Below are 132,258 nucleotides of genomic sequence, written 5' to 3'. Positions count from 1 at the left end.
CTGCAGCCTGTGTTGTACTTGTGTATCACAGGATAATAAAAACAGTGCCTTATTCACATTTAAGCAAATAATCAGTATCTGTAAGTCAAAATTCAGGCTTTTCAGTGCTTATTTATGATTTTATGTAATACAAACCCTCCCCTGACCTTGAACTGTCACTCAGAAGTTAGAGGGAGGACCCTCATTCATGTTGGCTTTAATATAAGTACAAAAAATTGCTTTAGTGCTTGGTTGATGTTCAGTCATACTCCTCATCTCATGTGGAAAAGGACAGACTTTATGTCATTTTATGGCCAAGTCCATACATGCACATGATGGCACTGCAGTGGAAACTCAGCCAAGACTGAGCAGCGATTGTGCCAGGAACATGTCAGCTCATCGGAGTCAATGTTGCATCCAGATGACAAGTCACTTTCACATAGCTGCATCCAAGGCAACACCATTATGCACAGTTAATGGGCCAGGAAGCTCTTCTGGTATGCTTACATGATTGATTCGGGTGAATTAAAAACAGACTGATACCTCGCCTGAACTCTGTTTGAAGGTCAGATGAGGTATACTTTCAATAAGTAAGAAGAACTTTCAATCATACTTTACTCAATGCAAATGTAACCTCTTGCATTTCAGAGTTTGAGATAACTCAGTCATTCATTTGCATCAAGGACACCCGATCAGCTCAGTTATGTATAACACTCACTTATTTGCAGGTGTGACTTTCTAAAATCTGACCTTTGATGAACCTTAACTGTTAGAAGATCAGCACTGAAGAAGCGGTGCAGTTAGCCCCAAGTCCTCATCCCTATAAATGATACTCAAAATATGGAAACTTACATTTTATTGCATGATATATTATGTATCAGGCATTGATTGATTGTGTTTTTAGTTCGTCATTCTTTCACAGTAAGAACATTATGTTTGGTGTCAAAGCCACAGCATGATGTGTCTTCCAAGTCTGAGTTATTACAGGAGAGGAAAACTCATGTCATCAGTACAATGTGTGGTCACAAAACTACAAACAACATAATTCTGAAGTATAAGTCAAAGCTCATCCCACATCCATCCACACAATATATGGATTTTCAGCCTGTGTGGTTTCACTTAGGGATGACGAACAGATAGCTGCATGCTGGTGATAGTGATGAGTGGAAACTGCCACGCCAAGTAAAGTGAAATCTGAATCTGTTGTTGGTGATACCAGCAGTCTCATAAATGACTTAATAATTGATTGCAAGATCACAGCTGAGTATAGTGTGGAAAATCCGAGACCAAATGGAAAAGCAATCGGATCCTCCGGCAGATGTTTTCTCAATTCTCAGACGATGTTGTAAATGTATAAATTTTTGCTTGCTGTGTCTCTGACTGCAGATTGTATTCGCTCTTTCTTCAGCAACAGCTGCATGTTGCTGTTGCAGTTTGCTGAAATACTTACTATTACATAATAAACAAACTAACAAACAGGAGGATAAATTATTCATTTTCATGGCCTCAGCCCAACTCCAGCATTACAAACAGGCAAGTTAATATCATTAACATCCTCACATTGCAAAACAATCTATGAAGCTGAGGATGTTTCACTTAGACTGAATTAAGGTCAGTCAATTACAACATGATACTCATTATACAGGACACATTTCCCTGGATCAAACACAAACTTATCAAATAGCTGCACAACATCAATAACACGTCAAGGTCAATTATCTTTATCAAGATGTAAGAAAAATATGGCATGCAGATTTACATACATGCATTCACTCATAAAGACTGTCAGCTCTACTCATTTTAATCAGAGCTTTTCAAATGACCACATTGGTATGGTGAAGAGCAAGCAAATGTTTAACAGTAATACTTGTTGAAAGAAGCAGTACATTCATTAATATGTTCATACATGCTACAAGGAGTAGTATTTAAGGGCTATATACATACATCTGTTGGAATTTCTCCATCGTAAAGAATAACTTACCACTGACTGGATGTGCCCACAAAACGCTTCACTTAAGGTGTTGTTTGAAATATTACTAATTAAACCAGCATGTAAATGGCACCAGAATAATAATTAGTACAATGACTTAATCACTTCAAACAGAGATTTAACCAGCTGCCTGGACTAATAAGTGCTGTTCTTGAGTACAGTGAATTATTTTTAATGTAAAATTACACATGAACAAAAAATGCTTTTTAAATTTTGCCATGTCTGTGTTTTTGTATGGCGCAAGCGTTAGTGATTGTATCTTGGCAGTTGCTCAGATTTTTAACCATTTTAGTCGATCCAAGAAGCCATAAACTCCAGTGAAGAGCTTTGCACAAGAGCCAAATAACAGAGGAGCTGCTGGGCCTGATCCAAATATCTGTGCACATCAGCTCTCTCAATGTCCCTGCAACCTCAGGGCGAATATTTCAGCTGGCTGTGTGGTTAAAAACACCAGCTTGAATATGATTTACACATTCTTCTGATCAACATATATGTAGCAATGCACTTATTCTTCTTTACATAGTACCCACTGGAAATAAAACCATATTAACTGATGTCAAAGTTGAAATAAGTGATTTGTTTTCGCCCTATTCAACGTATGCACACTGTATTATATAGCAATAAATACATTCCATGAAAAAATGGGAAAAAGAGAGTTTATTTTGCAAATTAAACCCAGTTTATTTTATATTACACATAATGTCATGGAAGTTTCCAAAGTGGACAGCCAAACCCCTTTAAAACATGAAGAAAAATGACCGGGCCACTGACAAAAGGTCAGTTCTCAGCTGAATTTAAAGACCTTGTACTTGGAAATACAAAATGTAGCCATAATATTTAGATTGGACATTTGATGTTTTAATCTCTGAACCAATGTCATGTACCTAAGAGTTTTACAAGTAGACATTACAAACAACACTGTCTTCAGATGCCCTCATCATACTGGCATATTTATTGCAAGAAAATGCACTTTATTAGCAGATGCTTGACAACCTTGAAAACCTGCAGTTGGATACATTGTTCCAAATGAAACAAGCATAGACAACATTTACACAAAACCTTAAACAACTTACAGCTGGAGAATTTAAGAGTTGGTAAAAGTTTAAATCTGAAAACACATCATAATTTCTTTCTCCACCCCTTAACATGCTGAGATAATATCAATCTTGCCAAACAGCTAGTAAACTCTTCCTTTAACCTTCACCAGTCTCAAAGACATCGAGAAGTTTAATACTGAAATGTTTTTATTACAACCTTAATGGCTTGGATTTTATTGCTACCCTGACTTGCTCCATGTCTTTAAAGTCATGCCAAAACATTCATTTGAACACTGTTTACATACTATGCTGAATTAAGCCAAGACTCTTTCAAGACATTGCACACTCACAATAGATATACATTCAAAGCACCATTAAATTGTTTATGAGAATAGTTTTATTTTTGTCAGTTACACCTATTACAGTATATTTGAAATCACTGACATCCTAAGTGTATCCCCTGTATTAAACACTAGTTTCATCCTCTGGTTTTGGTTTCTCTCTCTGCCTTTACAATGTTGGTATTCTCATCTGTCCAGGCTCAGTCCCTTCCTCTCCTCCTGTTGCCACCTGGTAAAAGAAAAATCATAGTATACAACCATTAATACATGTCACTGATCACTATGTAACTGTGTACTGTACCGCGTTCAAGTTTGGCATGTAGGCTCTGATCCCAGAGGGAAACACCCAGCTCAGCAGTGGGGAGTGGGGAGTGATGATGATGATAATTACAGACGCCGAGCTCACAAGTGGTTTATGGCGTGAAGGTGAGGCTCTTGATATGCTACACATTACGAATGGCAGCTGCAGCAACAAGCGCCAGCATAGCTTAATGAGAGCATTGTGACGGCAAGCACTGCAGCAAAAGAGTGAGCAGCACACAGCTGGCTGACAGGAATAGCTATAGAATTGGGGAAATATGCTTATTTGCATTATTTCAAGAGTTAGATGAGAAGATTGTTACATTTGCTGTGTCTGTATGCTAGGTATAAACATTCAGCAGCTGCTTAACACCTCCATAACATATTAAAAGGACAGCTCACCCCAAAGTGACCTGTAGTGCCATTTATCCATCTAGATGTTTTAATCTACATCTGTTTTAGATTGAGTTTGCCGAATTTGGGAAATACGTATCATCCATAGAAATGTCTGTCTCATCTCAAATGAAATGGAGTGATGGCAAAGGCGCAGAAGGAAGCATGCATCTAGTAATGGATAAGAGGCTCGTGCTAGTGACAGCATTAGACGACAACGTTAAAGTCTTCCTCCTTGGCGGAGCTGTAATGTTGGCATGTTGTCCATTAGTTAGCATAGTTAGCTAGCCTCTTGTCCATATATAGATGCACATTTGCTTCTGTGCAGGTAATATGGTGAATCTTGGTTGAAAAAGAAAATGGTTCTGACATTTAGGCACCAAGCTCCTCAAGCCAAGTTTCATCTAGTGCCGTCTCACAACAGAACAATCTAGATGGATGAACAGCATAGGTAAGAGGAAAGAATATCTATTTTTGATTTGGGGGTGAGCTTACCCTTTGACGCATTATATCTTGTTTGTTTAATCTGTACAGAATAAAAATGACACATCGTGGTTTTATGTGGACTATATCTTGGCAAATATTCCTTCACATGACTCCTAGTAAAATTAAACAACAAGACATAAAGTGACAATAATGTAAGCTTTAGAGGTGTTGGCAGGCAGATTGTGCTCTCTTTGGGCAGACCTAGGTGAGCTGTTTCTCAATCTTTCAGTGTTTGTGCAAAGCTAAAATATTTTGCTGCAAGTTGTATCATCTTCTCATCTAATTTACTGCAAGAAACTAGGAAGCCTAAGCATATTTCCCGAAATGTTGAATTATCCTTTAAGTACACCTGCCACGATTGAAGAGGTGCATTGGATGTTTTATGCAGGAAGCATAGTATGCCATGTGAACATGGCAGTTGACTGCCTGAAGGAGTTCACATAGGCTAAACTGCATTTATTACAAATGCAGGATTTCTTTTAGACTGGCCGTTTTTTATTAATGTATTTATTTTTGTATCCATTTTTACCTACAACTCTTCGGGAAGAGGTTCTTCTTGAACCACCTCCTATAGAGGCAAAGAAACATATTAATCACATTTTATTTCTGAATTATTCTTTCCCAGTCACTGGGATGTACAAACTCACCTTGGATAATTCTGGTAAGACTTTCAGCATCAAAATTAGGGTTCACATCATGGCTGGAAATTTCTGAAAGGTCAGTTCCTGAAGATAAAGGAAAAAACCTTAAAGAGAAACTGACATATTTTTCTGCAGACATACATTGTTGTTACTTAACAACCTTTGTCTTAAAGACTAATCAGGGTTATCTTCTAACTGCAGCTTGAAGTGATTTACATAATAGGTGTTTTAAGTCTATTTAATCTCTCATTACCATCCATTATATTAAGTTTGTCTATCATTTTTTACATTGTTTTTTAGGATTGGCATTACTTGTAATTACTTGAAATAGTGTGAATTTAACCTATGTTGTTATATAATTATAGGTGGGAAATATTTCCCTACATATCCAACCACATTTAACCTGGACAGACTGTTGATTATAGTCACACAAACTACAACAGTAAAACCCCAATGCTTAAAATACCAGAAATTGTCCTTAAATCTTTTTATTCAAATTTGAATCCCTTTCACTGACCTTCCAGTTTGATGTTAGTGGTGCCAGTGCTGACCGAGTACTGAGGACCTGTAGATGATGACAGTGTTCATGTGTTCTTAAGATGATGAATTATGTAAAGTTGATGATTCAACACAGCCTCACCCTTAACGCCTTTTAGTTTCACACAGGACACACCATCCATCAGTCGTGAGCTCCACCCTAATTGCACTCTGTGGCTCTTTATACTACCTCACCTGACATTTTTTATGTGTGGTATTTGGTAGCATCTGTTTTCCATGTGTTATTATAGACCCTTCACTCTTCCTGGTTGCATTTATTGGTTTGGTTGATTAGGTTTAGGCACGAGGAGGGAGACTGTTCTTGGTTAGGGTTAGAATAACAGGGTAAGCCAGTCAAAGGCGAAGTAGGGTGAAGGCATGACAACTTTCACAATCTGAAAGTCTGTCGTGGTGTTATTTTAGCGCAGACTGAAGAGACTGGAGCGAAGATATTTACCTGTGACAACCCTCGTGACTTTGGTGATGGTGGGATCACTGTCAATGACCCTTGTGACTTTGGTAATAGTTGGTTTTCCTTCAATGACTCTGGTGACTTTGGTAACAGATGGTTTTGCTTCAATGACTCTGGTGACTTTGGTGACAGAGGGTTTTGTTTCAATGACTCTGGTGACTTTGGTTACGTCAGGAACTATAAAGGCAAAGAAGACATTGTTTCAGCACATTGAAACAGGCCGCACAGCATTGCCCCTCGATACAGAGAATTCTCCATTTGTATGCAGGTTACATAACAAATGGACCTTTCACTGGATCAGAAAGGTTGCTTTGACAAAAATGTGATTCATAATCAAATGATTTCTGCCATCTAATTTTTAAGTAGAATTTGGCACATGTTCCGTAAGTTGTGTTACTTACATATTGTTAATGTTTAACTGTGAAAGTAATTTATGTTCTTTTCCCTTGTTCTCTATTCTATTCAGTTGTCAACCCCAGCATGTGAGTACATGTACTTGCGTGTGTATGTGGAATTATCGGGATTAACAAAAAGTGTCAGCGGTTCATCAGTTCATGTTTCAACTCAACAGGCACTAGCCTTCCTATTTTTCTCTGCCAATTTTAGGCATGCAACTATTATTGTCCAGATACAATATTTCAGACTTTACTGATTAGGAATCACATGATGATGATACTCTGCAATCATCATTACTGTACCTTCCTGGATGACATGAGTGATGATCCTCTCTAATGACAACAGGAGATATAAAGCAATTAATGACACCAAAGAATGCATTTAGGGGTAATTATTGCAAAAGAAAATAAACAGATAAAATAAAAAGGTGAAACAAAAACTAAAATGTTGTTACTTACTCATAAATGTCAGGGGAATCTCCTGATACCTGAATCCTGCAATATACTGTGAAACAAAGATAAAGTAAAAGCTGTTATAATACATATCCAGATTAACATAAAAATGGACAGTATGACCGCGGTTGGACTTGTGTGCATGCAGCACAACAAATCATAAAAAAAACTGACAATTGTTTACGATAAAAAGCAAAATAAAATTAACACCTGTGCTCAGTCAGCAGCTGCACCTAATGACTCCCCTCTTTCAAACCACTAACTTCATGCATGGTTTTCAAGCAGGGTCTTGTTTTGTACTTTATATTGAGACATTTTGGCAACCGAAGAGAGAGTTTGCAATGAAACTTGCACAAAGAAACCTGCCCCCTGCCCTTAATAATAAACGTTGCTTAAATAACAATAAATCATGTTTTGATAAAACACCTTGATTTGCATGTAAGAGATGAGCCTCTTCAACAGCATGAGGAGATCCTGGCTTCCAACAGGGATATCTGAAAAAAAACAAACAAGAAAAAAAAAACAGGGCGTTAACGGCAGTCGGGCATTTACAACAGTTATAAATTACAGAGAGGGAGCATCTCTTGACAGATTTACAAAAGGAAGGGAGTCTTAACAATTTTGACTAGGTAAAAGTTGTACCTCCGGGATACAAGACTTGTTTGACGAAGTGAATGACTCCATTTGTGGCCATGATATCAGATTCAGGGACTTGGACGGAATTCACTTGCATTGTGTTGTTTGCCTGAAGGAGACAGTTAAAACAATTACAGACGCGAAAAACCACAAAATGAGGGGCTTGAACGAACCTGTGTTAAATATGGAGTTGATGTTATTAGCTTGCTGAGGTGACTGAGTTTAGCAAACTGGTGATTTTAGCAGATAATAAAGAATGACATAATTTTAAGGACTTTTTAAAATATGTTTTTGTTTTATTTTGTATATCTTTATATTTAAGGATAACAAAAGGTACAATGTTTATTGCCTTTGGACAAAAGATGTTCAGCCTTGCTCCACTAAATACTCACATGCATAACTTTGATGTTGCTGCCCTGCAGAGTCTTGAGAAGGTTCGTCACGCCAGTCTCCAAACCACCACCAATGAAGATACCATTATTGATGTGATACAGAAGGATCGTTCTGAGAGCATTTATGTCACCTGAAATAAAGACAGTCAAACAGAAAAAATCATTCGTTTATTTTGTGTGATTTTTAGTTTGCAACAGAAAAAACAAAGAGAATCTGGGAGACCTACCCTTCAGCAAGGCCAAATCTCTCTCGCTAACACCAGTAAAAGCTTTATCGGTTGGGGCGAACAGAGTGAAGTCTCCCTCCTGTTTCAGAAGGTCAGTCAGGTCAGCAGCTTCCATCAGAGACAAAAAGATCCTGCAGCACAGAGAAGAAAACAGTAACTTGGCTGTTATAGAAACCACCGAGGACTGACAGCTTGCAACAACAGCACTTTCTCATTCCCATATGTGCCATGTGGATTTAATGGAAAGATCCGAAAAAATGTGGTCTTAAGTATTATGCCGGATTTTAATACCACAGTCCATTTTACTAGCATTGCTCAGTACTTACTTGAACCCTCCATTTTCTGTCAGAATCTCAAAGATATTTTTTTCCGCTGGTTTCAAGAAGGTCCTCATGAGATGAAGGGCCCCATTGCTTCCTTCCTTGCTTCCTCTTATCAGACAGGAATTCTCAATGCACACAGCCTGCAGAAATATTCCACAAGTTAAAGGACGGGAGATTAATGTCATGTGTCAAAGACAAGAGGATTGATGGTCAGATGATATGGTTAATTCATATAGTGTATGTATTGTGGCAGCCAGCCAGAAGTGGACACACTGTGCGGTAGATGAAGACCCTCAGAAGTTTTCCTCCAATGGTTTCCAGCCGCTGGCCATTATACAACTGTCCCAGGACAACCTTATTCTTCAAAATGTGGCTCTCCAGAATAAGCTTCAGCATCCTCTGATCCATGGACATCACTTCATCTGTAGAGGAAAGAATTGTTTTTTGATATTTTCTAATTAAAAATTTAATTTACCAGCAGGATTATACATTTACACCAAATATATTGGCCTCATTGACAAAAACTCTGTTTACATTTTTGTTAATTTGGCCTCAATGTCTTGAGAACAACAGCCATAATAGTAACTATGGCAAAGACATATATCTGCTATTAATAACTTGATTTACTACAAAGTTCTGTGGGTGAAACATGTAGAGAAACCTATAATTCATGTCTCATGATTTGTAGGTTTCCATACATGCAGATTCCTATGAATTTATGGATGACTGTAAGGTTCCTTTTACATCCAGATGTTTTTGCCATGTGCACTCCTTACAACCATTTAAAATCGTACGTCTATAAAGATGAAAGTATTCTGCCTCAATTTATCACACCTCCTTGTTACAAACAAAACAAAACATCTCTACTCCCTTCGGGTGAGGTTCAGGAATGTTATCTGGGAGTGTGAGTATTTGTTCTCACATGACATAAAAGTGCCCCAATTTCCCTGAGGCTCCATATATGCGCATATCCATTCAGTTGTAAGTCAGCAGGCTCAGGGAAGCATTTCCCCTTATTCCAGACTGTGACTGAATGCGGAGCAGCCAGGGTTCATATTTAGCCAACCACTGAGAGGAAAACAGAGAGGCTTGAATGATGTAATGATCAGCATGTGACTTACCACTGAAGGCGACGTTGAGGGGCGCCAGCAAAGTGTACTCAGCCTCTGGTCTCATGGCAGCAGAGAGACCCAACTCGGACACCATGTCACCGAAGGTTGACTGAGAAGTTCCAATTAGTTCCATCACCTGCTTGGCTTAAAGGGCACAGGAAATCCCAGCAACATTCTAATATGGATAACCACACGCCTGGCACAGTGTATATATTTATGCAGTAAATCGTGCTTAAACAAGAAGAAGAGATGTGAATCTTACCTGAGTCTGGCATGAGCACTTGGTCAATAAGGTGGATGACACCGTTGGTTGTTACTATGTCCTTCTTGCGCACCATCTTTATACCGTTGACTGTCAAGCTTTCACCATCACAGCCGATCTCAATGTTGTTGCCCTCAAGGGTCTCATAAGAGGTGCCAGCCATGATGGCCTCAGAGCACTGGACTGAGTCCAGGAGGTGGAAACTAACAAGAGCTGAAAAAGATGGACCAGAATTAATTGTGGTTGAGATGCATCAGATGATCTCAAGCAGCTGTGGCTCAGCACCAGCCAGCACGTGCTCCGTTGTCATGAGAGGCTAAATTATAAAGCGCTTTCATCCATCAAGGCAGAAAATATTAATGCAGTTAATTTCCCAAGTTTATTTGAATGTAGACTAGGTCAGTTGGCTTTGTGGGCTGTTTTATGTTCTTTCTCATGTTACACTGCAGCTGAGGCTATAAAGACCTGGGAACCTTAAGACCCTTTGGATCCCTTGGGTCCTTGAGCGAGAAGACTCGTGATTTCTTCACAGTTCTGTTTAACTTTATGTGAGACGGTCTGATGTCACATCATAGGGTGAGCTGTGGGCTAATAAAAAGTTTTGGATTCTTGTCAATTTGACCCGCTTCCTCAATGAAGCAGCTGTTTCCTGTTGGTCTGTGTTGACGCAAAACAAGCTAATGTTAAAAATGATAAAAATCTGCACTTTTTTCTGCACATTTCTAAAGACCTCATAGCCATTGAACATTTAAATCTTCTCGTTGTTCTAACTGACGGTTGAATTGGTAGAATTCCATCAATGTAACCAATTTATCTATATAAATGTTTGAGAAAAAGTCAAATAGCTACAGTGTGTTGATCCTGATCTACACGTAACATATATTTAAACAAAACAAAACAAACATTACCGAAGTGTCAGATGATGCGCTGCTTTATTTGACTTTCCAGCCACAACTTCATGCATGACTTGAAACTAGAGACCTATTTTTTATTACCGTTCGACACAACTTTGCTGAACAGTTTGCCAAATGTGTGAAGGTTCCAATCCACTGCGGCTTCATCTGTTTCAAATTGCAAGAAGTTGAACATGAAGAAAAAAAAAAGGAACTGAAAAACCGAGTGACTGTGTGTCTAGCATACACGCCGCCGGGGGAACCACTGCTTTTCTTTCCCTGTACCTTCATCCTAAGATATAAATATGGTTCTACTTTGCTACAGTTAATATAAACCCCCAGTCTCGGCTGCAGTGTTTTAAATGGCCTTGAGTGATCTTTTGGGCATTCAGAAACAGAGACAGACCTCTCAAGAATAAAAGTTTGGGTTACCTTTGAGGACCTCCGGGTCGCTCTGAAGTCTCTCCAACACGTCGCCACCCAGACTGTCAAAGGCGTCGTTGGTGGGGGCAAACAGAGTGTAATGTCCTGGCTGACCCAACTTATCCGACAGTCCAGCTCTCTGTGCCATATCCTAGATGATGATTTCACCAGTAGGAGTCTGTTTAGTGAACTTTAAATGTGCAATAAAGTAAAGTAGAAGAAAAAACTGCATGAGGTGGACTCAAAAACCTTATCATCTGAAAAAGACATTTAAAAGTATGAAATCTCAAATACAAACTCCGCATTTGTTTTTCAGTTTCCTCTAAATCCCTGCAAATGTAAGTCTGAGCCTGTGGTCTGGTGTGACATACTTTTGCATCAGTGTTAGCAGTTACTGCAGAAACTTTGTCCTTGAGGTGTATACATTATTTTGTCTACTTACACTCAGAGTTGTCAGGTCATCATCAACGTCGATGACATCCTGGATTGTGTTTCCAACAGAGCTGATGACACGGTCAATGACATGCACAACTCCATTGGTGGCAACCTGGTTTCCATAGATAATCCTGGCGCAGTTCACAGTCACCACCTGCACATTTCATATATATCAATGTTATATTGCTAAAAGGGTTTTTAGTAAAGCTGCAGGGGGACTGTAACAGTAGTACTGAATGATAATACTCACCCCATTGGAGTAATGGTTAATCTGAAGACCAAGGTCATTGTACATGGAAGTGACTGTCATCCCGTTTCTTAAATCTTTAGTTAATAAGCGTTTGTTGGCCATGTGATAATGCAGAGCGTTGTACAGTTCGATGTTCACGTTGCTGACGAGTGCACTCCTCACTGTCTGTTAGACAAGGAAAATGAGATGTTCAAACCTCCAAGTCAAAGAGGATCCACTGCTTTTCATTTTGTCCCTGACTCACCTCATCCAAAAGCTCCCAGGCCTCGTTGCTGGGGGCGAAGAAGGTGTAGGATCCAGATCCCTCAATCTCAGGTCTGAGCTTAGAAATGTCAGCGTAATTTTGGGTTGAGGTGGCCTTCACCAGACCCAAGGTGCCGTACACATGGTCAATTGGAGCCACTAAAAAGAATTTAGGATAAGCATTATCAGATGTAAGACAGTCTTTCTAAAATCAGTAATAATAAATCTCTTGGCTTGAGAAGAAAGACTCTACATGTGTCATCAACATGCTACCGCATCCTCTTCTAGTGTTTTTGGTCTGGTTACAACAAAACTATACATCTGCTCTGCATGTGGATGATATGGCCTCATCTAACCTCTATTCACTGACTGCACTGTCGTTAACATACTGTACCTGCAGGGCAACCACGCATGCCCTCCATCTTCATGTACCCTGGGCAGCATTCATAAAGCACAGTCCTGCAAGTAAAGCACACAGACCACAAATGTTGACATAACCCCATGTAAGTAACACATTCTTTGAAATACTGTTTGTATGTTTTCAACATAATCGTGCAAGAGATTTGTATTTTTTCTGGCTGCCATATTAGAAGCTGAATCATTAGTTGGCTTGTGTATTCACTATTTCCACATGTTACTCATTATCTCTCTCATTACCCCAGCAAACCATGTGCTCCAACAGCTCAGGCCAAAACCTAATGGAAAGGCTGCCTCAAGGATTGCGCTACCATTACAGTAGTAGATTTATATTACAGAGACCTCCTCTTTGAAGCTAAACAATTAGCTTCGACTCTACTTGGCATTTGGTTAACCTCAGAAACATTACGATTTTGGCCTTCAAAAAATGCAGTGTAATTAGAACTGAGTTTTGGGAAATTTTGGTTGACACAAGGAACATTTAAAGGGCTTAATGGTCTGTATGGAAACCTTTGAGTTAATCTGAAAAACAACATTATACAATTGTCACCAGAGCTTTTGTTATAGACTTTTATAATCAAGAGAATGACAATCATTATTTCTTTACATAGATTACATGCAAAAAATAAAAGTTTAATTGCTGATGGACAAACATGTCAGAGGAATGTCTCCTCCAAGTCACTGCAGTTGGTTCTAGACACTGTAGCCCGAGGAGGATAGTAAAATTCAAACTGCAGCTGCTACATATAAACATGACTTTCTCTCTTGCCTCAGCAGGTTTGAACATGGAATTATTGCATTGTTTCCATCTCCATGTACATTTCACCTCAAATTACTCACAGGTATGCTACAATAAAAAGACCCACAAGATATAAAGATCACCACAGATGTACCAATTAGTGGTAAACAATACCACATGCGTCCAGAGTTCATCACTGTAGACTGCCTGGTGTTTAGTGTGAGAAAACTTAAAGGGAAGCTGCTACTTCCCCCGTTTTCACCTCAACCAAAATCATCAGTGGCAACTAACAATCGTTTCATCATTGTTAAGTCAGTTTATTTAGTTAATAGGTCTATAAAATATCAGAAATTGGTGAAAAATGCAGATAAGTGCTTCCAGATAACCCAAGAGGACCTTCACAAATTTCCAGTGTAGTCCACAATACAAAACTATTCCATTTACTGTAATGGAGGAGTAAAGAAACCCCAAATATATTTACTTTAAAAAACCTGGAATCAGAGAATTTGACTAATCAATTAATTGTTGCAACTCTAACCATGAAAAACACATTTTTATATTCACTTACTAATAATACCTGATATTGTTCTTATTATAGTTAAAATCCATATAGTTATATAGTTGTATGGGAGTGAAAAATGCATGGGAGCACTCTTGATACATAACACAAAAGGATGATCTGGACACCAGGAAAGCTGCATGAGTACCAGTTGTAGTTGAAAACAGCAGCAGAGACTTGGCAGCATGGACAAAGGCAAATAATGACTTATCTGCATTGAATTAACAGCTAACTGAAAGATGCAAGTGGAAATAGCTGCACTTCATAAAAATAAATTTGCTTTTGAAAAATCCACGTGGAACTATCTCAAGTTATCGTCCACAAGGACATCATGGTTGTTCAGGACTGTAAATGATGAACAAGGCAAGAATGTACCACACACAGCACAACCATCTGCGGATAGCAATTAATGACTAGACACTGAGACTTTGGGTCGAAAGAAAAGGCTTCAGGCAGAAACTTGTTTCCTTTCCTGTAGCGGGTTGCTCATGGCTGTTTTCCACTGTTGATCTCTCAGACTGAATACAGACCGAGACTTCTGGGTCATGCCTAACTGCACCCCTTCCCTTCAACAACTGTATTTGAATCAAAGTTGAATAGAGTTGGAGGGACGGGGATGAGATCACACAAACCCCATTGGGGCAGAGTCAGCAAAAACCCCTGCAACATTGCACTCCCACATTGAGGGGTTGTGTCTGGCAATGGAGCTGGAAACTTCTGACTTGTCAGCATCTCTATAAAAGACCATTTCCACTGAGATTCATGATAAGTCTGTCAAACGTAACATAAGCCATATGTGGCTTTATTCCAATTCAACCCATCACTAATGTGCAGTGTGGTTGTACACAATTTTCATGGAGACTGCTCTGGAAGCAGAGCCCCTCTCATTTATTGAATTAGACCTCAGAGGGTGAAGACAAGTTCTTTGGCTGGCTTAATGAAGTTAGACTGAGCTACGATTGCCAAAAGCTACTGTAAAAAGTGTAATTTAAGCCATATTAGATCATCTTGCTCAGTTAGATTACATGAAGAATTCTATACGTTCAAGATGGGAATGCTTGTCTGCAGCTTATGTGTATAGTAGTAAAGGTGTCAAATTGTATTGTGTCAACACAAGTGACCTCTGCTGGAATGTATTTCAGTTTCTTTTAAGATAAACTTTGAAGTTGTGAACGGTCTTGATCACTTATTCTGAAGTCAAATGTATATGTGCATTTTCTTAGAATGATTTGCTGTTAAATCAGCTCAACTGAAAGTGCTGACTAAAACAATTACACAAACTGCTGAACTGAAAATTAACAAATGTTATGTCATTGTGCTTGTGAACTGCTGGGAAACATCTGGGGAGCTTCTGGAGGACATGGTGGGAGGAACAATGGGAGGTTTGAAAGTTTGGGAAGGTAACATAATCTATGTGATGATAATAACTAATGCTGTATGTTCACACCTCATTCTCTGAATGCATGTTTAACATTTTTGTCCATCCCCTGAACCACAAATAGATTTAATGTACATTTAATTCTGTCTTGAGAAAAGAAGATACTTCACACTGCTCTCAGCACCATGTATTACGTCCACCAAGGAGATTATACTTTTACCTGTTTCTGCTTGTTTGTCAGAAAGATTACTTTTAAACTGTTGAACGGATTTCCAAGAAATTTGGTTGGAGGATGGCTTACGGCCCAGATAAGACCCCATTAACAATTGCTATCAAGCAAGATAAGAGACAGATCCAGGAAAACATTGCGAGATGGGGAGTTTTTCAATATTTTGTTGATTTCAACACAAGTTAGTTAGACATTTAGATGGATGGTATCTATGTGAGTGAGTACAAAAGGGGACTGCTGGGTTTTGGTGTAGGTATGTGCTCTACTGACTGTCGCTCTACTTATCAATACCAATGTTTGGACCCTCTGGACCTCCACCAAGTGTTTCAAACAGTTGTTACCACCATGACAGACATGTATATTGTGTTTGTCTCTTATATCTGGACATTGAGTCTGTCAGTAAAGATATTATAATGCTCTCGGTTATCTATCTTCTATAATTATCTATTACCTATTCAAAATCTTTGTTGTTTGATGTTTGAAACAATTGCAATTATTACTGAATAGTGATGCAGAGCATTTGCAGTGTGTGTGATCTACTTCTCTCATGACTGAAGTGACATTTTCCAATATACCATGGTTCGTTTAAAAGTAAAATTGAATTACAAAAAGAAAATAATTGTATATTTAATCATGCAACAATAAGCTACTGTAGTATATAGTTAGAGCTCACAGTGCAGCTCTGCACTGAAGGTATTTTTTCAATTGTTCAGGAGATCTTCAATGAGGATATTGTAAAAGGAGTAAATGGTTGAACCAGTTTAGCATTTGAATTCAAATCTGGCCCAGCTATCTTTTGATTGATTCTGTATTCTCACGTCAGACTCCCATTCAAAAAGATAAAATTCTATGGCCGTTGCCAACGTTATCATTTGCCAAGTTCAGCGAACAGTGTGCATTCATTATGAAGAGCTAAGCCTATTTAGAGAGCTAAGCATGACTTAAGCATAATGCAGGCATAGAGGGCAAGCTTAGTATGCATGTGTGAGAGAGAGGGGAGAGACTGTATAATAGGCATGGCGTCGATCCATGTTTAAACATAAAAGTGCTGAGAGGGCTGGAACAATAAGAGAAAAAGAGGTTGTCTAAAATGATTGAGCTGAACGCTTTTCCATTCATGAGTACAGTCAACATTTTGCAGCCACATCATATCCTGGAATGAGTGGTTCACCACTGTGGCATCCAACGACGACCAGGCTCCCTAAGTTATGAAAACCCTAACTATTAGCTTATAGGACTGAATAGGACAGTCTTCAAAACAAAGGCCTTAGAGCTGCGTCCATCAATGTGTTTTCCATTATGAGTGGTAGTTTGATTCAAAGTAAGATAACAGATGTCTGCCTCTATGGAAACATGAAAGTTTCCATTAAATCCCTCAAAGAAGAAGCAGTAGAGGAAGAAGGAGAAAGAAGAAGATAGTACAGAGAAATGCTACATATTCAAATTTGACATTTTTTAGTCATTTAATTTGCTTGTAATGTTAATATTTAAAGAGGAGAAACAACTTGTGTTGCTGGAAACATGAAATAACACTTACGCTTTCTTTCCACAGATGGCCCCTTGGTACCAGTTACGACAAGTGCTAAAGTACTTCTTCTTGGTTCCCATGACTTGCTGGAGCGCGCAGACATTGGGTCTGATGAGAATCAAGGGAGAACATTTATGTTTTTTTTTTTTTTTTTTAAGATTTATACTATACCATCTTAGAGGGGGATTTGTTTCCTGACCCATCTCAACATAGCAACACACAGATAAAAAACAATGCATTAATATATTCAACGAAATGGGGTAAAGCATTAATCATCAGGTAAGACACATGTGTAAGATTCTATTCTACCTCTGAGATAATTTATAGTTGATGTGACAAACAGCCCTGCCGGGTGAGACAAGGCTGTCTAAGTGTGAATAATTGTTGGCAGCTACCCCTGCTGCTTCTGAAACCACACAGTCCAAAATGAATAATGACATCCACACCTGCTGGATGTTAAAGTAGTCTGCCAGATTTGCATTATGATTCAACTATTATAATACATTAAATGAAGTATGCCACAAACAAAATATATAGATATACTGTTGAAACAATTGTGACTGCATTATGCTAGAACAGATTTCCTACAAAAAAAACATAAAAGATAAAAATGTGGAGGAATTATAAAAACTAATGATGCTTGTTATGCTCAAGTCTAAACACCATTCCATGCATGCAAAATAAAATAACATGACATCACAAGGGCAACAAAAAAGCCTCTAAAATAATAACAATGACAAATAAAACCAAACTTACCCTTCTTTTCTTGCCCTGATGCGACTGTGGGCGACTATTTTGTCATAAGCTGAAGAGTCAGCCTTGTCAAATGTAGAGAGCACAAAGAGTGCAAAGGCAGCTACAAAAAGGAGCTTCATCCTTGATTTCTCAGCCAGCCCTTCCAGACCCAGAGTAATGGGAGAAGACTCAGAGTGGGAGTTTATATACCACAAGTCTCACCCTCCACTCAAGGAGGATGGCAACATTTCACGCATGCAGGGACCACCCAGAACCTCTCAGAATCTACATTTCATGTGTGTCTTCATCATCTTATATGTGACTAACAATGTGAAATTGGATTTAGTGCATTCCTTAATATATAAGATTATTTATGCATGTCAACTTTTAACAAGTGTGACCCAACACATTACACAAAATGTTTTGGAGTCTTTGCACACACTTTTGATGCATTTCTCACAACATTTGGTAATGTAAAATCAAAACCCAAATGTATCTGGACAGCATGTCAGCATGCTATCAACTGTTAAAAAAAAATCAAGATTTTAAGCTAAAAAAATTGTTTAAAACTAATTGCTTTATTATCTTCTCCATACACTGCTACAAAATACTAAGAATGCATATTAGAGCCCTTAGCCAAGTGCTTGACTGAGACATTTATAATAAGCAGAAGGGAGAATCCAGCTGTATCTTATCTTAAAGTGTCATTTATTTGGACCTCTAACAAAGAAACATTACATAATATCTGCTCTGAACAAATGCCATAGCCCTGTCTCTATTAATCTTTCAGAGTGTAGTTTGCACCACCTAGTGGTAAGAGAGAGTGCAGGCAGTGAGTGTCACTGCATCACTCCTTTAAACATACTAGAGAATAATGGTGTGTTGAATTATTAGTTGAACAACAATAGACCAGACAACTCAACCATAAATTGGATGAAAGTCTAACATTTTCCATTTCAAAATCCTAAAACATGCATTTGTGTCCTTACTAAACCCGAGTGTTTATAAAACTACTCTTATTGTGTTGTCAAATGTACAAAATGTGATCTATATTTTAAAAATGCCAAACGGATTGTCCTGTAACACAAGAAACTCGACAAAGACATTTGCTCTTCCATGTAAACAACAGTATTTTGGAGACAACAACAAATGTGAAATGGCTCACACATGCACAGAATTATTAACAGGAAATGAAAATGAGCTGAACAAGAACACAGGTGTCAAACATATCAAAGCGATTTCTTTAATGCGGTATTATTTTATTGTTCTTGTAAAAGGAAAATGTTTTTTTTTTTTTGTTTGTCTGTTTTTTGTTTGTTTTTTTCAAATATTACCATTCTTTATTTCTAAGCAACATGACCTTTGGCAAAACAGACTCTAATTTTTTATGACATTCAAACATGATTAGATTTAAAAGTGTAGCTATTGTTAGCTGTACAAGTGGGTATTGTTACTCACAGCATACCCAAGTGGCATTACTTATACCATTTATTCCACCATATGTTGTTCAAGTTCCTGGCTTGCCAGATGTTCCAGATGTGAGCAGGACTTTTTTTTTTAAAAAAAAATTTCAACATTGGATGGTTAAAAGGGGGAAAGATAGAGTTTGATTCAATAGTGCAACACAGATTTGAAAGTGAAAACCAGTGGCCTTGTATATTCTATCAATGTCTAACCAGTGAGTTTGAAAGTACAAAAGTTTAAAATACATGCACATGAATTATTCAGTAAACCACATGTCCATTAAAAAGATGACACTTTCAAGGCAGCAAGCCTCTTATGAACTTGATTTGTCAAGGTCTTTAGAAAAGCACTTACGCATAAAATCCCTTCTCGGGATTCTCATCTCTCCTAAAATCCCAAAGACTGGAATACATTAACTTTACAATCCCCACATTCCAATGAGCAGCCAATTTTCTAACTCAAGACTCTATATTTGCTTCGGTGGGGGAAATAATGGCACTCATTAACTACACTACAGCGATAATTAAACGCAGCGTGACTTTTACACTTTGAATCAGAGCTCTCTGCATGAATCAGTCACTTTCACACACACTAACGCACGGACACAAACGCTGCATGTGCCACAAAGAACGGATAAAAGTCAGTTTTGGTACTGAGCGCTTTCTGCCCTTTGCCTCTTGCTAAAAAAGAAACTCCTTTAAAGTGGAAATTGAAAGGAAAAATGCACCAGGAATCTAAATTGAGGGAGCTCTTCAGATGTAGTACAAAGACCAAAACATTCTGTTGATTGCCTTTCTAGAGATAGTGTGACTCTTTCGCTCTCGGCTGCTATGGAAACAGAAACATGGAGACTTCCTCTAGCTCCCATGTAGCCTGCAGCTTCAAGCTGTGAAGGTGTGGAAATAAATATGCATAACAAAACTGAAACATAACTGCTACTGCTATTTGTTAATGATGTGCTTATACCTGTAATACAGCGATTACTACATCTCAGATTGAGACATTCCTAAAAAACACAATCAACAAAGGTGATTACAGGTTCAAAGCAGCTACAACTTTCATAACATGTAAGCAGGTTTAGAGATGTTTCCACTTTAGGAGTAACATTCGTGGGGGTGCCATCATTTACACAAAACAGTGCACAATTTTTTTCCATCACTAGAGGGTGCCTGATGCCTGATGAGGGGGAAAGCTTTTTCACCAAGTGGGCTAAATCATAAGAGTGGTAAAGCAACAAAATGTAATAATTTAGTTGTCAGCAATCTACATCAAGGTTTATGGAAATTGTGTTGGACTATGAGTCTGCATTAAACATGGAAGCAGTATTTTTCTGATGCTGAGGTGGTCATCATGGAGCTAGTTTAACGAATGTTATTTTGGGCAGTTTAATCTACATCAGTGCATCACATGTTCATGCCTACTATAGTCTTTTGTATGTCAAGACTTGAGTCAAGTGAAACACAGTGTCCAACATTGTACCCATAAATTATTTAACCTACTAAGTCAATGTCCTGTTATCAGATTCAATCACTGCTCCTTTGTTGCGAGAGCTAATTTAATTTGAGTTATAAAGTAAGGCAAATATAGCTAATTGGTTACAGAAGGGTTGTGTGGAAGTCTCATGTTTACTGGAAAATATGTGACAATGAATCCAATTGATGAATTATTCAATGAATCATGAATTATATTAATACTTGTTTTAATAGTCAGGTAGGATATGAATAATGGTACCACATAAGCATTTATTCTACAAATAAGAGAGTGCAACTGAGACTTAATTAATGCTTCTCCTCTGAAAGATCCCAAAATACAAGATCCCCAAATCCTCAGAGGGAGGATGTCCATGTAAACTGTGTATCTAGTGCACTATGTCAGAGGGACCACTGTATACACAGCCAGAGAGATGGTAACAAACTATTTACGGAAATGTTTCCTCCAGTAAACAAGATGAAAGGGAAGATTTCAGGAGAAAGGCAAATCAAGAGACAGGCCTGTTAAAGGAAAAGTGCCATTTGTTTTCTTCGTCTTTGTGCCATCTACTCTGTTCTAATGTTAGTATTGCCATTATGCATAAAACTGTAAAGTGTTCATCAAGCAAAGAGAAGAGAAACATGTTGTCTTGTCATGAGCGCAAAAAACACAGGTTTTTGAATTAGTGTTTTCTTTTATTATTATTTCATTTCTTTTACAGAGTAAGGTCATTACAAGTTACAAAATTGCACAGTAACACAAAGATCACTAGAGGGCCCTCACACCTGCAAAGTGTAGTAGATAGTGCACATGGTTGAGGAACAAATCCTCCAGCAAATCTTTAACTAGAGAGCACTGCATGCCTTTCTGTTCAAAAGTCAAACTCTTTGTCTGACCATAAACAGGTTAGGACAGTGATAATGGGTTAAAGTTAACCCATATCTCTGAATAAGCTAAATGCTACAACTGGATAGTTTGTCTAAATTACATATATATAATAAATTACCTGTTCACTCAAGTGTAACTTTGTTAATATATGTCTTTATGATCGATTTTTTTTTGCATAAAAGGATTAGATACTGTCAGCGTATGAGAAGTAATACCTTTTCCACAGAGATAGGGATTTAAGGTAGTTTTGCATATCTTAGTAAGAGGACAGTGCAAGGTGAAGGAGGAGAGTATAGGCAGCAGGGTGTCAAGGCTCTTTGGAATTCTAAAGCTCAAAGTAAAACATGAATTACCAACTTGCTTCACAATTCCCTGAGCATCAAGTCAGCACTCACTGAGGTCAAATCAGTATATTTTCTATGAATCAGAGCTGAATGCATGTAACATAATGTGAGATAACGTGTTATTATGCCTTTGCATACATTAAAGGACAATTAAACTAAGTGTATCATTAAAACCTGCAGTGCAGAACTTTTGTCTCCCCTTTCCGAAAAAGAACTTTAAACAGGGAAGGGACAATAAGAGCAATCTCTTGCAACATTTGGATATAATACAATATAATAGAGCTGCAATGAATATGAATGGATAGAATGATAGTTGATCCAATTAGTTGATCAAAAGAAAGTTAATTGACATGTCATAAATTTGAACAAGGGGCCAGCCCATCTAATAGTTTACATTTCTGCAAATTCTTCTTCTTTTTTTTGTGGAACATATTTAAAAATCAGTTACCCAGTCTCTGTATTGATATGCTGCTTTTCAAGGACTAGATTGTCCTGGGACTTTGTGCAAATTTGATTGACAAGTGAGATGCTCAGGTAGCTGGAGAATGGGTGCTTTGTGAATGACTGCAGTGCTGTTCTCTTCTCACTCCCAAGACTGCCCCCCGACTTTCTCGTGTAATAAACAATGATGCATTCCAAAGTCATCCGCAGTTATGAACCTAAGGGCAGAATGATAGATCACTCAATTCAATAGAGCATCGAAAGGTTTATGAGTGCAGGCAGGAGAATGCATTACCCTCCTGTAATTATTCTCACTTCCAGATACTGTAGACATGCCTATGACACCGTAGACCCCCCATTTACTCTTACTTTCTCTGTCCCTGCGACTGCACACAGAATCCAAATATAAAGACTTAAGTTTTCTGTGAAATACCCAAAGATTTGTCTGGGACTTCATCAGCACTGTAGAAGACATTCATATATGTGCAAAGGTCCTGCACTGCCAGTAACTATATTATATATATTAGTTTACTCCATGAAGTATTTACAACATGTAGATTAGTGAATGAAAATTAAATCTCAAAATCTTTAGAAAACTTGGAGACACGGCCTAGTTTTGATATATTTTTGGCCCATTTTTCACTTTCTTGCTTGCAGTTTTCTGTAGAACTTCCACAACCACTTTCTTAGTCAGTAGTTCTTGGTTTTGATGATCAGTTCCCGACGTATCTTCCTCTGACACTGAATGAATTTCATCACATTTCTGAGAGGGAGGTCTGCTGTGTCTCTGGATGGGCCCAGATGAGCCAACAGAGCTGGTAGAGTTGGCGGCTCCACTCAGCAGGAAGGTGGTGGTGGTCAGATCAGACACGCTCAGCCTGTGTTGAGGATCTTTGGTGGGCAAGTTCGGAGAATATTTGAATGAGTTTCCAGGATAAGCCAAGGTGGAGCTAGCAACTGCACCCGGGACCCCACCTTGAGGTTTACCCTTCATCATTCCAAGGACTTCATAGCGGAAACTGGAGATATCCTGCTTTAGCTCCTGTTGAGAGGCAGAGAGGAAACAACAGCAAAGATAATCAGCAAATGAAAAATATGGGTAATTCAGGATCTGAATATCTGTATACTACCTTGAAATTCTCTTCTGTCAAACCTTCCTCTGTCTTGGCATCTCTGATCATTGCAGCAACATATCGCTTCACAAGGTTCCTCAGAACCTCCTAAAAAGATTTAAAAAAAAAAAATTAAGGTAAACTACAGATTCATTTTTAAATAAAGTTTAATTAAAATACCATAAAGTGGTACAGAATTTTGTAGAAAACAAATTCATACCTGATACTCATGGTTTAATCTTACATTGTCAGCTGCGCGTCTCTACAATTAACGAACATAAAAAGAACCATTAACAAAGCAGCATGTTAGGTCAGTTTGCAATGACAGAGTGACATTCTTACGTGGTGTTCTTTCTTTACTTGCTCTTACTCAACAAGGCGTCTCATGATCAACATTATTTTAGTGCATGATACCTTTCTGAAGAGAACAGGGAATTCAATTAAGGCTTAATTCTTTTGGAGCTTCTCACTTTGAGTCTATAACAACAGACAGACACTACAAAATGTAGTAGAGTGGTGATCAAAAGCAAATCTTTGGAAACTACTTACCCCCAAAGTTTCAAAAGTGTCAAGCCTTTTTAAGGCTGGTCTCTTCAGCAACTGCCTCTTTATCCATGAAAAAAGATAATAAACAGACTTTGGACTGGGTATTATATTGAATGGAGACGGCAAAGTTCCGCCTTCTTCAAAATAGCTCATCCATAATTTTGTTCTTGCAAATTTCCACTCTATATCTGCATGATCCTGAAAAACAAAACAAAACAGCAATTAATCAAAACCTTTTGCAAAGTACTGCAAGACAAATTAATGCAGCAAAACGATAAAATAGGTAAGCTACAACACTCACAGCAATGTGCTGATAGGAGTTGTTCATCATGGCAATTAGCATGTTGAGAAGCACTACCAGGGAGATGACATTGTACGTGCCAAACATGGTAGTGCCCACAAACTCGGTAAATTCATGTCGTGGTTCCACATTTGTCACATAGAGGGAAATCAGGCCAAATATAGACCAAAATAATGACTGCAGCGTCTCGAACAGCCTGAAAAGCAAACAACCATACATCACATCACATGTGCGCGACTGAAAAACAAACACATTATTTATCAGTAATCCAGATTTGTTAGGGATAACTTATTGTTAACTTGCGTTGAGAAGGCATTGTTTTGATGACTGCAGCGAATACCATGGCATTCAAGATTCTCTGTTTCATAATAAAAGTAGAGCTGGTTGAGGCCATTGGCAAAGGCTAACAACACCAGACAGTAGATGAAGAGGAACTTAAGGATGTCCAGGAGCATGCGGCCCAGTGAAATCTGTAAGGGGCCAAGATGGGAGTTGGCAGTGAAAAGGCAAACAAGGCGCAAGGAACTGAAGATGTTGGCGATGGCGAACAATGCCTCTGCAACCAGTGTCGGGTGCCACATTTCCCAGGTGCTTCTGGGTTTACTGCAACTGTACTGTAAAAAAGAAAAGAAAAGAAGGGTGAAAATGACAAATTTGAAAAGAAAAGAGGCGAGATATTTTCAAAAATAACTGTCTTGCATCCCCAAAACAGTTTTCAATTGTGAATTTTTCATAACCAGAAACACACATTTCACACATCCACAAGTTATTTTTCATACGTTTAAGTGCTGGAATCCTTGATAAACTGTGTAGATTTTAATCTGTGGCTGTTAAATACTTTGCGCTGTAAGATGCACAGTACCTTAACATGAGCGACAATCTTCAGGGAAATGGTTGCAAGATACAAGGAGTTCATTATGAAGTCCATCAAGTTCCACCAGTCATCTATGTAGTCTTTGAAGCCACTATCCCACATCTGTTTGATCTCGGTCCATATAAAGCCTTGGAGAAATAAACAAACAACTGGGGTCATTTGTCACTGAAAAAAATAATTTGACATGCATTGTGCAGGTTGTACATCAGCATAGGTGTCACAGTCACTGAAAGCAAGTTAGTTTGACTTTTTCAAATGTGTGTGACCACAGTGTAGAGTGCATGATAACATGACACGACATGTTAGTGTCTGTGTATGTGTGTGTGTTCATTGTTACCAAGCACCCATGGCAGGATCATCCATTCCACAGTGGTGGGTGGCGGGCCCTGATAGTCCTTCTTCGCAGAGGCTATATGCTGCGAGGCCAAGAAGAGCAGGAAGAGGAAGCTAAGGTAGGAAGCGGTGTGACAGATGAACTTGATGAACGGCTTCCGGATAAATAAGCCATAGCGGCTCTTTGGCGAGATCAGGTAGAAGATGCATAACAGGGGGAAGAGGAGGCCGATGAAAATACATGTGATGAGCTTTACTGCCCAGTGACGCCTCCTCCAGCCTGGGAACTCATCATACCACCGCGAGGCCAGCAGCTGTTGACAGTTGGGCTGAGCAACAAACTGAGGAAGAGGAGAGAGACAAAAAGAGATATTAACTAAACTTAAACAAAAGTCAGGATGTTTTTAATTTATGTTTACAAATATTTTGCTTGAACAATAAATATGCATTTACAAATAAACTGCAGACAAAATTGCTTATTCCACCACTGAAGAAATACATGCATTTTATTGTTATGCTATGGTATCTAGTATACAAGTATGTTGCGGGGCTATCCCTTTTTATCTTTTGACACAATACGGTAATCTTTATTATTGTTGCCATTGGAGCCAGCAGTTTCAAGATGTGCAAGACAAAGTTTTCAAGTAGATTATGGGCTGCATTTTTTATATTTGTCCTCCATTTTTTATTTTTTTTTATTTTCCTCTGACCTAATGTCACCTTGCATGTTTTTCTTATTATATATTTATGTGTCTATGTGGTCTTCATACTGTGTGCATGCACTAATTTGTGAATAAAGGGGAAAATTGTGAACCATTTCTAGTGTTCTCTAATGCTCTGATGAGAAGTCAAAACTGTTTCCCATGCGCATTTCTCTGCCCTTTGAGATTTGATATCTGCATCTGCTGGACATCTGTGGATGGTGATGGTAGTTAATTTCTACTTAACCATGTTACAGCCAAATGGATTCCCATTAAGGTACTATATAGCATTAAATTGTGGTTGATGAGGTCATGCATCAGTGCTGAATCTAACATACTGAATGTTTCCTATCTGTCCTTGTGAGATGTTGACTTGCCATAACATGACTGGAGGCTAAAGGTGACATCTGTTGGGACCAGATTTTGTCCGTGGACATTTTTGGAAGGTGAAAATCACCCCATCCGCATGTCACCCCACACTCCCCTTCAAAACAAGTGTTAATTTTGTCCTAAGGCACCTTTATACCAATGACACACTGTGTTGTGCAAATCAATTAAGCTGTATGATAAAATTTAATCAGTTTATATGAACATCAGTTCCGAAGATAATAATCTAAAGTTTTCCTGCAATAGTTTCTAGTAGATAACATTACAACAGATGCATAATGTACATAGACAACTCAAACAACGAAGTGTTTTTTTTAATACATATTCTGCATTTTGATTAAATTACAACATAATGAGCTATTATCGCTCCTGAGTGCAGCAGGTAGCGGGACAACAGAGGAAAAACACTTTTCTGAATGCATTAAAGGAACATTTTGCTCCTAATAATGTGGACATCCATTAAGTGCTGGTGGTCTATGAAGTCCATTAAAATTCTTCCACCACTTTAGTGCATTTTCTTTAAAGAAGTCCAAAATGGCAAGTCATCATAAGAGCCCAGATTATTGATGTGTGTTATTACTACAGTTGTTTGTCCAAACACACAAATGGACAGTAGAATTCTGTATGCCCACAACATACTATACTAGTGGTAGCCTATGTACCAACCTCTGGCTGGCTACTCCTGTGCAGTTAGGTAAGTGTAGTACAAACAATTAACATGCCAACTGTATATTAATTTGACTTATGGCTGTCCAGAGTTTGTTTGAAATGGTCTTGGCTCATAAGTAAACAAAAAGGAGTGTCTTAACTGTTTTTGTGCACAACTTCAGCACAACCACAGGTGTGATCACAAGGACCAGGTTGTCAAAAGCTGTCAAATTTGACAAATTAAAAAATCCACTGTATATGTATGAGGCATGAATTATACACTCATTCTTCTAATTAATTTGGATACACCATTGTGGATAATACAAAAGAGGTCAATAATCTTAATGTGTTTGCATGAGATGAAAAACAACTTTACAATGACTGAAGTGCATTAACTATTATTGGAAAACAATTGCTACAGCTAGTGCACAGCTGCACCATCCCTCAAATCAAGAGCACTAATAAGGAAAAGACATTCAGCTCTTCGTTCTATCAAGGTCATCTTGATTCAGCCTCAATCCAGGCTATATAAGACCAGTGCTTAAATACACAAGATGAGTAGCACACCACTGCAAGGCTTGCATTAAATGTTAATATATATCATTGCAACAGAGTTTTACTGCATAAAAACTCAAAAATCACATTTTTTTATTTTCAAAGCTCAAGTCAACACTTCACACATCCATGAGTAAGGAGAAATCTAAATTTACTGCAGACAAGTCTTAGAAGAAATTATGATTAAACCTGATAATAAATAATGCAATACAGCAATCTGGGGTGATAAGTATTGGGTACACAGTACTGTCTCCTTCTTATATTTGAGTTCATACAGTGAAACCTTGGTGTTATTTAGAGCAAACAGTGTAATTCTGTTCAGAGTTTTACCATTTTTTCAAAAATACTTTTTCCATGAACACCAGTTGTGCCATATAGAGATGCCGACAGTCACCCTGATCTTTCTTTCTCACGTTGGCAAATATCTCATCGAAAAAACAGCAAAGTCAAAACACTGCAAACTGCATGCATTTACTCTTAAATGTGAAAGGCCAAGACTAAATCTAAACAGAGCTGGTGAGCAGTACACAGGTGGCATGAGCTTTTAACTCTGCAAATACTATGCAACGGCTGTATACAAACAACACCAAAGGGCTCTGAACAGCCTCTTTAATGAGTGGAACAAATAAGACACATGCAGAAACTCAGTCTGCACTTAATACTGTAGCCTGTTCCAAAAAAAACCTGAACTTACTTCACCTTTTGTGACCAAAGTAAAAGATATAAAGCAAAATTTCCTAACAGAGGAGAAACAAGATTTTACTTAATGTGTTGGATTAGCGTATAGCAACTAGCAGCTTGTTGTTTCTGTTTTAAGGAAAAATCCTTGCAAAGTTCATACATTTACAGATATAATCCATCATAAAGTCCAGAAGTAAGCTTATTTTTACTGTCACTGTGTAATCACAATGTGTAAAGTCAGAGTGGCACTATCTATAAAAATAAATAAAATAATGTTTGCACTGCATCCAAAGCAAATACTCCAAAGAAAATGTTGAAAGACTGTTAAACGTTCCCTCCCCTATTAAAATATTATGAGTATGTATTTCAGGGAAGTGGCCATCACTTATTCCATCATTACCCCCAATTATCCAATTGTCATGGGACTGTCTGAGAGGGCTACTGTAATGCATTGCTAAGAGCCAGCCTGACAATTACATGTTGTTATAATCTCCCAAAGGACATCTCCACCCTTCTCAAGCCATTTACAGCCCATCTTGGAACTGTCTTTGTAACGCAGTTCATGTTGTTCAAAGAATTTCATACTTATTCCTATCTGTACTCAGGTTTTTTATCCACTGTAAACCCTGCCACTTCTCAGTGCATCTGTATGCGCACTAGGGTTATCAAGACAAGACATCTTTGCTCGTGTTATCTTTTTTACTTTGAGGATATCCAGAAGAAAAAAAAAAAAAACAGTTGTAGTGCTATGCCGCTGTAGGCCAATCTGACAATGAGGATATCATAACAACAAGGAGCTTACCTCTTTCTGGCAGTATTTGATAGCCAGCTTCAGTCGGGCCAGATCATTAGCATTCTCATCCAGCAGAGGGTTGATGCCATCACGGTAGTTGAGGATTATTTCCAGCTCTCTAGAGCTTCTGGTCTGGTCCAAGAGGTCCTTTGCAAATTGTTTACACGTGTGGGACAACTCCTCATACTCTGATTTGAACTCATTCTCCACTGCGCTGAGCTCCTTCAGCTCCCAGCTGAGCTGAAAGGCAGTGAGGAAAGGATCCTCGCTGGAGAGGGCGATGAGAGAGGGGCTGGAGAGGGCCTTGTAGATGTTGAGACGGGAGCGTGAGTGACGAAGGCCGTCTACGTCCGAATTGGACACACACTCCACGCAGTTGCAGCGCACAGCATGTGGCTGAGGTATGGAAACACCTCGCTGCACGAGCAGCTTGATGATCTCATAGTTGTTGGTGTGGGCTGCAAGGATGATTGGAGTGATGTCTGGGGTGAAGTCTGAAAACTGTTTGTCCAGGAGAATTGGTGGGACCTTTCTCAGGAAGGCAAAGAGAGGAACACACAGATGGACAGACATGAAAATTCACTATAGTTTTATCCAATAGTTTGCAAAAGAGCACCGCTTATTAAACCCCTCACAGGAATTGAAATTACTGGTTTGAATGGATCTGATTTCCTCTGTGTCTCTAACCATCTTGTCTAACAGCAAGCACATAGCTAATGGCTTGTGGTTCAGCTGGCCATAAAATACCTTCCTGGTTGGAGGCAACAACATCCTTTATTATTTTCCCAACTCTTCACAGAGTACACCAAGTCCATTACAGTGGGACCCAGCAGCGTCAAAACACACATTTACAAAGAATGTCAAGAATTTGTTTGAAAGCAACCAGAAGCTTTTATCTAACTGACTGATATACAAACTGTGGAAGCCGCAACAAAAAGACATCACATCAAAAAACATCAGTGGCTTTGAATTGGAAAATAACATTGAGTTGGATTCTTAAAATAACCTCAGTCGTGCCTCAAACTAAGAGACAGAGGAAAGCATGCCTGTATAAAATGTTCTGTTGTTTGTGGGATGCTGTGTAAGGGACTAACTGATTCAGGGAAAAGAATAATTTATTATTAACAGATAGCAACAAATAAGCCACATTGTCCCCCCTGTTGCTTAACAGGAAGGTTAACGTTACTCATCAAAGCAGATCAAAATCATCACATGCTGCCGTAACTTGAGCCCACTGACTCCTGAGCCACAGAGACTTTATAAATGATGAAAAGAAAACATCACACAAGGGAGAATAAACCTAAATCATAACACTTCTGTCCAAACGTTAACACGTTAAGTGCTGTCATTGATTTAACACAGCTTAATGGAACTCTGTACAAATGTTACTGACAAATACAAATACAAACACAAGTACAGCCTACAGTACATCACATGAGGCTCAGAAAGGGTTTCTGGAAGCCCAGTTGGACACACAACAATAATACAATTAAACTGTCTGAAACTTTGCTGGTAAGTAGCTTTCAAAGATGTGCTCTGATCAGTGTTACGTACCTTTCCAGTGCCTGTCTGCTGTTACGGCCTCAAGCGAGAAGCGCAAAAATAATTAAGACTAAATTAAATTTCCTGTTATCTTCAAAAACGTATTATGCACTAAAATAATGTTTATCTCTAATGTTAAGCTATGATTAAACCATGAGAATGAGGCACTCATTTGTTATCCTGTATAGTAAATGAAATGAAAGTGTTGGCAACAGGTCTGTCAGACAAATCAGGAATGTGCGCTGTAAAAAGGATGTAATCACTCATCTACAGTACCTGTTTCTCCCCACGTGGCTTCTTGTGGTTGAGTAGCAGCTCCACAGCTCCCACCACTTCTTTGCGGATGGCGTGTAGCAGAGCATCACCCACATACACATTATAGCTGAGCAGCAGCTCAATGATCTCCAGGTTCTCGTTGTCAATGGCGATGAGCAACGCCGTGCGTCCGAGGGGGTCGATGCAGTTGATGTTGATCCTGAAGTAGATCTCAGCCTCCTCCAGGGCTTGTTTCACACTGGCATAGTCCCCCTTCTCCACAGCCCCCAGGTAGGCCCTCTCCAGGGCAGAGAGCTCAGCCTCGGCCCGCACGATCCGCAGCGGGATGCGGTCCCTGTATGACGAGCTGTCAGCTTTCCTGTAATACAGCTGTGACATGGCGGCTACAGCATCACGGTCTCAACTGAGAGCGAAGGAGACATAAGACGGGGAAATGTTACATCGAGTTCGTAAAGTAGCGTACAGATGTCAAACCTGGACTTTCACACACTCATTTGAACAATACAATATCATTCAAAAGTTCAAATGGAACGGAGACATAAAAAGAAATCGGAGTTGGTTGATGTTTTTAGCGGTTGCTCGGCAAAAAAAGACGCATTTCATTTTTTTCAGTGACAATGTTAAAAACACGTCATGTTTCAACTTAAAAGCTCAGGATTATAATTGATTTTTCGTAAGAAGAAGAAACAATACAATTATTTCACACCAGCTGGCTTAAAAAAAAGACAAATCCCTTCATCTATAAAGCATGAGTGAAACTTTACCTTCCCAGCTGTGATTGACGTGAACCACTCGACGGAGAACCAGAAGCTGCAGCTGTCAGAGAGGAAACTTGCGTGGTTGGATCCTCATCTTATCACCAAAGTCTCCTCTGGAGACACTGCTAATGGCATTTCAAGCAATCGTCTGCCCACCCCTTTCGCTCTCTCGTCTGTGGGGGCAGTAGGACATGTAGCTGACCTGCTCCTCTCTGAGAGACACGCGTCAGATCAGCTGGGAACATGAGGTGACAGATGCTCACTCACTGCGCGCACCAAAGTCAGAAAATGCCTTTTTGGCCATCACCGCCCCTCCACTTTCAGGTTTGCTTTGCAACAGCTAAACAAGTGTGGGTGTGTGGGTAGTTTCCCGTTATGGAAAGCAGTTACCTGCTGTTTATTTCCACGCAAAAACAACGTAATTATTTTTTTTATGAATATTGCAGGGCAGACATATTAGCGTTGAATTCTGTCCCAGAACAATGTGGCACTGTGTTAATAAGTCATCACATTGAGGAAACGCTTATGGTTCATTTGTATTCTTCTCAGATTTTACAGGCTTATTGGGCTGAAGCATAATGTATGGATTGTGAGCATAATTGCATTTTAATTATAAGAAAGGTATTTAGTCATTGTTTCTTACTAATTAAAATCCTGAAGCCACTGGCACTGACATTTCTATAAAACCCAAGCAGCATAAGCTCCCGTGAAAGTCCCTTTAATACCATTTAAGCAGGCATGGTAAAAAGTAATATAGGATCCACCACACCAAAAAAACCATCAGAATAATCAAGCAAACGTTGATTACATTGTCACAGCTTCAGGAGCTGCATACACAAAAGCAACAAGTTTGGTTTATATGCTTTTTGCATCATGTGACAGCCATATTTATTGCACATTTCCATAAATGTGTATTTTGTAAAAATAAAGTGGGCAGGGCAAAATGTATTATTTTTAATATTATTATTTATATTTATTTGTTTTGGCCTATATGTATGCCTTGAAAACATCAAGTAATTTATTTCTTACCAATCAGATATTTCTTAGCTCTGACTGGACAAGTTGTCTCGATGTGCACAACCTTATTGCCCTTGCTCAGTTGGACACAGTACTCACCAAAAATACCATCCTGTATCACTGACCTCAATTCAACCTGAGCTGCTTCTGTCAGGTGAACATTGCTGAGAGAAAAAAAGAAAACAAAACATAAATCTGAAGTGGCCCCTTGAATACAGATTAATCGCAGTCAAGAAGACTTGTACTCGCAATGTACAGCAACAACACATTCATTTAACCATATGTGGTGAACACGGATCATGATTGATCATATATATGTCTCCTGGCTCATACTATACCTTCAACAACAAATTAAGTGTCAAGTTTTGCTGATTTAGTGGTTGCTTCCTCCGTGTCCACTGCAAATGTTCTTCTAATCACTGATAATTATAAATCTGTGATGTTTATCAGGCTATGAGTTAAGAACTACTGTTTGTAACTTAGAAACTAGCTACCTCAGTATTTAGGATTTTTAGATACACATAAGCCAGCAGCTCCTCAAACGTGTTATTTTCTATCAACTTCATGTTGCGTTAACATGCCAGCATCCAAATTACTTTTCATCTTCCAGTCACAAAACAGCATGGATATTCCATTGTAGTTGTGTTTTATGGCAACATGATAAATATACAAACACCCTCCAGTCCTCAGTTGTTCTCATGCAACTCCCGCGAGACATATCTAGGTGTTTAGTTGCCATATTGCTCTACTTCCTCTAGTTCTCAGCGGGCTTGAAACATTGAATTGGATGTTAGTACAAAAGTATATTGGCTGTGAGAGCATTATTGTGTAAAGCTGGCCTGGTTGGATTCTAGCAAGAAGCATAAGCTTCTAATATGATGCCAATTATTCAACACAGGAAGCCATGATGCAGTACAACCACTTAGCTCGGTAAAGGAAATCAATAAAATCCACAGATCTACAGATTAGACACATTTATAGATTTATGAACATACGTATAAAGTTGTAGGCTGAAGTTTTGAGAGGATGCAATAATAAAACATATTGCTAATTTGTTTCAGATAATATGCTATGTGTGAATGTATACAATGTTGAAAAAAATACAATATGTAATGTCTGTTTGAAACCACAATGAAGGAATAAACATCCTTGCAGTTGATCCTGGGAAAATAAAAACACACTGAGGCCCTGTTGAATGTCATTTGGACAGATTGATAAGATTTACTGATACTGAAAAACCCATTGGAAAACTTTCATGATGTAAGAAATTATCTCAAGAAAGGCAATATACTTTCCACTGAGCTTTTAAAGGGTAATTACTATGGTAGGGAAACAGCCATAAAAGATGTTTAACATCAGTCTTTAGCCTGGTAGTGAGTCTGCACAGTTGCTAAGAAACCTCTTGCAAAACCATTTCTTTCTTTTACTTCCATAGGCAAGAGGAACAAAACACATACAGTATGTTAAAGTTCATTACCCCCTTAAGATACAACTTCAGCTTAAGTCTGTATAGGGCAGTGTTTATCAATATTTTAACAAATCATGGTTTCATTTTTAAATTGCGATCTCACTGAATATTTTGAAAGCTTAAAAGAAGCGTGTGTGAAAGCATTTACTCCAATTTTACTCCACTGGGTACAATAAAAACTCATTAGACCATCTAGTAACACACTTCATCAGGATTTATAGAGTCAACCAACATACAAAATGATACATTTTTTCATACATTTTAATTGGATATTAATCCCTCTGAAATGTTATAGTTTTGCTAGACATTTATCTGTTTCAGCATTTGCACATTTTTAGTGCTGTTCTGAATTCAGCAGTTCACCTTCATCTGTTGCTTCAATGTAATTAGGCACTGTTGTGAGGATCAATGTGCTTGCTGTACAAATCCTGAGTTCCCATTCAGCATTTCTCCCTGCTCCACCATGACATAGCAAGCAGCACATGCTAGCCTGGAACAAAGTGTGTGCTTTTGCGTAATTTGTCGCAGATACTGTACGTGTGATAGGACACAGCATGTGATAAAATACATTTCACTCCCTCTGAATCAACAGAATCTCTCACTTACAGGACTTGTGGACATTATTATCATCGCTGCACATATTTTCTCATCACACTCATTACAAGACATCTGCAAGCCAATCTGGTTTGTGTACTTACAAATGCAATTATATCTGTACCATCTTATCCAGCAGTACAGTGAGAGAATATGTTACACAGATGCTATATTTAATTGGACTTTGGACATGAATTATGTATGTACTGTGAAACCTCTTTAAACATTATGAACTGGTCATGGGTTTTTATGGTTTTAGATAGCCAGACTAAATGGCTTCTATTAGTGCAGCGTAACTTTAAAACACAACTCACTCATAGTTTAATGCAGATTAATTAAAGGTGCAATGTTTAAGACATGGCCACCAGTCAAAGGTCACTCCAAACAAATAGGGGTCAGCATATCGCCACAGTAACCGCTAACTGCTGCTCATTAAACTATTTGGTGTAGCTATCTTTGACTGTAGCTGCTAACTGCTGCTAGTTTATTTTATTTTTTAAAAAAACATCTTTGGTTCTGACTAGTGACAGAGAAATATTCTTTTTTATCCCATTTGACAAAAACCGATGACTGAAATCATGTAGAGCCAGTCCCTTATAAACTAGCTCTCCTTTTCTGCATCTGTCATTTTGTTGTAATTTTCATCCTTTTAAATAATTTTTCTGTGCCCTGATAGCAGCCATATTGGCGTCGGTGACATATGAGCGAGACAATGAAGTTTACTTAGTTGGTTTACAAACAAAACTAAATAGTATTTTACAACAAACTGTGACTTTCTTGACTGTCAAATTTATCCTTTAAATCAACAAACATCATGTGTGTAATTCTGGCACAATTCAACCTGGATCAGAAGATGTTGTGTCTCTTGCCATTGACTGCTATGTAATTTTCTTTTAAAATAAGGTGCCAGTGGGCTCACCAGAACGGGTGTGACTTCGCCTCTCTATTTGCACTTATCTGCCTCAAGTCTCTGCCAGGAGCTTGAAGCAGTCAGGGAAATGCTGGTGTTACACTGCCAGCAATGGAACTGGGCCCAGTCAGAGCACAGTCAGATCGAGACCAAAGCACAGTCGCCGTAAATGACCAATGATGATGTTTTACAATGAGTTAACAAGACAGTTAAGTTAATCTTGGTTCAGTAAAAGAGATGCTTGAATTTGAAACAGTGTGTGCTTGTAATTTTGGATGTATTTATTGGAATAAAAAAAAATTAAGAGAGCTAGTAAAGTGTAGCAAACTTGCCCCTTGCCGTTAGCTGAAACTACGGGGTGCCTAAGACTAATGTTACTATCAGACAGGATAGGCCAGGACTAGCTGGTTAGCATGCCAACCTCAGTAGACATCGTACACAATACGTAACTGACTTTGGCATAACGTCACTACCACTGCTTCTTCACATTCTGGTGCTAATGATGGGTCATCTTTTAAATTGAATTCTGGCCTGATGTGACTTATGACATAATGTCCTCTTTAAAATCAGGTTTGTCACAACCTTCAGACAGAGAAACATGTTGAAATGTGAAGTTTGAAGTACTTTATTGCCAAAATGATATATAGTGTAATGAGACTATATGCAACTGACACTCCACACACACTCTTGTGTAATAAACCTCTTTTCCCATTGGATAGTCTGATTTATTTGGGTAGTCTCCCCTTGACTGTCTTTGTCTCACTTCATGCAGTCTGTGCTAGTGAGTAATGAATCTCCACCAACTTAGCCTTTTACACAGATACAACAAGCGTAACTTTACACTTGGCCACAAATGGCATAATGCTGATTTTTTAGCTTCTGGTTACTTGTCAAGAAGGCAATTGTCTTTTGAAATGATCAGACAATGATTTTCTAGCTCCGGGTTTTAAAATAAATTCCCCAGAAAGCGAGCATGTGCCTGCTTAATTCCTCCAGGGCTGAGTTTAACATCACATAAAACAAGACAAAGAAAAAGCCTGTAAAACCTTTACGGCCACAGTCAATATGGAGATTGAGAATGGTTATAATTCACATAAATGGACTTCTGAGGAGACAAAGATCATGTTGCAGTTAAGCCACAAATGAAAATTTGTAAACATCTTGACATTAATAATACATAAAAGCTTCCTGCTTTGCTGTGCTCTTGCAGATGGGTCGGCTTCAAATGGGTCTACTTAGAGTTAAAACATTTATTTTTTTTATGTCAATTAGAGCTAGATTTGGAGAGCTAAATATGCAGCTCAGAACAGTATTCTTCCTGGATGGGGTTATTTTTTAAATTTCTCTACTTTAATTCAGGACATGTTAGTTTTAAGTACATTTAGCTACATTGCTTGTTGTTTAGTTTGGAACAGTAACAGAAGTTAGAGAAATATGCAGTATTTAAAAACAAATTCAGTTGAATATAAAAAACATTTTTAAGCCCAAAAATGAATAATTAAAATGGTGTAAAAATGATTCAAATGAGTAAACTAATTAATTCAGCAGTTTATGACAGAGGCTGAAATTCTAATATAACCATCCAGTGAAGATCAAAAAATGATTAATAGGTTCACGACTGGCATTTGAAAATCTGTTGCAGCAGGTGTTTCATCTCTCTAGTTTGTCCCTCGTTGCTTTTTAGTATGACAGAACACAGTTGAGGCAGCTGCTACATTTCTTTGCCCCGAGGAGCATTCAGCCTTTTCTATTTATTCCAACTGAAATGTGCAGGCACCTTTAGAATATTACCTGTTTATTTTTATATCCCTGGTTGGATTGCCTGCCGTAGCACTGCCCAGTCAATTTAAGTCGAGGTCATGCGGTATTATCATCTCACAAGCTGTATTTTCTAGTTTGGATGCCTTTTGCAGGAAAGAACTGTTGATAGACAGCTGACACAAGACTGCAGGATTAGATTTGTATTGCAAGATATTTCCTCTTCTTGGTCCCAACAGGAAGCAGTGCAAAACATGTATTTTGTGGCACAGCAGTAGTTATCTTTAGCCTTCATGTCACAAACCTAAACAGTCAGCTTGGGTGGTAAATACACATTCTAATCTATTTTTACAGACAAACTCAAATTGGGATCTTCCACAAATTGACTGACAGCTGTTTTATTACATGTAGTGGATCTACACAAAAACTAATGTTAATGTTTCTAATGTTTACACCAGTAATATTGACACAGAACTAAAACACTTTCTATTCATATTCTCTTTAATTATATATGAAGCTGCAGAGTCAGAAAAAAATCCGATGGAGCTTTTAATAATAACACTATAATTGACTCAATGAATTATTGAACTCATTTGCCACTAGAGGGCAGGAAGAGATTTCCTACTGCCGATGAACCTCCTCCAGTGCAGATTTTTAGGGCCATCAGATTACTAACACCATTTCTTTTATTACTGTCTCTCTGCCTTATCTGCCCTGTTTAGCAGCTCCATACTTGGGACCTAGAAAACTCCTCTATTAGGAAGAAACATTCCCTAAAAAGGTTCCTGTTGAGTGAGGCGGTTTGAGAAGAATATAAACTTCCGACAAAGGTTTATGTTTAGTGAAGGTTTGCAAATCTCGGCCAAATGTTTGTTAATGATGTTTGCTAGTGCCAAAGACTCTTCTGACCCAGTTCTTGGCATGCTGATTACTGCTTTCACGTTTCTTAAGTATGCAATGACTCACTTTCTCTTGCCAGCCCTTGGTGTTTATGTTCTTTAATCTGCATATAATAAATAATGAAAACTGGAATACACTTCAAAAAAGGTATCATTTCTCAGTGGTAAACTTCAGATCAGGCTGCAGAAATACAAGCTGCCAAGTGTAACTGAAGACATTTACAAGCACCAGGATATGATATTAATTGGACAATGTTTATGTTGTGTAAAGCATTCATGCACTGTGACTGATGATAATTCTGTTAAAGGTCCTTAATAAGACAGATAATCGTTAAGGGTCTGTCATTTATGCATTTGTACATTTACATTTTTAACTGTTTATGTTGAGTCTCTTTTAAGCTGAACACTCGCCTCAGCAGAATTCACACTTTTATGTAAACTCGTAACACATGGCTTGCGTACTTGTAGGGAGAGATGATAAATATTAAAAGGTGAAATCAATTCATTTTAAAAACGTGTGTGTTCTGCATGGCCGGTTCGACTTCACAAGTGGTCATCAGGTTTTTGCTCTGCACGGTGGTGCAGAACACATTCGGCATTGCAGTCCAGCTCTCTGTCAATTAGATGTACTATGATTCGGTCAGGTTTCAACCCTGCTTCTAAAAATGAACACTGATGCAATAGTCAATCTGGCAGCAGAAATTCAAAGTCATTACATGAGGTCCTGAACTAATTAGGCCTGCCAGTCTTTGAGAAGTGAGGCAACACAGCTACAGTAAGGAGCACGACTGACATGTTGAACCAAACTGAACACATCTGAAGATTTTATATACTAAAGGTGTGGCATAATTGTTTAATGATGAGGACTTTTCCCTCTTAGTGCCAGACCTGACTGCAGGCATGACATTCATAACTTACTACATAAATATATATATATAAATGTGATAAAATGCAGTTAACTTTAATTGAACTGAACTTTTCAGTTATCATTTCTGTTTAAGATATTTCAATAATAAAACCAAAGCTTTAATGGTATAATCAGTGCTCCGCACCCCAGCTTAATTGTATTTTATTGTTTTGATCCAGTATTTAGTCATTAATTTAAATAATTTTGTTTTATAAGTAACATTGAAGGACTACAACTAGCATTTTGTTGTTTAATGGTAATCTTGGTAGTGTGATGATAAGTAAATTGATCTGGAACTCTTATGTTAGCTTCATATTATTTCATATTATCCAATCAAGCATAATGAAGATTAAATTCCAATTTCCGAATTTTACTTTTTTTTTTCGACAAGCTGTTTTTTAAATATATTTTCTGATTAATTAAGCTTTTTAAAAGTGATGGGGACAAGATGTTTTCAGCTTCCCCACTGTAAAAGAAATCTATAGCTGTAATAATATTATATATTTATGATGCCAACCTATAGTGTAGTGTGGTGCTTTGCAACACACTAATTGTAAAGTATACAGTATACCGTGATGTTGCCATCTTCTGGCTGTGAAAGTGAAGTATACGGTACATGATACAGTGCAACTGTTGAAATCTATAGGGTACTGTGAGCAAAATGAACATGTTTGAAAAATAAAAAACATAAATGTTGACTTTTATCCTTATAAAAATAAATGCAGTGAACCCATACATTGTCTCCAAATATTCTTCAGCAGTCTGTTATCCATGTTTGCCACCTGTGGAGGGGTGAATATGTTTGGAGGTTAAAGGTTCTGTTTATGTCTGTCCGCAGGGGTATTTACCAAACTCAGTGAGATCATCAACACCCCATCACCTGACAAAAGTGAACAAGAGTTTGTCAGTTTGTGTGCTGGTGCTTATTAGAGCTGTCAGCAGGGGAGACGTGTGTGTATGTGTATCTGTGTGGTACTCATGCATGTGTGTTTGTGTGGAGCTCTTGGGGCATGGGGGTTAAAAATCATCCTTAAGTCTTAGCTGAAACTCTCATTTACTGGGAAGAATAAAAAGCACCTTGTTACAACAGTTAACTCTAACAGATGACAGCTGACTTTGGCGACTTGGAGCTAATGGAAAGATTATGTCAATTACAGCTTGGCAGGGGGACTTGGAAATATTTAAGACATTCCCAAGACTATTGGAACAATAGGCAACCACATAGCTGTAACTTGGAGGTAGTAAATTTCATTATGTCACAGTAAATCTTGAAAAAAATCACTTGGTTCCTTTTCTAAAAAAAATACATCTTGATAATACTATAAAAATGATAAGAGTGAAACGCAGTCCAAGAGAAACCATTACTGTCCCCACATGTGCAGTGTGTGCAGCTTTTTCACGAGCGTCTGGTGAATGAGCCCTGTTTCATCTAGATGAAATTGTTGCTGACTTAGTCCCCAACTTTAGATCAAACAGAGCTGAAAGAGAATGCAGCTCAGCAGAAACAGGAAACTCAACAGCATTGATAATATAAAACACAGCAAAGTCAACGAATGGCCAAAATATTCAGCTGTTAAATCCACAAGGAACAAAATCAAATGCCCAAACTTAAAACAAATATTTGAAGAGTATCATCACTCTTTTTTTCTTGAATTTCATTCTTTTTTGCTCTATATTTATTTGTTTCCTGTTGTGAAATTTCCCTCTCACTGCCGAATGCAATTTGCACTTTAGCCCCCCAACAATCACATAAGAAATAAATTAATCAATTTTTTCTGCTGGGGATGTGACAATGAGCAGATGTCACACAGTGACTCTCACCAGGTGAATTCTCATTTCTCTTTCTTTGCGCAGTGTGAATGAGTGCAGCCCGCAGGGTGGGCATACATGGTAAGTGCCTCTCAGCTTTAAAACTCATCAGAAGAAGGAAGGCCTGCAGGGCAGCTGGCAGCAATCCGATTAAATGATGTAACCTTTGGCCTGTAGGTGACCACACCTCCGCAGGAAGCCTAAAATTTAGAGTTCCTAATAACATTTAAAAAGCCTGAAGTCAAAAACACAGCTTTCAGTTACGGGTGAGTGATTAAATGTCTGCTGGTTGGCCTGTACTTGTGTCCTCAGCTGCTACTGCATCAGTCAGGTTAGTTGGAATATAATGAAGGCAGTTTTGACAGTGCCCTGGTGCCCCTACAATTGCTTTTGCGCTGTTAGAGGATTTTGGGCACAGCTTTACACATCGTACTTCATTAAAATCTCCCTGTAACATGGTGTCCTTACAAGAGTGCAACTACATCAAGCAGTTAATTGCTGACACACAGGAACCTTGATTTGGTACCGACCCAGAGTGATTTTGTGTTAAACCTCTGTGCTAGGTTGTGACTGCATGTCAAATAACACATTTCTTGGCACTAGTTAAAATCATTTTATAACGTTTTATAGTTTTAACAGCTTTTGGAAAACCAGCGCCTGTTCTAGACAACACACATAAAATACATTTTTTGTACCATCAAATCTAACATAACATCCTGCAGACTCAGTAATTTACATTGTTTAAAAATAACATGATAAGTGATTGCAAATTTTACATCACAGCCAGTTAATTTCTATATGCAAAGATCATCAAATGGGACAAAAATAAGAAACTCTCAGTTTGACAATGAGGGTCTGAAGAAAGGAGTGAAACAGGCATTCATGTTTTTGCCACATTTCACAGCCAGATTTTTGTCTTTAACACACTGGTCTGTATGCAACATCACACAGTAACCACAATCCTTGATTCACATTTTCATGTTTTCATCCACTGGTAGGCCTGCAAACATTCTTAAGTGAAATGTAACCTGTCTTTTCAATGATATTGGGGTGAGTAGATAATGACAAATGTTTCATTATTGGATTCATTTGAAGTCTTCACCAGTTTTTTCACCAGTGTTCCAGAATTAACATGGAATTAATAGCTATCAAATTCCATCTTCTCAACTAAGCAAACATCATACTCATCAAAAAATATTCTTGATGTTTGAAAAAGGAATTCAAACATTTTATGTTTGAATGGCAATACATTAGTGACATTAGCTCCATTTCATTCTGGGATTTAAGTTGTGCCTTATGAAGATAACACGCTAAATTCTGAGGATATGTCCAGCTTTAAGTGGAGGTCAATATGTGGCCAGACTTCACATATTGCTGCAATTTGTCCTTATACACACACACACAAAATACACACACGTATAGATTTGCATCCCTGTTCTTGAAACTCGTTCTTCTCTTGTTTTGATTGTCCTTGGGTTTCATCTATTTTTGTCTTGTTTGTTCCTGCAAAGCCCACCGATGAACCCATTTGTTAAAAGCATGCTGTAAATAAACCCAACTCGACTTGTTTTGTAAGCGGTATCTTTGCTCTGACCATACATTATAGTCTTAACACATGGGTCCACGCAGCCCTGGGGAATTTAGGAGCACAAATAAAGAATATGATTAAACTTGACTGGTTCTGCTGCCTTTTTAGTTCTGTATTATCCCAGGAGTAACGTAAGGTGGGGAAGATGGATTTGGCTGCTGGCTGGCTGTGCATCGTGTTTCTATGGGTTACACAATTTACTTTTGTAGGGAATGACTTCAGAGTATAGCTGCTGCCACCATTCCTGCTTCAACCATCAGAAGAATTGTCCCTGACAGAGACGTAATGGACTAAAATAGCCCTAATGAGATCAGTGAGGCCGGGGTTGTATTGTCACTTGGGACTAACCCCCAGCAGAAATAGTCCTGATAAGTCGGAGCAATTGTTAGGACGGAGTCACTTTGGCAACACTGACAAACAGCATGGTAACACAGAAGTATTTCTAGGGAGATGAACACTGCTGTCACTACTATATGTACAGAACAAGCAGTGGTAATATTAATAATGACAAGACTGATTTTGTGTAGCTTTGCATAATGCAGAAACATAATTGGCAGCGATGTAAAGAATTGTATATACCATATTGTTTACTGATTTATTTAACACAGACAGCCCACATTATGGCTATTTTCCAGCCTCAGTTTCATGTAAACTGGACTAAATATTGAAATATGATATAAGCATGCATAACAATAAACAACTGCAACTGTTGTTACAGTGAATAAAGACAGTATAATGATGTAGAAACAAAAAACAATGATTGTTAGGAGTTTGTTTGGCTGCAGTTTGACCTCAAGCTGAACACAGCTGGCCCACCCTGCAGCACCGCATTATCCCTGTATCAGGTTGACTCAGTGATGTCACCTCTCAGAGCTCAAGGCACCTTACATGATTTGTATCTCTGTTAACTCAGTTACAACAACAGCGGTGTCACTGACAGCAGGGAATGCAAGCTTCCCAGTGTTTGGTCTGTCTGTGTGTGTGTGGTGATGACAGGACAGTCAGCTGAGACCAAAATGAAAGTTATCCCAGCTGTAAAGGACAGGCAAAACAGGATATTTTTAGATATGTATACATTGTAAATATGCTTTTTATTGTTTTCTTCTTGGCAGTTGAAAAAGCTGGTTTGTGCATATTTAGCTGTCGGCACTGTCCTCAAAAAACAAATCGAAACTGAGTAATGGCTGTTATCAGCCACAGAAGACGAAGAACTAGATGAGCTCCTGAACAAACAACCTTGATTATTTATTCTATATCTTAATGAGTAAGGACAAAACTTTAAATAAATGAGCAAACTAAAATCATCAGTGTTATTTTGATTAACATTCACATTCAAACATGCACATTCAAACGTGAGCTGAAAATCAGTATCTCAGCTGAAGCACCATCTACACCATGCACAATAAATCACCCGCACATCAGGGGTGAGATTAGAATCCTCTCACCTTTATAGACTGACAGTTCTATCTTTTAAGAAGGATTGGTCATTTACAATAAATTTGATTTAAATGTGATATGACAGTATATCATCAAACTTCCACTCTCCTCAAAAATAAGCCTGAAGGTTTTGGTATGATCCAATTCCCTCTCTGCCGTCGCTGCTGTCAGAAAGTTCTATTCATCTTCTTTTTCATTTTCTCTTGTAACTAGGAGCTGTCAAGGCCTGGGGGCTTTGCCTTGCAGTTTGCTTGGCTATATTTATAATTGGACCCTGTCAACAGTGTCCAGTGCAACTCAACTGCACAGTTTGTTATGGCAGCTACTGTGTACCGATTTCAACACATGCCAGCTGTGAGGCAGTTTGTATGTTATTAATGCGCAACTACAGGCAGGTGGAGACACACTGGCTGCACCGACGACTTGTGGATGGAATGAAAACTATCTCAAAGGGATCAGAGGGGACTAAGCACAGTTGAAGTCAAATTCTTCCAGGCAGTATAAGGCTCCAGGGATGCCACACATTGACAGGGAAGCATAGGTATGGGCCAATGTGTGTACATCTAATATATACAAAGGCAGTGGGGTAAATCAAACACGATAAACAGATGTACCTGCAGCTATGTACTATGAGAATATGTGTTTGGGAAAACAATTTACTTTTTCCAATTTGCCGACATTGTATGTTGATATGAAAACAGTACAAAACAACATAAAGGAACCTAATAAGACAGTATAGAATTTGCATGGCTCCCTTTCCACATTTCCAGAGCCCCCCACAGACAAATATCTACATCTATTCAATCTGCGATGCTCACCTGGATGTGCGGTGATGTTCACCGTGCCAAAAGCAAACCTCTTTTTGATATAATTGAGTCATTTGGCCTTGCAGTGTTGCACAGTATATGTCTAAAGGTCCTCTTAATCAACGCTGGTTCTGGCTCATCTGGTTCTTCAGATGAGTGGCTGCAGAGAGAAGCCGGATCATGACTGGGCTTGTCAGCAGTCGGAGGAGAATGCTCTGCTCTGACACATGAAGGACCTGTGTGATGAGAGAGCAGCACAGCATGAAATGGGACAATGTCACCGGATGATAAGTGGAACTTTTGGCACATGCTTTTAGAGTGGATTGTGGGCAGTTCCGCAGGGTCATGTGGCAACATTGATTTGCTACATCGCCTGACAGTGGACACAGTTCAACTCCCGCAGTGCTTCCTCTCCATCAGCTCTGGTGTGTGTGTGTGACTGCAGACAGACCAAACCACCTCACACACAGAGGCAAATGTCTACAGGGACTTGTCACAGCATTTTATAGCCTACTGAAGTGGCACTGCACATGCAATGAAATCAAATAACTTCACGACAGAAGGAAAAAAGAAGGTGGAAAATGTGCCTACACACCGAAGGCAGGGTGTGATGACTGCTGATGATGTAGAGCTCTCCGCAACGCAAACCACGAGAGGGAGACAAAGCTTTTCTCCAGTCAGAATACCAGAAGGACTCTTATACACAGCTGCACTTCTGATTGCTTCTTCTCATTTCCAGGAATGGTCTTGAGCGAGTGAATTGCTTTGATTGGAGAACAAATGTAGATCATTTTCTAAAACAGCATCTAACAGAGAGATCTGTCCTGCTTTTGCAAAGCAAAATGAAGTATTTCGAACATATTCCTGCGCACACCGCACACTAGAAAATCTTTGATTTGTGCCCAAACATCACCTTATCCGTCTTTGTCTTACCTTATTCACCCTGACGAGGTCCAACCCACGAGGCATCGTTTTGTCTGGCCAGAATGACACCAGCCACATCCATTTAAAACCTGACAAACGCATTCCAGCAGGGATATGAACCAATCGGCTGAGAGGAGGGCGTAACTCTCCTTACTCCGGCAAAGCAGGAGTATGAAGTTTAGGTTATCAGTGTGCTGCTGCTGCGAGAGAATGGTGCACCTTGGTGTCCGTAGGTGCGTGATATCATCCAACTCTGATTTCATATTCTTGCAACTTTAACCGCCGCACTTAGTTTACAAGCGTGTATGCGCAAAGTTCAGCGTGTCTTCTCTGCGGTTCCACAATACAAATGGCTTGGATTATTCACCCGCATCTGCACGGGACCGGCGCTGCTTTCGTTCTGCTGGCCGTGATTCTGACAGGTGATGCAGCCGCGCAGGTTTTTGACAGCTATGGATTATCGTACGCCCTGAGGTCCGAGCCGTCAGAGGACACGATATTGGTTGCCAATAATGGGATCCGCGTGCCTTTCGGGAGATCAGTCTTCATTGATCCCATCAACGATTTGGTGATCCAAGTTCAGCCCGGTGATAGATGCAGCATAACAGTCCTGGACAATGACCCCCTGTCTCAAAGGCCAGGACACCTGTCTCCGAAAAAGTTTCCCTGTGAATTTGGCCCCAACGACGTGAAGTATTCTCACTTTGGTTCCAGGAGTCCTCCAAGGGATAGAGTGAGATTACAACTCAGGTATGACACCCAATCGGATACCATTATAATCCCTTTTATGATGGAGGTGGAAGTCATTTTCACACAGCTGGAAGTGTTGACCAAAAACATGCCACTCACTGTTGAGAAATTGCTCGGTACAAGTAACCCAATTGATAGAAGAATTTTAGAATTCACTTATGATAGAAGTGCACAACAATGCAAAATAGCCTCTCTCTCCAGTGGCAGCGTGCTGCCCAGGTATGGGAAACTTGTGGACGAGGACAGCCTTGGAACAATGGTGGACTGTGATGAATTTATTAAAATGAACATCCGTTATCAGCACACTTTTGCTTTGAAGTCTCCAAACAGAGATTACATTCCTATGCTGGTGGAGTTGCATGATAAGGAAGGCAATTTGATCAAGCAGGAATTTTTCCAAATTTTGGTGAGGATCAGAGAAGGAGAGGACAACACGGCCCCCAAACCCAGCTTTGTTGCTATGATGATGATGGAAGTGGACCAGTTTGTAATGACAGCGATAACCATGGACATGCTGGCTGCAGAGGATGTCGAGTCTAATCCTGACGAATTAATTTTCAACATCACATCCAGCCTGTCCTTTGAGGAGGGCTACATAGTGAGCACAGATGATAGGAATTTACCAATAACCTCATTCTACCAAGGAGACCTCAAAGACCTGAAAATCGCCTACAAACCCCCTGCTGTGGACTCAGACACTGAGCGGATTTTCCAGATTGAGTTCGAGGTTGTGGACACAGAGGGGGCTGTGTCAGACCCTTTTGCTTTCATGATTGTTGTTAAGCCTATGAACACGTTGGCGCCTGTGGTGACTAGGAATACAGGCCAGTTGCTATATGAGGGTCAGTCCAGGCCTCTGTCCACTTCACAGACTCTGGAAATCAGCGACGAAGACAATTTAGACAAAGTCAAAATCACTGTTATCGCAGGACTAAGGCATGGAGAATTAACCGTTCTGGGCTCGAGTAGGAAATTTTTCACCCCGGGTGACCTCGATGCTGGAGCTGTCATTTATCAACACGATGGCAGTGACACATACAGTGATAATATTATTTTCAGGATGACAGATGGCACAAATGAGGTGGAGTTTCTGTTTCCCATCACTGTTGTGCCAACTGATGACGAGCCTCCGATAATCAACGCCAACACTGGTTTGGTTTTATTCAAAAACCAAATGATGCCAATCTCCTCCCTTATGCTCAGTGCGGCAGACATCGACTCAGAGGATTCCTCAATTAAATTCACAATAGAGGCTCCCTTTTCCACAATTGGGCAGGTGTTGCTGCGTCAGTCTGAGGCCCCTGAGGACCCATCAACCTGGAAGTTTAATACAGAAGATGAGGTGTATGAGAAAGTAGTGACTGAATGGCTGCAGCAGGATATTATTGATGGTAAACTGTTTTACAAGCACATCGGGCCTCACAGCACCAGCACAGTAATGGATCAGTTTGTGTTTAGAGTACAAGATGACAATGACCCACCAAACCAATCAGGCGAGAGCTCGTTCATTATCAAAATTCTCCCTGTCGACGACCTCCCGCCTGAGCTCTTCCCTGGCACGACTCTACAAATGACTGTGCACGAGTATCAGCTTACTTACTTCCGAAAGAAATTCCTCCGTTACACTGACCTGGATTCAGAGGATCGGGATCTCAAATACACAATCATTCAGCCTCCGACGGACACAGATGAGAATAGCCCTGTTGTACTGGGAGCACTGGTATTAACTGAGAAGCCAAACACTGAGGTCACAACTTTCACGCAGGCACAAATTAATCACCATAAAATAGCGTACAAACCGCCTGATCTTGAGCTCGGAATTACCACTCATGTTTTACAGTTCAGGTACACTGTGGAGGATGTTTCTGGAAATACTGTCGAAGGAGTTTTCACTATACTTTTGAAGCCTGTGGACAACAAGCCGCCTCAAATAACAAACTCTGGATTTACTGTGCTCGAGCGCGGCACACATATCATTAGAAGTGCAGAGCTTGACACCTCAGACACAGACACAGAACGCCAACAAATATCCTTCACTGTTACTCAGCCTCCACTGCATGGCCAGATCCTGTATACATTCACTGTTATGACTAAAGGAAACACTTTCAGCCTGGAGGATATTACAAATGAAAGAATTTCATATGTACATAATGGGGATGAATCCACATTCGATTCAGTACAAATAGATGTCAGTGATGGGGTCCACGTTGTCCCAATCACTATAAAGATTAGTGTAAAGCCAGTTGATGATGAGACTCCAACTCTCAGTCTCCCAGCTGGTACGATTGGCTCTTATATAGATGTGCTGGAAAATGGAGCAACAGAAATCACAAGTAATGTCATTCAGGGAAGAGATGAGGACACGGATGACCTTCGTCTGACCTTCATTGTGGAGGACCCGCCATCATTAGGTGAAATTCTGGTGAGAGGTGTCCCCTCCCGGACATTCACCCAGGCTGATATTATAAATGGCCTTGTGGTCTATGCTCATACCAGCGGGGAGATAGGCTTGACAACAAAGGAGGACTTTTTCAATCTCACTTTGACGGACATGTCTGATGAGTGGACTGTGGGAGGAAATAAAATCACAGGTGTCAGAGTACATGTGACTATTCTTCCCCTGGACAGCCAGGCTCCAGAGGTCTTTGTGGGTCCGCAGTTCACTGTTGTTGAGGGAGAGAAGAATGTAATCCAGATTCTTCATATTAGCACTGATGATGTCGACACCCCCAACGATGACCTCCTCTGTACAATCATTGTACAGCCGACTTCAGGGTATGTGGAAAATGTCTCCCCTGCCCCCGGCTCAGAGAAATCCAGGTCCGGTACAGCTATAAGTGCTTTCACCATCAAGGACATCAGACAGAATCACATTTACTATGTTCAAAGCATTCACAAAGGAGTCGAACCAGTGGAGGACAGGTTTACATTCAGATGCTCTGATGGCATCAATTTCTCTGAAAGGCACTTTTTCCCTATCTCCATAATCCCCTCTAATGATGAAAAGCCAGAGATTTACATGAGAGAGTTTGTGGTGATGGAGGGCATGAACATAGTCATCGACACTCCCATTCTGAATGGTGCTGATGCAGATCTCCCCTCTGATCAGCTCACATTCATTATCACCAAACCCCCCAAGCACGGATTTATTCTCAATCAGCTCACCACCGGGACTGTACCTATCTCTAACTTCACCTTGGATCAAATCCGGGAGGCCTCCAGCATTGTGTATGAGCATGATGACTCAGAGACCACAGAGGACAGCTTTGATATTGTTCTCACAGACGGAAAGTTCAGTGTAGAGAAAACAGTAATAGTTATGATTATCCCTGTGGATGACGAGACCCCGAGGATGGCAATCAATGATGGCCTTGAAGTTGAGATAGGTGACGTGAAAGTCATAAACAGCAACGTTTTGAAAGCGACTGATCTGGACTCTGAGGATAGCACACTGACTTACATTATTCGCTATGGGCCTGGACAGGGGTATTTACAGAGGACAACGCCCTCTGGGACATTGCAAAATATCACAGTCGGGATGAACTTTACTCAAAATGAAGTAGATCAGGATTTGATTATATACATCCATAATGGGCAAGAGGGGATTCGTGACCTTATCAAATTTGATGTGACAGATGGCATCAACCCTTTGATCGACAGATACTTCTATGTCACGGTGGGTGGCATTGACATGGTTTTCCCAGACGTCATCAGTAAAGGTGTATCACTTAAAGAGGGAGGCAGGGTTAGTCTGACAACAGACCTGCTAAGCACCAGTGACCTCAACAGCCCAGATGAACACTTGGTTTTCACAATCACAAGAGCTCCAATGAGAGGACACCTGGAGTGCACAGACACACCTGGGATGCCCATTTCATCCTTCACTCAGCTGCAGCTGGCTGGCAACAAAATCTTCTACATCCACACTGCTGATGATGAGGTGAAAATGGACAGCTTTGAATTTGAAGTGACAGACGGCTACAACCCTGTGTTCCGCACCTTCCGCATTTCCATCACCGACGTGGACAATAAAAAGCCTGTGGTGACGATACACGGCCTGGTGGTGACCGAGGGAGAAAACAAACTCATCACGCCTTTTGAGTTAACAGTGGAGGACAGAGACACCGTTGACCGCCTCTTGAAGTTCACAGTCACTCAAATCCCTGTTCATGGTCGCCTGCTCTTTAACAACACCCGGCCTGTCACCTCCTTCACAAAGCAGGACCTGAACGAGAACATGATCAGCTACAAGCACGATGGCACGGAGAGTGCAGAGGACAGCTTCTCCTTCACTGTCACGGATGGCACTCACACAGACTTCTACATCTTCCCAGACACACTATTTGAAACTCGAAAGCCTCAAGTGATGAAGATTACTGTCCTCCCGGTGGATAATGGGGTTCCACAGATTGTGGTGAACAAGGGTGCCTCAACACTGCGGGTCCTTGAGACTGGCCACTTGGGGTTTGTGATCACCAGTAAGACCCTTAAAGCAGAAGACAGAGACAGCATTCAGGGTTCTGTGACCTTTAGGATTACTGTAGCCCCAGAACACGGCTACCTAATCAACCTCGGCAGAGGAAATGCCACAATCACCATCTTCACACAAGGTAAGAGAGCTGCCTTTCACCACATTTGCAATTTGTTAGATATGTACTGTAGTGCTGCAACTCACATTGAAGGCCATTTCTAATTCTCCTGAGCCCACTCTCAAGCTCATTTTACATTTACTCACTCTGCTAAACTTACTTTCCTCTGATGCCTGAAAAATGCTGAGTTCAAGCATAAAGGTTTTTGTTTTCACTCAAGAGACTGCCTATTTAGAGAGATGAAGTATGCCAGTGCCTGAGGCTGACCAGATCTCACTAGAGGAGTGCATTTTTCAACGTGCATTTCACTTAGGAAGAGAACTAGTGGTGATTTGTACATTGTCCAGAGTCATAATTTCTCACATAAGACAAGGAGGGGGTTGGCATAGTGCTCACAGCAGACCACAGGCTTTGCAAACATGTGTATAAAAGTTATATTTCAAGCAGACCAGAGAGGTGTCTTGGTAAATGTCAAGTATCAGGGTAGCAGCATCGGTGTACAGTCAATATCCATGTATTCCCAGCCTTTATTTACAGAGTTGCCGTGAGATGCTTTCCCCAAGAGGCCTGTTCAATATTTCAGGAGTTCTCACAAGAGTAAACAGACAGTAAATAAAGACACTATCTTCTGGGCATTTGAAATCGGCGGCTATGCATTTTTATGCTTTGGTCCCTTTGAAGGAAAATGTTTTGACATCAAACATTGAAGACAGCAAGGGCTGTAACTTCAGAATCTTTCAGATCCGGGACTATAAAGAACCCTATCTAGCACCACACTGTCAGGATGGCAACCAGACGAATGTGATGGAGCGCAAACAATCAAACTATTCTTTATGTTCTGTGTCTTTCAGGAGTCTAATAGATATACAGCCCTTGTTACCAGGCAGTTTCTCCTTTCAGATTCCCCTGACACTATGCAGTGAGCACATTCCATCACACAGCCTCAGTCTGCTTCTTATAGCAAGGCTCAGGAGTAGTTATGGACAAATAGTCTGTCAGGAGCCAGTTGAAGATATTTCCCCATTTGTCATCTAAGCCCAATTACTGATATAAACCTTCATGAGTAGGAAATAATGGATATTTACGTGCGTTTTTCTTTTTCAGCTGAAATTGACGAGATGAACATATGCTATGTTCTGAGAGATGGGGACAACGCCACAAACGATATCTTCTATTTCTCCATCGAGGACAGTGGTAAGTTCCTTCATTTAAACACACCCTCTTGAAATTACACCATGTGGAAGGTTTGCCATTAAGGTTGAAATGAGTCTTTGTAGTGCTAACTTTTGAGGCTGAAACACTGAAGTTAGTTTAGCCTGTGTCAAGTTTAATTTTGCAAAACTCTGATTTTCTTCAAGGAGGGGGAAAAGAAAAAGCTTTCATGTGCCTCATAATGTGGCTAATTTAGCAGTTCTACTCTGCAAAAGCTGTGTGCACAGATGGGAGAGATTTCCAGAACAATAACTTCACACGGTTTCCCATTTTTTCAGCATGAGTAATTGAGAAACTGCAGTAAACGAGAAGAAGAAGAGGAAAATATATATACGACTTATAGCTAACTTCTGTTTGTGTCATGCTCTGTTGATTTCCAGTCAACCAGTAGGTCAGCCAAAACATTTGAATGTCAGAGCTCCCACGCTTATTAACCTTTTATTTCAAACCTCGTATTAGTCTTACCGTGCAGTACAGCGTGGTCTAGTCTTATAGTTCCTCGCCCACTACCCATTATTTTTTCCATGCAAGGGCCTCCTGATTTAGAAAGTAATGATTGATTTAGCAAGTAAGTAATTAGTAGAACAATTAGCGGGGACCTTCCTTCCACTGCAGATATGTAATCAGGCACAGGCTCAGTTAGTGGTTTGAGGCAATCATGCCGGTGTTGCCGATTAGCAGAAGCAGCGTGCCTGACAGTGTGTCCTTTTTGCTACCCTTCAACTGCGATGAGTGAGCACAAAGGAGCTCTCTAATAGGGGCCCACTTTTCCCACAAGCACCTCAGTGGGCCCCCGTACACATTTTCTCATCCCTCGACTCGGGACTAATCTATGGCTTCGGCTGAATAATAGATAGGTTAACATCAATGCCAGCAGGTGGATTGGGTGCTAATGAGTGATGACTAAAATGCAGGGGACAAGCCCTCATCAGGTAGTGACGCTGAATGAAAGTGCTGTACCTGAAATCCTGGCAAGAAGCGAGTCTATGAAGAGCTCTTTGTTTTTAAGTGAGGTCTATCCAAATGATATTTGTTATTGTCTCAATTGGGTTATTTGTCATGGATCTTTGCGCTTTCTTTCCCTGTCAGTCTTTCTTGATGCTTGATTTCACAGTTGTGCCTTACAGAACTTGCAATTAGATTCCCTTTTTTTCAGCACTCCTGACAGTTTTACATTACTTTCAGACTTGTTAAGAGGATTTAAATCAGTAGATGTCTTATTCTGTCCTCAATCATAGTTATGTGCTCAGATGAAACAAAGCATGAAATTGCTGTGGTCAGAGACATCACATATCTCTAAAATGTCATCCCATGACATGGGAATTGTGCTTGATAGTGACACCTAAATGGCTCAACAAATTGATGAAGAGTCTTGTTGCATGACCCATCCATAAGGACTCGCCACATGCTGCACTGCAGCTTGTGAGGCAGTCAGTGAACATTTTTTAATAAGATTTAAGCTGTGCTGGTGGCTGCCCTAAATCCCCAGACAGAGCCTCCAGCTCTTTGAACATTGGTGTTGGGGAGGAGTTGAATGGTGTACACTGGCACACAGCTGCACTCTGTCATGTTCAGTGGTGGAAAATACTCTCCTCCTTACTTCAAGTTCATTGGGAAATTTTCCAACTGCATTTTGGCAATCTTTTTTGTAGAGTGAAAAGTTACTTTTCATGTTGCAGCTGCTCAGTTAGATTCCAGGGGTTTTTGCCAACAGCTGTTATGAACCATTAAAGTGTACACAGCCAAGAGCGTATGCATGACTACTAATTATCATGTGCAACTGAATTTGTGGGCATATATATGTATTTTAGTGTGATGGTCCTTGTGTTTACAATACAAACATACAATATCAATAGACATGACAAAAATCAGGGCTGCAGCAAATGATTATTCCGTTTTTCCATTCAGAATAATTGATTGATCATTAAATCTACTCATGTGTCCAATATGCACCAGATTTAACCATGCACTTCCTTTGGACTTCAACAAAAAACCTCCCAGGTGTGCAGTAGATGGGATGAACAATTCTTGACATATGCAAATTACACAGACAGTCCCCATGCAGCACAAAGTGAGGACATCAGATTGCTTGTTGCTTCCAACTAAACACAAAGATAAGCAGCAAACCACTGAATAGCAACATTTGCCTGATAAACCTTTCAACACGTATCCATTGTCTCTTACTGTAGATTGCTTTTCTGTTGGTTGGCTGATAAATATAACTAATCATTTTAGCACCAGTTGTAGCCCCTGACATTACCAGATTGCACTTTGCCTCTGCTCAAAGATGAGTTCAATGTACTGGGATCAGTGCCTCACACAGCTTATTGTTACAGGATTTCTGCTGGCTTCATTGTCAGTCCAAAAATAAAGTGACTTACAACCTGCACTCATTACAGGGCAGAGTGCTAATTTACTCTTGGCATGTTTTCCACAGTTGGGGAATGAATGGAAAATGCCAAGCCATTAATTAAGCCCAGTCCAAATACTTATGGCAGTCTGACATCTGACCACAAGGTTGTTTTAGCTGTTGAAGCTGAGTTCTTAGTTTCCCTGATAGATGGATGGTCTTGGTACAGGACACAGACTTGGCTCTCCTAAATTGAGTTGCCAAGGGGTTGAATCCTTCTTGGCAGCGATGCATCTGCAGCTCGACGTGTCATTTACACTGTAAATGGAGTGTTCAGAGCCCAAACTTAAATCTATGCTGGACTGGTCCAGTTTACACAATAATAATAATCTTTGCTGTAAATATTCATGATTTTACAAAAACTGCTAAAAAGCATGATACACGCCTAGTGAATTGTTTTGTTAACTGAATAAATTATGCTGATGTAATTCTGAACTGAAGAGACGTTGCTGTTTCACTCAATTAACTTGGCTATGTAAAGACAGCAGATGGGCTCTCTGTCAATTTTAACAACATGGCAATTAGGCCACATCCCAAAATGCTTACACTTTTTAACCAGTATGCATCATGACATGAGGATTCTCACAGTGTGAGTTAAACTGCTATGTTTAACCCTGTTGTGATAGAACAAACATAGAAATGCTTTTGAAATCACTTTAAAATTATACTCTGCATTCTTTGTAATGTTCTATAGCTTTATAAGCTTATGTCATTTATGGATTTTATGCACATTTTCTCCTCTGCTTCTAGTTTCTTTTTTAATTTCAGAAAGCTGCTACCATGTGCCTCTGCAACAGTTTTTAAGGTGCTTTTATCAAAAATGAGATAGCCAGGCTTATTTGTCAGAGCTGCTTGTGCGTCTCCCTATTTGTCAAGCTCGTCAGAGCTTTGAAAGAATAGTCACAGAGGGCTGAAATTATACATATACATTTTCTGGGTGTCTGTTTTCTGTTTTGGAAAAACATTACGCCTGGACGGCAGATTCAGGGACAGACGAGAAGAGATAGGCGTTGGCCAGCAACCTCTTTCAGTCAGTTAGAAAGTGACCTGTTTAGTGCAAGATCAGTATCTGGATGTTTGTTTGTGTGTTTGGTGGGGAGGGGGCTGCTCCTGTCATTCTAAATCAGTTAATTGCTGTGTTTCATTGGACTTTAACCCTCCCCTTTTCTCCTGAAAATTCAGGTGCATTTAGGTGAGCTTACCTGAACACACACAACAAGCCCTGGCATTCCCAAGCTGTTGTTTGTGGAGCTGAATCCCTGTCTGCCTCTAGCCAGTCACTCAGCATCAGGGATGTTCCTACTGACAGACACACTGCTTTGGCCTTTGTTTCTCACTGCCGTCTCATTTTTTTTCTTTCTTTCGCTGGGCTACAAAGAGGCAGCAAAGGATCATTGATCAGTGCATAAAAATGTTATACTTTTGAAGGTCAGATTCTGCAGCTATGTCCAAGGTATCCTTGTGTTTTCCTATTTGCATCGTAAGACTTGCTTGGTACATAAAGTACATATGAAAATGCAGTGGGTCTGCACAACCAGATCAAATTCCTGACCAGGATGTTTTTCTCTTACACGCCAGCCCTTGAAACAGCGAGGAATGTTTCTGCTTTTCAGTTTTTAATGCAAGTCTTCAACAGCCACCTAAACCTGTTTTGTTTGTTATTTCTGTTTCATGAAACAAGATAAGCTCAGGTCACTTTGAGTATCTCGACCTAATAAATCCTCTCAGCCTTTTTCTTTTGCAGTAACCTCTGCTGTGTAGTTCTTCTACATCTTCTATGTTATCGGTGTGTAATCGCCTGTGACACTGAGTGCATACTTGAATCCATCTCTCCTGTTTTGCCCTTCTGTCTAATCCTAGGTTAGGGGGGGATTAGCTTTCTCCCCATAGCGTGCTAGAGCAAAACAAAAGTAAGGTGGAGCGTGCACTTACATGCAGTTGTCAGGTTAATATGGACTGTGCGTGCTATAATATCCCCATCATAGCACAAATGATGACTCTGCAGTTTCTCTGTGCGTTTCAACCCTGTTATTAATGAAACTGTCTCCCCTACACTTTACTTGGGGGGTATAACATTCCTCTGTCCTTGGGAGCTGCAGTACGAATCATATTTATAACGTATGTTTTGAGCTCCAGGAAATTATATAGCTCGGCCAGTTGTTGTGTTTGAAAGACATTTTAAGGTGTTACATTTTCCTCACTGTCCATCTGTGCTGCAGCTAATGAAATATTAGGCAGTGGTTTTATTGTTATGGAAAAATATTTTGTGAGAAAACATCAGGGAGTTGATTAGATGAGTTATTCCTGGACAACAGCTGCTTCACTTTGAGGATGAAAAACTGAATTACAGAAAGAATTTAGGCTAATCTTTTTAGATGGAGAGTGATTTAAGTGGCTTACTGGTCCCGTATGTCCTTAGTCACTAACTTTGAGTCATAATGTTCTCACTGGTCTGCAGTACAGCTCTCTTTGATATGTTTATTACCCATAAGATGCCAATTTGCTATGTTTATTACAACACAAAAGCCAACATGGATCTCAAAATGTGTTCATTCATGTGTGTGTGTGTGTGTAAAGAGCAAGGATGACTAAAGTAAAATGATATGTGCTGAGTGCTGCAGTGACAGAACAAGTGAACAACCGGTGCTCATTGGAGAGGGGAAACATTCATTTTTAACAGACTTGAGCCAGTGTAATTCGTCTTGAAGAAATCGCCGATATTAATGATTGGCTCTTTTTACAAAGCAAGCAAGCAAAGACAGGCTGATGAGACATTTCATTGTTGTTTTATCAATTAGCTATTGAGTTAACCAATTAAGGCTTCTCTGTCTTTCTCCTTGAGTGTCCTTGGCTCAAGATGTTGGATAATTATCAGCCGACGTTTCTTCGTTTTAGGTCTCTTCGTCTCTATTTCAGTTTCTTCTTTCTGTCAGATTACTGTCTGAAAAAAGACAGTCCTTGCTTAGTTGGAAAAGCATCTTCTGCTTGTCTACAGTGACAGAAGAGAGTCCTAAATGATTTAGCAGAGCAGCAGAAATGTCTTATAGATTTTTTATCCTAGTAGTGATTGTATGTCACATAAAATGTTAAAGTAGTTACAAGGAACCTCTATGTCTTGTTCATTCTGGTGGCCACTGCGGACAAAAGCGGTGTGATCACCATCACCTTGTGTCTAAAGATAGTGATCCGGCCAGCATGTGCATTTGTTTTGAAAGCGCATCCAAGAAAGATGCAAAGTCGATTAAATACTATATTTATTTTAAAACACAGTTGTTTGCAGGATGCAGAGAGGAGATTATGTTTCCATTTGTGGCTATGTAAGATTAATAACTGTAATATGAATATGTACCACATCACCAGACTGAGCAGCTTTTTTTTCTCAGGCTGTGAGTCCAATCAGTTCAGTCCTCAGCCATAAAAATAGACAATCTTCTTGTTGATGGTCTTGTCATGTAGGTCATATGAGGCAACAGTATTACTTTGAGACTGTTTCTTGACCAAGTGAAAATTGTTTGTTGTGCGTTACAGTAAAACATGGCAGAAGTTTAGATGCTTTCCCACTGAAGTGCCCTCAATTTCCCTTTGGAAACAGAAGGGAAGCCCTGTTTGAAGATTTCCTCTCTCTGCCTTAATACGCTGCCAAAGTAAGTGTGTAGAGCCAAGGTTAACAAAGCAAAGGCAAATTCCCTAAAGTATAGAAACCCCAGGCCCAGGCTTGTTCCCTGGATGATGATAAGTGTCGTCATACCTGCCTTAGGATATCAGTCTAGCAGAACTGGGGTTGTTCAAGCACTTGGTTTGTAGAAAATCCTTCTTTTGTGGAAAAGGCTCGCAGGCTGAAGTTTGTGTTATCAGGTCTGAGTTCTGACAGTCAGGAGTAGCATCAAGTCCTGAAAACCTGATGAATGCATGTTTTTTTTTTTTTTATGCATAGTGTTCTAGCACTTTCAACAGGAGGAGGTAAAAAGTGTGGAAAATGGAATGGAAAACTGAAGTGTTCAGGGAAATGGTACAATTTTGGAATCTTTTCACAACTATAATGGGATCAAAATTAACATTTCAGTCACTAATGGGAGCATTCCATTTGTGTCATGTTTGATATTTTGCCACAACATATCAAACGATTTAATGAGACTCTGTTTTGACAAATCTGATATTCCCAGAAAACAGCAGGAACTCTGAGACTCAGTGATGCCACAGTCGCTGCTGTGACATTTCTCTTTTCGCAGTAGCAGAGCTTTTGTTCCATTTTGCAAAATCACTCTGGATAATGTGCTTTTGGCCCCCGAATCCCAGCAGTGGGCCGGAGCTGCTCCTCTCTGCCCTGCTGCATGATAAGCCTCTGACAGCTGGGCGAAAGCTGTACTGTCACAACTCTCTCCAGCTGAGCCCGGGTTTCAGGACTGGAGCTCGATGCAGGGTACACCTCCTTTGTGCACACATTTTATGCACATTCACACACACAAAGCACCCACCATCTATCCATCTCGGGGCCAGCTGCCTGATCCTATAATCAGAGATGAAGCTGGCTCTGCTAAAATGTTGCACTAAGATGCTGGGCATCAACTACAGTTTAATTGATAACTGCTTTGTCTTTGATTTCAAGCTGTTGCCTCTTTTGATTAGATGGCTGTGATGTAGTCCGGGAAAACAGCAGCTCCTTTCATTTGGATATTATCATCATTTCAGTACGCCAAGAAAATACAGAGGTGCTGAAAATGTTACACAGATTGAACCAAGGTCTCTGGAGAAGGTTTGCATTTTATACACTCCTTACAAAAACTGTAGGAGTGTGTTTTGAGAGTAACTGGGCTCTCAACTCATAAAAGGTATGGATGAAACCCTTTGGGGATCCTGTGTGTGGATCAAGCTCCCTCTCTCCACCACCACCTCCACCTGCTTTCCTCCATAAGTGAAGCCTGATAGACAGGATGTGAGAAGTCATCTGGCAGAGAAATGGGAGGGAGCAGTCAGAGGAGATGAAAGAAAGAAGTCTGTTGGTCCCAGTGTTGGTGGGGGTAAGGCATCAAGCTGCTTCCTGTCGCCTGTAGCACTGGCATGAATGTGCTGATGTGCTTTTCAGTCTCTAAACAGCGCCTGTGTTGACGAGGGCTCTAATGTAGTAGGTGAGCTCTCCGGGTGTGCAGCCTCATCTACATATGAATAGTAATTATTTTGATATTTCCTGTAGTCAAATATAGACAATTTATTTCAATTTTTTTTTTGGCCCCATGTAGCTTTGAGGAACACAAAGAGCATGTCAGTAACCTGGATGATGTCCAGAGTTTAGATCAACCCCTCCCCCCATGAAGAATACTGAGGAATGCCTTGGTGCCTTAAATTAACTAGACCATGCCTTGCCTTATCTTGGTCTTCCAGGACATGGGCTTGGAGTGAAGAGTTACATATTAGCAACTAAATGGGAAGAGGGAAACAAAGATAGGCCACGGGGTGCAGGTTTATTCAACTGGGCAATCTGATGCAGCGCTTTAGCTCCTTAAATCCCCAAGTAATTGGCTGAAGCTATTACAATTAGCACAAAATCGTTCTGTAATATTTTAAAGGTTATCACTGGTCAATGGGTCATATGCAAGAACATTAAAGGCAGAGAACATTTAGTGCTACTGGGGTGGTGGTATACCTTCGGGAAAGTCAGCTAACCGGTTTAATTTGCACTTAACTTACCTCCTAAAGAGTGTTGATTATTTCTTAAAGGGCATTCAGTGTGTGTGAGTTGAAGTGTCACAGATGGAGCTGAAGGCAACAGTGCAACTTCGGCACGCCTCATGTTCATCCCTTTTGACATTTAGCTTTTGTCCTTTGGATCTAATAGTTTTCTGTGTGTGTGAAATAGAATGCATCACATCTAATTACTTTATTCCAATCCTCGGGGTCCAGGTGTTGTGCTCCTTAAACCAGGCTGTGCATCTTTGTGTTGGCTTTGAACACTCAGTGCCTTTGAATGGCAGCTTTACATAGAGAGCAGCTTCATGAGGCTTATTCTTTGTTGTGGTGTCCCCACACGTTTTATTCAGTTCTGTGGTAAATTTAGGTGTTAGGTTTGTAATTTCTTCTAGCTAACTGCCTCTGTCAGTTAACTTCCACTTGTGAGCACTGCTGCTCTTTGATGCTAACTTCAGTCAGTCATTAAATCAATCATTATATTCAGTGAAACCTCCCACATGTTGGATTGCGTGCAGTCAGCGTTGTCCAAAGGAACAAAAAAGAAAAAAATACCGCAACACAGCTACCTTACTGGTAGCCTGCTGATGCCCTTCCAGAAACACATCCTGTCTGCACAGAGACAAACAAGTGACTGACATAAGGATGTTTGGGAGATCATTTATTCATTTCTGTGTGAGGAGGGTTTACACCTGGGAGATTAACTGAATTGAACTAAACCGATAACATTGTCAGAGATCCTTTAGTGGAGATGATGTACTCAAGACAGATTGGAGAATCCAAACTTTGCAGCAAACCAAGTTTCTATCCTTTATTGTTTATTGTTGAATCACTCAGTCATTTTTGGTGATATTGTATGGACTTGCCTAATGCTAACCACCAGGATAAACTGTCAAGCTGTTGTAAAATCCCCCTATCTTTTTAAAGTAGAATTTAAAAATGCAAATGATAGTTGGTAAGGCATAAATCCTCAGCATATAATAGCATAACTGTCAATGAAAATTGTAAATCAAATCTAATTGTAACTTTAAATGGATAGTCAAATTGACTGCCTGGTTATGCATTTCTTATTTTTAGTTTTACATCTTCATCTTTCATCAGGTACAATAATATTATGCATATGCAGTAAAACAGGTTTTCCAACCTATCTGCGGTTTCTGATGTACTTATTTCATGTGCCATCTTTGATATCTACCCAACAGCAGCATCTCATGTCTGTGGCCAGATAGTTTCCAACCTAGTGTTGGTGTATGTGATGTTGTTAATGAGATATAAGTGCATCAGACATGTGTTTTAGACAAATTAAGTGAAAACGGTTTGACATAACATCTAGGAAAAGACAATTGAATTGCATGTAAGCTAACATTGTTCTAACGACAGTCAGAAAACAGCCCTGCAGCTACAGGCGTGCCTCTGACTTTGAACCAAAGGTTCTTTGAGATTTGTCCAAAGTAAATTTCTAATTCTCCAACAAAGGCATCCAGGAGTTATTCAGATGCAGGGAAAAGGACTTAAAGTGTCTAAATGAAATTCTGCAAGCATTCTTAGAAGTAATCTTCTTTTAACATACCTGTGCATATTTTTGAACCCTGTGTTTGTTCCATTTCACAGACTAATCTTCAGTCCAATATAACAAGAAGGAGACAATAACAACACTAAATCCTGAGACATTTTCTCCCCTCTTTTCATGAATGCAGACTAGTATGCTTATCTTTAACATGCAGGTTTGCACAGTTCTACTTGAAGGTTCCTTTTCAACAGACATAAACAAAAAACCAAGAGTCATTTAACACTTCTTTAGGAATTACCATTTCAGCATTTCAGGGAGCTTTTCCCTCTCAGGCAAAAGCCTTTAACATGTGAGGATTTGCTAGTAACAACTGTGAAATGCAGCTGAAACATGTCGTTATAAATGAGACCAATGGAGGCCGGCCCTGAGAACAGCCTCGACAAACACCCCGCTCTATTAGTATGGAGCTCATGAGTCTGTGGGACTGGGATGGGGTTTTATATTCTATGGCCTCACACTGCTGCTTTCAGCAAACAGTCCACCATTATTCGGTCTGACAAGAGAGCAAACACTGTGCATTCAAGGGTCAAGAAAAAGCACGTCCCGCTCTCTTTGTCAAGTCCCTTCATCCTGCGTCCTTATGTTGCTTTGTTTTCTTTTACATTTTCACACTTCCCCTTGTATCTCCTTGTTATTTCACTGCCTCTGTTCTTTTCTATTCAGTCACCAGCAGCGCTGGAAAGTTGAGGTAGGTTTAACACATGCACTCGTAACAATGCGAGCCTTTCAGCTCCTGGGACGGAGCCAGATTGTTGTCTCTATGAGCTCATCTCTTCAGGCAGGAAGTGTTTGACATAATCTTTGTTTTCTAAGCTGAGCTCTGAAGGTGTGCCACATCTTATTCTTTTAAAATGTGTTGTTCACAAAGGTATGATGACAAGTTTATGCTGAAATGACAGTAGATACAGTTTACAGGTTTCCCCTCATGCATCTTACTTCATGCTTTTTGGTGGGTTGCCAGAGCTACTTCAGTGCAAAGATTTGGCCTTGTAGCTGTCAGGGCATTCGTACTGTATGTAATTGACTGGTAATGAGTGAGAAACCTCTTGATTTTAAATCCACAATGACCTTTACATGTGAATGCAGAGGAAAGCCCTGCAGCTGCTAATTCTGCCTTTTGTTGTTATTTCCGCTGCTATTGAGAGTTCAGGCTTTTGCTCTCTAAACCGTGCCACTGACTATTAATTAAGACACTTGAGGCTGCATCCTCTTTGACAGACAGGAATGCCTTTCAAGGGCAATCAAGGAATACTGTGTCTGACCTCATCTGCACAATCGAAAACACACCCCTTAGTGATAACTCTTTGGATAGGTTCTCAAAACTCAGTATTGGCGAATTTATTTGCTGGCTTATACAAAGATACAGAAGGATTAGACTTTTCATCGGATTCACGTGCAATAGTCACCCTTCTGCTGAACAAATCCAGACAACAGAAGCCGTTGAATGGTCTGAATCTGCAGTATATGTAATGCGTCAAATGGTTGCATTTATGTTTTAATTGCACACTGTCCCTTACAAATCCAACTGAAATTGAACTGAATTGAATACTAGATTTTTCAGATGCGCCCTGTATTTAATTGTGTTAAAACTGAATTCTAATCTTGTTGATGATTAGGCTATAGCTTAACCAAAAACAAGGACATACAGCCAAATAACTTGTGCCCACCCAAGTCTGACAGTCTGTTTTCCAGCCCTAATGATGTGGTCACGATCAGGGATAAGTCATGACCTTGGGTGCTTGGCAGCACACCCTGTGCCCCTGGTCGGAAGTCAGCAACCCGCGACAGAGTTGCGCATCCAGAGTGGCCCTCTTGCTAATCCTTATGTGTTTGGAAATAGTCTGTTTCAACTAAGATTTCTAGGCAAGCTAATAGGATTATACAAAAAAAAACCTAAGATGCTTGCATGTGTGTGATGCCAATAATTTTAGACACAGATAAGTAGTGAAACTAGCCAAATGTCCAAGCAGCTCTTTTTTGAGTTGTTTATCTGCTATTGGATTTATTTATTTTTTTCAGCTGCACTCATTGATTTGTATTTTCTGACAAATTAGTTCTGAATGGTCCTCCAAAACTTTTGAAAGAACAATCTTCCCAGCCAATGAGTTGTTTTTGTGTTAGGCGTTTTCTGTAACGGATGATAAATGACGTCATCTGTGGCTGGCAGTGTGTGAAGACACCAGAGCGTGAAGCAGACTGAGTGACCTTCCCCTACACTCACATTGTACAGTATTTCCTCTGACACAATTGTCTCCTGGGCTGCAAATAAAGGAGCCCCATCTGAAATAAGAGCTCTGGGAATTCCTCACTGCCTTCCCACTCAGGCGAGGTTGCACCCACTTTGTGACTCAGGAAGAAAGTCATGTGGCAGTTTCCACAACAACCTCATGCTGCAAACTGGAATCAAACACAGAAAGTGTAGGAACAAAATGAAGGTTTTTGGTTTGTTTAAAAGGTTTCTTGCTGTCAATCAAAATGTGGAGGGCGACATTTATAAGAACACTTAAGCACATTTCTGTTTCACAGGAGGCACATTTAAATCACAAACTAATAAGTTAAGTGCTTCACCTTGAAGGACTTTCTGTGGATGTTGTTAATGGTGCAGCATTTTCAAAATATGCTCTGGCTCTCATGAGTTATTGAGTTTCAGTGCTCATCCATCCATCCCCAATGTGTATTGACTCTGAGCTGAATTATAGAAGTCTGTCTTAATGTCAGGTTTTGCTGTATTCTGCTGAACAAAGGGGAGAATATAAAACTTTATTTGGTTTATTTCTACAATCGTAGATCTATCGTGAAACATTTGAATAGGTCTACTTGAATAGCCTCCAAATTTTAAATTGCATTCCAATTTTATTACAGTTGACGTGACAGGATAGGTATTTTCCCATTGGTATTAACCTGTCCCTGTGTAGAGGTGTAATATATAAACACCTCTTGTGTATTGCATCATTAAACGCCTCCTTAACAGCTTCAGCAAATGCCTGTTCATGATTTGGTCATTGAAAGTTTAAGACAAGAACCCACATTTAGAATATGTTGAATACTGAGAGTTAAATCACCTTTATAGTTTCAGTTCAGATGTTAATCTCAAAGAACTTTCCCTGCTGAGAGCAAAGCCTCGCTTGCTTTAAGCCCCGCATGGCTCTCTGACCTGGCACTTTTGTTCCGAAGTGCTTTTGGCCTTTCTTTCAGGCCCCTCAAATGTCGCCTCAGAGTGACCACTGTGTCAGAGTGGACAGAGAGGCGGGAGCAGCCAGAATGGACCCTGCGGAGCAGCCAAATTTACGGCAGAATGGTTCCCCAAAAGGCTGCGGTGGTAGAAAAGGGCCTGTGAAATCATAACAGTTCTAAATCTTTCAAGACACGGCCAACTCGTTACTGCTGATACGAGGATTAGGGTGATTAGACCATATCTCCCTCTCTCCCTCTCTCCTCTGCCATGTGCTTTCTTTCCTTCAACAGGATTATCATATCCCTTTTCCCTTAATTGGAGAGATGAAAAGTATGCTGGTTTGGTCTGGTACATTTTGTAGCCCAGCTCAAGTCATGTTATAGAGTTAATGTAAGTTGTGTTGATAGAAAGTGTTTACTTCCCATAACAAAAAATATGCTCTATTTTCAATTAATTTTAATAAACAGTGTTTGCTGTTGATTATTTTCTCATGTAAGTGTGAGGTCATCTGGTCATTTTGTCTCTCACGTCTTGTCCTAGAAGCAGCGGTGAGCTAAAAATGTCAAACATAATCCTGCTGCCACAGCAGAATTTAAAATGAACAGGATTAAATGTCCTACTAACCCCCCTCCCAGACTGAAACATTCACACTACATTACAATATTAAAGTCTAATATGCAATGCTATTGTGACAATTGTGTAGTATTAGAGGCTTACTGCTTGTGGAGCTTAAGGTGTAAAGTTTTTGCTGGCAGTGGTGCCAGAGTAAATTTTATCAGCTGGTCTAAACAGACGTGTTTCATCCTCTGGAGATCTCAAATAATTACACTTGTGAGACGCGAATTTGTCAATATTTTCATTCACTGTTACAGGCCTAGTTTTCAACAAAAAGTACATTATCACAGGCTTATGTTTTGGTGAAGGGATTTTCTTTAGCTTGGATGAAAGGTAGAGGGTCATGTCATCTTCTTCTTAAAATCATCAAGTTAAATCCCAAAGCTTTGTGGCAGTCTGGTCAGTAATTGGTGCGATTTGTCGCTATGGATCAAAATGTTGATGTCAGACCAAGTGACTTTCTCAACTATAAAAACCAGAAGGGTAATTAATGTAAGCAATGACTTTCTTCTGTTTACTTAAGAAAAATAATCACTGCTTTATAAAGATTCAGGGGCTTTTATAGATTGTGTAATTATTATGAGTGATTCTGCTCAAACCAGACACTCACAGTAAATCTCCTTCATGAGATTTTCTTGCTCTCAGTGCAGGTGCAAGAACTCCCTACACAGCGTTTTGTTACCCACATGATTAAATATTTGTCTGCTCGTAAACAAATTAAGTATGGGAAAATAAAGTGCTAATTTATGCTTGATACAGGGTTTCCCTTTCCAAATTGTGCTCCTGGAATTGAATCAAAATTTTACCATTTGTAGTATGAATTAGTATGTAGATCATTCAGCGAATAAGTTTTCACATCAATGACAAATATTATTTTGGCATTCCCCTAGCTGTCAAGCATCCTGCTTTTAATAAAAACAGCAAAATGAAACTTTATTGAAATCTTGAGCTGACTGATTTGATAAGCTCAAATTAGATCTGCATTCAGATCAATCACTTTGTTTTGATAATGCAGCCTTATGCTAAAGTGTTGTTGATTTATGTCTCCTTCATTAACACTGAACACCCCATAATGACAAAGCGAAAACAGAATTTCTGGAAGTTTTTCCAAATGTTTTAAAAGGTAAGACTGAAATATTATATGAACATAAGTATTCAGAACCTTCACTGAGTACTGAGTTGAAGCACCTTTGGCAGTAAGGACAGCCTCTAGCCTTCTTCAGTACACAAGCTTTGCACACCTGGATTTGGGGATTTTCTGTCATTTTTCCCTGCAGATCCGCTCAGGGCTGTGTCAGGTTGGATGGTGTCTGTTGGTGGACAGCCATTTTCATTTCTCTCCGTACAGTAGGTGTTAATTTGGTTTCAAGTCGAGGCCCCATCTGAGCCACTCAAGGAAAAAGAGTTGATCCTAAGTCATCCCTGAAGTTAAATCACACTACAGTGTTGGTCCTTAAACTGCTAGGCGTCAAGTTTCCTTTAACTGCAGCCTTTATGAGATGTACTAATGATAGAAGGGGGGTTACACAGTTTTCAGATTTAATGCCTTAATTATGAAATATAACATGGCCAAATAAGAAGCTCCTCTGGCTTTGTCTCCCTATGTGGTCCGATTTAATGCAACTTGAAAGGATTCCTTATGAATCACAGCTGTCCATCTATCTCTCTTGTATGTCGCTTGATGTTTCAATGCAACAGTAGATTACAATTACTGCACATCATGGAGACTGCTGGCACACAAAGTCCATTTGCAGTATATGATCATCAAGTATTTTTAGATGTATTGTGTCTATTGAACAGGATTCACAGACTTGTCCCAATTTATCCTCCCTAATCAGTGTGTTGCTGGCTCTGTGGGCAAAGGGCCGCCTGTCTGTCTGCCTGGCTGAATGAACAGACAAGGGTCCACAGGGCATCGTGGCCCCACGATGCTTGACTGTGGCCAAATAAGGGCTGTCTGCAACATGTATGCAGGGAGGAGACAGGGGCACTAAGTTGGCACAGTTCAGTCTCTCACATTCTTTGGCCTCTCTGAAAAGGCTTCTGTCCCTCAACACACATCCTCTATGTGAGTGGACAGGACTTGTGTTTAGATGTGCAACTACATGAACTGTACAAGAGGTTTTGTGAAAAGGTTCATGCACAAGGCTGTTAATGATCAAGTGGTTAAAAGAGCAGAGGTTGACAGTTTATTGACCCTGTTATTTAGAGAGACGGAGAGCTAAACAACTTACTTTAAATCAAAAAGACAGATTGCAGGAAGTCGGTCAATTAATCAATGAATGAATGGCTAGAATTTCTAGGATCCCTGCTATAACCATGTGAGTACTGGTTTTAATGAGAATATGGATGTCAAGTAGAAACACCCTCACGTTCATGTATCTGCTATGAGCAGCTTTTATGATGAATTCCAATACATATGATGTATGTTTCTGCTCTGACCAGCACAGCAGTGCAAAGATATTGATACTGTGCACTAAATTCTGTCTCAGTGCTGTGAGTGCTGGTTAAAGATTAATGCCGGTGTTATCCTTGGGGCCTCTTTGAAGTGGACTTACTCAAACCTCTGCTTATCTTAATTAGAAAGAAATCTGGAGGAGTGAAGTGGTCCTCTGGAAACGAGCACCTCCACTCCCCAGCTCCCTGAAGGCCACACTGCAGCTTTACCAGGACTTTATGGCCCCCTAAACTCAGTGTTTTCTTGTGTTATGGTGTTACATGTAGTATAAACTATGAACAGAATTAATTTTTTTGAAGTTTCAATGCGCTGCTTGCTGATTTATCCTCCTCCTCACATATTGCTGGAGTTGAAGAAGGAATAATTGATAGAGCCACTTCATGTGTCTGAATGCTGTTGAAGGCAAACCAATGTTTATGTTGATTCATCCTGAGAGAGAGTTCCTTTTCGAGGGTGAGCTTGATGTGGAGGCCACTTCTTAAGTGCCATGTAGATAATTATGCAGAACATGTCACCATTTAGTGTTGAAATGTATGAAGTAAATGGGTAGAATTCTTCTAATAAATGCCTCTAAAATGTCGCTGTGTTTCGAGTGTTTGGTTATACAGCGATGATTCATTTCATTTCAATTCTCCATTTTTCCAGAATTATCCTTGTGATCAAGAGTGTCAGCCGTGGTATAACTATTACAAAGCCTGTGCCAACGTGTGAAGTCGGATGAATAGTCTCGACCTTCTCTGTTTCCATTACCTCAGTGGAGGATGGCCTCCTTCACGACTCAGAGATCACACATGAAGTGTTTACTGGTGGCATGCGTGCCATGCTGCTGGCTTTAATCCAAACGGAGTAGGGAGGTCCTGTCATACACAGGTCGCCTGTCTGCTGGAGAAGTATGTAGAACACACAGGAAGCAAAATCCTACACTGTGGTAGACCTCAGGAATGTATGAGGTGTATAATGTATTACTTTAGAAATTTTCAAGTCTATACTACCATATCACACGATACAATAGTGAGTCAGCCTTTACATTTGCAACATTTGTGTATCAGAGATTTTTTCTTATCCTACTTTTTTTTCGTGCACATCATTCTCAGTTCTATAATGAATTGTTTGTCTTATTGCTGGCTTTCTGAAAGTGTATCACATCACACTTGTATCCGATTTCGTTCTACCAAACTTGACTTACCAAGCAACTTTTCCCCCTACTTGTCATTTATTCAGAGCACCTCCCTTATGATTTTTATTCATGCAGTGATGCAAAATTCAGCATAACACAAAATACACAGGAATATTTTCACATGATGATTATTACATTACCATAGTAATAGCACCTTATTTGGGATTAACAGAGGAGACGGCTGTGCACATGAACATTGACAGCAACTGATGACTGGGTGGACCAACTTAAGAACACCAACAATACGATATAGAAATTTTGAGCATTAAGAAAAAAAGCTATCACCTATTGAAGTTTCATAAACAAATTTCAAATTTGAAGGAAATACTGGGACAAATTCTTCTCATTGCATGAACTGTGAAGGAAGCAGTTGTTTTGTGCTTCAAGTCTTGATAAGGTCAGAAGCTCATAATGTCTTTGTGTATTAAAATGGTGTCAAGCTAAAAAAATAAATTGCCTATTTTCAACGAGATGAAGAACCTCTGTGTTCACGAGAATTGAATGTTAATAAAAATGTATCCAACTAAATAATTTAAATGTTTTGTTTATTTTGCAGGAAGAGAAAATAGAGCAGTTTCTCTCCTTACAGTTTCCGCGGTTATATGTCCCAATTACAGCTCCATGTTGACTTAACTGAGTCCGTCTGAAGTTCACTCTGAACTGAATCTTTAAGTTCGAGTCACATCAGCTTCCGTCTATTTTTTTTTTCTTGCCAGCATTTTTGATGAAGTCCATTAGTGCTGCTAACCACAGCTGCAAAGATAAATTAGGGAAAGTCATGTTTCTTTCGCTTCGCACTGAAATCTTAGACTTCAAAACTTTGAGTCATCTATCTGGTGGAAAACATCAAAGCACCTCCATGTGCTCATTATGGATTAAAAAAAAAACTTTATTCAACTAAATGATTTAAATGAGTTGTTGGTTTTGTATGAGTCGTGGGGGAAAAGAACATGCTGTGCTCCCCGTCGTCCTTGTGCGTCACTCAGACTTTGTCCCTTTTCCAAGTTACGGTTCTGTGTTGTCAAAAAGAATCGATGTCAGGAGCATTAAGACCTTTTTTCACTCTGTGTGAGGAAATATGAACACTGTTAGAGCGAAGGGCAAAGCTCTGAACAGGTGCAAAGAATGTTTCCAATGTGCACACACACTCACTCACACACACACACACGAACTCGTAAATGCATGCACCCTCACACATAATAAAAGACCCAGGGTGAATGTGTATAGGTCTCACTGTGCCCATGGAGAAAGGAAATGGACACAGTGGAGCGGTCAGCTGGACGTAACAGATTTACCGACCATAACAGCCGGGGTGGGGCAGGATAGAGACTCTCAATCGTGCCTAACACAAACAGCAGCGATGTCCTTACACCCTCCCGGCAGTTTCACTTTTATTCCACCATTTTCAGAAGTGCCAGATGTTTAGTGGCTCAGTCGCTGTGTCTCACTATCCTTGTCTAGTACTGCAGCAGCCAAGCAGCTCTCATTGAGCAGTCTGGGGAATGCAGGAATCAGTGGATCATTAGTTAGTCTGCTAGTCAGTGCACTAGAATTTACATGTGATGTGGTTTCTACATATATTCATACTTTTTTTGTTAGAGTTTGTGTACCTGTGTGGATTTGATGCCAGTATTTGCAGCGCTGTTTCGAGTTTTTATGGTCAAATAGAAGCAGTGATGCCCTACAGTACTGTAGTCATGGCCTTTGAATCCAGCTTCAAAAGGCAAGGATAAAATAACCCAGTTCAGACAGACACCTTTTATCTTAATTAGAATTGAAGCAATTAGACAGCATGAATTCCATTCCTTCTGCATAAGGGCCATACATTCCTCTTACCACCCACTGAGTGCTTGAAGAGTCAAAGTCCTAAAGGTATCCAATAAGTCATTCTAATAAGGAGCATGGAAAACTTCTGTGCTACCCCAAAAATAAATAGTTATGTTAATTTCTGAAACATGTTTTGGATTATAAATTCCCATTTATGCTGTTTGACTTTTGTGTTTTCCCCTGCTGTGTGATGAGCTCCTGGGAGCTGTTCTACCTCTTTTTCCTTTAACTAATGTATAAACTCAATTTGCTTGCAGGAGGCAACAGACTGAAAAATCAGCAGTTCCGTCTGAACTGGGCCTGGATCTCTTTAGAGAAGCAATTCTACGTGGTGGATGAAGAGGACAAGTTCCTGGAGGTGTTGCTGAAACGTCGGGGCTACCTGGGAGAGACCTCCTTCGTCAGTAAGCATACACCGTCTCTAATTTTATCAAGACACTTTTATTAATAACTCCATCCAAGGTGGCAGATATTCATCATTATCACTCAAAGTTACTTGAAAATACAGAGAGTCTGTAGCATTATAATACATATAATTTATCAAATGTTATTGAATATGCTGATTATTTCCAGGTATCTTGATAGCTAACATTCAAGAAAAACAAATAAACAAATAAATGTGATGAAAAACAAACACTCCTTGTCAGAATATTGCCTAGGGTTCCCTTCAGCTATTCATAGTCTTTTTTTTTTTTTTTTTGCCAGAGTGCCAGAGGCCAACATATTGGCAGACACAACTACACACACTCATACAAACTTTGAGATACTTAAGCACAACCCTGTGGCTGGCCTAGACACCCTTTGGGGTCGCACAGGTCTTGACCTTTCACCCGTCTCCTCCGGCCAGTATTTACGTTCCAGTCACACAATAGCACAGGACAAACCCAAGTGACTGCATCTGCACGTGAGAAAGGTCACACAAAGTTGGTGGTGATGGAAAGGCGCCACTCTAAATGTTAGTCGAGGCAATTTACTGGCCGGAACTAAACGAACAATAACTGTAAGGATTTATGAGAGGTAGGAATTCTTACTGCTGGCACCATTCTTCGCTTTAGTGTTGCCATTTATACGGGCCATAAAAATGAGGTGTGATTAAATTGACCTGATGATAGAGGTCACATCCAGTGGGATCATTTACTGTATTGTCGCCTGTATCTTTGAATACCCCAGGGTGTCAGACTAATGAAACGTCTCTGCGGCGATATGCAAATGTTAGTGACCTTTATAGTCCCCTCAAACTGCACAATATATCTACTCTACCGCCGAGACTCGGTGGAATAAAAAGAATATGTATTTTAAAACAGATTATTATACAAAGTACAGACAAACTGGTGGATATACTCGATGATAATTTTCACACTAACAAGTAAAAAACAGTTAAACAAGAATACATTATAATGTGTTGTTCATGATGATAAAGAACAAGAACAAAAGAAACAGAAGATAAATAAGGAACTGAAAACACTTGAGCGATGACTTCACAGTGATCTCTTTGCAAAAGAATGTTACCAAACACCCAAATGATGTATCTTTAGAGGGAGTTTGGGTAAACAGTCAAATAATTGTCCCTTGTTTATATTTTCTGGAGCACTGCTACTATTTTATTAATGATTGCATTATGAATTAAAGAAGTGCTAATTTGAACTTTGGATGCACTCTGTGTTCACTGCCCAGAAAAAAAACAGGAAACACTTGCATCCTATGATGTCCGTCTGCTGTGTGCTTTCAAGTCCAAACCGTAGTTTTTCATAAGCAGTTTTCTTATGATTGAGGCAACATGAAGGGGATTGATAATGGATGAGGGGGAATGATTTACCTCTCCATGCTGCCGCTGGAAAGCACACAAAAGAAGTTGTAATTTAAATTTTCAGAGCGCAGTCGGAACCATTTTGCTTTACAATGCCCTCAAAGTACAAATAGCAATAAAGTTCCTTTTTCTGAATGCATATCTGGTGAAACCTTTTATGTTTCTTCATTTCTCATTCCACTAAGTGAGTACATGTTTACCTCCTCAGGCAGTTATTCTTTGATCATAGACCACTCTGTTCTTTTTTCAGTCTTATCAAATATCCTTGGAAGTTTATGTTTTACAATTTATAGCCAAGAATTCAATCTTAAAGATTGAACAGAAAGTGTTTTGAATGTGCTATTACATTAATGAGTATTTGTAATTCGCATGTCAAACCCCCTTCCCTTTTTCTGTCACGCTCAGGCTGTAACATGAGTATACTTAAATATTCAGAAAGCAATACAGCGGCATGGCAGGCTTTAATAATTAAACTACAAGGAATTTGTACTACAAGGAACGAGAAACGAGACCATCAGAGGAGTGACTGTGTCTACATATTTTATACGGTTAAAATAGTCATTCTTAATGTCCGTCATGGGGTTGGATTTCGACTTATCTAGGATGTTATAGAAAGTCATACTGTAAAATTTGAACTACTTTATATGGCAGAGTGCTGGGGATGAAGTGAGGACTCTGTCAGCTAGAGGAGAAAAGCTGCTCAGCAGTCTGTTGGTATTGCACTTAAACAATGTTTACCTTGTTTCATCATCATTACATTACAGTCATTAATCTCATATAGCCACAAGTAGATACTTGACCTTATCGCCTTGTATCCTGCACAGAGCTGCGTTTTAAGTAAAAACATCAAAGCATCTTTTTTTCACTGACTTTCAACACAAATGCGAGTATTAACCTGATCACAATAAGAGGCGCTGGTGCTCATACTGCATTTTTATGCAGAATCTGCCCAGCAGTCCAGAACTGCCAACCATTACCCTGCCTCAGTCAGGCGCTGACAGCTCAGATTGCTGTGTCATTCACACTATAGAACTTTCTGTTGCCGGTGATCTGTCCCAACGCTGCTGGATCACATTTTTGAACAATTCAGACATGCTGATTGTAGCACATGGGGCCACATCAATCTGCCTCTGTTCTGAGGCTTTGTGTCGGCAATCACCAAAAATGGTGGCAGCAGCAAGATAATGGCTAAGATTCTGTATTGTCAACTTGCCAGAAGGTGGTATAATTCACGGTTAAATAAAAACATCCAAAAAAACAAGACTATTAATGATTTTGAATTTTTCCTTTTTCTGCTGCTTTGAGGACAGGAGTGCAAAGGCAGTAGACCATTTTGATTAACCAGCATAAACAGGCCACCAGAGCAGCCTGACAGTTCAAGCCACCCATCTGCCTCTGAGCTGCGATGAGTTGGTGTCTGATCCCAGGCCAGTGCCTTCTCATGAAGACTAGGGATATCTCTCTTTTTCCAGCCCTGCCTGAGTGAACACTGATCAGAGGAGCCTACTCGTGTTCTACTGCTTCACTGGTCAATGTGCACAGTGCAGGTGGCACCAGTTTGGAGGCTGCAGATAGCCCACCTGCCGCGAAGTCTCACAGTGACTGCTGTGATCCCGGCCATCCAATCCCGGCATTGTGCAGGAGAGTTAGCCATCCTCTTCTAGCTACTCTTTGAAGACTGCTGATTTTTCAAGCTCCATTGAGCTTGACCATTTTATCTCAGCACATATGTGCAGGAGCCTTTTCCTTCTGTCGGTACTTGCATATCAAAGCCCACTTTTCATTCCCATCAAAGAACAGAATGGTAATTTTCTTAAAAACCCAAACTCATGCATTTTTCTATCTACGGTCTTTTGAAGATCTTTTGTGTTGTCCTGATGCGGCATTTCACTTTCTCTCCTCTCTTTCTTCTTCCCTCAGTTGTCAACAAACAGATTTTTTTTTTTACTACAGTGCTCCATTTATCCAGTATTTTTTTGTTTTTTACATTTGTGGCTTGCCTTTCTGGTGTGTGGCCACGTTCATTCTATTTTCTGCCAGACCCCTGCTGTGAATTGTGTGGCCAGTTAGCAAAGACAATGGTGAGGCTGCGTGCCCCTGCTCAACAGGACTCCTGCAAGTGTCACAGCTATAGTGACTGTGAGCCCCCATCAAACAGTTCACATGCTGAAGGTCAGACAATGCAATTTAGCCTTCAACCACTGCTGCAGCAACCAGGCTGACATTAGGGATAATTGGCTTTATTCCAACCATGGCCATTTGAAACACTGGGGTTGTTAGTCTGCACCCAGAAGATGGCCAGATATTATCAGGCTAGACCAACTGGTGTGTGACATTTTCCTGGTATTATAGGAGATGAAAAACTAGTAGTTTAATCATATTTTTTTAATGACAAAAATATATCATAGTTCATAAAACACTCATACACTGTTTATTCAAAGATATATATTAAAATAGTATTTACTGGTTATGTTTAAACAAGTTTTAGCAGATGTTACCTGATTATGATGACAAACCATTTTTTCCGTGTGCTTCTAAAGGTATTGGCACGAATGATGTCACTGCAAAAAAGGATAAAGACTTCAGGGGAAAATCTCAGAAACAGGTGCAGTTCAACCCCGGCCAGACAACAGCCACCTGGAAGGTCCGGATCCTGTCGGACAGCGAGTATGAAGTGTCAGAGAACTTCCAGATCATTCTGTCTGAGCCGGTGATGGCCGCCCTTGAATTCCCAGAGTTTGCTACTGTGGAGATCCTGGACCCTGATGACGGTCAGTAATGAACTCACTTTTGAGTTATTATGATCATTATTACTATTATTATAGATTCAGGATTTGATTTAAATTAAAATGTTTTGTTTCATTCTCTTGCTGAAAGTGAGTATATAGTAAGTTATAGTGATATTAAAGATTGATTGTGTAACATTTCCACATTAAAACATTTCAAAATGACCAACATGTCTCAAAGACCTTTGTTGAGTTGTGTAAATACATTATCCTAAAAGTTTCTAACAACCTTCAAACCCAGAGAAATCTATAATTTTATTCAAGGCAACAGTACATTTCAGTTGGTCACCTGTTGCTTTAACTCACAAGTAAAGTAAAGTCAAATGATACATCAGAGAGTGAGAAAGGAAGTAAACATCTAAACATCAGATAGATTTTCATCAGTAATGACCAATGATTAATAATGAAAACACCACCCTAGTAGCAGAAAATACATGCTTTGCAGTTAATGCATTTAATTAAACACACTATGAGCTTACAATTTGAGCTATGACAGAGTTTGACAGAAGAAGATTTACCAACTATTGAAATATGATTGAGCTTTTGATGTCATGTGTGCTTGTTCAACATTTTGCAAAGTTGTTCGACCATCATACAGAAGAAATCCAACATAAAATAAACAAAGATGAGGGGGCAACAAGGGGGCGCAGCCTCAATGATGGGCACTCCCATGGTAAACTAGTTAGTTACTTTGAGTGCTAGTAACAATTATCACAGTACATGTTCTTTCTCCGTGAATTATATGAAAAATGAACAAAGAAACGGTAATAAGGCAGTGCATCTTTGGGGACAACAAACAAATGGAAACAAACAGGCCACTAAAGTAGGCTATATGTCACCCAGTGCACTGATTTTCTCAAATTAGTTTAGAAGTATCTCATTGTGGATCTTTTTCTAGCTGCGCAGATCTTAGTTCAGGTCCAGTAATTCATTCGCTCTCATCCCAGCTTTATTCATGTCTTGGGGAAATGCTTCTGTCCATCTGCCTGATGGCATAAGACCACACAATATCATAAATACAAACTTAATTCAAATGAAGACTGAAACCTGGAAGGGAACTAATAACATCGTTAACCCAACTTGATTATGAAAATAGCTACATGATGAGTTTAAAGCAAGTATGGGCAGTATTTTTTATTCCACAAGTGTAGATAAACAAGGTTGAAAGGATATGGAGATATGCTGACCTCCCTCGAATGTGAAATGAGCACTACGGGAACAGATGAACAGTGTTTGTGATAACAGCTTGACTGTAATGGAGCTGAGATGGAGAGCTGCATAATATAAATATTGATAATGCTTCTCCTCTTCCCATAGGGCTTCACTGGGTGAGAAGTAGGAATTTGGTGTCAACAGTTTATGTTGATTAACATGTTCACTTGGAACTTTGTTTCACAGAACGTCAACCTCCAGAGGGCAATCAAAAAAAAAAAAAGCTGTCAGCTATCTCTCTGTAAGACGAGTAAATTTATTTTTGTTTTTTTTTTTTGTCTTCACACAGCCATATGTCTATTAACATATCATTATTCTGTTTGTAGTTTCTAAAGTTTTATTTTATTTTGGCCTCTCAAGGTCGAATACTCTTTGAAGCCTCATAAAAATGTATTTTTCTGTGTGTGTTTTTTCACTAAGAGCAGAAAAATGAAATAGCCTAGAGGCTGCCACCCTGAAACTGTGAGAAATAAATTATTTTACACCAGACAGACTTAAATGACTCAGGCTGCAAGCAGCTGAGCATTAAAAAAACAAGATGTGAAGAGTGGCCACATCAGCCTACGCAAGTGTATGCATGGTCTCCAGGACGGGAGACGAAAGGTCAAGTCCTGTTGACTTACCAACACCTCGTTAATGTGGATGATGCTCACTGAGAAGGATACAAGGCTTTTTGTCTGAGCTCTGTTGTGGAAATGTTGCAAACCCATTGCCTTCCTGATTGCAGCTCAGAGAAGGAGGGAGACAAAGAGCTGGAGAGCTGCCAGAAAAACTGAAAAAAAAAAACTATTTGTTTAACATGTCCCTGCTTGCAAACATAATTAACAAACCTTTTTATTCAAGCCAGCAACAGCAGCAGTTTCAGCAAACCATGGACATGTTGAAACTTTACTTTTCTTAAGGTTCAATTTTCAATGATATTTGTGACAATACAGTGCTTATGGTCTGTCTAGGTTAAGAAACTAAAGACACTCACTAAGGGCAAGAGAAGTTCATGTTTTGGTTTACTTGGTTCTTTCTCCACAAACAGAGCTGGAAAACATCCTCATGTCTCATTAAATGTATCCGGTGGTTTCATTCTTACAAACGTTGAAACACTGCCTTGAACAGTGGTGTCTTTCTTAGCAGCCATTTTGGCTATCTCAAACATCGCCACCACCAACTCCTCCACTTAATTGACCGTAAAAGTCAGCTAATACGGTCTGGTAGGATTTGAAAAATGCATTCTGGTGACTTGGCTGGCAACCAACAATAGACTCCTTTAATGATACTGAATATGCAAGACATTGAAGTGGACACATCGTATTCAGTTCATTAAATGATTCTTTATTGTTTCTCTAAACAGCTTAAAGATAGCATCCATCTATTTCACTTACCGTGTCAATAACCGCAGCTGTCTCTACGTGATATTCTGTGTACCAGTGTAAGCCGACTCTAGGTTGGAATATTTCCTGCGGATGAATAAACAGGAGATGGAGGGTTTTGATTAAACGTGATTGAAGCACCATCAGCGGAGCAGTAAATGGGAGCTGTCATTGGTCCCGGTGTGTAGGCTGCACGCCTGTGGTTTAAAGTCTTTTGATGCAAATAATGTCACATATGATTTGATGTTCTGAGGCGCTTGCCTTTTCTTCATCTCTGATCAGTCAGTTCAGTTCACTTGGCATTTAATTTACCACGTTCAATTTGCCGGAGAACAGATCACACATGAGCTACTTTCTCGTACCAAGAGACAGATAAGACTTAACATAAAGGTATTTAACTCAGATGATATGAACACACTGTTTCAAAAGTGATGGGCTGATGTGTTGAATTTTGATTTTTCTCACATACAGAGTCGACAGTCTTCATACCCTCAGCTGTGTACAACATAGAGGAGGACATTGGTGAGCTGCTTATCCCAGTACACAGGAGTGGAGATGTCAGTCAGGAGCTCATGGTCATCTGCTACACCCAGCAAGGTAAAACAAGAAAGTAGTGAACTGTATATTCATGAAAGGTTTGGTGATTGAAGTGAAAATGAGAAACAAGCTCAACCTTAATACCCACCAGGGGCATCGCTAGGAGTGCAAAACATCTTTTACCTTGAAAAAGTAATCTGATTACTGGTTACTCTTTCAAAAAATTACAGCCAGGACAGAGTGTACAATGAACCTTAATATTCTCATTTTTAGCTGACATGAACCCAAAATAATGACTGCATTTCCAACTAGAAAATGCGCATCCCTCTCCTCTCTCCATTGTTGTTTTATGTTTGTGTCGCTGCATGGTGTTCCACGTGAGTTGTCCTCATGCTGAAAACCTGACTTGTCACAGATGAGACATCACTCCCTGAGACACAAGAGGAAAGCAAAAAATATATATTTTTACTGAGGAAAATGACAAAAATAATAATAATAACAAACAGTGACTATTTTTAACGGGGGTCCGGAGATTTCTCCCCTGGGAAATTTTGAAAATTGGGCTTTTAAAGGTGCAATTTCAACGTGGTTTGAGATGGAAAGGTAGGCCAATCATTGGGGTCCTCATCATCATATTTTAATCACAAATAAAGCTTACTTTCCCTCACTATAGGCCTCCTGAGTAATGTTTACGTTATATTGTAGCCTGTAATAAGACCTGTGCTGTGTGCATAGTCTGTTAGAGCAGATAGAACATTCCTTCAACCAATAGCATCAACAATTTCTTTGCTTCATTGTCTATCTGCATTAGGCGTACAGTAGGCTTTGTAGGGTATTAAGTGAATAAGAGAAGAATCATCATTTAACAGAGACTACACCCCCTACACGGTGTCAAGGTGGCCATATAGAGGTTGAATTCGCAGCGGGACTGCTGAATATGTGCAAGCAAGCTATCCCTGCTCCTCCTCGAGGGTTTGGGGGGAGGATGTCTCATTCTCCACATCTTCTTGCTCTGGCTGCGACTTCTTTTTCCAAGAACTTCTGTACGTCCATAATAACTAACGACTATAAACACTGCAGTGGTACTAAACAGTAGGCTAATAGACGGGCTCTGGTAATATCAGTGATGCATAGAGGGGGAAGAATAACACTGATGTTGAATTTGCAACAAATTATTCTGACTCTTCCACTATATGGGCATATGCCATAAGGAAAGCAAGGTCAGCTTCTGCGTAATTTGCGCTGATGACAATGTTGCATTTGTGGCTTCTGGCTGTTTGATATGCAGCTATATCAAAACCTCTGGGGCTATTTTCATCACGATACAGTTATATTTGATTTTTTTATTTATTTATTTTTTAATGCACAGAGATCCGGGGCTATTCCCAAAACATCCGGGGCAATAGCCCCGAATGCCCAGGTCTAACGACGCGCCTGATACCAGCTACTGCTCTTGATCACCTCTCTGTCTTGAAATTAGAAGTGGATTGAGGCTGAAGTACTATAACTGGCATCTGCTAAGGCCAGCATGTTTTGAAGTAGCAGATGGTGAAGGTTGCCATGTTGATAATAACTCACTGCTAATGACTTTTTGCAACAGCTTTGTCATTTTGACTTTGCAGCAGTTCATTTGTACATTTCTTGCCTGCCATATCAACATTTCTTCAAAATGTATCACAAATTTGAATGTCTTAATTTTCAATGATATGTTGTAACAACACTGTGCTTTAGGTTTTGTTAGGTTTAGGCACAAAAACCACTTGGTTAAGGTTCGGATGAGATCATGATTTGGCTTAAACTACCTTGTTTTGTAGACACAAAGATGGCAGCAAAACATCCCAACATCTTGGTCACACCACCACCATCGCCTCCTCCACCTGACATGAACGTAATATGAGATGTATTGTTAAAATGTTGACATTATACATATAAAACACACATTTAGAAGCTCTGAGTTTTGCAGAAAAACAGAATGGCAGCTCTTTATTCGGGCGACTGGGCTGTTCATCCTTGCACATAAATGTAGGTGCAAAGTGACAGTTAATCAGTGTACCAGAGAAAAAAGAAACCCACAAGCTGCTCTGTCTGTTGTCACTGACTCGATGGCAGCTGTTCAGTTGTCACATGCTGTAATCCTTAAAAATTGAAGAGGAAGTGCAAAGAAAATAACCTGATAAAGATCCATGCCAGCTCAGAAGAGTGAAGGTTTTTCTTAACTGTCAAAGCAGGGCTGTTGTAATTCGAGAAAGTGTTTAGGTTGGTTTGCTCAAATGATGATGTGTATGTACAATAGGCAGACGTCAGTGAGTAACTAGGCTAAGAAACATTGTCTAGTCACATATAGAACTACCTCTACCTCATAGGGTGGTATTCATGCAAACAGTGATTATCGAGAAACAATCTCAGAGTAAGATGAAATCTTATTTATATATTGATTTCACTGTCACTGTGCTGATGCAGAGTTTGGATCGTTAACTTTGCTTTCTGTAATTCTATTTTCTGCCCCCTCAGTTTCAGCCACAGGCACCATCCCCACCACAGTGCTGTCCTACTCTGATTACATCTCCAGGCCTGAGGACCATCACAGCGTCCTGCGCTTTGACAAGGGAGAGGTGGAGAAATCCTGCCGGGTTGTGATCATCGATGACTCTCTGTATGAAGATGAGGAAAGTTTCAATGTCACCCTCAGCATGCCCATGGGGGGCCGTCTGGGCTCACAGTTCCCCACAGCTAGAATCACAATCATTCCTGATATGGAAGACGGTAAGATGACATTTCACCGTTCATAAGTGTGAAATGTTAATGCAGTACAGTGTCAGGTTGTCTCTGCAGGGACAAGACAGCAAAGGGCTTTGATTATTGAAGCCCTTTGTGGCATTTAGAGAGTTCTTTCTGTGCTTTTTCCCTCGACTTTTAAAGATTTTCCATTTTGATGAAAGCCCGAAGAAAAAGCAGAGTGAATCTGTTTCTTGGCTAAAGTTGCCTTTGTTTATTTCATATAGGTAATGCGATAGCACATTTGACAGTAGCTGAAAATAACTCCCGAAAAACGTTTGTGATTGCAATATTTTTGCCATATAAATTAGTGCATACAGGTAAGCAGGTGGGCAGACAGACAGCAAATATGTACCTTTGTTTGAATTTTTGCTGAGTGTGTTTGTGCTTGTCTGACAATGTCTGGGAGATAAAGCGTTTGAGTGTGCGAGCCTCCGTCCTGGAGGCGATGCCTTTATCTCATATCTGCAGGCTCAGACCGGAGGGCTGATAGTCTCCAATATCTTCATGACGCCTCTTTGTTCCCCAACACCTGACGGCCATTCCTCAGTTCCCTATCACTCTTGATGATCTCCGGAAGCACTGCTGTGAAGTCAGGGCTCTGTGACTGCAGGCAGACAACGCTGGAGCTGAAAGACCCAGCATGATTGCGGAACTGTCTTTTTTTTCCTCAAATCAAATACAGTTGAAACTAGATAATCAGGGTGATTATGCAATTTTCAATTCAGCATTCCATCTAATTGCTTGGTTTAGATAGTCAGAAAATCATGACCAATAAGGGAATGATTGGAGTTTTTGCATCTCACTGTGGTAAACTAGCTTCACTGAGATTTTTTTTTTTTGCTGACTGGTTTAACCACTATGTGTTTGGCCACCAGCGCTTATATAGATTGTAGCCTCGCAAGATGGATTTGTGATATCACATGATCACATGATCACATGATCCTGTGCCTTGCAAGTTAAGATCTGGGCACAGCATGGCACTGAGCGAGTTAGTTAATACTTAGGGGAGAAGACACTGTCCAAAACAGTTGAAACTAATAATCAACCGTCAGACCTTCAGCAACACTGAAATATTCAGTCTTTTTGGCTCCCCTTTTAAGAATGTAGTCTCTTTCAGTGTCAAGGATGTGAATCATCTGTCCGTGAACCTGGATGTTTTGTCTTCAAGGCTAATGTAACAGCAGCAGTTTTCAGACTGTGCAACAGGTTGTTCTGCCTCTTAATTCCCTCGTGGGACTCAAGGCAGACACACTTCAAGAGGGTTTGTTTGACCTGCTTGAGGAAGGAAGAGGTTTACGTGGTTGGAATGTCTACAGCAGCGTCCAGTGTAACCTGAGAGTGAGTACAGGGCCTTTTGACCTCCACTGCTCCTGGGTATTGACTGCCGACTGCCAAGACAGCTGCTGAGACGCACAAGTTTTTAATAGGATGCACAACAGTCAGCCCTCACGGCGTTCAGACTGCTGTTTTACCAGTGCAGCTGTAACATTTCCAAACACTGTCACAGCATTTATAGATGGCTTTGACTAACAGTGCATGTCTTTACAACTGCCAGAGAGCTCATTGATTGGAGAAGTTATTGATTCATTTCTCCCTATAACAGTCTCTCTTGGCCATATACGGCTGCTTGTCATTTACATTTAGGGTGAGGATCAATTGGGTTTGAGGATCAGGGATGATAACAAATAAAGCACATAGATTATAGGAAGTACTACAATAAATTAAAATTTGAATATTGCTTCGGAAATAGTCTCAGATGAGTAAAGGGTTAATGGGTCACTCCTGTTCACAGTTTCTTGTTACTAAGAAACAGCATGTTCATATTCATGCATTACTCCCTTTTAGTTTGATGGACGGCAAAACTGTATTTTGTTGCCCCTGGTTCACAGAGCCGGTGTGCTTTCTGTTTTAAACAATGACTTGAGTAATCACATTTTTTGAGCTTGAACAGTCAATTCATTATACAGTATACTGCAAAATGCTCTCACTGTACAGATTGGAGACTTCCTGGCATGCCTTTGCTTTCATTAGAGGCTCTCTATTTTCTCACAGAAACAGGAGAAAAGGAGGCTCACTGCATTATAGGATTAACTTGAGTCAGACTGACAACCAGCCCTAACAGTATGTACTCAGGTTTATTCCTGCTTTATCTGCAATCATGTTTTCTTTTGCCTCTGGCTTTGTTAGGGCGGCTGAATGACAATCAAAATCTCCTTCCGCATATTGTTTGTCAGAAAGCACCAAACTCACAAGGGTGGCCCATACAGCATGATTGTCACGACCAGACTTTAGCCTTGCTTTAAATTTATTGTTATTCTCAAAATGGGATTCTCTTGTCGAGACCTTCTGTCTGATGTGGAGAGAAACAATACCCGGAGCTATCATCCAACAACTTGACGCCTTATTATAACGACACCAGATCCTGAAATCAGATTGACTGCCTGAACACCCACATATACACGCAGTTGCACATGTACATGCACAGGCAAACACAATATGTGTAAAGTTGGTGCAGCGACACCTCCAAAGTATAATTTAGATTTGCTGGAGGTGTTTAGGTTGCCAGCATCCACTGAATAAATGAAACGTGAAGAGCAGAGAGAAATAAGGTGGTGTCAGAACTTCATATCTCCCTGAAGGAGGTGATAATTAAATGGCTTGAGCACTGATGGTGCGGTAAATGGTAAATAGCTCCGAGGCAAGCAGAATAAGCCCAATCTCCTGTTTGGAAGAGAAGAAAGGTAGATCAGCTATTCTTGCTTGGTATTACACTCCAGCCCATAATTTCTTTCCTAACTCCAGTATATACGAAAGGGAGGCAAATGGGGGCATCACATTCCTCTTTGTCATTCCTCTTATAGCAGCCCTCGTCCAGTGGGTGTTGTACAGAGGAGGAAGGAGTCGGTGCATGGCCGAACACCTGTCCCTGCTTGTGAGAGTTCTATGCTGGGGCTCCCCATGCTGGGCTTTAAGCACCTCCACTGAGCTGTGGACTCAAGTAGTTCTTGGAAACAGAAACTAGTGATATCAGCAAAAAAATGGATGTCACCAATATGTCTTCATTTCAGCAAACCAGAGTAGCACAATGTGATGAAATTAGAAGCCACAGGGCACCGAAGAATGCACTCCCTGCTCTGTGCAGGCTCATGCACACTCTCGGCCACCTATGAAGGAACAAACATGAGCAAGAAACCACACATGCACTATCGGAGCTGGCACTCATATTGTCTGCCAAGGCTCTGATGTTAATCTGACAATTTATGGGAATTTAAACTGAGAGTGTTTGTAGCTTTTATAACTAAATGAGTAAGAGTTTACTGGGCTAATAACCAGTTTTGCAGACCTGTGCCATGGAAAATAAGGCTTGTTTTCTCTCCAACCCAAACAATAATTTGACTAATTAGAACACCTTTAATTTCAGAGAGGGAGTAATTCAAATCAGTTTTGTCTATAATCCAGACTGTTGCATGGCACCAGAGTTAACGTTTCTGCCTCAGAGGGAACTTTGTTGGCAACTGAGCTCAGACAGAAAGTGTAACCAAAACTCAACAAAATCCCGCTGGGTGGTCTCTAGACCACCCTATAAATCCAATATTGCCAAATTAAATTGTGCTAATTTTCCAGCAGTAATTTAATATTAGCTGAGATAATTTTGCCCACATCAGTTATCTGAGTGCTGGAGTTGTGTTTGTTCAAGTTGCACTCACTCACAGTCACAGTGATCCATGCATGTGGTCCAGACTCTTCAACAAACACATTGTCAGTCTACACGAGTGCAAAGGTGGGGAGGGACCATTGTCTGCTTGCTACACTTTTGATCCCTGCTGATTGTTCAGGTTGTGTTTTCGGCAGAGAGGAATCTGGGAAAGATAGTGTGAAGTCTGAACCCCTTCGTGTTAACAGTCAAACTGACAAAACTTTGGAAACTCAGGTGCAAATAATCAGCCAATGTCCCAAACAAGACTATGTTATTGTGAATCTCTGTCTTAACCTATAATAACCTATGCTAGGTTAATCCAGCTATCAGAGGAGGCACTGCAATCAAGAAGTGGATAATGTCACAAACGGTAGAATAACTAAAAGAAAATCTACCTGGAAAACAAACAGTAGGAGGAGGAATTAATTAGAAAGATAAACAGAAGCGAGTAAATCTGAATAACAAGCAAGGATAGAACAACAGGACTTAGTGACAGCACAAAGCAGCACATGGTTAACAGGAAGAGGTACAAATTACCAAGGTCAATGAAAACATAAAAGGGACTGTGGTAATTAGCTGGAAATGTGTGCATGTGTGAAAAAGATTAGAGCTGATTCTTGTTTTATATGATCAACAAAAGAGGTCTAAACACAGCCTAATAGCCTTTCACACATTGTCTCATCTCAACACACCAGCAGTGAATGCACAAATAGACACACTATGGAGCTGCTGCTAAAAAAAAATATTTTTTTTTTTTAGTTTAGTTTTTTTTCAACAGTTTTCAACAACTTTTTTATACTAGGAACATGAATTATGTTTTCCCTTCTTTCTAGATAAAAGTCAATCTTCTGTCAACGTGGCATGTTAGACTGTAAAGTTTACAAGCTGGCCAGGTATTCTACAGTAGCAGGCATGGACAGCTGCTATCCTCAGAATACTTGCAATTTTCCCAGTGGCAGACCATCTGCACGTAAACGGCCACATCCTTACAGTTTCCACTCAGGCCTTTTGGCTCTGATGGGTTTGGAGAAACTTGTCCTTTCTTGCAGAGGTAATTGCTGTTTGATATTGACTCTGCATCCGGGAAAATGTTTTGGTGGTTGGGTCTGCGAGACAAGAGAATGCTTGTACGGCAGGACTTGACTCGTGTATTTATAGACTCGCGTCAGTTGCCCGTAAATTTCTCTCTGGTTCTGAAGGTATGATTATGAGCTGTTTTAAAGATGGGCGGATCCCATGCGTGTGCATTATATCCTGGATGGGGATGAATCGAGGGGGAACCCGCGAACCCTGTCATTATGCCTCACCTGGATTCTCGTTCATTCTGATACAAACAGATGTCCAAAGTACTTAAGCGGAGAGCTGCTGACTTTAATCAACAGTCATCAGACACTGAATCCAGGGCCTTCTTTGAACATTCAAGTGTTTCTCACAGTCAGTGTTTAAAGTTGCAGATTATTTTGTATTGAATATGGAGCTGCTTTTGTATGCTTTTGCTGCTGGAGAGAGATTTGTTGAGAACACAGTGGGCAGAGGAACATTTGCCAGGGCTCAATTGAATCTCACCATTAGAGAAGCCACTTAGCGCTGCGGGAATGTCATACAAAGTTCAAGTGAAATCAGGCAGTCAGTGGGAGTGTAACAGCCCCCTTAGGGATGCCTGTATCTCTTCCTGTGCCTGTTATTTTACTTTATGTTCACACATATGCAACAGGGATGTTATTCCCTTTGTTTGGCTTTGTATGTAAATTGTAATAATCACCTATGTAGGTGGCTGTTGCTACTAACTACTTGTAATCAAGTACTATATTTGAATACAGTTTTGAGGTTATTTCCATTGTTTGTTGAGTTTGTACAAACAACAGTAGTCATAGAAAAATCACGCAATCATACAACAAGTCTGTAAATTGTTATATGTTTTTTGGATAAATGAAGGTTGACGCACCTTACATAATTTTAGATGATAAGTGGATCTAAATGTGGATCATCGCCACTTGCATCCAGGTAACCTAAGATGTGCTGCGTGGTGTAGGAGGCTGCTGCTGCTTCGGCGGATGGAGTCCAGGAGCCAGTGGTTTACCTTTCAGTTAATGGGCCGTAGCTCTTTGAAGCTCGCAGGTTGTCTGCTTCACAAACCTTATCTGATTACTGGACTAGTACAACAGGGCCCAAGTTCCTGGCTGCCAACCTCAGGCTAGTAGATCTGATTACTCCTCCTGATGGGGAGCCGCTACAGACAGCCAAAACCACCTTTGTTTGGGTTCTCTGTGGGGAGAAATTCTGGCAGCTGCGAGCCTCTTGATGCAGCACTCATTGTCCCGGCTGTGCTCTCAGGACAGATTAAAGCATAAAAGTTTTCTGTCCTTTGCCTGCTCTTAGGAGAAATATTATTTCAGCTGCAGAGATGGCTCCTCTGAGAACCACAAACCCCAAGGCTTTGCCGAAAAAGATGATTTCCCTTTCAGAACTTGTCTTATCTTGTCACTATAGTGCTGTTACTGCCAAAGCAGACTGCTTCAGAATGCAATGCAATTTCTTCTAAGACTCAGATTACGTGAAAGAATAATGATACAGCGCAAAATAATAAACAGGTTCTTTTTCCCGATCGGTAATTGTGCCTGGCAGCACTGTTGACTGACAGTTAATCTCTTTTTTCCTTGCTCTTGTATTTTGTTTCATTAGATAACATAATCATGCAGTTACAACAGTATGGATTTTTTTTTTTTTTTGCTTTTATTTTTTGCATTCATCACCCGCTTGCACATCCCCAATCTCTTTTTTGCCTGGTACTGTGTGATGAGTACCGTTTTGTAGGTGCAGACTTCCATTGTCATGGAAACCACAACTCTGCCCATGGCCATTGCCATTCATTTAATTTATTCATTATTTGGTCACAGTTGCTCTCAAAAGCACACAGTTTTCACCACTCAGTAGTGGCTTGTTCCCATTAGTCAAGCTAACAATGATGTATTAGATCAATTATTAGACTATGTGCATTGTGTAAGTAAAAATTGCTTTTTTGCTTTTGCTTTTGGCTGCTTGGGTTATTTCTGTATTGCTCTAAAGGAATATGACTGTCTGCCTGCAGTTTAAGTCCATAAATAGTCTGTTTGTGATGGCTGTTCTCTCGGTATGACAGTCGCTGACTGCACCAACCAAAGAGTGGGTATACAGAGGTCCAAGCCCTTAAGGCATTGTTTCTCAAGAAATGACATGTTGTACGTCACTGAGAGAAAACAGAAAGGATCTGAAAGGGTTAAATAGAATAATAGTGGGTGAGTTTGGCTGCAGTGGAATCTCAGCTCGTAGAAACACTAATTGCAGTCAGGCAGGCCTGGGCTGGCACATGGAGCTTTACATCCCCCAGACCTCCTGTCAGGCCTCCTGTCTGCTTCTCAGACCTGTCACTATCAAAGTCAACTCCAACACCAGACCCATCAACAACAAAACCAGGAAATTCACTCCTGCCTTCAGGTAGCTTTTTGTCTTTTAATACATGTTGCAGATGTAAAATCCCCCCCTCCTCCGAACATCATTACAGGAAGCTAGAAAGTGTTGTGTAAAGGGCTGCAATTACAGTGTTGACTACCTGCTGGTGTTTTCGATGGAAACATTCCCTCAATTTCTCCTGTAATCAGCGGTAATCTTACAGAGCATTCTAGCTATTACAGATTCAACTCCGCAATTACAACAGACATCTAGGTATCCTGTTGTGAAACAAGATGATTATGGATTACATCCTCCTGCACGCTTTTCCTCATCTCCTTCCCTTTTTCCTTTGTTGTTCTTCCCAGCTCCCATCTTCTACTTCGGCAACACAGGCTACCACGTGGATGAGAGCGATGGCTTCGTGGAGGTGCAGGTGTGGAGGACAGGGACTGACCTTTCCAAAGGAGGAACCGTCACAGTGCGCTCCAGAAAGACAGATCCTGTCTCAGCTGAGGGTATGTGTACCTGCCAGGCGCCTTTTTCTGACAGCTTTAGCTATTTAGTGCTTAGAGAAACATAAACCACAGAAAACAATAGACTCAAGTCATCACCCTGTCACTTTTTGTTTACCTGAGCTCAGGAGTCCAAGGAGAGGTTAACAGTGAATATGTTGGGTGGCTGACCTGGGGAATGTAAACATCATTTCAGGTCGGGGGCGAAGTCAGGGCTCGTCTGTTGGGCCCTGGCTTTGTAGGAATCGGATATACACTGTGTTGTGAGGATAATGGTGGTTTGAGTGAGGACATAGCTTTAGGAATGCATAGCGATTGTTCTGCACACTGGTAAGCGCTTTGTACTCTAAGACTGGTTACCATCTCCTCCAGCCTTCCCTACAGCCTCTATTATCTCCTGCCCTCAGGCAGTCTTCTCCCGCTTGTGCAGATTCTTAACATCTCTGCTCTTGCCTGCGTTATAATGGTAAAAATAACTAGCATCTAATCATATGCAGCACGGTAGAAATGCAAGCCCACACTTACGCACAATAACTGGGTCATAAGTACATGAGAAAAGCCTACGGGCAAAGGGTGAGCTCTCAATATCCAGATGCTTCAAAGAATGGCAAATGAATAACCTGTTTGCGCTCGGGGAGATATCCAGTTTCTTACAGCTCTCATTTATTCACGCAACAAATTCCAACTGATCATCGCTATCGACCACAAGATAGAAAACGTCACATTGTCAGCACACAGTGCATATCCTTTCATCTTTCTTGCTGCCTGACATTTGCAAATGAATTATGAAGTAACATGAGAACTGCTGTTGAAATATGATCAAGTACTGTAGTCCATTTGTGCTACATCCACTACTGCCCATAAGTAGTCCGTTCTTTAAAATATGTCTGACCTATAATGTGTTGTGGAGCAGCTGGTGTGGATTACGTCGGGATCAGCCGGAATCTGGACTTTGCACCGGGGGTCACCATGCAGACGTTTCGTGTGATCATCCTGGATGACCTGGGCCAGCCGGTGCTGGAGGGGCCAGAGAAGTTTGAACTGGTACTGCGGATGCCTATGAATGGGATTCTCGGGGAGCCGAGCAAGGCTACCATCCTCATCAATGACTCTGTTTCAGACTGTGAGTAATCAAAATTCATTCCAAAGGGGACACTCAAGGATTTATCCACTGTATTTTTCTGTGTTTTTCTGATGTAATTATTGTTCCTCTAGTGCCAAAGATGCAGTTTCGCGAGTCTGTGTATGTGGGCAATGAGAACTCAGGACAGATCTTAGTCACTGTTTACCGTAGTGGTGATATCAGCTACAAGTCCACAGTACGCTGTTACAGCAGACAGGGGACAGCCCAGGTCATGATGGACTTTGAAGAGAGGCCAAATACAGATGCTTCCATCATCACCTTCTTACCAGGTACCCACTTCCTCGTTTCCTGGTTTTCTTTACTGATTAAAATTCATGCAAGGATTTTGAGTTGCTTAAATTCATTTCCCCTTTCTCTTTTGTTTAGGAGAGATAGAAAAGCCTTGTGTACTGATACTAGTTGATGACACAGAACATGAAGAAGAGGAAGAGCTCCGTCTGGTGTTGGGAAGCCCCAAGAGTGAATCTCCATTTGGAGCATCTATTGGAGGACAGAATGAAACACTCATCAAGATAAAAGATGATGCAGACAGTAAGAGTGCTTTGTTTTCTTCTCACACGCTGTTCCTTACAATATATTTTGCTAATTGCCACCGTATACAGACCTTTTTTTTTATGATTATAGCACCTTTTAATATTTGTTTGCAGAAAAATTGAGACAATTTGTTCAGTCTGTGTGTCAGCCCATTTATCTTGATTTCCCCAGATCCACCATTGCATCCTTTATGATATTACAACTGTGCCAACAAATTCAGAAAGTTGAGCATACAGGGGCTTTAATTTGTGGCATGCTGTAATGTTTGTGACTGAAACTGAAATGCTACGCTTTCTTAGAGGCAATTATTAGGTTTGGAGAGACCAAATTCAGTGTGAATGAGCCAAAGGAAAGTGGCCAAGTGGCTGTGGTGAAGATCCCAGTGTTACGTGTCGGAGACACTTCCAAGGTCTCTGTTGTCCGAGTTCATACCAAAGATGGATCTGCTACATCTGGGGAGGACTACCATCCTATATCCGAAGGTAGATCAGTTTTTCTTTTTTTTCTAAATCAGGGCAGCATTTGTTTTAGATTTGCTACTAAAACATTTCTCATTCTAATCTTTCTTGGCAGAAATTGTGTTCAAAGAGGGTGACAAGGAGCACTATGTGGAGGTGGAGGTTTTGTATGACGGTGTGAGAGAAATGAGGGAGGCGTTCACTGTGCACCTGAAGCCTGATGAGAACATGGTGGCAGAGACAAAGGTGAAAATTAAGCCAAATTAGCATATAATTTAACTGTCAAGTGTGTAACTACCTGGCTATCCATCACGTCAGAAGGCAGTAGCAATGTTCTCTCTGTTAACAGCGTCTTAATTGCCCTTGCTTGTCAATCAACAGATGAGCAAAGCCATAATCTATATTGAGGAGACCAACAGCATGGCGGATGTCACATTCCCCTCGGTGCCCAGAGTGGTTTCGCTGTTGCATTACGATGACATCGACAGGAACAGAGACGCTCTCCCTGTGGCCGGATACCCTGTCATTTGTGTCACTGTATGTCCAAAGTTATAGTCCAATAAACACTTCCTTTACTTATCGTTTACTCTGCTAATGATTCATTTATCGAGACATTTTGACAGTGAAAACACGTAAATACTATTAGCTAGGTAGTTTAGCAGATGTACACACACTTAATTATCAACTTAATTATCAGCTACCTGGAGGGCTCGTCAAGAGTGTGCAGAACTGACTTTGACGGCTACAGCGATTCTTAGGTTCGTTTCTCTCACAAGCATCTTTTTTTTTCTCTCTTCCAGGCTTGTAACCCAAAGTACCCAGATTATGACAAAACAGGCTCCATCTGTGTAAGCGAGAACATCAACAACACCCTGACTCGTTATCGTTGGCTTGTTAGTGCCCCCACCGGCCCTGATGGTGTCACCAGTCCTTTGAGAGAGGTTGACTTCGATACCTTCTTCACCTCCTCCAAAGTCATCACATTGGACTCAGTCTACTTCCAAGCTGGTTCCAGGGTCCAGTGTGCAGCGAGGGGCGTGAACATGAATGGGGATGAAGGCCTGGAGCTCAGTAGCCCCATCGTGTCCATCAGCATGGAGGAGGGTGAGTGCAACTCATTCTCTTGCATGAAATGTTTGGTCTCTCTCATGGAAAAGCTTCAGCACGATAAACAGATGCTGGCTGCATTTTGCTCTCCTGCTGCAGTACTTGCTGTCCTTGCTGTGACAGAAAGCTGAAACATAAAAGAATTTTCTGTGGAGGAATTTTTCAGGAAAACAAAACGTTTGATGTTTGTTTGTGTACGGCACCGTTGCAGGAATGTGCCAGCCTCGTGTCGCAGGCACTGTGGGGGCCGAGCCCTTCTCTGCAAAGCTGAGGTACACTGGAACAGAAGACACGGAGCACCCCAACCTCATCAAACTAACTGTCACCATGCCTCACATTGATGGTAAGAGGAGACTGAATGTTTTAGAGGAAGTTACGTTCATCTACTGGGTTTCTTTTACAAAAGGCAATCTGATAGACACAAGAGAAATTTGTTTCATGTTTTTCAACATATTTCCAATGGCCTGTGGTTCTTGATTTAAGAAAAGACTGACTAAATGTACTTTCACTGCCACTCAATAGTGCTGACAGGCTTTTTTTTTTTTAGAAATTTGATTGTCCCTGACATTTCCTTCAGATAACAAAACATTTCCACAGAAATTAGTGGAAGATGGAACGTGGGGAGAAATCCAAACACTGGGAAAAACACCAGACTAAGGAACTGACAAAGAATACACAGACAAACCAACAACATTAAGGACAGGTGAAACTAGTGGGATAAACTAAAAAGGGGGGCAAAAGACAAAGACGAGGTGTAAAGGTGTAAATCTGATGAGGATAAGTCAGGATATAACGGAACTAAAGCTCAGGGCCATCACAGGCATGTTATTTGTTATTGTCCATATAAATTTGATGTCTTATATGTGTATTTTTAGTGAATTCATCCTGAAATAATAACAAAATAGAATATTTTTTATCACTTATAATATCACTTGCAGGTTGTTGGTTTTAAACCCCTCTCAAGCTGAGAAGGTCTTGGACATCTTGGTTCCATGTGTCACTTATCAACCATAATCTTTTAAAAAGAAACTACTTAAGTTACTTTTCCATATTTGTTAATTTAATATTAATGTCTGCACTATCTGACTTCTTTGTGTGTAATCTTCCTCAGGTATGTTGCCTGTCGTGTCCACCCGGGACCTGTCCAACTTCGAACTCACGCTGAGCCCTGATGGTACACGTGTTGGCAACCATCGTTGCTCCAATTTGTTGGACTACACTGAGGTCAAGACTCGCCACAGCTTCCTCACCGAAGCCACCAAAAATCCAGAGGTGATCGGCGAGACGGCCCCTTACCAGTACAGCACTTCCCTCAGGGGATCCAGCACACTGCGATTCTACAGGAACCTCAACTTGGAGGCTTGTTTGTGGGAATTCACCAGCTACTATGACATGTCTGAGTTGCTCAGTGACTGTGGAGGCACCATCGGGACTGATGGACAGGTAATCAGCCCCACCTTTGACGTTCAGTTCACCTCTGACCCCTTTTGTCATTGCTAGACATGAAGTGCAAGGAGTCCGTTCAATAAAGCAGCAGACCCCCATGAGGATAGGAATGTGGACTCAGCAGTTACTGGTCTGTTGTGTCCTATAACAAGTCTCGCTCACTTTCATTTCAAAATGCTCCTGGATTTTCAATCCTCATTAATCATTTACAGGCATATTAAAACTTTGCTTGCCTACTTGGTTTTCCTTTAAAGATCCTAAAGTAAATACTAGTCTGTAGAATAGTCATCCATTATTGTCTGGAGACCCATGTTAACCTCTGTGGTAATGACTAACCCAGCACCCTGCTTCCTTCAATTCCTGGCCAGACCAGTAATTTGACTTGTCAAAGTGGCAAGTTGGTAACAGCAGCCCTCATGAAAACAACTCTATTCTTCTGTTACACATTTTGCACAATATGCTGTTTGCATCAGTGGCAGCTGTTAAATGTGGGGCTGAAAGGAAGAGATCTGGAAGCCTTCTTATGCCTCACAGCCTTAGACATTTGCTTTCACCTTGGAAAGCTACTCTTAGTTGACTTGCAGTTAATTAAGGGATAGTGTTGATAAAGGCAAGCTGGAAGAGTGCACAGGGCACATCATGGTGAAAACCTCCACCACTCTCTCTCTGTTATTAATTAAAGCCTACGGCACTCGCAAATATATTTTGGCTCGGTAGGTATGGAAGAGTGTATATTATTTTCTTATTGTAATGGGAGTTTCTCATTTTACATGGCTTCGGGTTCATTTAATAACAAAGGCATCACCCAGGTGATAACATCCTTTTCTCAACAAGTAGAACTTTGTTGCCTGCAGCCACATGATTTAAATGTGAATGTGGCAGTAATAAACATGTCTCGACAGGAAGGCAAGCTGCTGCAGGTAATATAAACTTCACCTTGGCCAGTAGCAATAGCAGAAATAGACAGTGCACATACTTTGGAGCAAATGGCGATTTATGTCTTTGCTTTTCAAAGAAATAGAAAGTCACCAAAAGGACTGAAGGATTTTGATCTCAAAGCCTGAAGAACACACATCCAACAATAAAAACTCTATTCTCGTCCCTTGTCTTTCCATCAAAGGTGAGAATGGTATACATTCGGCTCTTGTACAGCTCTGTATGGAGATTTGGTTGCTATGGTTACTGAAGTGAACAGAGCAAAAGACGATATGTAGATTCATAGAGTGATGCGTCACCGGTTCAGTTTCAGGATCTGTGAGGCTGGATCAATGGAAAAGAAAGTGCCTTTGTTTGTGGGTGCCCTGTGACCCCAGTGCTCCTCTAAGTGGGCAGGCAGGCTCTGTGCAGGCCGGGGCCAGTGTCATGTCACAGTGTAGGGCTTAGTGCCCGGCTTAACACGACCACAGGAATCTATTAAAGCCCAGCAGGTTGTGTCAGGAGGCCATTCTGCAAATCATTTGCCTGAGCTCTCAGCACCCAGAGGCGTAGGCACGTCTCCACATGAACACAGGACCAGTGCAGGCAGGTAACTCTCACAGGTCAGTGGAAAGTGCAGATACCAGAGAGTACTCCCTCTCAGGACTTTCACCACTTGGAATTCTTTGACCATTTTAGAACAGCTCTTCGAGACAATGAGCAATTCGATCACTCCAACGAATGTAAATATAGTGCATTCTGTGTTTTAGTGTTTCATGATGTGAACTAAAAAGAGCAATACATCTTGGCTAGATTTGGACACATGTGAAATCTGAATGTTTTAAATTGATTTGTTTAAGAAAATTAAAAATTGCATCGCTTCTGTATTTCATGAATACTATAAAGTTCCCTTATAAATGATCTCGATGAAGCACTCTCTTTGAAAGCCACAGTGATAGAATGTTGTTTCAAGGTATTAAACATTGTTCTTTATTTCTCTAAATCGAGGTTAAGGTAAATCTGCGAAGATTTTTGCTTTTGCTTTGACACAACATGTTGGTTTTCACTGCAGGTGCTGAACCTGGTCCAGTCCTATGTGACACTACGAGTCCCGCTCCATGTATCATATGTTTTCCACTCTCCAGTGGGAGCAGGAGGATGGCAGCACTTTGACTTGCAGTCAGAGCTGCGGCTTACATTTGTGTACGACACTGCCATCTTATGGAGGGATGGTATCGGTAGCCCACCAGAGGCCGAATTACAAGGTGAGACTTGAACGACAATTACCAAAATAAGAATGATCAAAAGAATAATGATCTAAAATGTGTCATCTTCCCTAAATGATTTATTGTAAATGAATTAGCCAAAATTAAAGCTGTCTGGGACTGTCTTTACAGGTGCCCTGTACCCAACCAGCATGCGTATAAATGGCCATGGAAAACTGGTAGTCAACTTCCGCACTGAGGCTCGATTCAGAGGCCTGTTTGTGTTTACACATCCAGGTACAGTATGTCATACAGAAGTGATGAGTGGTTAACAGTCTAAATTGGATGTGATATATGATGCTGATTGAGAGTATGTCATAATGTTTCCCATCGAAGTAGAAATTGATATTTTTTTTATTGTTGTTGTTTATTTTTCTGTTCTACCCTTTCAAGCTTTAAAATATAATTAATTTAAAAAGTATACATTCTCTTTTTATAGCATGTTCATCTTTGGTTAAAATTGATGGTCCATTGATCAATTATGTATATTATGTTTTTTAAGTATTTTAATTTGCAACTGAGCATACTGATTATATGATGATTGATGTATTTTCCCCTCAGCTTCACCACTTACCTCCATGGTCATGTGTCCGGACCACCCTGGTTTGACCTTTAACCTCAGTCTTGTGAGGAATGAGCCGACCTACAACCAGCCCATCCAGCAGTGGACATTTGTCTCTGACTTTGCTGTGAGTGAACCTTTGTTTTTTTCCCATGCAGCATATTAATTGTTTCACTTATGTTAATCCTTTCTGAATATACTCTCCCCTCTCAGGTGCGTGACTACTCTGGCACATACACAGTGAAACTGCTCCCGTGTACATCCCCTCCCAGCCTGGAGTACACCATCCCTGCTGTCTGCAATCCCAGAGAGCCTCTCACCTTTGACATAGACATCCGCTTTCAGCAGGTGAACTCATCTTGTCAAATCAGGAAAATGTTAACGCCTAATGGTCCTTGCAGAGAAATGTAGTCAGCAAATTAGGATCACTAACAATGTGATTTTGAAAACACACACAAGGCTCTGTTATCTCAGTTGAAACATACATTATTTCAGTTGCACTGATGGAAATCATGAATTTAACAGTTATTACTTGGACTCTACAAACTATGTAAAATATGTTAATATGACTCTTTATGAAAGTTAAATGAGGAAAACACATTTTTCATTCATTCACCCCTCCTCCGTCATTCATTTGTTCCTGTCAGCCACACGGCTTGGCTCCTGTTCAGTCAGTTATTTTGTTGCCTCTAATTCCTTGACAAATCTCAGAGGAAACTCCCTCCTGGGTTACATCTAATCGAGTACTCATAAAAGTGCAACTCTTCTCTCTTACCCTGACAGGGACGGATCTCTCATCCACATCCCCTTTTTAGACCATTTAGCTGCATCTTGATGATGATGTTAACATCTAACCACCAACCAACTGTTCAATCCAGAATATATTCAGAATATGAATTTTGTGAGCAAGACTGTGAATGTACACTGTTGAGCAATTTCTTCCAATGTGTCAAATTTACACTGACAATTCTAAAAATAACCAGACATTCTTCATGTATTATACATAAATTGATTGGTGCATGGACATGGAAGATTGTTTACCTCAAGCATCTGTCACAATCGAGGCCTCCTGATTTCGGTTACTACTCAGATGGGTTCACATGGTTTACATGCTTTAATTCTCAAAAAACACAATTATTTCCTCATACTGTCGAGTCCTGAAGCACTTTATCCCCCCTCTGTCTGACACGTTTCTTTTAGCTTCTGTCTCTTTAAGGCCCCTGCTTCTGAATACCCAGTCTGCTCTGATTGGTCAGCTCACACAAGCCTGAGCCAGAACTGTTCAATCGTCTCTAGTCGGCTCTGTCATGTCTTCATTTCCCAGTTAGCTTCACTTCTACTATGTATCATCAAATATGGACATGTGCGACATGGTGGTATAGTGTGATGTCACAAAGTCAAAGGAATTAAAGGTGGGACTACTGACAAAACATTTTAGACACAGGAGCAGTGTTTTCTGTAGGAGAGAGGAGCTGATGTGGCCTAGGATGAAACTGAGGTTGACACCTCTGACCTAGTATATATCAACATATATAGTAACATCTCTTTGTCTCTAAATATGGTTTGTTTGCTTGTCTTCATGTGTTTCTAGGTTAGCGACCCTGTGGCTGCTGAGTTCAGTCTGAACACACAGATGATCTTACTCTCTAAACGGATGCTCTGGCTCTCAGATGGCTCCATGGGCTTCGGGCAGGAGAGTGACACTGCATTCTCACAGGGTAAGGCAATGATAAGCATAAAACTTCCCTAAAAGTTTATGTATTTAATAAACGCAACAATATCAAAAATAACTGTTCCCTGTGTGATGAATATTTCTGTTTATTTATTGTATTCCTCATTATTTCCTGACCAGTCAGGATGAAACCAGTGGAAAATGAGGCCCCCATAACTTTGACCACTTTCATGTCTTTTTCAAAGCCAAGCTAATTATAAGAGTTTTGTTTTTCTCAACAACATCTTGAAGAGTGCGGAAAGCTTTTGTCGCTAAGATGAAAAGAGTTGTTTGAGCTGAATGTTTCACTCAGCATTGTGCAGTTGTGTTACATGTGTTTTGCAGTGATGAAAACTGTATTCCTTTCCCCATTCAGGGGACACAATTTACGGCCGAGTGATGGTGGATCCAGTGCAGAACCTGGGCGACTCCTTTATCTGTAACATAGAGAAAGTGTTCCTGTGCACTGGAGCTGATGGATATGTCCCCAAGTACAATCCCAGCAACTTTGAGTTTGGCTGTCTGGCTGATGCTCCATCACTACTCTATAGATTCAAGATAATTGTAAGCAAAAGAAGTATATGTCTTATGATGTTCCATGTGCTTTGAGTCTGTACAAACCTAAATATTCCATCTTCTCACCCCAGGACAAGGCCCAGCCAGAGACCCAGGCCCGCACATTTGGAAATGTGGCCTTCAAAGCCTTCCTGGCAGTGGATGACCCAGGCGCTTTACCTCTAGTGAGGCAGCCTGGGTCAGATGGTTTCAGATTAGATTCCTCGGCTCTCTTCCAGGTCAGTGCCAGAACTACATTCAGTACTTACCCTTGAATAGTCCACAGTCTCCTGTTTCACCGATCTGGGATGCACTTCAGAATTTACATTGTGTTTGGCCATTAAATCAGCCTGTCTCGCAGTTCTGAGCGAGCTGGTGTGAACGGTGGCATCCCGCTGTGTAGAGAGGAAGATGAAAATATACTGTAAAAAGTCATGGAAAGTGAGCTCAAAGATGTTTCTTTCCATGGATAGTTTACTTTTTCAAGCTGACAAGCTGAGAGAAAAAGACTCACTGTCCTGACAACAAAATGTGATAATTTGCTAATCTTTTTTAACACATACTCAATTGAAAACAGCACAAAGACTTAATATTAAATGTTTCATATTTTTTCTTTTATCACTGAACCCTTGAGGATCAACAAAAAGAGCTGGCGCCCTGATGAAAGCTGTGTTAAATGACCTGCAGGTGTCAGTGTTTAAAAAATAGCTGTTGTTCTGTCCAGGTGTCTGCAGGGAGAGAGTGGTACATTCACACCATCTACACTGTCCGCTCTCGGGACAACGCCAACCGTGGCATAGGCAAGAGAAGCCTGGAGTACCATGTCATGAGCCAGCACACTGATCTGCTTCCAAAGGGTCAAAATCGCATCAGAAGATCCGCCAACGATGTGCCAGATGTAATAGACGAGATTGGAGTGAGTAACAACCGCGGCACCAACATCCTCCACATTGCGCTGGACCGCAGCAACCAGCGGAGGACGAGTCCAGAGAGGGAGATCTCCACCAAAGGGATCGTCCCCCGTGAGCTCAACCAGAGAGACAACAGTGACGACAGACTAGTATTGATCATTGGTGTCTTTGTGGGACTGCTCCTCACGGTGCTCATCGTCATTGTGGTGGTCGTACTCATCCGGTCCAAGCGGGAGAATAAAGATGTACCCAAGAAATCCAGCAGCGCGGAACCCATGATGACGCAAGTCCTCAGCAGCAGTGACAGCTCAGAGGTCTAACAGACTGATGATTGAAAGTTTTGGTTAATATTTTTGTTTTGCAAGTGCCTCACATTTAGATAATACAAATTGAAGATTGTGTGTGAAGCAACACAAACTACAAGAGCTTTGTTCATGTTCAGAAATCTACTTGAAATACTGCATCACCTCCACGGCCGGGCGGTGGGCTGGACACTAACTTGGAGACGGACTTTGTTAGCAGCTGTTTTAAGGCACTTGTCAAGTTGTCAGCACTCACTTATTGATTTGCTTCTGATGCCACTTGATCCAAAAAAGGTGTTACTACGTTTCCAAAGGTGCTATAGAAGATGCCTTCTAACTTGAATGGCAATTGGTGTAGGTCGAGAGAAGGTGGATGTTTTGCAAACTCTAGTTGTTAAAAACAAGCTTTGTATGTTTGATTTGCTGCATCGAGACACTGTCCATAGTTTGCTTACACTGGGTAAACCTGTCTGTTCTTATAGAGAATGATTTGTCCTTACTGTAGATTCAGTGCGTGCCTAAGAAATCACAGGATTTTGAGGTTTTACGATGTACGTTATGTCCTGTGTGATCACATTGTTTCTTTGTGCTCATGTTTTTGCATGCATTTATTTTTGTATTTGTTTGAATTGTAAAAAAAAAAAAAAGCCTAAATGCTGATTTGAATGGAATTGTGACAAATCTGATCGTCTGATCTACTGTATTTCCACCAGTTTGTATTGACAGTATATACCATGAAAGACATTATTTATCACAAGCTAATAGTTTGTTTTTTTTAGCAATTCCCCCTAATGTTGTTGTAAACACTATATTTTTTAGACCATATAATTGACACATGGCACTAAATCAAATAAGAGAAGTTAAACTGTTTGAAAAAATCCGTAATATTGAAGCGACTTTCAAGACAGCTGGTCTGCAATGTACAGTGTAGTATAGTAGCGGCTCCAAATCCACTCTTGCCAATGGGAACTATTTTCTCTCTTGGCACAACTGGTATGCTAAAAAAAAGTTGACTACTGTAGCTTAGTAGAAATCGCTTGGACGCCAGATCCATCTCACAACAGGGCTATGTGTCGACTGTGCTGTTCTCAAAATATCGTCTAAGATATTTCGCAGATTTCACTCAAAGGGAAATGAAATGTTTCACCCTCAGTCAGCGTCTTTATTGTCTGAACTGCTGTGCTCTGATACATTAGTTTGAAATGTATTTATTTATTTTTATCTTATTCGGTACTGATATAAATCATATATCTTTTCCTCTCACTTTTTAATTTTCGCTTTCAAACTGTCTTTCTCAAGCTGTATGACTTCAATACACAACACACACATACAGGTTATGTTCCATGGTTGGATTAAATCATTGAGTGAATAAGGTGAACATCATACCAGCTTTTCTATGTATCAGTGTTTTTATGTTTGTTTCCACAGATCCAGGCACTGGACTGCCATAAACTCTGATTACCTCATATATCATATTAACTTCATACTCACTTCTTTTTTTAATGCTGTGTTTATTTGCAATCTTATTTTGAAATTGAAAACAATTCTATGCAACCTGTGATATCATACCTTCATGAAATGTTTACCCCAAGGTTGATTTTTTTATTTTTATTTTTTTGTCAATGCACATTTTGCTTGCTCATCTATAGTTTGACACTGTATCAATGTACTGTGGTCCTTTTATCCCACTCTAATGCTTTGAGTGCATTCTGAGCTTTTTTATGCACATGTATGTATGTATATACATATGTATTACCTATAAATATACCATTTGGATGTTTTTGGGAATGGTTATTGTTTCAAAAAATGCATACTGTATGTGCTGTAAGTATTTGTAACATAGACCAGAAGCACAGCGTGGTCTGCAAATAAATAATTTTTCAGGAAAACATAGTGAGATGTGTTTTTTTTTTTTTTTTTTTTTTTTTTAGGAAACAGCTAGCTTGAAGCTGTAGTTGGGCACTGTCTGAGGGAGTTCATACCAGTTATACAAGTTCTTTATACTGGTCACCTGCCATAAATCCATAATTATACCTATTGATTCAATCCATCCCTTTGTTGTGAAAATGTGAAAAGGACTTCTGGGGAAACAAATTCAAAGTCATAAATATCTACACCCAAACTATTCAGAGGTTGCTCTTATTGTTTTTTTAAGGATTTTGAAATCAACATTTCTATTCACAAGACCAGCTGTGAACTACTTACAGGAGACATGTGCTCATTTACAGCTTCATAATTTACTGGTGTCTACAAGCATAGGTTTTTGTTCTTCTGAGATGCTAATATCCAGTCTGCTCTGATTGGTCAGCTCACAAATGCTTGAGCAAGCACCATTCACCATGACTCTGGTTGGTTCTGTCCTGTTTTCAACTTCCAGTTAGCTTCACTTCTACCTTGAATATAATCATATAATGTGCAAATATGTGACATGGTGATGAAGTGTGATGTCACAAAGTCCTGGAATTAAAGGAGAAACTACTCCTGGCGTACTGGTGGCAGCGAGGAACTCTCGCTAGTGCAGCACAAGAACCTACAAAACACAATGGAAGTAAACAAAAAACCAGAGAAAGCATAGGTCTCCTTTAACTGATCGTTTCCGCATTTCTACCATTCAGCAATTACATCTAAGAAGAAAAAAATCTAATTCTCCTCACTGAATATCAAGCATAATGAGAAGTCACATGGAAAGGCAACAACTCAGTAAACCATGTGCTTTTATTACCAGTGCATATTCATAGAGAAAACAAAATTGTTTGCATTGGTGTGACACAAACAGCGTAGGGTAAAATGCTTCTGACACATGTCAAAAAGGTGAGCCTTTGACTCTTTAAAGATGTCAGGGCTCCTGTTTGGCAACAAGTCAAACAACAGATCAGGTGCACGAAAAAACAGCAGCTTCCTGGATGACTCGACGGGAGAAACTGGGTAGTGTCCTGTAGCTTATAGAATCTATACACTTGGAAGGGTGAATGTTGGTGTTTGGGTATCCAGCACAGTGGGTATTTATGTCAGACCAGGAATTTGCCTTCTTCCTGCACCTGGTCTCTCTTCTGCTGTGGCACCAGGTTTTCCTATGACATTACACAGAATGAACACCAGGGGGAGGAAGAGCAGAGTAGCTCTCCAGTTGGGAGTCATGGTTTGATGTAGTGCAGGCAGAAACTAAGATCTAACAGTGTTTTGTTAGATAGCTTACGACAGTATCATAGGCGAGTGTATTCTAAAGCGCGGATGAGTTTGCTGGCAAATGACATCAAATAATTTATCATTTAATAATATTGTAACTGTTTCCTATGTGAAAGCGAAAAAAAACAACACTGTAAAACAGAATTCATATTCCATCCCAGTCATTTCTGATCTGCATTTGCATAAATTAAGTTTTCTTGCAAAGCTCCCAATGTCTCCCAAAAAAATCTGATACTATCAAAAGAAAATATAAAAAGTTGTTCCATTGACATGGTGATCTAATCTGGATGGATTTCCTGAGATATGTGTGTTATTTCTGGTGTGTAGTTGTTAGCACTTTAATGAATAAAGCTCTTAAACTGTTAAAGGCAAAACAATCATTCTATAAGCCCATATCTTAAGCCATTAATTCTGAGGAGAGTAGTTTCCAAATTTGTTGGCATCCCGGATGAAAACGAGATGGGACTGTAGCTTTTGAAACATGGACTAAAATGTCCAGATGAGAGGAGATACTGAATTCTGCTTTAAGGTGAGATTTCCTTTTGAGGGAAAGGGGTAAAGTGTGAATTTCCAAAGGGGAAAAAAACCCAAAACATAACAATTTATAAAAATAATTTGTAAATGCTGAGCTAGTGTATAAAATAAAATAAATTAGCATTTTTTTCATTTTGTATTTTCCCTTTAAAACAACAGATATTAACAAAAAAGATTATTGTGCTGCTTACATTAGCAATAAATATGACACTCTTCTTCTTTTGAGCGTGTGCTGAGTATGTTTAGAAAGCACACTTTTTAACAGCTGCCATACACACATTTTTAAAATCCTGGAATCCTTGACTGCTGCTCTCTGAATAGCCAAAAGGCTGTGTGTTTCAAAATCATAGCAAATACATACGGAGTGATCTAATATACACAATATACATTTATGTATATACAGTACGTACAGCAAATCAATGCACAGATGGTGGCGACATTTTTATGTGATGTCAGTAAATGACAACTTTTACATTTCATTGCTGGAGAAGCGTAGCACTGTTCATTTCACTGTAAGCATTAACTAGTTGATGAGAAAAGCAACTGATGGGTACACTGTGTTGTTGTCTAGGCATTAAGATAAAGTAAAAATTGCATGCATTGGACAAGTTATGGCTCATTAAATACTTCAATCTATCTCCTACCCTGTCCGGTCTCACAGAAATTGTGGTTTAATAATACCACCAACAGGTTCTAACACCAGGCCTTAGCTTTATGTCCATTACTTGTCCCAAGGATGCTACATTACCCAACTTTAAAACAAACCTTCAATGCACATCATAAGTAGGGTAAACTCGAGTTCAGACACTTAATTATATCAGCTGATGTGCACATCAAAAGGCTGTATTGGAAAGGTCATTGCACCCTGTGGAATACATTGGTTGTGTCGTTGTCAGTGCTTTAAGTGGTGTAGAAATGGCTGCCTTGGGTCTCTACTGCAGGTAGCGGTAGACCTTGAAGCAGTGGTTCCCGGAGTCTGCCACCGCCACATGACCATCAGATGTGAGGGCCAGGCCCTGGGGGCCGTAAAGAGGGTCTGCTGATGTGTTAATGTAGGACAGGAAGGACCCAGAGCTGTCGAACACCTGGTGGATGAAAAAGTCAGATAAGTGAATGATGTACTTGGAAATCTGCTCTCTGCATTTAGTGACATGTAGTTCTCTAAAGCTTACCTGGATCCGACTATTTCCCCAATCAGCAACAATGATATTTCCATTGGAGTCCACAGCCACGCCCGTTGGAGCATTGAATTGGCCGTTTCCCTCTCCGTGGGAACCAAATTTAAACAGGAACTCCCCATCTGCATTGTACACCTGCAGGAAAGATTACACAGGAAAGAGATAATGACACTCGACCGTCACACATAATAGAAACATGCTGAGAAAAATATGATAACAAGCATATTGCTAAAATCATTTAAAACAACACAGCCAAGCACAACAGCTGTTCTTTATGTGTCTTGATGTTTGTTTGATTCTGCTTTTTATGAACGATTTTAAGTTGCTGTTTGTTTGTTTTTTCATGTTTTAAATGCACCAAAAACTAGGACTAGCAACATCATTGTGGGGAAAAAGGAAAGGTATTCTTTAGCTTTACCAAGTGAAATTAATTGGAATAAACTGTAGATATTTTGCCTGTAAGCTATTTATTCACAATACCTCCAGAGCAGCTTTACTACAGTAAAGAATGTACACACATAGTTGCAACAAGCCATACCTTGACCGAATGGTTATGGAAGTCTGTAACCACAATCTCATTTTTGTTATTTACGGCCACAAAGTGAGGACCTGGAAGCAGCACAGGAGAGAGAGAGAGAGAGAGAGAGAGAGAGAGAGAGAGAGAGGGCAACAGAGGAAAGATGAGTCATCAAGTGGTTTTGCAACATACAAAAGGAAGTTCCACACTATTTTTGGACTTTGAAAAAAACAAGACACATAGCGGTCACAAAGAGACACTGAGAGCCGACGTGGGACAATACGTGAGACATGACAGAGTTCACAGTCACAGGGAATTGATTACTTACTGAAAACAGGGCCAGATTTACTAAGCTTTTGTTCCAGTGCAATGTTTGCACAACTTTTTTCTAAAAGAAAAGAAAAGGTCCAAGTGAGAAATTAAACTGAGAGAACGGGCGAGATTCAACTCGCTGTCTGTGCAACAACCGAAGCCATTTCAGTGAGGGATTCCAGCAATGCAAGCAAGTCTCATTCACAGCCTTCTTTCGGTGGGAACACTTTATATTCAGGTACACATCTTAACCATTTATTAGTGCTCATTAGCATGCATATTCGTGGCACATTGAAACATTCAGTAAGGAACATTTTGCTGCTTATGCAACGGTCTCAATTTAACACTGATGACTCTATATGACCTACATAAGCAAACGAAACCATTAGCAAGAAGATTGGCTATTTCTGTATAGTTATTCTAGTCATTCTTAATGCTCGGCTGTCACTGAGTCTGATTCTGATGGATTGAGGAGTCTCACAGCCTGTGGAAAGGCGCTGCTCTGTGGTCTGGTCGATTGGTATGGCACTGAGAGTTTTCTTTGTTTCATCATGCCCATCTTTTGTCACACATGGTTGGCCACAAAAAAGTTCTTTGTATCAGATTCAACTATGATCTCCTTAAGTAACCTCATAGTCAGTGCTTATTGATAGCAAAGACGTTGTGTTATTGAATGACAATCTTAATATGCTCAGATTAGCCCTTATAAGGTGGAGGCGTCACTTCATGAATATGATCTCGACAAGTGTTAATAGTGTCCAAACATCTCTAAATTAAGTATTTCAGACTAATATGTTACCCAAGCTAAAGTGAGGTCTTTCTCATAACAACGTCACTAGCAGTGTTACATGTATTGTTCCAAACAGGTTCTACTAGTGAATATATACAAATATGTACTCTAATAGGCAACTAGTTGATGATAAAGATGTGTACCACAATATAAAAGTGTAACAAGTATGGCTGAGTGAGAGGTGAAGACAGGAAGGACAATCATCACATCTTTGTCATGCATTGGTGTGCATTATGAACACAGCTCTGTCTTGTGGCATGATGATCGGGTGCTTGTTTTCAGTGCAAGATTATCACTGCAACAATAAATAAACCTTCAATGTGTTGATTTCTATAATCAAACAAGCAGCGATACATGCTTTAGTTGTTAGCTTGAAAACGGTGTGTAGAAACATGCTGACCACTAAAAACGTTAACATTCCTGTTGAAATATGAATAAAATCTGTAAATCTGGCCCAAACACATGCTCTGCGTCATGTATCATCTGCACCTTGTCTTTCTGTAAGAGACATCATCAATGAAATGATCGCAGCTATATTTGCTATGTAAATATTATGCAGTACCTGCAAAGTGTCTGTCTGATGTTCCCCTGGCTCCAAACTTTGTTACCAGCTTCCCATTTGATTGGAAGATGAAGACGCAGCAGGCTTTATTGTCGACCGTGATGATGTGTCCATTTTTATCCACGGCCACACCTTTGGGTCCCATCAGTCTTCCAGCACCAATTTTGTTCTATGACACCCAAAGGCCAGTTTGGTCATTCAGTGGAACATTTTAAATTTGTGCAGAGAAAATATATTTTTGCTCCCCTGGTTGAGACCACTTACCTTGAACTTGCCATCAGAGGAGAAGATGCTAATCCATCTGTTGTCATAGTCAGCTACAATGATGTCCCCGTTCATGTCCACTGTGACCCCTGTGGGGCGCTGCAGCTGCCCTGGTGAACGGCCTCTCACCCCAAACCTCATCTTAAACTGGCCGTCATTTGAGAACACCTTAAGTAGGGAAAATTAAATTACTCAAATAAACTTAAAAAATGCAATAACCAATACTGTTTTTTATTGTGGCTCCAGAGAGTGACAGACACTGACCTGTATACACTGGTTGTTGCTGTCTGCCACCACGATCCTTCCATTACTAGAGGTCGAGATGCCTTGTAGGTTAGTGAATTCTGCTTTATCCCGCCCTCTTGTTCCTGTCATATCAAGAAGACATCAGGCTACTTCAGCACAATGCATGTATAAAAATAATCCACACATCAGTTCTGCTCTACCTTGCCTGGAATATCTCTTTATATGTTCAGCTTTTACTTGGCTTGTTAGTAGTTTAAACAAAAGAAACAGAAAATGGTCTTAAACTGAACACTGCATCACCAGGTACTCAGACTACGATCATACAACTCAGTTACAATAAGTAAGAGCAGAACTAGCCATGTTTTCACCCACCCACTCTGTAGATCAGCTCATCCTCTATCGGGTTTTCCTTTTTCTTGGTGGTGCTGTACATGCTGGAGGGCCGGCGCACAGCCTTCTGTCGAACATGACCTCCTCCTCCGCTCGGGGACTTGACTCTCCTCTTCACGTCGTCTGGTGATTGCAGGACATCTGACGGTTTGACGGCACGCAGACGGAACGGACTTCCCCTGACAGGCTGTTCATACAGCAGCAAAGAGAAGGTGAACTCTCCCTCTGAACGGATCGTATATCCAACCTCGTAGGTGCCGTTCTTGTTGTCCACCACCTCAGCTTCAGTGCACACTCCCTCTGCAGAGACAATCTCTGCCCTCAGAGCAGCATTACCAGTCTTCACAAGCTCTCCATCCTTGTCTTTAGTAGTGACTGTGACAGTAGTGTGCTGGCTGACCAGTGCATGTCGCAGGCCTTCACCAGTGGCAACACTTGTATGGCCGACAGCACCTGTTGTGATCAGGACTCCCAGGTTCTGGATGGAGCGTCTCAGCCCATCAGTCTCTACCTGGCATTCCAGATGTCCGTTTTCGTGGGGGTGCTCGGGAAAAGTGTGTCGTGCCAGGGCACTGACCCGCTCACCCATCTGTTTCTGGACCAACAGGACCTCAGTGGCACTGCCATGGCTCAGGGCCTGCTCTGTGAAGTTGCAGCTGCTCTGAATGTTCTCTTTGCCCTGAAGCAAAGAGGTCAGCTGGGCTTGAAGCACCTAAGAATATCCAAGGAGACAGAAACTGACAGTCAGCGATGCCTGGACTGAAATGTGAAATATAAAGACAGCATATTCTCAGTTTTTTCCATTAAAAGAAAAAAAAAAGCAGAAAGACCTCTGACCTTCTGCTTGGTGCTGCAGATATTTTCCACCTCAGTAATGAGAGCAGTCTTGCGTTGGTGTAAGGCCTTCTCCAGCTCGTCAAAAGTGTTACTTATTTCAGTAACTGCCTCATTTTTCCGCTCTGTAAGCTGCTTGGAGATCTCATTCACAAGATCAATGGCAGCCGTCAGCTGAGGTAGTCTACCAGGAGAATGATGCAAAGATGAACACAGATTAATTTCATTAAAATAAAACATCATTTTTTGAATATTTACAAGAATGCATAAAACAAATTATTCATGTATTAAAAGCACTGAAAATCGTACCTGTTGCGCACAGCGTCCAGCTGATTTTTAAGCGCTGACTTGTGCTGCTCCAGCACATCCCTCAGAGGAACTGTCACATGCTCTCTGTGTTCTCCTTCTGTACACTCCAGACACATGGCTGTTTCACATGACTCGCAGTAAAACTCCATCACCTGCAGATGGTGCAGTGGAGCACAAGACAGTTGGTCATTACATTTCTGTGGGTTCATTTGCTTACGAACACTTCCAAGTAAAAAATATTTAGTGTGAGATCTTATAACAGAATGCTGTGTTGTCAATTTGGGTTTGTCTCTGGTTGATACTGTATCATGGAACGTCCTCTGTCCTCCTGTTTTAGCTCACCTTGCCCTCATGGTTGGGACAGGAGAGGGGCTGACATGCTGTGGCTGCACTGGCTGATTCAAGAACATTACAGGCCTCGGGTCGGCTGCACTCAGGGTCTCGCTGTAACACCTCCATTAGGTTTGTGATAAAGAAGTTGTTCTGCAAGGCTGCCACACCCTTCTCTGGCAAGATGGAGGTCTGTCTGCATACTGGGCAGGACAGCGTCAAAGACTGGGGAGGGATGTAGTTCTGTAGACACCTACACAGAAACAAACAGAAGTGAATGTGAGGGCTGTAGCTGCAGCGTACAAATGCAAAACTTTTATTTTTGACTTCCTTTCAAGACAATAAGACTCTGGTCTCAGTTTTTAATGGGCACCAAATTATTTATAACTGTACTATCTGTCCCATTTGGGAGCAACAGAGCTGTGGAAATCAGTGCGTGCTGCCAACAATCCTGGTCCATAAAAAATGCTGTCTGTTTTCTTGCAGCCAAGCACAGAGTGGCTGGTGCCTTACATCATGCAGAAGACACAGTTATGAGAGAGGAGCTGGTATAAATGCTGTTATTTGGGGCCATTAGACATAATTTTCTAATTTTCTTCTTTCTTTAACACATCCCTTTCATGCAAGCAGAGGGAATACAAATAACATGATAATGGACATAATTATTTATGTTTTGTATGCACCCAGTTTCTGAATTAAGCATTACACTGGAAGTATTAAAAGATGTCTCATCTTTGAAATGTTCTTAAAAATGGTTCATAGTTGTTATTAGTTTTTCTCATCTTGAATTTTTTTTCTCTTTAATTGACACCCAATCCCTTGCTGTTTATCTTCCTACTAACATTTTAATCCTATTGATGAGTCAGGTCAATCAGTTAAAAAGCACTTTGAACTGCATTGTATGAGAGATGCTGCACAAATAATGTTTGATTGATTGATTGAGAGCTTACTTCTCACAGAAGGTGTGCAGGCAGGGCAGGACCTTGGGGTTGTGATAATGGTCCAAACAGATGCTGCAGACCAGAAACTGCTTGTCTATCTGCCTGACCACAGGGCTGGTGCTGCCTGTCTCACGCTTAGCCATGGTGATGGACATTCAAAGGGGGCGAAAGAACCACTTAACCTGTACACAAAGGGGGAAGAAAACAGGAGAAAGGTCAAGAAAGCTTTAAGGAAACAGTCAAACAGGGTGAGGAGGGTGTGTTTGTCTGCCCTCAGCATGAGCAGAGGAAGAAATGAGTCATAATGCTGTTAACATTATAAAACCTCATCCTAGTCCTGTATCTGCTGGCACTTTATGCTCCCTCTCTCTCTTATTAAAGTGTGTCAGTTGGATGAACACCCGCATAGCCAGAGGCTGTTCGACTTTATAAGTGAAAATACTAATCTAGCTTATGCAGTGGAAGAAAAATGAATGCATGTGATTAACACTTCAGGGCAGAACTCTTAACTGTGACAACTATGCAGTCTAGGAGCCACCGTGTCTGTGTTTACAGCGCTGTTAGAAGTGTAGTAAATATGCTGTGAACAAAAAAATGCTTCAATGCATCTTGTGCAGTTCCACCATTAATGATGTCTTCTGTGTTTTTGTTTAACATTCGCTGAACTCCAGACGAGAGGATCCCTGCTGTTTCTCTGTTCAGATGGCCACAACTGCTGCATGAAATTGTATCACTGGGTCACGTACAGATTATCTCAGTGTGCCACAGACATGTTGTACATCTGTCATATTGCACATAAGCACATAAAGGATTACGTGAACACAGAAAACACACACACAGTACTTAAAATAAAGAGCAGCAGAAACAGCATCAATCTGTATTTTATATAAAGCCAGGAACATTTTACCCATTGGTCTGTTTCTTTTCTTCAAATCAGCTGTAAATCATAAACTATTCAGTCCCATACTCAATCTTCCCCAAGATAATCTGTCATAACTTAAATCAGGAAACTGACATAACGCATAAGATTAAATTGAACATCGACCATTAGCCACTATCTCTTTGTATTTCCGTTTCATCTCAGATACTGCTCTTGTCAGGAACTACTCTGTCATGCACCATTTTCTAAAACCTTGAGACTGCATTGTCTTTTTGAATGGTCGCAGATGATTTACAGATAGATGTCATTTAACGAGGAGTACGTAGATGGAAATACAGGGAGTATTGTCTGACAGTGTGTCATTGGTGACATGAAGGGCAATTTGTTGTACACGTCAAACACCGAGAACTGGAATATATTGCTCAAAAGAAACTGTGAATGTTGCACCAACTGAGAATCTACCAGGCTTTCTTTTCATTTACTTGGTAACACTGTTAAGCAACATCTTTCCTGATTATGTTCACATGACGTAGGTGAGGCATCTAGAGTACAGTCATAAATGCTCATAAATGCATGAATCAAGTTGGCAGAGCAAAAAATGATGTTATACCTTGCACAAATGTCACTGAAATCTGTCTTCTGTCAAGCACCGCGTCAATCACATATATTCAGAGAATAATATTTGAGATACACTTACACCTCCTAAACAAAGTATATAAAACTCATGCAGATATCTATAAGAAACACTAACCCCTGCGGTGTTTACATTCAGATTCATAGCTTAAGATAACTACAAAGACATGATAAGCATGAACATAAAGTGTCAATGTAATCAATGAGAGCCTGAGAGCGTACCTGAACTGTACAGCTCACAACTGTCATGTTTGAATTAATTCAACAGCAAAGAAAGAGCAAACCTAAAAGCAAACTAAAATGGAAACAGATGCTATTCTTATCCCAAAAAGATTCTTGTGGACCAGAATGTAGTAGTTCCACATCACCAGGAACTGTGAAATATCACTGTAAAGTCAGTGATGCAAGAACGCCACACTTATTGTAATGTATTACACCACAAGGAGGCGGGAGATCTAACAGATAAGTGTGCACCTTCATGTAAAAAATGGATCCACTTAACCGAGACTCATTAGAATTTTTAATATATCCTAACAGCAGCTGTTACTATCCCAGTTAGGAGCCATTCAATCCAATTAATCCTAAGAGAGCACACTCAAACCTTTCCTTAGAAAGCAATGGTAACTCATTCATCAGCTCTTCATGCGTCATAGGCCTATGACTGTACCCTTCATCAGCCTCGCCTCATCTGTCATCCACTGCTCCAACAGCAGCGTTTGTAATTTCTATGTTGGGGTTGCATTTAGACGACTGCTGGCTCCCTCAGTCTAACCTTGCTAGCAGGCCTGCACATCACCTTGCACCAACAGCTAAAGCTTCTCACTCTGCGCTTCAGCCCTGAGCAGTGCCTTAAAAAATATAGCCCCCTTTTTCTTGAAGAGTGAAGAGAGGAAAGAGGAAGCTTTAAAACGCCACTCCCCAAATTCCGACTAGTTCCTTCCCTTGACTCCCAGCTGGCTGAGTTCAGGCCCCACCTGTCTGTCTGTCCATGGGGAGTTTGGGGGAATATTCACGGTGAACTGGGTTGTCTGTCTCACATGAGCAAGCAGGCCTCAGAAGCAGCTGTCCCTCTCTGAAACACAGAGCGGCGAGCTCTAACAATGGCATTCCAGCTCAGCTCGCAGCGCACCACCCCACATCTCTTCCCCTCCTCTTCTCCTTCTTTCTATTGTATTCTCCTTTTCTTCTTCTCGCTTTCTCTCTCTAAACGACATAAATTCACTCGTAGCATCAGCAGGCCTGATCTCAGCCGCAGACGTCTTGCAGATGGGGATTTGCACAAGCACGTAGGCCCCATTGTTGCACCCTGCCAAGTGATTTCAGGGCCTACTGACTGAGGAGCATTACCGAGCCCTTTCACTGTCCTCACAGCCCGCCCTTCCCCGACCCTCTTCGCCTCTCCCTCCCCTTGTCTCCCATCAGAAGCCCTCCCCTCCCCGAGTAGTCTTCCCTTCTCATGGACTCTGAATTGCAGCAGCTGAATGGTGACATCAGGAGGAAGGTTGAGGAGCCAAAGCCCTCAGGCTCCTCCCTTCCCGGCTGGCTAGCCGCTGCCTTTAGGGCTGCAACAGTCCCCCCCCCCCCACCTCCCGTTCCCTTCCCTTCCTCCCTGGCAGTCCGTTCTGTTAGCAGCCCTGCTCGGCTCAGTTCCTCCCACTCGCCTCACCACAGAAAGAGGATCTGTCTTTAAAAACAGTCTCGGTCTCTGAGAGCAGTCTTGGTTGTTGTGCTTGTGCTTAGAGAAAATCTGGACAACATGAGCAAAAACTGCCTTGAAAAAAATCAACAGAAAAGATAAAAACAACATCAATTAAATCACTGCAGCTGGTAACACACAACTTTACAAGGCTTTGTTGCAAAGCTCTAAAGGGTTCCGCAGTTCAAAGAAATACAATGTGGACAGAATAATCTAAAAATAACAGAAAACCACGAGTTGAGATCTTAAAAATAGCTCTGATAGAAACATAAGACACACAGTAATCATGACAGCACAGACGAGAGACCTAAATCTGCAGCACACTGTGATGTTTGAAGTTGCATGTGACTGGATCCTTTTCAAGGCTCTGTCACAAGAAGTGCATGATCAGCACTTCATACAGATGAGGTCAGTTATTCAAGTCAGTATTCAACTGTGTTTTCTCTGCACTGTATCTGTTACACTAGAGCATGACGCCTGCAGAAAATCCATATGAATGTTGTTTGAATATTCAGCTGTTTTTACTGCAAAGCATCTCTTGCCACTCTCACCCTGCATGACAGTTAAGTGGCTTAATGTCCTCCTGCAGGGTCAGCCCCTGTCTGCCATCTGGATTACAGCGTCTCCCAGACTCTGATGACACCATCACGCCCAGTCAACTCAAATTAAAACACACGCCTCACACACGTACATAAACTTGGCCTTACACTGCTCAAATAGTTTAACAGAAGCACCAGCGAGGAGTGGCAGTCATTGCTTGTCCACAGACCAGACTATAGGGGGATATTTCTTACTTGATGTCAGTTGTTTGTGTGCTAAACGCTGTGTCCTGATGGCACAGACATCTAAAATAAATGGTTTAACTGGATTTCAGAAACATGAGCTCACATTTAGAGAAAACGCTGCACTCTGCTTAATCTGCTTGGATTGGGCCTGCCACCGAAGGGCAGGTAGCCTTGCTCCGCTTTTCACCCCAACAACAATGTGTGGCCTGTTTTTGTACAGTAGCTGTGTACTTGTACTGGAGAGCTGTCTTTTTTGCTGTTTGCAAATTACCACTCTAAGTCTGTTCTGTCCTACATAATACAAAAATGTAATGACTCATGTCTGCTAGCCCAGTGCATTTCCTCTGCTTGAATGTGAAATGAATAAAAGAAAGACATTTTTTGCCTTGTGACTAATGGATGGAATGCTATCTTTTGCGGATGTGAAAACGTCCCACTTAGAATCACCCAAAAAGTCAGACTGAATAGATGATCTACTTCTCCCACTAAGAGGTTTAATTATTCATGAGACCTATTATGTAATATTCTGTGGAAAGGCCCTACAAAATATGACCTAAGTTAAATCAGGCTACTCCCAAACTGACTCCTTTCAGCATGACATATTTCAATTCCATTCACTTTGGCAAGGGCAGGGTGATCAAATGCAAAGATCTTGAAAACCTGTTATACAAAATGGTCTAAATGATCCTTGATGATTGAAATCAGTATCATAATATTTAGAATATTATTATCATATCTAGTTTTCTGATATCTCGTCATGACATGATACAGCAAAGGCAAAATCCCATATGAAATGATAAAACCAATGTTAAAAGAAAAGTATTATCTTCCACTGTCTATTAAAGTAAAGTCTATAAAAATAACATAATTATGATACTTCTCCACTTTAAGGTGATAAATGAAATGATACTTGTGGAAATTGTAATCCACAAAAATTGCGTATGACATATGTAATTCACATGTTCACATGAAGTTCACATGTGAATTTCATGTTTTGTTTTCATTAGGGAGAAACTGACCCTTTAAGCAGGCTGTAATTTCTAGATTGGAAATATTATTCCCTTGTTGGACTGTTCAGGATTCCAGGATGTTTGCACTTCAAGGGTCATAAAAAGTACTATTTCCCTTCCCTTGCTCTTCACCTGTTTGTGTAAGAGGCAGGTACATTTCTTCCAAATGCCTCCAGTATTTTAAGGCTGTGTTTCATGATCATCTTCTTACTTTTTGTGTTATTTCATGCACTTCTATGTGGAATAACTCCTTGGTAATTCCGTTACATTCCAGCGATATCTGTTGTTTGCGTCCTAGAGAGGACCTCAGACTGAAGAGTTTTTCAACAGTTTACTTGAGCAGTCAGCTGGTCTGGTAAACATGGGCTAAAGTCTGAGTGACCTGGAGTAGAAAGTGTTGGCCCTCGATGATGTGAGGTCAAGATTGTGTTTAAATATAGACTGTTGTTTATGTTTCCATCCACATCTGTTGTGTCCCTGTGTGTGTGTCATCAAGCAGTAATTGTTCCTGTGTTTGCTGAGAAGTAGCCTCATTTTGGTTTTGAATAAAGGCACCATTGCAAATAGATTTTGTGAACTGTGAAGGAAGCGTGCAGATTGAGGAAACAACTGAGGAACTGAGGAAACATGTTTGACAAAGAGCAAGAAAGGAGAAGAGAGTAGAATTAAGGAAGACTAAGCTTTATCACAGGGATTTATTCCATATATTACAGAACAACAAAACATCTGAATAAGCAAATGGGAAACTTGTGATCATTGTGTCAGTTTGCAGCAATTAATGTAATCTAATTCAGGATCAGGTCAAACAGAACTGATGTATTGTCAGATCTGTACTAGAGATAACAGTCCACAGGGCCCTTGTGCTGTTTTTAACAACATGGCCGATGTAAAACCTGAAAATGAGACATCTGAGAATCACATTTCTGAAGTCAGTATCTGTGTTTTGAGGGTGTTAAGGGGCTGTCGTGGGGCCAGCAAGGGGAGCCTGGCTCCACGATGACTCATCAATCATTATTCACACAACACAGAAACCTCTGCTCCTCAAACTAACAAGCTCCCCTTCCACTCCACTGCATAGGATGAAGGAATCTGTCTCAACGCATCAGTCTCTGTCAGACGGGGGATAGCGGTAATGGCAATGGACGTTGGATTTCACATAATAAAAGTAAAAAACAGCAGACGTTATGTTTAAGATCTTTGAGAATGACAGACACACAATAAGACACGACTATTTCAACCATTGCTTTTTCTTATTCTACGTTGTTTTCACAGAGCTCCTCCTCTGCAGAGGAATACATTTTCATATAGAAAAAAAATGCCCGACCAAAATTTGCCAGCCAAGTCTTTACATTAGTAACACTGAAAAACTATAAAAATGGACTCTAATTGTAAAGTGCAGTCTATTACGATTATTACTCCTTTACCTATCTGCCTTTGTTTGCAGCCATGAGATTGATAAGCTCTGACAGCTAATGAGAGAAGATGAAAGAAAGTGACCACGTCACGTCAAGTACAGTAGTCAGCAGAGCTTTTAATCAAGGCTGACATAAAAAGGGAGTCAGGAGACATCTGTGTCTCTCCCTGTAAGCTCACTATCACAAAGGCTGGCAGAAGACAATGCGGAATGCAGGCAGTGTGTCTGCAGGCACAACATGCTGCAGATTTTATAAAAGGTCGATCAGTGGACAAGCTCAGGGCCCTGGCTGCAACCCTCATCCACCTGCAGTCAGAGCTGCGGGGTGACTGTGGCATCTCATATGGTGATTCATGAAATCTTGTGCAACTACACCGCCATTGTTTTTCCTGACAATTTAATTGCCGGTGGTCAGAGTGGTACAATGATTAAGTGGTGTCACAACTTGTAAACAAATGTAAATTACTTTGCAACATGACAAGTAAATGTTCAGAATGTATGATGAAACTGGATGTGATTTTGGAAGGACACCGCGACACAAATGTTGAGTTTGATTAAATGTTGAAAAAGAAAAGATTTGTCTTGTGTTTACATTAATTGACATAGCAGTTTGTTGTGTTCACTGATCTTTGGACTAAATATTTCGGGAAATGTTAACCATTATAAATAACTGTAACGTAGACTTTCCTGGAAGCACTGCATCATCAGGGTTTGGTATATGTTTATATGCTGCAAAATATTTGGAAATTGCATTAAAGTTCAGGTTTTATATACCGTTTATGTCTGAATATACATTATATAATCGCTTATGTGTCTTCGTCCTTCTTCATTAGGTTATATTACACTTATGATGCCTTGTGTGCAAAATTTGAATACAGACCTTAATGGATATGGCCACGCCTAATCAAGTTGTTCAAGGAAATCCTTCTCAAAGGAGAGCAAATTACACTGTCTAATGATTGGCTTTGATCAATCTTAACAGTAGACCAGGACATAGAGTATAATGAGCTGAATGCAATTAAGTCTTGTTAATAATCATATACGATCCAAGTCTGAAAATAGGCCAAGAACAATCTTCATTGAGGGAGTGATTTAAAATTTAAATAGCAGAACAATAAAGAAACTACAAATTACCAAACTTACAACATAGGAGGATTTTATTGGGTGAAGCAATTTTTTTTGCTTTCTTAAAAGCCAGTGCCAAAGTTATTACACAGCAATATTATTAAGAGATACAGTTCAGTACAATCTTTATTGTATTGCATGGCAACTTTGGTTTTCTACAGACCCAATAATAAAGGTTAAGAGGGTGTAAGAATTTCTGAATTTAAGTACCATATTAAGACCATTTAATGGAACAACAAAAGTGAAATTTAAAGGACAAGCCCGATTAATTGTTTCAACTGATGCTGAATTTAAACACATTTGGTTAGTACCTTTTGATTTCAGTGCACGGCTCATTAAAATAACCATAGTGAAAGTTTCTGTCACAGGCCTCTTTTACATGTGAGCTATGTAACTTGGAGATTATATTATATACATCACTGAAAATAAAAGATCAGGGTCAAATCATCCCAACCAATCAATTGTTTTAATCAATCCACCTATCTCTTTTACTGGGTGAAACGTGAATTGATTTTAAAAAGCAGAGCCCACCTTCATCTTCATTAAAGCACACGTCTGTATTCAAAGGTTGTCTCTAATCAATTTTAGGCTACGATTTAAACCCTGCTGTTCCTGGCAGCAAACACTTGGGCTCAGTTCAAGATTTAATAAAGATGTATTGAAACAATTCAGAGTGTACTGGTACAGTCAACACAGCACACTTGTTTGTACCACAGTTCTCTTATGCTGCCAGCCTAAGAACACATACAAGAGAGATACCAAACCCATTTATACAACCTGCATGAAAGCCTGCAGACCTGAGACAGACATGTAACTCCCACTAATAATCTGCCCTCAGGCACAGCATCCAGGACGTCTGTAACCTCAGTGTGACCCAGTGCTGGCAGCCAGCAGAGCAAAACCCTTTCCATCATCAACATGTGACTTTTACGATAGTTTAACACCAAGATGAGCCATCTTCCAGAACAAAAGGCCAATCAATACGGAACCACTGAGCCATCCACTTACAGTCCAGGCCAGAGGTATGAAAATGATGCATTGGCTGTTGCTGCAGCACAATGCAACACCAGGACTCAGAGAATGACATAAGCAAACAACATGCTGATTCACATGTGACTCACACAGCTTCCCAGCAATATAACCCCATACATATTCAGATCAGAACACCAACGGAAGATCACTAATCCTCTAAACAAAAGAGCATGTATGGTTGATTACAGAGCCCAGCCCTCAGACTGCAGCACAGATGCCCACCTGCTACAGAGCCGGCAGCCAGGGCCGCCTAGGAGCTAAAATGGAGAAGTGTGTGGGCTGGTGGAGGAAGCAATAAAGAATCAGAGCAGCACAGTGTTTCAGTGCAACAGTTGCTCTTGAACGAGGCTGGATTAAAAAAGCGTTTTGCTTTATGTTTGTCATGACTGATGAATAAAAAAAGAAATAAAAAAAAGCAGAATATATCACAGAGAGCACATCAACCCCTGTGTGATTCACCAAATGCACAGATGCTGGATGGGATGCAGTGATCAATAATTCATCTGCTCTCATCCCAGTTATTGTATTATTCAGGACTCCAGTTAATGGCACAAACAAGATGAGAAAGCAGAAATGTGATACCATATATAAAAAAAAAGAGGTGAATGGCCAGATTGTACTCACATGAATTCCCAGCAGGAGGGAGTGGAGTGTCAGCATAGCAGGCCGTGGAGAAAGCTTCCCATTGTCAGTGTCCCAATCCTCTACAACAAATCCACAGACCGGGCGACAGAAAGGAAAGGGCAGGGTCTGTCTGGGAGAAGAAGGGGACAGTAAGGAAGAGGAGAAGGGAAAGGAGGAGATTAGGGGAGTGGCTTGTGCACAGCATTGGTCAGATGGCAGATGGGAGGAGCTGAAGAACCCAATGGCATATGGAGGGGGCAGGGAACATGCAAACCAGTCGAAATCTCAGGAACTGACTGAGGGAAACAGTCTGTCTGGTGCAAAGGGGTTTGGCTTCCATAGATAACACCCAGTTCCCTTAAAAGGACAAAGGATGCAGCTTATTACCTTTAAGCTTTGAATTATTAGGGTGCATTAAGTGTGAAGACAGAAGGAAGACACTGCTGAGTAAATAGGCAAAAATCCTCAAACCAAAATGCAGTTCAGTAGTTTAACAGTTCAACAGCACATTTTATTCATAATCTCTTAGATCTTACCTCAGGAGACCCCAGTTTCTTCAGTTTTTAGAGTTATCAGGGAAATTGCAAATAACTATTCATGATGGCAGGGAAATTACCGGGTGTGGGGGGAAGGCAGAGGCATGGGTGTGTGCATTCACCCGGGGAATCCTGCTCTGGTATGGAGCTAACGGGTGTCATCAGGTGGGGCTGTGGGATATAGGGTCAGGACACTTGGTAAGTCTAAAAGGATATGTAATGATATAAACTGTATGTAGAAGGGTGAATATAGTAAAACAAAAGAAATCAATAGCTTCAGCTCTAAGACTGCAACATCCCTCTCTGAGGGTTTTTTGTAGGAGGGTGGGGGATGGGTCAAATTAAAGACTAGGTGCTTCAGGTAAAGACTACTTAGACGGAGGATTAATGAAAAAAAGATGGCACTGTGTTGTAATGTGGATACACTGTGTGTGAGGCTGCTGTGCTGGTGCAGGCGGTGGGGAGTTTGTTGGGGGTGGGGCCTGGGGTGAGAGTCATCTCTGGGTTTTATTCTGCAACGTGGAGTTGCCATGGAGACTGCTTCCATCGTAGTTTGGTTAAGATGGCTGCTACAGTCTGGCAGCAGCAGCAGCAGTAACAGCAGCAGCAGTGAGCAGGTCACACAATGCAGACGCACAATTATTTTCCTAACTCTCACTGTCAAGAATGATGGAGTCAAACTAGCTCATGGGATTTGTCACACTGATGAAGGAAGAATGTATATTTCAATATATTACATCATACATGCATACATTTTAACAAATATAACATCATTATAATGTGTCCAATTTACTAAGATATGAATAAAAAGATTTTCCTCTTCCTGAATAAAAACTTTCCTCAGGGCTGCCTGCATGAACTGATAATTGCCAGGACCTGCAGTTTCCTGGTAGTGGATACTTAGCTAATTTAATCAATCCAATTATAGACTACATGTGTTACAGCATGTGAATCACGTTTTGAAATGATGTAACAATACACAAAATCCCCAAATTAAAGTTTTTACACAGCCACTAATGCATTGCTGATTAAAATCAGGTCCCAACCTAATAAACTGAGGTAATCATCATCCTTAAACCAGTCATTACATTAATTGTTCATGCTATTGTCAGTCACTTTAGATGCTATTATCATACTACTCTGACTATTAACTTAATGGCTCATGACAGAGTACAAATAAGATCAGCCACTCTTCTATGTGTACACTTTATATCAAATTGAATTGCAAAGTTTCAAATGACATTAGAAGAGTTCAGTACTGTGTGACATTAGATGACCCTGAAAGTGACTCCTCAACAATAGTTTTTCATTTTAAGTCTGTTGAGTAATCACGCATTACAGACATTGTGGAGCTCTTTAAATGTGTTGCTGATTTTCTATTTGAGAAGATAAATATATTAATGTAAGATGTAAATACTTGTAGATGGATGGTAGAGTTACCTGGACACTTTAGTGATTCTCATATACATTTATTTTCCACCCTCACTGATGAAAGTACAACTTGGAAACTTAGATTTAGTAACAATAAAATGTGTTTGTGTGTATTTTTCATGGACAAACATTTCAGTCTTAAATATATTTTACAACAAAGAAACATGAAAATCATTCCAATCACTGAGGTCAGTGACTAAAGGAGAACAATTATAATAAATAAAGGGTCGTGTCTATTACCTTATTGCAACACTGCTGAAAATAGTTCTTATAAGCATAATATGGTACAGCTCCTATGTCGACCCATGCTGTGACCCATGTGGCCGTGCCCTGACATTGCCACAAGCAGTGTAAAGTGCTAGATTCATGGACGTTGGTTCTTGTCTACATGTTAATCGGCCACCTGGAGTTAGCCCTTTAACCATGATAATCTCTTCTCAAGTTAATTTGAGATCAGCACCCTTCACTTTGCCACTGACAGTCCATGGTTCAGCTCTGCTCAGATAGAGGCTGCCTTTGTAACACTGACCCATTTAAGCCCAAAACAATGGCTGAATTGAGTAAGACCCTGAAAGCATCCCAACAATCAGCATTTTTGATGCAATCCTGTGACAACGACAGAGGAGGAAACTAGAGAGGCTACAAACAAAGATGTTATCACTGTGAAATAGAAAAATAACAATACTGAATTCAAGAATGTGCAGCAAATAGTAATTTATCGATGTATCAAAAATAACAATCAAGCAAGATTTTACATGCAGTCTGACTTAACTATACCCTCTCATACTCAACATTCATTTACTTTCTCAATACATTCTGCAGGATTGTATATTTTAATCCAGGCAAGGAACACACACTGTATAAATACATATATCCACCTGATGTGGACGATGCCATGCTATCAGAGTAATATTACTATGATTGGATGAAACACGATGAAAAAGTGGTATTTACAGTGAGTGTGCCCATTGCTCTTTTGTTTACTGGACAAGGGAGAGACTGCCTGGAAATCAACAACACCCCGATTTTCTGAGCACCAGTTTGCAACAGACTGCAACGTTTAACTGTTGCAGTCTGCCATCTAGTGGTCCAACATACACAATGGACCTTCCTCATTTAAAAGACTCTCCAGCAAGCCCACTTTCCTCAAACCTTCTCTGTCTCCTTACAACCTTATCATCAATTCACAATATTAACATAGAAAGAAACACAACATCATCACCAAGACCAGTTAAAGGTACAATATGCAGGAATAAAAACAGTTCATCATACAAAAATAATCCCTCTAAATCAGCAGACACTCTGCCTGTATTTTCTTATTTTCATAGCAATTTGCTGTGTTTGGGACGTTTCTGGGCGTCAACCTTTGGCAGTGATGTGTAGTCACCATACAATGAGGGTTGGGCAAACAGCGGACAGGATGAAGCCTGCTTTTAGCTGACATTCACTCAAATCGAAACACACAGCACCTTCCAGCCGAAGTGTGCAAAAGTGTGGGCGTTTTTAACTGTGCTTTATAACGTTACAGCCATGAAACAATCACAAAATAGACTTCGCTCTGCTACGGCTGCTCTTTCTCTATCCGTTGAACTTTGAACAGGGGAGCGGGGCATCTCTGAATAGTATGTTTACAAACTGTAACAACAAATCCTGCATAGTATGCCTTTAATTACGAGCAACACTAAAGTTACATGTGCTTCCCTGACTTTAAAGTTGATATCTTTCAAAGCTTATACACCAGAACCACTGGCCTTTTGGACAGTTTCCTTGCTGGTCTGCGCTTTGCTCATGTCTCCAAGGCGTTTTAAAAAGCTAAAAAACAGTCCAGTGGTTTCAGTCTTAATCCATGTGCTCTTGGGTGGAACATTTTCACTATTCCTCTGTACATGGTTGCCTGTGGGCTCCACAGATTTGCCCTCCTGGTTGTGCTGTCCAGGCCCGTTATCTGGAACATTGGTTTCAGTAACATTTGGCTTGCTTTTCTTTTCTGCCGATGGGGAATCCTGGTCTTGAGCACCAGATTTTTTAAAGTTTTGAGATACTTCAGAAAAGTCAAAGACTTGTTTTGAGGGACTGTGTCCACCACCCTCTGCCTGCAGCGGCTCTTTTACTCTTGCTGCAGATTTAGGAGTTCTCATGGGAGGCTGAGCCCACACGCTATCGTCCCCATCCTCAGTTTTAGAGACTTTGGTAGGCAGAGTATGACGGCGGCCAAGGTTACGCTTTGAGGAGGACTGAGGAGCAAGCAAAAATGTGACTAATTCGTCGTTGGTAGGGTCTCCAGGATACCTCTCTGTTTCCTCATCGAAGGTGCGTTGACGAGGTAAGATTTTACTAGCACCAGGAGATTTTTGATTTTCCAAAGAATAGTCCCCAGATGACACACTGCTACGGCTGTTCTGAAAGCGCAAAACCTTTCTAGATGCTTCTCGCAACTTTTGGGCCTCCTCCTCATTATTGTCCTGCAGATCTTCTTCATCATCATCAGTGGCTGCTGAGAAAGATCTGCCTGAGGAGGAAATGCTGGTGGTCCTATTGGCTGGGCGTGTAAGACTTATAGGGTCCTCTTTTCTTTCCTCTTTTTTAAAATTGTTTGTCTCTTCTTCACGAGGAATGACAGTTGTTGCCTTGTTGTCCTCACTTTTAGACTGGACGTTCTTTTGGGAAGAGTTCTCTGTGAGTTCACCTGCTGAATTCCAGTTTTTTCTGCCAATCTCCTCGATTTTAGAAAAGCCTCCTTTCTTTTGTTTTCCAGTAGGGAGGTTCACTTCAGAAGTAATTTCTGATAGGCTCCCATTGTTGGGACTGCCACTCGTAGGGCTTCCATTAGAAGATGACGGCCTTCCTAGTTTCCTCCGAGATCCACGATTGGTGAGGAACTTGTGTAGCACGGACTCTAATGCAACTCCTTCCATTTCCTTGTCTCTACTGGAGCAGGTGGCTGTGGATCTGCGCTTGGAAGCATTCTGCAATCTGTCTCTGTGTCTCCGCTGCACTTCTGCCACCTCTCGAGCCTTGTTTTCCTGCAAAACAAATTGTGCATTTAAGAGATCAATCAGGAGTTGTTTTTTCTGGCCTCGGTGAAGGAACCCATGCCAAAACACAAGCTTACCTGCATGGCCCGCATAAATTTCTCACAAAAAGAGTTGAAAATGGAGCAACACTCATCCAGTTTGAATTTCTTTGGGTCTTCACAGAAGTACTCAGCCACAGAGTCACTCACTGACTGTAACTGCTGGAGATCACTCTCTGTTTCTGCCAAGCAGACTTCAGCTTCCTAAATGGAGTATAAATCAAAACATTAGAACATCTAATCAAAACCAAAATGCACATGAACTGAATTTCTCAACAAAAGGCTTCCTCACCATTAGGAAGTCCTCCATTTGTGCTTTTAGTTCCTCCTGCTTTAAGGCGTCTTCTTTAGCGACTTGTATTTTCTTTACCTGTCTTGCAAACTCTGCTTCAATTTCACCTTTATTTATTCTGAAGTAAAGGGAACCAAAGAAAAAAATTCTGATGGTAGAGCAAATAAAAACGACAGTTAAAATGTGCAGAGTACCTTTAAACAAGATTGATTACCTTGCTGCAGCTTCAACGTTTTTGAGTTGCTCTGTAAATGTAAGCAGGCCCGTGTCTGCCCTCTGAGCTTGCTGTGGTGAACAGGAAAATTTGCATTAAAAAAATAACATTTCACAAACATTTCGTGAGAATGAGAAAAACTGACCCGAAGTAATAAAAGCTACTTGCCATCACAACATAATGCATGAGGTTCATCCCTGGTTTGTTTGCTTTGGTGTCTGCTAACTTCAACAGAGAAGCCATTCGGAAGCCAATCGCGCTGCCTGCATATCCACCCTGTGATCAAACAAAATAAATGAGACTCAGAGATACACAAACAGAAAAGGAAAGTCATCCAAGACACCACTTCCACATGTTACGCACTCACAGCATTCATGTAGTTTCCAGTCTTCAGTACCAGGCGAATGACAGAATGGAGACTGTCTGACTCCAGCAGCTCTGCAGGGAGACACACATGGTGAATTATAAGTCCAAATATGCCTCCAGTTATATTTTTTGCTCAAAATCTGTTATGATTCCTCTTTGAGAAATGTTACCCTGTCCAGCAGCTGTCAAAGTGCTGATGAATTCTTTCATTTCATTCATGAGGGGGAAGAATTCCTCTTTGAGCACCAAGCAGCTGATGCGCTCTACATAACTAAACAACAAATACAAAGTTTCCATTATTAGTCAACTACCACCGTAATATTTGCAATACATATAATTACATTCAGGTAACTCACCTGGGAATCTTGACAAGCATGAGCATAAACAGATCTGCTTCGGGAAGAGCACCAGGATCACCCTTAAAACCATTCAGCTGTTTCTCCTGCATTCATTAAAAGAGCCAAAAAGAAATTGAGAAATGTTCAAACCTGATTCATCTTTGGATGAAATTACAAGCAATGCAGTAGTGAGAAAACATTGAAAGATAGAAGCAGCTGCCACAAGTACCTCCCCTTCATCTGGCAGCATCTTGGACAGCTCCCTGAGTTTTCCAGAAGCAAAACTGAGATTACTTCCTGATTTGATATCTTTAATCATGTCTTTTACAGGCCTGTGGAGAGAGGAGGAGAGGCATACAGGGTTCAGAGTTTTAGTCACCAGCGTGTTGCTGTGTTAATATCACACTTTTGCATCTTTAGAGAAGTCGGGCTGCTGACACCAGCAAGCCTCTACCTGCTCAAATAGCTTTGCGAAATAGCTTCTGATGTCAGTCCTCAGAAAAACACTGTACACGAGGAGGATGGCATGTCATTTGACAAGAAACATGACATTTTTGTCAGTTGTGGCGAATGTGCTGAGGCATTAATAATAACAGCTGTACAGAAATAAAAGTACAGCATTTCCTGTTCGATGTGTTGCATATGCCAAACAGCCTTCGGCAACACATTTACAAAACAGTGAGGCAACCTGTTGGAGCTGTAGAACAGTGTGGATCACGCCTGCCAGGACATGTTGCCGTTCAGAGGTTTGTGAGCATGACGCAGCCATGTTGCAGACTAATCTGTCTGCCTCAGCCTGTGTTGTTTAATACTGAAATATTACAAATGTTGTGCAAAAACACTCACACCTTCACAATACTACCACTGACTCACCGCTTGAATTGCTTCAGGAAAATTCCAAGGTTCATGCTCCTCTTGGAGCTGAGGATGGAAACCTGGGAGTGGAAACAGACACATACCTGGATATAATCAGCTTGTCAGTTGTTAAGATCACTTCACTATTAACTTGAGCAGTGTCTCTTGTGACTTTTACAAGCAGACAGTTGATTCCAAAGGTTAAGAATTCTTTGAGTTGATTGTATTGAATGATCAGGGAATGATACCATTTTGCACAAGTAATACATTTTCTCTCTCTGAGAAAAGAGGGCTGTAGTTCAATGTATGGCCAACTATCGTTGGACACGTTACGTGAGATGCTCTGGAAAATTAAAGATCAGGTACATGTTGAGAAACTTTTTCTCTGTTTGTTTTGGGTTAGCTCGATGTCTTAGTTTTCAATGACCTGGAAATGAGACTCAAGGATTGGTTGTTGCTGTTTGATCTGAAAATCAACAACCAATCGTTCACCAAACCATTGCGTCAGTATTTGACAACCTAGACTCCAACAATCTTCTCGAGATTCGCCTACTTCGCCTTTAGCGCAACCAACGCCGTTTATTATAGTAGTTTGAATGCAGAGCACTAGTAGGCTGCTTTAAAGAATAGTGCTGGATGAGGACACAATTAAAACCTCCTTTAGCAAACAGACATGAAAACTAGTGAGACTCCACCCTTGTACTGTATGATTCAAAATCAAAACAATGTTCTTCAGGCAGACATTACATCATATTTCTTAATACTCTTACACTTTGTTATATTATGATGTATGGGGACTAAGTTGGTGCAGAGCTTTATTCACACCTGCCACAAAAGTTGTTTCAGCAGAAGGCAACATGTAACAATGTTTCCAGTTTATCGCAACTGCATACCTAGAAAGTAAAAAAATCAATCCAAGTCCAGAGAGCTTCTTACACAACACACAACTGTGACCCAAGTAACCTGCGCCTGGTTGTACTCACCATCTCCCCTCCTGAGGCAGCAGTAGGCAGGCCCCTCAGACTCTGGCGGTTCAAGGCCTTGAGTTTCTTCTGGTCCTGCTTGTGGCTGAACAGCTCCTCCATGTGATCAGTGTCCAGCTCATATTCCTCATCTGACTTATCTGCTGTCCAGATGTTGTGCTTTCCTATCACACTGTGTTTTGGAAGGGTTTCCCAGTTGAAATTGCGCATCCTGGAGCTCCGGCGCCCGCCTTTTCCAAATAGGCCCGCGCCATGTGGTGGTGGTGGAGGGAGGCCAAATGCTGGAGGAGGAGGAGGAGGAGGAGGAGGAGGAGGGGGTGGTGGTGGAGGAGGTGGTGGTGGAGCGGGAGGACCTCCTGGTTGCATCTTTTGTCAAGGAGCAGTCAGCAGGTATGGGATGCTACCATGTTGTCAGTGACACATTTGGCTTGGATTAAATCCAATAAAGAACTGCAGTGAAATGTAAGCTCCTCTGAATGACTGTTTACTGAGCTGAAGGGACTTGTCCAAAATGTTGTCAGTCAGGATGATGCATTCAGACTGAAAGAAGCAGAGCAGGGTGGGGACAGTTACTAAAACTACTGTATACATTATGACTGCGTGCAGTCAGTTAAGAAAGCATTTACTTTCTCTATAGAGCTTAAAACTACCCTTTACTTCTGTGAAGGGTTTTTCAAACAATCCTCCAAATCTATCACAATACTACAGAAACATATTGCTGCCATACAGAAAATACACATATTATTGACTTTATAATGTAAATAGTGTGTTGAATAACATTTCCTATTCAAACTTGCATGTTAGAGGAAGATCATCTCACTTTATAATATGAAACGTTCTGGACACTAACCCTAACAATTCAAGTTATCAGGTTATAACAGGAAATAGTATATTGTTAAGAGTTTATTGTTATAATGCAACAAGCTAGTATGTTGTAATTGAAGGAAAATAAACTTTGACAACAAAAACTTAGCTGTCACTTGAACATGTTACATTCAGTCCTGTAGGCACTCTCGGAGCTTATTTGGCATTTGGCATATTCTGCATCCAGCTAACCGTAATCACCGATATACAATCCTATATACGATATAGTTTTTTTCTTGTTTCACTTTTATCATTGTTTATAGTGATATTGAACTGTCCTTTGACTACTGTGACGCACAAAATTCCCCGTTTGCGGGACTGATAAAGGCATTTCTGATTCTGAGTCTAACAAATACTAAAACCACCACACAGTGTTTGTTAATATTCTAACATTACTGTCAGGTAAAGGACAGCTTACCTTTAGTCTTGATTCAGCTGCTGTCCGGTTATCAGTGTGTCGGTGTTCACGGTGTTATCCCCTCGTCGACGTGTTGAAACTCCGCAGCGGGGTAAAGGGCGACAACAACCTGGATAGAGCAAGAGCCGAGTGGCGAAACTACCTGCGTACGAGCGACACGCCCAGGTAACTCATGGACTTCCATGGCAGCCCACACCTTCCCAGCAGGAGGAACTCTGGGATTGCTGAAGGTGTGTTGGCTGGAGTTTAGACACTCTGTCCTGCTGTCATAACCCCATGTGAGCAGTCTCGGTCCGGAATTATAGACCCCTCCAGAGTGATAAACATCCAGGCTGACAGGGAAAGATCATTGATTTCTTCAGGGTATTTGTAGCACTCCAAATAACCGCTGAATTATGCCATGAAGAAAACACTTGAAATCATTGTGTTTCAGAGCTGGTGTTCTCTTACTTATGTTTTGGTTTGTTTGTAGAAATAAAAACAAACATGTTAAGTGAATAAATGAGCAACAAGCTAAATGTAAGAATCCAATCTTTGGTTAAACATTAAGCCATTTGACCAGCTCAGACAATGCTATTTACTAGAGTGATGGCTGGTGGTCAGACTGGCCTTTAACTAGTCAATCAAGCAGCAAGCACTTCAACTCTGCCCCAGAAATGATAAGACCTAAAACTGATCGCTCTCATACCCCCATGCATTTGTATGCAAATCATTTTATTTTCTACTCTAAAAGACTGAGGGCATCCCAAGAAATTACAATGCCAAGGAAAACTGGAAGAGAAATGGGAGAACATTAACACCAGGGATGTATGGAGTGGGATGAGGGAGATAACCAGCTTCCAGAGGAAAGGTGGAGGAGCAGCTGAGGCGAGCCAACGTGTTCAAACATTTTTCAGCAGGTTTCACTCCAACTCCCCCAAAGCTCCACACCAACCTCCGCCATCTCCAGTCTGCATTGGTGGGACAGATGTTGACATTGTGGAATCATACAAATACCTGGGTGCTGTGCTGGACAATAAACTGGAGTGGTCTACAAACATGGAGGAAGTCTATAAGAAGGGCCTGAGCTGGGTTTATCTCCTGAGGAGGCTCAGGTCCTTTGTTGTGGTCTGTTTTTGTGAGCGCCATCTTCTTCACTGTGGAGTCCTGGGGTGCGGGCATCGAAGCCAAGTACACTATCTATCTATCTATCTATCTATCTATCTATCTATCTATCTATCTATCTATCTATCTATCTAATTAAGGGGACAAATATTCAGAGACGACTGAAGGGAGGTTTTCAATAGGAAATAAACTCAATACTTAGGACAGTCAGTCTGAGCTGCTTGTCATTTGAAGATAAGTTCAGAGTTCGGACACCAAAGTACAGAGAGCAGATTAGGGTTGTGTCTGTAAAATCAATTCTGTTTTAATCTGACATTCTCCTTTTGATCTGAGAACATTCAGAAGCTCTGTTCAGACAGATCAAGGTTTATTGGGAAGAAAGCTGGACATGGGAATCATCATCAGATGATTTTAATGTTGTTGTGTTGTGTCATGTTGGTAGGTTTTACCAGCTGTACACACCTATAACACATCCGGCTTTCTTAAGCTCCTGCCAGCTGCCTAGAAAATAACAGGCCAAACTCGTCTGGCCTTATTCAACATCCCTCAGAGGCACATTAGGAGACCTACGCTGTGATAGAAAAAAAAAAGAAAGCATACTCTTAACATTTGGTCCTGGATGAGTACTAAAATTTGTACTGTAATCTAGAATTTATGTGGCTTCACAATACTGTTAAAAACGTATTACAACATAAATGTATTATGTGTTTAGAAGTTTGTTTTTACATCAGAAGTCTGTAAACACTACAATAAAAGAATCAGTTGTGTTCCTAACTTAATTTCATCATGACCTCAGAGACAAATCATTTCATGCAAAAAAGAGAGAAGGTAGTGTTTCCAACAGCAGCAACAACAAGAAAATGCTGCAAAAAGTATACTTTGATGATTCTGAAATAAGATAATAAGTCATGGAAAGCAAGTTAGAGATATATCAGATTGTATTTTTCATGTACATAATTACTAGTGCCATACATATTACATATATTGTGACTTTTCTGTACATAATCTGTGAGAGCTTCTCATATCAAACCAACAGATCTGTGTCAACTGCACAGTTAGGTGAAACAAAAAAAAAAAGCATCCAGCAGATTTTATTGGAAATGCAGAACAAGACAAAGACAATCAGCTGACTAGAACCTAAAAAGAAAATGGACATAACATTAACGTACAATGTTATGTACAAATATTGGTAAATAAATAACACAAATTAAGAAAAATGTACCCAAACATTCTGTCTTCGAAGAGACACTGAAGCTTGTACTGTAACCTAGTATGCATGTATTCAGTATTCCTATTCACTGCACACTGGCGCCTCCTATTGAAACATTGTCACTCAACAACTGGTAATGTATTGCATTTTGATTTTGATGTCTTTATGATAGTTAAGATGTATTTTTTACTGAAGCATCCAATAAATGGATTGATGCTGTGTCGTAAGTGTTACATCTGTTTGTGAGGCTTGTTTCCTTCTGTAAACTCTGGAGTCAACAAGACAGATACTTGTAACTGTGCTAGATTCATAATTACATAAAGTACCTGAAATTTAGGAGATCAAACTAATGAAGGATCATATATTAGGTTAGAGAAAATCACTATGTTCACTATATATATTTTCCCTTCTATGCTTAGAAACTGTAAACTGACAGTTCAGGCAGGTAT

General features: G+C 40.4%; 6 protein-coding genes and 2 long non-coding RNA genes across 12 annotated transcripts in view; 2 read left to right on the top strand and 6 right to left on the bottom strand.

The window, feature by feature from the left end:
* Positions 1-2,620: 2,620 nt before the first annotated feature.
* On the bottom strand, positions 2,621-17,985 carry postnb (periostin, osteoblast specific factor b). Of its 4 annotated transcripts, none has more exons than XM_037079865.1 (22): positions 17,827-17,985; positions 17,080-17,178; positions 12,615-12,679; positions 12,222-12,379; positions 11,978-12,142; positions 11,735-11,881; positions 11,302-11,443; positions 9,977-10,189; positions 9,724-9,858; positions 8,876-9,024; positions 8,606-8,742; positions 8,280-8,410; positions 8,053-8,183; positions 7,667-7,769; positions 7,451-7,518; positions 7,031-7,076; positions 6,875-6,904; positions 6,162-6,353; positions 5,685-5,732; positions 5,174-5,251; positions 5,060-5,094; positions 2,621-3,576 (listed from the first exon to the last, which is right to left on the bottom strand). In XM_037079865.1, the coding sequence occupies exons 1-22, from the start codon at positions 17,943-17,945 to the stop codon at positions 3,517-3,519; spliced, it is 2,451 nt and encodes an 816-aa protein (XP_036935760.1). In that variant the 5' UTR covers positions 17,946-17,985; the 3' UTR covers positions 2,621-3,516. The 4 variants fall into 4 exon arrangements, with proteins under 4 accessions (XP_036935760.1, XP_036935767.1, XP_036935776.1 ...); XM_037079872.1 differs by having other exon boundaries at positions 5,056-5,094; positions 17,827-17,945; XM_037079881.1 differs by lacking the exon at positions 5,060-5,094 and having other exon boundaries at positions 17,827-17,945.
* A 3,396-nt stretch (positions 17,986-21,381) lies between these two features.
* Positions 21,382-32,259, bottom strand: trpc4b (transient receptor potential cation channel, subfamily C, member 4b). Its single transcript, XM_037079840.1, has 11 exons — positions 31,926-32,259; positions 31,162-31,564; positions 29,353-29,871; positions 25,583-25,919; positions 25,234-25,373; positions 24,675-24,985; positions 24,372-24,567; positions 24,074-24,268; positions 23,745-23,786; positions 23,543-23,632; positions 21,382-23,454 (listed from the first exon to the last, which is right to left on the bottom strand). Exons 2-11 carry the CDS (start codon positions 31,537-31,539, stop codon positions 23,023-23,025), a joined length of 2,640 nt encoding a protein of 879 aa, XP_036935735.1. The 5' UTR covers positions 31,540-31,564; positions 31,926-32,259; the 3' UTR covers positions 21,382-23,022.
* Positions 32,260-41,879: 9,620 nt separating this feature from the next.
* LOC119009220 lies at positions 41,880-46,386 on the bottom strand. The gene is made up of 4 exons (XR_005071659.1): positions 46,046-46,386; positions 45,708-45,875; positions 45,125-45,348; positions 41,880-43,901 (listed from the first exon to the last, which is right to left on the bottom strand). It is a non-coding gene; the product is annotated as an uncharacterized LOC119009220 (long non-coding RNA).
* On the top strand, positions 46,386-102,414 carry frem2b (FRAS1 related extracellular matrix 2b). The gene is made up of 24 exons (XM_037079636.1): positions 46,386-51,396; positions 52,480-52,569; positions 71,759-71,905; positions 75,849-76,079; positions 79,142-79,267; positions 81,719-81,970; positions 89,477-89,626; positions 90,537-90,746; positions 90,839-91,036; positions 91,134-91,298; positions 91,601-91,783; positions 91,875-92,005; positions 92,141-92,296; positions 92,560-92,863; positions 93,078-93,209; positions 93,978-94,309; positions 96,300-96,492; positions 96,625-96,729; positions 97,054-97,181; positions 97,268-97,402; positions 98,646-98,772; positions 99,142-99,329; positions 99,413-99,559; positions 100,045-102,414. The coding sequence occupies exons 1-24, from the start codon at positions 46,386-46,388 to the stop codon at positions 100,549-100,551; spliced, it is 9,348 nt and encodes a 3,115-aa protein (XP_036935531.1). The 3' UTR covers positions 100,552-102,414.
* Positions 102,415-103,230: 816 nt separating this feature from the next.
* Positions 103,231-120,260, bottom strand: LOC119009051 (tripartite motif-containing protein 3-like). Of its 2 annotated transcripts, XM_037079983.1 has the most exons (13): positions 120,126-120,260; positions 110,936-111,108; positions 109,998-110,238; positions 109,656-109,807; positions 109,350-109,530; positions 108,495-109,224; positions 108,141-108,244; positions 107,877-108,044; positions 107,613-107,781; positions 106,277-106,336; positions 105,970-106,040; positions 105,426-105,566; positions 103,231-105,338 (listed from the first exon to the last, which is right to left on the bottom strand). In XM_037079983.1, the coding sequence occupies exons 2-13, from the start codon at positions 111,079-111,081 to the stop codon at positions 105,186-105,188; spliced, it is 2,316 nt and encodes a 771-aa protein (XP_036935878.1). In that variant the 5' UTR covers positions 111,082-111,108; positions 120,126-120,260; the 3' UTR covers positions 103,231-105,185. The 2 variants fall into 2 exon arrangements, with proteins under 2 accessions (XP_036935878.1, XP_036935889.1); XM_037079994.1 differs by lacking the exon at positions 106,277-106,336.
* On the top strand, positions 114,354-115,003 carry LOC119009225. The gene is made up of 2 exons (XR_005071661.1): positions 114,354-114,543; positions 114,725-115,003. It is a non-coding gene; the product is annotated as an uncharacterized LOC119009225 (long non-coding RNA).
* Positions 120,261-122,114: 1,854 nt separating the features above from the next.
* On the bottom strand, positions 122,115-129,741 carry fhdc4 (FH2 domain containing 4). Its single transcript, XM_037079852.1, has 12 exons — positions 129,496-129,741; positions 128,214-128,753; positions 127,249-127,310; positions 126,605-126,707; positions 126,394-126,479; positions 126,208-126,308; positions 126,039-126,109; positions 125,840-125,947; positions 125,672-125,742; positions 125,458-125,575; positions 125,205-125,369; positions 122,115-125,115 (listed from the first exon to the last, which is right to left on the bottom strand). The coding sequence occupies exons 2-12, from the start codon at positions 128,577-128,579 to the stop codon at positions 123,823-123,825; spliced, it is 2,544 nt and encodes an 847-aa protein (XP_036935747.1). The 5' UTR covers positions 128,580-128,753; positions 129,496-129,741; the 3' UTR covers positions 122,115-123,822.
* Positions 129,742-131,671: 1,930 nt separating this feature from the next.
* The window catches only part of LOC119009082 (arfaptin-2-like), a 6,508-nt gene continuing 5,921 nt past the window's right edge, over positions 131,672-132,258 (bottom strand). The window contains exon 9 of the mRNA XM_037080091.1: positions 131,672-132,258. This exon is cut by the window's right edge and continues 775 nt beyond it. The gene's annotated coding sequence lies outside the window, so the exon portion shown is untranslated.

This window comes from Acanthopagrus latus, chromosome 2 (genome assembly GCF_904848185.1).
Source record: "Acanthopagrus latus isolate v.2019 chromosome 2, fAcaLat1.1, whole genome shotgun sequence".
NCBI lineage: Eukaryota > Metazoa > Chordata > Actinopteri > Spariformes > Sparidae > Acanthopagrus > Acanthopagrus latus.
The sequence above is the reverse complement of the archived record's forward strand: the minus strand, read 5'-3'. Positions and strand labels throughout refer to the sequence as shown.

Excerpts from the sequence above, each read along its gene's own strand:
- postnb (XM_037079865.1), bottom strand. The coding sequence starts at position 17,945 with ATGAAGCTCCTTTTTGTAGCTGCCTTTGCACTCTTTGTGCTCTCTACA. Across the intron at positions 12,680-17,079 it reads GCCATCTGTGGAAAGAAAGC|GACTGTGCTTTATGAATGCT; the intron begins GTAAGTGTTATT and ends CTTTACTTGCAG. Across the intron at positions 8,743-8,875 it reads GGGTCTTCATCTACCGCACA|GCTGTGTGCATTGAGAATTC; the intron begins GTGTGTCCACTT and ends ATATTTCTGCAG.
- trpc4b (XM_037079840.1), bottom strand. The coding sequence starts at position 31,539 with ATGTCACAGCTGTATTACAGGAAAGCTGACAGCTCGTCATACAGGGAC. Across the intron at positions 24,568-24,674 it reads CAAAACAATGCCTTCTCAAC|GCTGTTCGAGACGCTGCAGT; the intron begins GCAAGTTAACAA and ends TTTGCTTTTCAG. Across the intron at positions 24,269-24,371 it reads ACTCCTATCAGCACATTGCT|GATCATGCAGATATAGAGTG; the intron begins GTGAGTGTTGTA and ends TTTGTTTTTCAG.
- frem2b (XM_037079636.1), top strand. The coding sequence starts at position 46,386 with ATGGCTTGGATTATTCACCCGCATCTGCACGGGACCGGCGCTGCTTTC. Across the intron at positions 52,570-71,758 it reads TTTCTCCATCGAGGACAGTG|GAGGCAACAGACTGAAAAAT; the intron begins GTAAGTTCCTTC and ends ATTTGCTTGCAG. Across the intron at positions 99,330-99,412 it reads TCTATAGATTCAAGATAATT|GACAAGGCCCAGCCAGAGAC; the intron begins GTAAGCAAAAGA and ends TTCTCACCCCAG.
- LOC119009051 (XM_037079983.1), bottom strand. The coding sequence starts at position 111,081 with ATGTCCATCACCATGGCTAAGCGTGAGACAGGCAGCACCAGCCCTGTG. Across the intron at positions 108,245-108,494 it reads TGAGCTGATCTACAGAGTGG|GAACAAGAGGGCGGGATAAA; the intron begins GTGGGTGAAAAC and ends TTGATATGACAG. Across the intron at positions 107,782-107,876 it reads CCTCTGATGGCAAGTTCAAG|AACAAAATTGGTGCTGGAAG; the intron begins GTAAGTGGTCTC and ends TGGGTGTCATAG.
- fhdc4 (XM_037079852.1), bottom strand. The coding sequence starts at position 128,579 with ATGCAACCAGGAGGTCCTCCCGCTCCACCACCACCTCCTCCACCACCA. Across the intron at positions 126,309-126,393 it reads ATGCTTGTCAAGATTCCCAG|TTATGTAGAGCGCATCAGCT; the intron begins GTGAGTTACCTG and ends TTTGTTGTTTAG. Across the intron at positions 125,116-125,204 it reads AATTTATGCGGGCCATGCAG|GAAAACAAGGCTCGAGAGGT; the intron begins GTAAGCTTGTGT and ends TTTGTTTTGCAG.